Source organism: Myotis yumanensis, unplaced genomic scaffold (genome assembly GCF_028538775.1).
Source record: "Myotis yumanensis isolate MYYU_CA2020_CCGP unplaced genomic scaffold, mMyoYum1.0.hap1 SCAF_4, whole genome shotgun sequence".
NCBI classification, from domain to species: Eukaryota; Metazoa; Chordata; class Mammalia; order Chiroptera; family Vespertilionidae; genus Myotis; species Myotis yumanensis.
This window is the reverse complement of record NW_027223755.1, coordinates 91,149,375-91,293,553: the sequence shown is the minus strand read 5'-3', so window position 1 is coordinate 91,293,553 and position 144,179 is coordinate 91,149,375. Positions and strand designations below refer to the sequence as shown.

The window sequence follows — 144,179 nt, the reverse complement described above, 5'->3', positions numbered from 1 at the left end:
ACTTCCCATTTGACAGGGATTTTGTCTAATTCACTGCCATGTCCATAGCACCCAACACATTGTAGACCCTCAATACATAAGTGAGGAATAAATGAACAAATGAGTCCTAATATAGACAGAAGCAGATAAGATTGTGGGAGAAGAAAGCACGGGCACTTAGCCCATCCTAGCATTGAGATGTGGTTAAAAGGCCAGCAAATAAGGCGACACTGGTAGGGAAAGAAGGTTTTCCAGAAAGGGGGCAAACATGTGCAAAGATGGGAACCATGAGAGAAGGCAGCACAAGTAATAGGCACATAGAGAATATATGATAGATATACATACAGATCATGACTTGGGTATGGGAATAGGCATAGTAAAGATGATAAAAGACCTTGAATATCAAGCTAAGATATTTATATTTTTCTGAGGTCATTGCAAAGTTAGTGAAGACTAACTAGAACAATGGCATGACCAGAAGTGCTGGTGTCCAGCACTCATGCTGTCCTACTCCAAATTTCACATTCTGTCCCCTCTATTAAGAATAGTTCATATAAGGTTTTTAGTGTCAAGGATATTAATTTGGTGTCTGTTTCTAAAGTCAATCTTAAAAATTTCTATAACCTTTCATGAATAAGTCCCATTTCTGGAATTCCAAAATAAGGTAATTACCTAAAAATGCTAGAAGAGCTATCTATGCACAAAAATGTTTATCACTGTATTATTTACAATAGAAAAAATTAGAATAAACAAAATATTTTACAGAAACAAAATTGTTTAAAAATATATTATATCTATTCATTGTAGTGTAATAAAATTATTAAAGTAATGTATTTCTAGAAGGACATAAAAAACAATCAGTGTTTACCAAGGACTGGGGATGAAGAGAGGGGCTGATTTAAAAGGTTTATGAGGGAACTTTTTAGTGGCATTGGAGCTGTTTTATATCTTGATTAGAGTGGTTATATACATTTGCCAAAATTCAAAGGACTGTGCACTAAAATGGGTAAATATTATTGTATGTAAAATATACCTCAAACATCCTGAGGGAAATTTTGAAACTATATTTTAATGATTTTGAATGCCATTGAGAAATTATATAAGTCATATGAAATAATGTTAAGTAACATAGAAATTATGCAGAGAAAAAAATACTAGAGGAAACTGTGTCAAAATACTAACTATATATTATCTTTTTTGTGGTGGAAGAGCAAATGTTTTCTACCTTTTATTCTTCTTTTCTGTGCTTCATTCTGGCACTTTGCTTGACATCTGTGATCTACCAGAGAGGAAACAGTGGTAAGTACCTAGGACAGCTCCTCGGTTTTTGCAAGGTGGCTTTCAGAGGGATTTGGAATGGGACTCAAACAGCTGCCCCTTCCCATCACCCAAATACAATTCCTTGGATCAGGAGACATAGCTTTTCTCTCAAATGGCTCTGTGATTGAATGTTCTAAGCTAGCTAACACACACCCCAGTCCCTGACTCCCTCCCCACGATTTGTGAACAACTGCGAGACACTCAGAATAGTTACCACAAGAGAAAAATGGTGTTATTATCTAGACACCTGAAGTAGACAATCTCTTCAAAACCATTTCATAAATCATATGCTATAGCCTGTCAGAAAATATATATTGCAAACAGCAATAACAATTGTCTACTTTTCAAAATGGATTTTAAACTTCCATCTAAGTCCATCAGAAACATTCCCCTCAATGCAATGTATGTTTTTGCTTCTTTGTCTAAATGGTTATGATGGACTGAAGTGATAGTGAGGGGGAAACATCCTAATGAGGACAAACAGAGAAACCAAGAAACAAGATGGAAAAGCTATAATAAATTATAGATTTTGATAAATTACCCCACACTGTCGAGTTTTCAATTACTGAAACACAGTTTACACAAGTAATTACTGAAGAAATTACCATAGAAGCACATCCATTCATTGAATCATAAGGCATCAATTCTCTCCCCTGATTGCATCTTTAGTTCCAAGGATGTCAATCCCAGCTTCACCCAAAACTTTAATAACACAACTTTTTTATTATTATTAAAAAACACCATTGGATGTAAAATGTGTACAGGGATGATAAGAAAAGACTTATTGAGAATAAAAATGGCTTCAATGAATTAATTGCAAAACCAGAACTTTGACAGTTGGAAGTTGGCTTTCTGAGGTCCTTTGACATTATCTTGGGAGTAAGGAGAGATGGCCCATGGAGGTTAAGGTCAAGCAACCAATGTATCTTGTTGATGTTGGAGTGTCATGTAACGTTAGGGGTGGATGGACCTTTAAGGGCTTTTAGTCTAACTTTCAACCCAATGCTTATCCTTTCCTCAACTTAGTATCTAACTACACATACACAAACATACATGTCTGCACACACATTAAACCCCTAATAGAAGACGCTTTTGGTATCCTTTTATGTTCCTTCACTCTGTTTTGTTATTGTTGTTGTTATTTTAAAATAAAATTTATTGAAAATGTAACATTTTTTTAATCCTCAGCTAAGGATATTTTTCCATTGATTTTTAGAGAGAGAAACACATCAATTTGTTGCCTCTTGCACACGTCCCAACCAAGGCCCGGGCCTGGGAGGAGCCTGCAACTGAGGTACATGCCCTTGACCGGAATCGAATCCCTGGACCCTTTGGTCCACAGGTTGATGCTCTATCCACTGAGCCAAATTGGCTAGGGCTGAAGACATAATTTATATACAGTAATAATCATCCATTTAAGTGAAGTTGGATGACTTTGGATACGTGCACCGGAGTAACCATCATATTCAGCTTATGGAATATGTCCATCATCCCAGAATGTTCCTTCATTACTATTTCCAATCAATACCTCTCCCACCTAATCCCCCAAACAATTACTTTCTGTCTTCTTTCACTAGAGTTTAGCTTTGCTTTTTCTAAATTTTCATATGAATGAAATTATACAGTATGGCCTCTTTTATATCTATCTCCTTTCTCTTAGCAAAATGCTTTTGAGATTTATCCATTTGTTGCATATAACAATGGTTTTATTTTTTATTGCTGAGGAGTATTTCATTGTATGAATATATTAGTTGATGGACATTTGGGTAGTTTTCAATTTGAGTGTCGAGGGGCAGCATCTCTTTCATAAGGTTGTTAAGATCTACACCACCCTCTGATTCAACCACCATCTAATTCAACTTCCATTGATTGAAAGAAGAGACTGCTCAAGAGAGTGGGGATGATTCTTGGGAACTCATATCAACGAGTGGATCAATCACTCAGAAAAAAAATGGTCAACTCACAGAATGAAGTACAAGAGGGCATCCAACACAACTGTACAATTTTCAGATTAGGGGATATAGTGGATTGAATAACATTTCCCCAAAAATTCATGTCCACCCATAATCTCAGAATGTGGCCTTATTTGGAAATAGAGTTTCTGCAGATTAATTGAGATAAAGATTGAGATGGGATCATACTGGATTAGGATGGATCCTTATAAGAGACTTAAAAAGGACTCAGACAGACACAGAGAAAAAGATCATATGAAGGCCGAGGCAGAGATTGGAGTGATGTTGCCATAAGACACGAAATGCCTGGGTACCCCAGAACCTGGATAAGTCAAGAAAGAAATCTCCCCTAGAGACTTCAGAGGAGCCTGGACCTGCCAACACCTTTATTTCAGACTTTTGGCCTCCAGGACTGTAAGATAATAGACATCTATTGTTTTAAGTCACCAAGGTTGTGGGAATTTCTTACAGCAGCCCTAGGAAAGTATTATGGAATGATTGCCCAAGAATAGGAGATAAACTTCCACAACCATCCTGCCACTTAATAATCACAAAGTACCCACAAAGGTGGATAGCATTATCCCCATTGTACAGGTGAGGAAACTAAGTCTCAGAGCTGGTAACTAACCACTCGCAAAGTTCACAAAGTTCCTAGCTGGCAAAGCAGGATTTGGACTCAGGCAATCTTTCCCCTGCCTCTGAGGCCAACCTGAAATAAAGTATGGTTGTGGGACTCGTGAAAAATAAGTATGCCAGCACCTGCCTCACTCAGAATAATCTGTCCTTTCTGCTCTGCCCCCTTCCCCCCAAACAAGGACAGAAAATGCACAAGTGCATCAGTCCAGCCTCTTCAGGCTGCAAGTAGTCTAAGTTAACTTAAGTAAATCAAAATAAGCAACTGAACTCAAAAGGGGGACTTGTTGGCTGACATAATAAAAATTCAGGGGGTAGTCCAACTTCAGGCATGATGAGTCTGGACTCAAGTGACATCATCAGGACAGTCCCTGTCTCGTCATCCCATATGCTTCCCTGTGCTGGACCGTGTCAGGCAGCTTCCGCTCAGTGATGGCCACCATCAGCAGGGGGCTTTGCACCCAACAATTTAGCAATTCCAACAGCAATCTTAACCTAGGTCAGTCTAATTCCAAAGCCTTTCCATTTCACTGCATCATTCTGACTTCAACATTTTACCCATTCAGTTATTTCACAAATATTTATTGAGCACCTACTCTGCACCAGGTGCTTTGCACGGTGCTGGGGACACAGCAGTGAACAAGATGGGTGAGATCTCTGCCCTTAGTGAGGGCATTATTCTTAGGGGTGTGTGGGGTGATGGATTTAGATAAAAGAAAATCATTATAAACAATACATTATGATGTATTGTTCAGTGGTGATAAGTGCTAGAAAAAAAATGAAACCGCATTATGATCCTACATAATAAAAGGCTAATATGCAAATAGACCGACGGCAGAACAACCGAACAACTGGTCATTATGATATGTGCTGACCACCAGGGGGCATGCATGGAACATGGTAGGCGTGGACAGCAGGCAGCAGAGCATGGAACGTGGCAGGATGGTGGAGCAGGTGAGCAGGAGCGCCAGACCAAGCAGGGTGCTGGTCGCTGTCACTGGGAGAGCCTCTGGTGGTTACTGAAAATTCTTTGCTCCCGTGCACCGCGGTCCTGTCCGGCACTTGCACCTGTTGCTGGCGCCGGCCCCGCTTGCACCCGCTGCTGGCACCCAGCACCGGTCCTGATCGCTTGGTTTTGTCAGTGGGTGCGAACAGCAGCTGCTGGCCCCGGTTGCTCCTGAGGGCTTCTCTACCTTTCCCCGCTCCTGAGGGGCTATCGGGGGCAGCAGCTGCCGCTCGCACCCACTGTTGGCTCCGGCCCCAATTGCTCTGCGCCATCAGTGGGTGCGAGTGGGGCTGGTGCCATAAGCACTTGAGAGTGGTGGTGGCAGGAGGCTCCAGGCAGGGGTGCAGAGCATGGGCCAAGACCCGCCCCTTTGCCCACTGCAGCCTCGTGGCCCACAGTTGCTTTCAAGGTGCACAAATTCATGCACTGGGCCCCTAGTATAAACTATAACAGGAAAGAAAAGTATTTGTTTTCAAAATGGTGGATGCTTAAACAAAAGGACTGTGTTCTAGGAGTCTAATCTTCCACAAGCCAGAGCTAATGAATAGGGAAGGAAGATGAACCCATGGAGTATGAACTAAGGAACCCGTGAGGACAATCTGAGCAGCATCCAGAAGTGGTAGGACACAATCTCAAGAGTAGAAAATAATGGAACTAGAACCATGAGTCTAGGAAAGAGGAAACTGGGAAAGGGTGACAGGTTCTGGGTGAATCACTACACACCAGGGTTACTGATGATTTTCTTCATGGGACAGAGTGTGTGGGTGTCAGACTGACCCCATGTGTTTAATCAGTGACTAGCAATGAACATGACTGATGGCTTTTGGGGCCATTTCCAACCTCACAGTGCAACAGCATAATGATGGGCAGGAAGTTAGAGTAGCAATTTTGAGAAAAACATCGTTGCCGGAAATTTCAGAAAGTTAGACTTGGGTTGGTTTTAGTAATAAAGGCTGTGATTCAAGAAAGGGTAATAATTGAGAATTGGAGTGAGTGACAACACCCATAATACAGGAGCCAGCTGGGCACTGTGCCCTGTCCAGGAAGGGTCAAGATATAAAAGGAATTGGCCCTTACTTTCAAGGCTATTACATGCCCAGAAGATGAGGAATAAAGTCAGAATAACAGGGGTTGAGAATTGAAGCTTTTAGAACAGGGTTAGATATAAGGTCTCATTTTCCTCCTTTATCAGCAGGTAAAGGTTCTGCTGATATTAAATTATAGCATCTTCTAATATAAAATGGGCATTAAGAAAATCTAAAATTCATTGAGCACTTCCCTTTTTTTCTTTTTTAAAATCTTCAGTCCTTTATTGGTGAAATGTTAAAGAAGCTGGCAAACTCTAAACAATGGAAATCCTAACACAGCACAATTTCTGCCCTTTTGGGAAATGTGATCATTTTATAAATTAATATGTATAGATTTATTATTCTTTCTAAAAATGTTTTCTTGTGTTTTCAAATTGAAATTGACATAGAATGTTATATTATTTTCAGGTGTACAACTCAGTGATTAAACATCATATAACTTGTGAACTGATCACCCCAATCAATCTAATACCCCTCTGACATCTTCATTTTTACAATATTTTTCCTATGCTGTACTTTATATCCCCATGACTACTCTGTAACTACCAACTTGTACTTCTTAATCCCTTCACCTCTTTCACACATCCCCCTCAACCCCTGTCCCATCTGGCAACTGTCAAAATGTTCTCTGCATCTATGAGTCTGTTTCTGGTCTGTTTATTTATTCCAATTATTTAGATTCTAGATATAACTGAAATTTATATATTTGTCTTCCTCTGTCTGACATATTTCACTCAGCACAATACCCTATAGGTCCACCCATATTTTTGCAGATGGCAAGATTTCACTTTTTAAAAAGGCTGAGTCATATTCCATTGTAGGTATGCACCACTTCTTTATCCATTCATCTATTGATGGACACTTAGGTTGCTTCCATATCTTGTCATTGTAAATAATGCTGCAATAAACATATGGATGCATAGTTCTTTTAGATTTATTGTTTTGGTGTCTTCAGATAAATACCCAGAAGTGGAATTACTGGGTACTTGTTATACCCTTTGTTTTAAAGTCTGTTTATCTGGTATAAATATCACTGCCCCAACTTTTTTTTCCCCATGAAATGTCGTTTTCCATTTCTTCACTTTCAGTGTGTGTGTCTCTTTTAATCTGAAGTGAGTCTTTTCTAGACAGCATAGACAGCACATGTAAGGGTCTTGTTTTGTTGTCCATTCAGTCACCGTATGCTTTTGATTGGAGCATTTAATCAATTTACATTTAAAATAATTATTGATAGATATGTATTTATTGCCATTTTATTGGTCATGTTTTTTACTTTCTTCTTCTTCTTAAAGAAGACCCCTTACCATTTCTTGTAATACTGGTTTGATGGGCTTTAGCTTTTTGTGTCTAGAAAACTCTTTACCTGTCATTTGATTCTAAGTTCTATTATGGATACAGAAATTTTGGTCATAGATAGGCCCTTGCTTTTCAGTCTTTGAATAATTCATGCCAATCCTTTCTACTTTGCAAAGTTTCTGTTGAGAAATCAGCTGACAATCTTATGGGTACTCCCTGGTAGGTAGCTGACTGCTTTTCCCTTGTTACTTTTAAGATTCTCTCTTTGTCTTTAATCTTTGGCATTTTAATTATTATGTGTCTTGGTGTGGGCCTCTTTGGGTTCATCTTTTTTGGGACTCTCTGAACTTCCTAGACTTGTACGCCTATTTCCTTCATCAGGTTATGGAGGTTTTTTGTCATTAATTTTTAAAATAAGTTTTCAATCCCTTGCTCTCTCTTTTCTCCTTCTGGCACCTCATGATATGAATGTTGGTACACTTGAGAGTCTCTTTACACTATCCTCATTTTTTTTACTTATTCTCCTTCTTGTTGTTCTAATTGGGTGTTTTCTGCTTCCTTACATTCCAAATTGCTGATTTGATCCTCTGCTTCATCTACTCTACTGTTGATTCCCTATAATCCATTCCTCATTTCAGTTAATATATTCTTTATTTCTGAATGATTCTTTTTTTATGTTTTCTATCTCCATTTCATGTTTCCTATCTCTTTGTTGAGGTTCTCACTAAGGTTGTCTACTCTTTTTCTAAGTTCATTGAGCATCTTTATAACCAGTGTTTTAAACTCTGCATTTTGTAAATTTTCTCCATTAGGTTTAGTTCTTTTTCTATTATTTCATTTGGCACCTATTTCTTTGTCTCCTCATCCTCTCTTCCTCCCTGTGTTTAATTCTATGTATTAGGTGGAGCTGCTATGTCTCTCAGTCTTGGTAGAGTGGCCTTATGTTGTAGGGGTCCAATAGGGCCTAATGGCATAGCCTACTGCTGTAGGTTAGCATTGATTGCTATTGGCACATCAATAGTACACACTTACTCCATGGATGATTGACCACCATACAGGATCTGCTGTGCTGTGGCCAATCCCATGGAGCAGAACTCCCTTCACTGGGGCTCTGGTGCCTACTGAGTCTGCCCTTTGAATGTGTTGCTCATGAAGGTGGCTATAGCATGTTCTGAAGCTGTCCAACAGGTGCACTGGGTCTGAGGCCTTCTGGGAGATGCAGGACATGGTAAGTTGCCACCTGTGCCCTGCCTGGGGTCATTCTGCATAAGCTACAAAGAGATATGCAGATGGCTGCTGTTTGTGCTTGGCTTAGAGGTACCTGAGAGAGGCCACTCTGGGACCAAGGCCAGCTTCCAGAGTGCCAGGCCTTGGGCCACTTAGCAAGAGGTATGGGGCATGCCAATGCCCAATGCTGCCTGTTTGGTAGATTTTAGGAAAGTTCAAAGCATGAGCCAAGACAGGCCATTTGTATGATAAAGCCACTGGAAATGGGTTGAATGGGCCCAAAAGCTGGGGTGCAGGGGACAGTGTCTCAGGGAATCACCAGGACAGGGCTAACAGTCTGAACCAGGTTGATGGGGGCTCAGATATGGTGCCCATTGCTGGCTCTGTGGAAGGCTCAGCAAAGGAACACTGGCCTCTGCCAGCACTTCTGTCTGAGATAGAGCTCTCTATCATCCAGCCCTCTCCTGATGCCAGAAAATTCAATTCCTCCCCGGACGTGCCTGATGGGCCTTTCAAGCTGCTGCCCCAAGGCTGGAGCTCAGAGGGAGTGAGTCTGAGTATGTCCGTACATGGGCCCTTTAAAAGGAATGCCTGGGACCCCGGGAGTCTTCACTCAGCCACAATCCTCACTGGTTTTTACAGCCAGAAGTTATTGGGACTTCTCTTCCCAGCACTGTAACGCTCAGCTAAGGGGCCTGGTGTGGGTATTGGACCCCTCACTCCTCAGGGTGTTGGACCTCTGCAGCCAAGATATCCTTCCCAATTTTTAACCACCACATATGGATGTGGGACCAGACCATTCCGGGTCTCTGCCTTCCTACCAGTCTTGATCTGGCTTCTTCTTATATCCTTAGTTGTAGCACTTCTGTTCAGTTAGATTTCAGGCAATTTTCAATGATGGTTGTTCTGTAGTTTAGTTTCAATTTTGATGTGGTTATGGGAGGATCCATGTAGTATATTTACATATCTGCCATCTTGACTGAAAACTTCCATTGAGCACTTTCTTTATGCTATACCCAGCTAAACATTTCACAAAGATTAATTAATTTAATCTTCCTGACTGCCTTGTATTAAGAACTATTATTGTGTCCAGTTTATAGACATGGAAACTGAAGCTGAATAAGGTTGGGTAGGTTGCTGAAGATGACACAACTAGCAAGTGGGGAAACCGGAATTGAATGTAAGCTTAGACCCCTAGTCCTTTACCACAGCACCTCCCAATGCAGCTATACTCTCAGAGTGACCCATGTTGACCCAGCCTACAAGTCATCCCCCACTGAACTCTGGAGAAAATGGTCCCTGTGAACCACAGGCCACTCCCAGCCTCCTGGTCAAGTCCTCTCACCCTGGACATATTGTCTCATAGTTAAGATTACATACAAGGCTTGTTTAGAAATTGTTCCCAAATAGGTTTCTTTCTAAATCACTGATTTCATAGAACAATAAACCCTTCCATTTACAGGGTCTATTATGGTCTGTGAGGCACATGTATACATGTATACATGTACACACACACACACACACACACACACACACATCCTGGGGCTCCATACTAGTGTTTGTCAACATGATCAAACCAGAAGAAATATACTTAAAAGATCTTACTTGTACTTTCTTGCTTTAATAATAATAAATAAGAGTACCTATCTCCTAGGATTGTTGTGATGGTTAAATTTGTTAATAATACAGTAAAGCACATAATAAACATTTGATAATAATTGATTACTGAGTGCTTCCTACACATCAGGCACTATTTTAAGCCCTCCACATATATTAAATAATTTAGTAATAATATTTATTATCATTATACTGTATCACCACAAATTAATAGGTAATATGATCATCAGATATTAATAAAAACAGGGTGTCAACTGTGATGGGAATGTAGGAATTGAAGCATAAGACACTCCCATCAAAGTTCTATGAATCCCTTTTGAAGAAGGAAAGACTCAGAGAAAGAGTTGCCTGTCCAAGTCTACATAGGATTTGAACTTAGGTTTGTCTGAGTCTAAGTTTTGCACCTGCTTGTATGCATGTGTGCATGGTGTTGTGTGACATGCGGTAAATGCATGTGGATTTTTGTGTTGGGTGTGCATGGTGTGTGGTGTGTGTCTTCCATTTCCTCTTGAGGATGTGAGCTCACACACTCTCTCCCCAGCCTCTCGAGCTGGGAGGACAAAGTCATGGGCTGTGGTTATCTGGGTGCGTGGGGCCTGCCTCTGCTGCCCCAACATAGTCCATTCAGGGCCCCCTTTGGTCTTCCAACCTGAGGAAAACCCAAACAGCCCATTTTACAGATGGGACTGTTATAAGTTGAGGGGACTGTGGAAGACAAATAAGATAGTCGAGTTCAGATACATCTGAACAGTTGTTAGAGCTGTCTCTGGCCTATAAGAAAGGAAATGAGGTAACCAGAGAGGGGAGTTAGACATTTCCAGCTCTGTCTGGCTCTCCACTGACTTCCTCTGTGCTATGACCTTAATCCTGGACAACAGCAACAAGATTCTTGTCCTTCCAACCACCTCCATTCCATTCTCCTCAGCCTACAGTGTGATGGTTTGTAAAAACACAAATTAAGTCATAAAATTTCCTGATGCCCTGAGAATGAAGACAAATCCTTTCCCACAGCTCAAGTGCCCTACATCAGAGCTTCAAAAATGGCGGCTAGGCCAAAGTTTATTTCTGCAAAAATTGTTTTATTAGAACATAGTCACACTCATTCATATTCTTATTATCTATGGCTGCTTTCTCTGCAGAGCTGAGCGGTTGCAACAGTGAGGGTATGAACTATTTACTACATGGCCCTTTCCCAGAAATGTTTACCAACCCCTGCCCATCTGGCTCACCCTTGCTCACCACCATCCTGCTCTGCCATAGTCAAACTGGCTGCCATAATTCTCTTCCTTGCCCTGGGCAAAAGTCCCTTCTGTCTTCACACAGCTGACTCCTCCTCACAAAGCTCCTAACTCAAGTGCCTCAGAAAGACCATTATACTGGTTAATATTCCTCATAAATCTTATTATTTTAGGGAATTCTACACCTATTCCTGTACTTTAATCATTCATTCAACAAACGCCTATTGAGTGCCTACTATTGGTATATGCCAATGGACAAGACAGAAATGATTCTTGTCTTCCTATAGCTCACATTCTAGTTGGAGGGGGAAAATAAACACCTTGACACAAAAATGGTGATCTGTCAGAAAATGATTACAGAGATCAGGAGTATTTCAGATAGAGTACACTGTTAATATTGGAGCTGAGATCTAATGACAAGAAGGAGTGAACCATGTGAAGTCTAGAATATTCCAGGAAGAGGAAACAACAAGTGCAAAGTCCCTGGGGCAGGAGAGCTGGGAGGAACAAAAAGGAAGCAGTGTGGCCAGAGCAGAGTGAGCAGGGGTAAAGCACTCACCTCTCCCTTGTTAGGTTTCAAGCTCCATGGAGACCTTGACTGTCTTGCTCACTGCTGTCTCTCTAGCCCCGAGAAACCCTCCCACCCTGGGCTTCAGTGTCCTCATCCATTCACCAAGAAAGTTAAACCAGACAATGTGTCAGCACCTCTCCAGCTCAAACTTTCTATATATAATTTGAACTTCCTCAGATCATAAAGTTAAAATCCACTGGCTTCCCCTTTCAGCACCAGCAAAATGTCCTCCTCATCATTTTTAAAACCATTGAAGTGGCAACTCTTAATCACGGATCATCAAGCAAACAGCTAAGCTGGAGGTTCCTAGCACATTCTCTTGGATGTGTAGTTCATCAGAACGCAAACAAAGTGAGATTTATGGATGAGTCTGGCCCTTCCGAATCCAGGCCTTTCTGGGAATGTCAGATACACCAGGAAACTTTTTAAAAATAGCTCCTTCCCTACATTTTTAATACACTCTCATTTTTTAAAATATCAGTCAGTAGTCACTGTGAAAAAGGAAAGAGGAACTAATTGACTAATGATATTTTCCTCTGAGTTTACATGGTCTCTGTCTCTTTCCCGGGTTCGCTAAATGGGGAGAACGCAATTAGTTCAAGTAGAGATGGCAAAGATAAAAATCAGCTGAAGATCTTTCCTTCTCTCTCTCTCTCTCTCTCTCTCTCTCTCTCTCTCTCTCATACACACACAGAAACACACATGCATGTGTGTGTTCATACATACACCCCTACAAGCACACACAAATGCATCAGATGCACAGCCAATGATAGCATTCCCTAAAACACACACAAGCACAAACTCAGATTTATAGTCACAGCTTCAGAGGTTGCACAAATATTCAAAGCATGTGTGCCTACAGGTTTGTATAGTCACACACCCTCCAATACACTTCTAATAAGTCATGTAAGCACATTCATCCACTTATGTATGTACAAGCACAAACAAAACTGATGCATGCTTGCACCAGTGAGCTCATACCTGCACACACACATGTAGGTACACATATATAGACTTACCTATGAGTTCTGAGATATTCACAAATACATAAAAAGACATAGGCATATAGGGCCACACACACTGACATACATGCAACTGTGGGCACATGCATGGATGTGCACTCATGTACATAAATACTTAGAAACACTCACATGACACACATGCGATCATTCCCCCGACTCCTGGCATGCAAACACACAATTGCTATATAAAACACACTCTCAGGGCTTTATACTGTTTTCCTGAATGATCAGGTCAAAAGAAATGCAGCTGGGAAAGGATTGAGGATGCATTTTTGATGCTGCTTTGTGTTGTTTTCTGCTATGAAATGGAAAATCAATTGTAGTGAAATGAGTGAAGCAGTCAGAAAATAGGATTCGGGCTCCCAGGGAACAGGGAGGATGAGGCGGTTAGGCTCCACGGGAGCTGGGTCTGCACTGTTGAAATTCATAAAGTCCTCACCAGAGGGAGTCTCCCAGGATGTCTGTAAATTAATATTAACAGCAGTCTTACATTTCTGATTTCTTTTGACTTTGGGGGGAAATAAAAATGCTTTCATATCTGCGTTTTCCTTTTATTCTTAAGCCTCAACAGAAGAAGGGGAGTGAGGGAGGATAGGTGTCATGATGCCACGTCAGAGTTAACAACCACCAGGACACAATTGCTTTGGTACGTATTCCATGGTGCCCGGCATTGTGGTAAGTGCCTTTGCTACCCTAACTCACGGAATACCTGCCACAAGCCTAGCGGTAAGTGCTTTATTACCGTCATTTTGCAGTTGAGTAAAGTGAGGACAAGAGAGGTAATAACTTGCTTAAGGTCACAACTAATGAGGCTGGTATTTGAACCCAGGTCAGAGATAGAAAACAGGCACAGGAGGTGGTAGAGCCTGGGGTGCTTTGGAATAAGGAGATTTTTCAAAGAGCGGCAGTCACAAGAGCCACAGAAGGAGCAAAGAATGAGCACATTTAGGCTTTTGATCATAGCAGAGGTTCTCAGCCGTGGGCACTCTTGATATTTTGAGCCAAATATTCCTTTGGGATGTGGAAGGGCTGATATGTAATTTACATTAAGGTTTACAAAATCGTAATTTACATTACAATTCATAACAGTAGAAAAATCACAGTTATGAAGTAGCAACGAAAATAATTTTATGGTTAGGGGTCACCACAACATGAGAAACTGTATTAAAGGGTCGCGGCATTAGGAAGGTTGAGAACCATTGCTTAAGGTCTGTGCATTGTGGGATATTTAGCTACATCCCTGGCCTCCACACACTAGATGACAGTTGGTCCCCTCCATGTAGTGGTAATAACTGGAAATGTCTCTAGGCATTGCCAGGTGGCCCCCAGGGGACACAATCATCGCTGGTTGGGAACCACTGGACCATTTCCTTCCTGAGCACCTGCTCCATGCTAGGCACTGAATGAGGCATTTTAATTCACTTGCTCTTCCCAAGAACTCTATAAGGTAGGTACTAACAATACCCCCATTCTATAGGTGGGAAAACTGAAGCACAAAGAGGGTAGATCGTAATTGACTAAGGTTACCGCTATTCCTGCAGCGGTTCTCAACCTGTGGGTCGCAAACAATGAAAATACATCCTGCATATCAGATATTTACATTACGACTCATGACAGTAGCAAAAATACAGTTATGAAGTAGCAACGAAAATAATTTTATGGTTGGGGGTCACCACAACATGAGGAACTGTATTAAAGGGTCGCGGCATTTGAAGGTTGAGAACCACTGCTTCAGGTCTTCTGTTGCTACTTCCAATCAGCAACTCCCATTGCACATCACTCTGTGCCAGGGAGTGTGCTGTACATGATCTATTGCAAGTTCACCACAGCTCTTTGCAGTGAATACCACTAACATATCCATTTTATAGGTAAGAAAACAGAGGTCCACCTAGTAAAAGGTATAGCAGGGATTCGAACTTGCTCTACGTGACTTGCAGTATCAACACTCACCAGGTCTAGGATATGACTGCCATAGCAAAGAAAAAGATTAGATTGAAACCTTGAGACCAGAACACAGGCTTTCCTTTCAGTATTTCCTAACTTGTGAGCTGGAGTAGTGATTTTGAGTGTCTGAGCCATTAGTTAAAAAAAAAAATGTGGAAGCAAATTCTAAAGGAAATTTATTGCGGCATCATGAAGCCTTTGCCACCGTTTCCCTCTGAATCACCAAATTGTTGTACCATGGGTTAGTACCAATTAACTCCCTTACAACTGAGCATATTTCCCACTATTACAGAAGCTGTGTGGAATCTTCCATCTGGGAGGACCCAGAGATCTGAGAGTCTGACCCAAATGATGATCCTCATCTCTTTGCGACACAAAATAAATGAGTCAGGGCTGTGGAAGATGAAAGATAACATGCCATTAAAATGTTAAAATCTAACATCTTGTGAGATCTAAACTGGTGCAAGACCACACACAACTTAGAGTGTTCTAGAGAAACGCTCTTATTTTATCCAGGGAGCAAGGAAAAAGGTAACAAGCAACTGGCATCCACTCCCCTGTCCTGTTAGTAATGAAACTGGAGTTTTGGGCTGGGTGTCTATCATCCAGCTCCTATACACCAGCCCCCTCCTTACCTCCACGGATAGGCTCTGATTCGCTTAAAACAATCCACATCCTCTGGAAGCCACTCTGGCTCAGTGTAGCTGATGCATTTTGAACCAATGAAATATGCACCAGAGCAGTGGTTCTCAAACTGTGGGTCTCGACCCTTTCACAGGGGTCGCCTAAGACCATCAGAAAACACATATATAATTACATATTGTTTTTGTGATTAATCACTATGCTTTAATTATGTTCAATTTGTAACAATGAAAATACATCCTGCATATCAGATATTTACATTACGATTCATAACAGTAGCAAAATTACAGTTATGAAGCAGCAACAAAAATAATTTTATGGTTGGGGGTCACCACAACATGAGGAACTGTATTAAAGGGTCGCGGCATTAGGAAGGTTGAGAACCACTGTACATGTGTTTTCCGATGGTCTTAGGTGACCCCTGTGAAAGGGTCGTTCGACCCCCAAAGGAGTCGTGACCCACAGGTTGAGAACCGCTGCACTAGAGGAAAAGTAATCTTCCCCACCTACCTGAGATAGCTATAGGGAAAGGCATTCTTGGGTACAATTGCCTCAGGACAAGGAAGCCTAGGGGTCCTGCAAGCTCCTGGCAGCCACTTTGAATCATGAAGAAAGTCAGTCTTAGGATGAGGCAGACAAGAGGAATTCGGAGAGGAGAGATGGAAAATATTCACGTGGGCTACATCAAACCCTTCCTGAAGCCAGTCTCCTTCTGGGATGCTCATTTTACCCAGGTCAGTAAGTCCCTTTTGCCGTTCAAGGCAACTTGAGTTGGATTTTCTGTTAACTTCAAGAACAGGATTGAGCTAAGAACAGGACTTATCTTTCTGTATGGGAAGCCTACAGGAGGGACTTGGGAAGAGAATAAGATCTGACCTTGAAGGTCATGACAATGCCAGAAACTTTACATGCATTACTGTATTTATCCTCAAACAATCCTGAATGACTAAATATGTTCACTGCTGTTTTATAGATGAGGAAACTGAGACTTGGGAAAGCCAAGAGGCTTGCTTGATTAGTTGTGAAATCAGGGCTTGAACTCCAGTTCAGTCAATTCTAAAAAAGCTCATTTTCATTATACCACCTTGCCTCACCCAGATTCCACACAGACTGACACCTTCACTGATAGGGAATTGAAACAACAAAGAAATAAAGGAATTGGGATCCAAAGATTCCTTGACTTCAAAACAACATGGCCCCCTGCTTATGGAAACTGTGTTGTGGGGTCTTCTCCAGGTCACAGTACAACTATTATAAACCAACTCTTTCAATGTAATTAGCGATTTGTGAATACAGCCATTTCAGGAGCTTGTGCCCCTGAACTGATTGTGGTTCCAAATTCCAACTGCATCTTCCCCCTGACTTGCCACCTCTGAAGTACCAGCTTCTACAGACACATTACATAGTCTGGAGCATGAAGTGGCATGTACTCTCCACTTACTTATAGCACAATTAATGTCACCCCCTTCACTGCATTCCGTATCTGGGCCAGTGCATAAATGAATGGCTACATGAGTATGCAAATGATCTATAGCTCATTGGTTCCATCAAGTACCCTATTTATAACCAATCCATGAAAAAATAAATAGCAATAGAATCTCTTTGACACTGGGGCTCTCAAATGTGTTTTCTTAATGCCCAGGTTGAACCTATGAAGAGGCCTGGGAGTTATCAAGGTTAAGCTGACATCAGCAGGGAAGGAGGGTCACTGTAGGTTTCTGGATCCAAAGAATGCTCCCAAACCCAAGGTAACTGTTATCAGGATGCTTCCAAATTTCCAGTGCCAAGAAATTAGGCTTTTCATATTCAGTGTTAATTTTGATGTTCAGTGAAAGTTAATTGATTTTTTAAGCAAGTTTTAAAAGCCACTCAGGCCTGTCAAGGTGGGGGTGGGGTGGTGGGCGACAAAGGAGAAAAAGGGGGAGACATCTGTAATACTTTCAACAATAAAGATAAATGTTTAAAAATCTTACTTCAGCCCTGGCTGGTTTGGCTCAGTGCATAGAGCATCAGCCTGTGGACTGAAGGATTCTGGGTTCAATTCCGGTCAAGGGCACATGCCCGGGTTGTGGGTTCGATCCCCAGTTGGGGGCGCGCAGGAGGCAGCTAATCAATGATTCTCTCTCATCATTGATGTTTCTATCTCTCTCTTCCTCTCTGAAATCAATAAAAATATTTTTAAAAATCTTACTTCAATGTTAGTAAATAATTATTTTATCTCAGAACTTTGATGTTGCATGCACATTATGGATATGAAATTCTAAATTAATACATAATCGATAGGTTGCACTTCCCCTCCTGCCCCAAAGAGTAGATTTTAATAAAAATTTTCTATCTTGGAAAAAAAGTCACTCAGAGGCTATACCAATCATATCATCAAGTCATTTATTCATTCATGTTGCGTTTACTGAGTACTTATTATAAGCTAAGTATGCCACTAGGCACAAAGACAAACTGTTAGTCTTGTAGCCATATGGTAATTTAGAGTACACACAGGATTTTACATTACATCATTCGAACTCCCGTGAACCAGGGAGGCAAGGATTAAGAAAGTGGGTTCTGGAGTCAGATGGCATGAGTTTAAAACATGAGTCCACTACTTATTCCATGTATGAGGTAAGTGACTTGAGTTTTCTGAGTCTCGGGTTTCCACTTATGAAGCAGGGCTAATAACGATGTCATAGGGTGCTGTGAGGACTAAGGGAGCAGTCGAAGTGCAGTGTTAGCACAGTGCTTGATCATAATGAGCACTTAGTGTTAGCTGTTATTATCTCCAAAACATTCTACCTGTACCAAACTTGTAGCATGGGCCCTACACCTAGTCTGGGCTTAGAAACATTAGTCCTGCTCCCCATAGAGAGGCCTTTCTTGACTAAAGATGGTATAACCACCCAGAGAGCCCTTCTTACAAACTGCAAAGAGGAAGAAACATTCTTTCACCTAAATCCAGGAAGGTCTGGTAGCTGCTTTCAATGGAGGGAAAACAGAGGACACACATGGGCTGGATGAGAACCAACCATTTATGAATGAACAAGAAAGAAGTCAGATTGCTTTAAAAATGAGCAAGAGAGAGACTTTATGAACGTGTGCAACGGGCATCTCAGACGAACCAAGAGGTCTACAAACAAGATGGACTGCCCGGGGAGGGAGGGAGTGCCTGCCCGCCGAGAAGTCTAAGAAAGCCACTGTGGCCATTTGTAGTGACGTAGTACAAAGGGAATGTTGGCTAAGCTGAGCTCTGAAGCTGCCTATTATGCTGATATCCCATTGTTCTCTTCCTAGAGAATCTTGTCCCTGGTGTTACTTTGGTGGAGGGAAGGGATGGGATATTTTATATTTAGGGGTAAAATAACTTTCCACCTTTCAACCCCACAGTGAATTTCAGCCTGAGGAAGCAGGATTTTGGAATCAAACCTGTCTAGGCTCAATTCCTCACTCTGTCACCTAGAGCTCACTCTGCGTGCTCAGCAGCCAGTGATGCGGCTCTCAATTTTCTCATTTATGCAAGAGGAACCATGGTGGACTTATGAAGATTGCAAAGAGGTTTAGATGCACTGAACACAGTGCCTAACTAGTCAAAGCCAGTGCCCCTCTAAATTGTTCCTTCAGGACATGTGTATTTGCTTCAGTTATTAGCACTACCAACCAGACAGTTAGCAAACATATTAAACATGAACTCATTTCATTTAATGACCTGTGACCCTGGTATCTTTTTTTAATCTCCTTCCTGTTTTACAGATGATGAAACTGAGGTTCTGGGAGGTTGAGTGGCTTGTCTTCTCCAAGGTCACACCACTGGAGTTTGTGGGTGAGCAGTCTGGCTTCACAGCCCATGCTCTTAACCAGTGGACCATTCTGTTTCTCATTTAATTGATTGCTGTATATCTTGGCTCTCGGCTCTATCCTCAATACCTAGAACAATGCCCAGCACAGAGTAGGTGTTCAAAAATATTGAATGAATGAATGAATGAATGAGCAGAATACATGCTCAACAAATCTCAGTTTCCTCTTTCTTCCTTCCCCTGCGATCCCTGAAGAGTTAATGAAAATCAAATTCAAATCTTTTGCCTTCTCCTTGAATCCTAGGTTTTACACAAAATTAGTCCAAGTTACATGGAATCATGGAATAGTCATCAAGACGAATTCTAAATTAGATCAAAAATACAATCTCCATATTGCAGTGCAATGGATTTTTCTAGAAAAGGTATTTGGCTGGAAATTCAACCACAGTGCTCCTCGGAGGTCACGAAGCAGAAGCACAGGCTGGTGACTAACAGAACTGTTGAGTGCTGGGATGAAATGTTGATTAGAAGATACCCGTGGCAAAGCTGCCTCATAACAAGATTAATTTGGGGGCGCGGAGAGGGTGGTTACTAATGTGTCTGGAAGATGACTCCAGGTCCTGTTTCCCTGAAGAGAGCAGAATCTCAGGTTATTTATAGCCCCTTCTCTGGAGGAGCAAGCACAGGGCGGCCAGGGAGAGAACCAGGCCAAGGTGCGCTAATGGAACTTTGAGGATAATTTACTGCTCAAGTTCAAGGACTTTTGCAACAAGAGAGCCTCTCAAACTCCCAGCAACCTCTGCTCCGTTAGGAGGCTAATGGTGACAGTGTAGGCCTGTCATTCAAGAGTCACCTTCAGCTCTCATCCCAGTTACTGCAACAGCCTCCTAACTGGTCTCCTCCGCTCTTCCTTGTCCTGCTTCAGTCTGTTCTCAAAGATGCAGCCAGAGGGACCCGTTAAAACTAACTCAGATCATATCCCTTCTTTGCCGAAACTCTCCAGTGGTCTCCCACGTGGCTCAGAGTGAAGCAAAGTCTTGCAGTAGCTCACAAAGCCCTGCATGACGTCACCTCTGCTGCTTCCTCAGCCTCATCTCTCACTCATCTCCAGCCATACCGCCCCCCAGGCTGCAACTCCAACATGCAATCTCGGCCTGCAACACACTTTTCTGACACCCTTTGGAAATATGGACTCCCTTTCCTGCTTCCCCACTTTGCTCTTCTCCATAGCTCTTACCACAGTCCCACGTAGTATTGAGTTGTGTCTTGCTGTTTGTGTTAAATTAGGGCAAACTCCAAATTAGCAAATGTCTGAACCCCTTGCTCTTAGGGGACATACGGGATTCCGTTCCTGCAAGCCTCTGGTCACAACGTATTTGTCAACCAATCAACACATCACCTTGTTTTCTGTGTTTTAATTTAAAGGCACCTTATTTACTATACATTGATTCATTAATGTTGAACTCACGACCAACCGCACTGTAACTCATGCCTGAACAAAGCTTATCTAACACACGTGTTTTCTCTGCAAGGTACATCACAGCCTTCTTGCCCTCAGGAACACTAGCCAGCACTGCAGAACTCCACGTGGGGGCTATTTTAAACAGTGAAATCACTAACACAAAGCACAAAAAATGTGAAAAATGTGGCTCTAAATAAACTGCTAAAACATTTGCTTACAGTGTGAAAGTTGAAACAAGAGGGCAGAGCATTGCTTTGTTTGACCTCAGCTGGGAATGCGTGCACAAGGCGACTCAAATTCTCATCATTCTGGGCATGACTGAGCCAGTCTTCCAGCCAGTGGCCGAGAAAGTGCCCGGGGTATCGATTTGGGGGTTACAGATAAATTTTAGTAAGTAGGCAAATTTGCAAATATGAAATCCATGAATATTGAGGATCAACTATATATCTTCCTTAGACATTTATGATCTGCCTCCCCCACCGGAATGTCACTTCCAAGAGAGCAGCTGCTTTTGTCTGTTTTGTCCACTGATGTGTCTCCAGCACACAGTAGACCCTTCACAAACACTGGTTGGGTAAATAAGCCTGAAGCTCTGTTTATTTTGACCAGACACAATATCAAGTATATTCATTTTATTTGTATACAGCAAGTGGCATGTGACTATTGGAACAGATCTTAGAGAACTGTCAACAAATAATGCATCATCAATGAGAAACTGAGTTCCAGGGAGGGGTGGTGATCAGCTTAAGGTCACAAAGCAAATTGGATGAAAAGCAAGCATGTACATGGTGGGCAAAAGTAGGATTATAGTTGTGAGTACATAAAACACAGAGTTTGTTCTTGTATTACTATTTATTAATTAATTATTGTACTTATTATTAATCTATTTTCACCCACCACTGTTTTTTAAATATATTTTTATTGATTTCAGGGAGGAAGGGAGAGCAAGGGAGATAGAGATAGAAACATCAACGACGAGAATCATTGATCGGCTGCCTCCTGCACACCCCCCTACTGGGGATCGAGCGTGCAACCCAGGCATGTGCCCTGACCAGGAATCGAACTGTGACCTTCTGATTCATAGATGATGCTCAACCACTGAGCTACGCCGGTCAGACCACCCCTGTATTTCTTAAATCATCTTTCAACGCTCCTTCCATTTCACTATACTGCCAGCACCTTGCACATGAGATTGTTGCTATTCTGGGAATGTCACAGAGCATCGGGCCCAATGCTTAGAACAGAGCAGGTATTCAATAAGTACTGACAAGGTGGATTACAAAAAGGTGGACAGTATTCCCAGAAGATCAAAATACAGCCTGTGCCTTCAGCTGAAGTCAATCACACCAACTGGAACGACAGACTTGATTTTAGGCAGTAGCTCTCGCCAGAAAAAGTTCACGGGGAGAGAGGTTCTGAGTATCAATCAAGACTCTGTGTTGTAAGTAATGGAAAACTAAACTTAAATTGGCTTTAAAATGAGCAAGACAGAGATTGATTGGCTTGTGCATCAGAAGAGTCCAGAGTTGGCTGGCTTTCTAATGTGGGTTGCTCCAGAGACTGAACATAGCATTGGGTTTGCAGGTCTGCATCCTAGGTTCTCTGCAATTCCCTTAGCTGTTGCCTCAGAATGGATTCCTCACAGTAGCAAAATGTCTATAGGAGTTTGAGACTTAGCACCTATCCAACACAGCATCCCGAAGGAAAGCTCCTGTGTCCCGAGTTCCAACTAAAGACCTGAGATTTACTCTGATTGGATCACTTTAGGTCCATGGCCACACCTGGACAAATCACCATAGCTGGGGAATGACCAGTGCTGATTGGCTGGGCCACATGTTCTAACTATAGAGGCAAAGGTTGATGTCAGTTTTGCTAGTACCTGAAAAATATAGCAAAATTCAAGGCTGGTAGAAAGAGAAGTGTGGGGGCGGGGGGTGGAGAGGATACAAGGAAAGCAACATTTTCCACTGCACTGTGACACACATATGAGGCCAAACACCCTCAAAGTACTTCCAACAGTAAGAATGGAGATTTCAGAAATTGTTTTTTATTTTATTTATTGATCCACAAATATTATTGTTCCAGGTCCCATGCTGGGCTCTGGGAATACAAAGATGAAACACTCCCAATCTCTACCCCCAAAGAAGCTCATAGTCTAGAGATGAAACAAAGAAATACAGTGTGATAAGTTCACTGTCAGAAGTACTAGTAAATTCAGGATACTGTGGAATCAAGAAGGCAAGGTACCCCTGAAAGCTAACGTGAGATAGATCAAAGGAGAAGATAATGACTGAGCCAGATGTCTAAAGAGGGCTAGGAGTTGCCCATATGGATTTCACAGGAAGAATCAGGATAGAAAAATGATTCCAATAAAAGGAAATGGTGTATGCAAACACCCAGGGTTGAGAGAACATGCACTGTGCAAAGAATTAATGATAATTCACGACAGCTGGATCATAAGCTATATGCAATGAAGGGGAGAGGAATCTAGAGAAATGACAGGGCCATCTCAATCCCTGAACAACAAAAAAAAATGGTTTCCATGTTATTTATTTCTCTTTTTGAACAGCATATATATTCTAGGGACAGAAATTTGCAATGTGAAGTGAACCCTTTGTCAGCTATTAGTCCCAGAATATTAGAAAAGCTTGGCTCATCTGAACGAACATCTTTGAGAGACTCGGCAGCCTCCTTCCACCAGTCACTGCGTTACTTACATAACTCACACGAGCTTGAACAGGAGGATTTGGCCTCATATCCCTTTACAATATATCAGAGAGATTCCCATAACTCCACTCTCACACTGATGTCAGTCACTTGCTCCACTGTCAAGCAGTCTAAGTGAGAAAGCGAACTGTGGCCAGGAACCTCTCCGTGTTCCATTGACAGCAATCAGGAGGGAGGTTTGCAGCAAAACTGCATCTGAAGTCTGCTGATCCTTCAGGACTCTGTTCAAATCTGACTCTAGCTATCCAGCAGTGGTCAGATGTGGGAAGCTGAAGTTAGGAGGAGGGTCTCTAGAAAGTGCTGGCTCCATGAGTCTGATTGTACCACAAAGGTTAAGGCAGTGACTTAAGTAGCTCCAAATGCCAGGCATGGGCTAAGGGAACCACCTAGTATAAGCTCCGGAATATAGTAGCTGCTAAATAAATGTTATATAATATATAGGGCCTTGAGCAGAAAAGAAATGCAGGTATGCTTCTGCATTGGTTGCAATTCAATTTCTTTGCTTAAGAAAAGAAAACAAGCCCTAACCGGTTTGTCTCAGAGCTTCAGCCTGCGGACTGAAAGGTCCCAGGTTCGATTCCAGTCAAGGGCATTTACCTTGGTTGCGGGCACATCCCCAGTAGGAGGTGTGCAGGAGGCAGCTGATTGATGTTTCTCTCTCATCGATGTTTCTAATTCTCTATCTCTCTCCCTTCCTCTCTGTAAAAAAATCAATAAAATATATTTTTTTAAAAAGAAAACAAGAAAGCAAAAGATAGATGTACAATAAGTCCTCACTTAATGGCATTGACCGGTTCTGTGACTTTAAGCAAAATGATGCATAATGAAACCACTGTCACTACAAGCTAATTGATATGAGCAAGAGTTGAGTTCCTACAGCATCTCATCATCATTATAATAAAACAACACTGAATGAAAAGAAAGGACATTATTCCAGCCCTGCTGTATTGGCTTTTGTACCTGGCAAGGTGAAGATGGGACTAGTTTCAAGCCAGAGCAGATCAAGGGACATCATTGAGGCTGTAAGAGCTCTGTCTCTCTCCATCTCTTGGCGTGCTTCTCTGCAGGCAGTGGCCTCACCCTCGCCTTCCACAGACAGCCTTTCTGTATGTGGAGGGGAAGATGGCTGTCCCAGCCACTGACTACCGTTCTTCCGTCTTTGTGACGTGGAAGACAAAGTCCTTTTCCTCCAGCATCAAATCAGGAATTGCAGCGGCAGTTCTCTGACTAACCTGGATGGAGTAGGAATACCACCCTTGGAAAAGGCATTATGAACTAGAGAAAAGGAGTTCCGTGACCTTGGCGTGCACATCTCTCCTAATGCTAGGATTGATCAATTGAGCAAATCAAAATGAATGTATATGTATGAAGCAAAGAATTACTCACTGTTTACCTGAAATTCAAACTCAACGGGTGTCATATTTTACCCATCCTACAGTGGAGGCAGGATGAGGATTCTGTGACTGGAAACTCCCCGGAGTCACCTGCTGGAGAGGAGGAGGGATAAACCCGCAGACTGTGTGATGGACAAAAACAAAATTGCCTCTGCAGCTCAGTTCTCATTAACATATTCACAGAGATACACAGGACTTCAAAACTTGATAGAGAAGCCAAAGAAAAAAGACTATAAACCCATGTTTCTAACATGCTTCACAGAATACTAGTTCATTGGGATGTTAATAGTTCTTCCATATAAAAGGAGTTCTGTGGCCAAACAGTATTAAGAAAGATTAGGTAAACCCAGAAAATCTGGGTTTCTCTGCTGCAGGACTCTTGTGGTAATGTCCATTTCCAGTGTGAATTTCCTGGAGGATGTGGTTTTCCTCGGATGCAGTAGGCCCTGGACACCTTTTGGAGCACCTGGGGCATGCACTTGGTGGCAATCACAAAGTCTGGGGGGAAGGCGTTCTGCTTGTCAATGGAATGGATACCACAAGCTTCAACATCTAGATCTGAGAGAGAATCCCCACAGGACAAAATGAGAGGAAATATTGGGCCTACTTAACTATTTCCTAGGATGCAAAGGCTGCAAATGCCCCCAAATAACTGTGCCCATCCCTCCAAAGCAGGGAGACTGTGCCCTGAGCCAGCCAAGAGAAGTTCTAACACCTCTCAATTTGTCTCCTGTCAACTCTTTGCTTTATAGTATTTCTCATATAACTCACAGCATACAATGCAACAGGAAGTGTAGGGACAGGAATGCAGAGTTCTAATTTCTGCAGTGCTTAGATACCCTGTTATACCTGGTACATCTTTATGATCACAAGTTCTCAGAAACTGGGACTTAAAGAGAATTTAAAGGAGAAATAGGAGAATGGATCACATCTTGACCTTCAGGCACATGCCAGTTGCTGTGCTCATTCCTTTTTATTCATTCTCTTAGATGCTTCCTTACAACAACACTATATCTTACATATACAAGGAGTTCTGTGGCTAAATAAGTTTAGGTTTTTGCATGACCACTCAACATATGCAGAAACTGAGCTTAGGAACAATTGCTTGATTGAACTAATTTCACTCCATGGAAAGGATTTTGGAAAAAGGTTTTTATCCCCCACACTGTTGTTATTTTATACTTCTCTCAGCCACGAGTGCTCCACATCCCCAAGAAACTCTACTTCTTATGTTAATGCTTGTCAACTTCTGCTCCTCCACTAAATTTCTTCTAATGAGCAGCAACCAGGAAGTACCTATTCCCTTTGTGTGGCTACATGATCATTCGTATGATGTTTGATCTCAAAACCCATTGAAATTGGATATTAGTGGTCGCACTCCATGATAATGAACCATTCATGTCTCAATTTGAAAAGGCATTTAAGACACCTGTTTTCATTAGTAATTATAGATAATTGCATGGTAGAGGTGCCTTTTAAAAATTATTGCATAGTGAAGGTCTTTGAGAAATGGATTAATTAATTTCCCGAAACCTTACCTAGAGCAAAGTATGATGTTAGCCCTTGCTTTGGGAGGTATCTGTATGTAATTGAGATTGACTGCTTGCAAGGGGGAAAAATAAATTATATTCTAGAGTCAGCTTCCTGGCATATCCCAGCCATGAACAACTATTTATTTTATGCTTTTAATGTTTTGTTCAGAGTTGACTCATTCATTCACTTTAAGAACACTTATTGAATGACTCCTATGGGCCAGGTGTCTTGTTAAATGCTGGAGATAGAATGACTCTATTCATTCATTCACTCATTCATTCAACAATTAGATGATTACTATATGCAAAGCACTGGGTATTCAAAGGTGAATTAGGGAATGAAGCCCTAATTTGACAATGTGAATTCATTCTCCTCAAGAAATGTTCCTGCCATTGAGTCCACAATCCCATATCTAAGAAGTTTTCTTTAGAAATTATGTTTGAGTTAGGAGTAATCTAAATGTTTATCAGGAGGTGAAGAATGGTTTAATGAGTGATGATAATCCATAGTCATTAAGAAATATCCCGTAGAAGAAGATGTGATATGGGGAAGTATATATTAAAGAGGGAAATGTGGTTATGAGACAACTCCAAATTTACAAAATAAGAAAAAATAGAAGAACATAAACCCAACATTAGAACTACCATACTATTCAGCTACTGGGTATTTATCCAAACACATTGAAATCAGGATCCCTAGAAGATGGTAGCACTCCTATGTTTGTTGCAGCACTGCTCACAGCAGCCAAGACGTGGAAACAGCCTAAATGTACATTGACAGATGAATGGATAAAGAAAAGGTGGTATATATACACAATGGATTGCTATTCAGTCTTTAAAAGGAAGGAAATTCTGTAGCATGCAATAACCTGGATAAACCTTGAGGACATTGTGCTAAGTGAAATAAGCCAGTCACAGATAGACAAATACTGCATAATTTCACTTATTTGAGTTATCTGAAATAGTCAAATTCATAAAATCAAAGGTGGAATGATGGTTGCCAGGAGCTAGGGAATGTGGGGATTATCTAATCAATGGGCATAAAGTTTCAGTTGAGCAAGATGAATAAGCTTTAGAGAGCTGCTGTACAACACTGTGCCTACAGTCCACATTACTGTAGTATTGTACATTAAAAATGTGGTAAGGCAGTAGATCTCACGTTGTGTTCTTACCACAATTAAATAAATAAATAAATAAATAAATAAATAAATAAATAAATAAAAAGATAAGCCAAAGTGGAAGCAATGGTTAGAATCAGGAAGTACTATTGGAACAGTAGTTATGTTGCAGGTTATCGTTAGAGTGTATTTTACCTGGTGCACTTTTCTGTATTTCCAAATTTCCAATGATTAACATATGTTACTTTTGTAATCATGGAATTAGGAGAGAGAGGCAAGGAGTTGGAGAAGTATAGATGTGAAGGTTCTGCAGATAAGCCTTGGGAGACAGAGCTGAGTCCAGAAGTGGTGCTACATCCCTAATGACAATAATAGCAGAAGTAACGCAAATGATCTCAGAGTTGGAGAGAATCTCAGAGGTTGATTCCCTCTGTTATCTCTGATTAACAACCTTGGTCTCAAGTCATCAGTTCTGAGGCTTTTGAAACATAGGAATGCTCGGGTCCATTCCCACAATGCACACCTCTCAGGAGATTCAGTCTGGGGTAGGGCTGGGCATTAGTAGTTTTCAGACTCCTCAGATAACTATAATGTGCAGTAGGCAGGGGTGAGAACCACAGGTTCTCAAACTTGGCTGCACAAAGGAATTACCGGAGAGGCTTTACAAAAATACAGATCCCTGGTGCCAGGCTGAGATTCTGATCTAACTGGTCTGAGGTGTAGTCTGGATCCTGATTTTAAAAATCTCTCCAAGCGATTTCAATAAGCAACCAAGTTTGGGAATCATTGCTCACCCTTGTACTTAAAGAGAGGCCCGTGCGCCAGCAGCATTGGCAGCACCTGGGAGTTTGCAGAAAATGCAGAAGCTCAGTCCCCACCACAGACCTACCGAAACAGAATCTGTATGTTAACAAAATACTCAGAGGCGGCATGTGTCTTATTAAGTTTGAGAAGCACTGCCTAGGCCATCCCAGACAGGAAACACCGAGTCTCTGGCATTCTTCCAAGTCAAATTTCCACATCTATCCCACCCATTCCCATCCCTCAAAAAGGGGAGAATCTAGTTTAGGACAGTTCAGGTAAACTGAGGCTCTGTCCTTCCCATCTATATCCAGACTCTCAGCCCCACATGCACCCAGCCGGAGGTCAAGCATCTGCTCCTCCGAGCTGAAAGATCCAGAATTTTTATTATTCCAGAGGACCACACTGAGCAGAGACAGAACAACCCCTGAGAGGACATTTCACCACCAATCAGCTTCAAGAGGTCTCCCCAGAGTCCCCAAATTCCCCCTCAACAAAGTGAGCGGATTTTAATCAGCAGCTGCCATCTCATCTGCATTTGAGAGCCCATGAATATGCAAGCCGGGTACACAGGGTCTCAAGGAGCAGGAATAATTGGCCCCTTACACTTGATATTCCAGGCCAGGCCCCTATGCTCCTCCAGTGCAGTTTCCCTCTCCAGCAATCTTGTGAGGGATTTAGGTGGAGCAGGTAGCAGGAGCTTTATCCATTAGAGCAAGATAAAAGGGAAGAAGGAGGGCATATTAAAGATTCCAGTGTGCGATGCGATAACTTGATGATACTATTAAATTTCTTCTGTGTTTTGCAACCTCTCTGGAGAGGGCTTTGCAAATGTCTCATGCCTCATTAGCCTTGAGCCAAAGCAGCCCTGTGCTTGCTTGGTGGGTGGTAGGCAGCGGGTGCCTACCATTCTGTCTCCATCTCCATCTTTAGGAATGGAGGGAGGTGGGAGCTCTCTACAGGCAAGATTAGCTGGGGCTGTTTATACACCCAAATCATCCGGAGCAGGTCCCCCTTTTGTCAGCAGCATTTCTTTTCTCTTCTCCTCTAGGGAACCACTCTCTCACCAGTTTTTAATTTGCATGAATCCAAGGGGGATTGAGTAGACCAAGCATGGGTGTGTGACACAAGCCCAGCCAATCAGAGCATCTCATTCTCCCAGCCACAGGGAAATGGTCAGAAATGCACACGTGACCCAATCAGAGTCAATGGCATTTACACTGTTGCAGAAAAGGGCAGTGTTTAAGCCTGGGAGGATCTAACACCAGGCTGCCAGCAGTCATCTTACCACACACAGGGAGGCCCTGCCTGAGACTAAAACCAACCCAGAGGGAAGTGGAGCCAAAAGTAGAAAGAGACAATTCTGTGCCCCTGGGTCTGGTCATAGCTGAAGCCTTGAGCCTTATGGAAACATGAACCAATGAATTTCCTACTTTGTTTAAACCAGGGGAGCTAGGTTTCTGTCCCTTGCAAGCAAATGGGTCCTAATGGATAACGGACCGTTTTGTTCAAATGCTGCTGTGACACCACCTGAGGTTCTACTCGTCGCATCCTGAAGTGAAGACAGAACACACCATTCATTCTTTTTCATAGTATCATCATGCCAACCACTACGGGCCAACCACTGTTCTAGGGGCTCCCGACAGCTCAGCCAACTAAATGGGCTGAATTCAGGAGGCTGGGGGGCGGGGGGGTCCATTTTACAGCAGAAGAAACCAGCATGCTGAGATGTTCAACCACCTGCCCAAGGTCACCCAGGAGACGTGATAGCAGGGGAATTCCAACCCAGACCAGTTTGACTGCTGAGCCCCCTGTAAAAATCTAAGCGAGAGTCATGCCAAAAGATGTGTTTTGTTTGAACCGTGAAGATTTTTTTTAAAAATTTATAAGTGTTAGCCATCATTAAAATTCAGATTTTATAAAACATCCAGATTTCCAAGTAGTCTTGAGAAGTTGAAATTTCTGGCAGCAATATACTAGATCCTCCTACAAGGAACAATCAGCCAGGTGAGAGGAGGCTGCCCCTTGAAACACAGCTGCATCATCTGGTTTGCCCCAGTCTCCAGCTGTACCACTTCCCACTCACATTGCCTTCTTGGCCCCTGTGGGCTTGAGTTTGGAAGCCCCACTTCAAACTTCGCAAGGGGATCCTTCTATTTGCCTTTATCATTGCCATATGCCCTTTGCCTACTATCCAGCACAGAATCAACACTGGATAGCTCTTCTACCACATGGGAAGTGAGATGATGGTGCTAATGAAAGCAACCCAATCATCTTTTTAAATTAAAAATTACATGCATTTAAGGTGTAGATGATGTTTTGATAGACATATGTATAATGAAATGATTACTACAGTCAAGACAGTTAACATATGTCCTCATATAGTTACCATGTTTTGTGTGTGGTAAATCTACTCTCATAGTAATTTTCCAGTATTTAATACTGTGTTATATTATCTGTAGTCATCATGCATCATACATTAGAGCTCTAGACCCATTCACCTTGGCATTTGCATATGGTTAAACCTCATGGAAGCAGAGCAGTCAGATAGAATCAGCTTCAGGAATTATAAGCCCCACTGGTCTCTTTAATTTCTGGAGAGGAAATCTTAGCGTGCCCAAAGCTTTGCAAGTGCTATAGGCAATCCAGTGTTTAAGGTCAAAAATATAGAAGAAAGCCAATAGAGAAATAAACCTGCCTCCTACTTTCCTGATGAGGAATGCAACTGCAGATCAAAGGGGCTTGTTCTGGTGCGCTATCCCTCCTGGGAGCACACCCACGCCTCTCTTCCCTCTCAGGCTTGCATCTTCTAAATTCTGAGGATCCCCATAGGACTTGCAACCAGGGGAGCAGTGTGCAGTGGCAGCTCATCCCAGGTTTGCCCCCTGAACCTGTCTCCAAGGCCTCCTTTTCTTTTACTTTCCAGTGAGCTGACTGCAGTCTCACCTTGGCTCACCTCTTTCCTACAATGTTTCTAGGGGCCAACGCACAGCACAGCCTGGGCTCTCTCCTGTTGCTTCTTCTATCCTAAGATCTTCCTTTGTTTCACTACCCCCAGCTTTAATTTTTTTTTTAAAGAGGGCCTGATCTGTATCCATGATGGGGAGAAAGAAAAAGTTGTACGAGAACATCCAACTTACTATTGAGCATTTACTGTATGCCAGGCACTGTGCTAGGTTTTCAGGGTACAAAGGGGAGAGAGACACAGTCCCTGTCCTCAGACAGCTCACACTCTAGAGGGGGTGGAGTAAGGAGATGTGAATGCACAGGATGTTGTAAATGTACAACAGCTGTGATAGCATTTTGCATGGAATACAGTGGTCACTTTCAGGCAGTGTTAAGAGTATAAGCAAAGGGTAAGACAACAAAGCACATTTAGGGGGACATTAGGTGTGGCTGGAGCACAGGCTGTGAAAGAGTTGTGGCAATCTTATATAATAAAAGGCTAATATGCAAATTGTCCCCATGGACAGGAGTTTGACCGACCAGGACTTAGACATGTGCTAACCACCAGGGGGCAGTGTGGAACATGGCCTTCGTTGGCAATGCAGCGCTGGCAACCGGCGACAGTGGAGGTGCTGCCAGCCCTGATGGGCCTCTATGAGAGCGGGACTGTGGCAGGATGGTGGAACAGGTGAGCAGGGGGTGCCAGGCCAAGGTGGGTGAGAAGGGAGGCCCCAGCCAGCAGCCGGCAGCTGCTAGGGAGCCTACCAGTACATGAACTTCGTGCACTGGGCCTCTAGTGATTAAATAAAATCTACCTAGATGTTTGCCACAGTGCCTAGAACGGAGTACGTGTTGAATAAATGCTATTGAGAAGAGCGCCTGAAAGGTGAGGCAGGGAGTCAGAGTTCCCTGGAATGCTTAATGTGCTGCAGGGATATGAAAAAAGGGATCCTGGAGGGAATGGGATCCTCGAGCTCCCTTAGGAGACCACCTCTGCCTCTCCCGCCCCCACTGATGAGATGTGCCAGCACATGGGGAATAGATGCAGCTCTGAGAGCCCCAGACATGGAAATGAAGTTTCTGATTTACTTTTCAATTTGCACTTGTATAAATGTGTTGGGGCTGTGGGTCACCCTGAATTATTCAGGAGCTTTCTGAACAATGCCCATGATGGAATGGGTGCTTTGAAATAGTGCTTTCAAGGGTGACATCATTTGGAAATTATCAGCAACACGTCCTCAGAGATACCAGGCAAAGCGCATTGTTGAGACAAGTGCTAATAATTTAAGCTTCTTGAAAATTAAAAGCGAAAAAGTGATAAAATTAAGAAAGAAACAGTTCACATTTGCAATTTGCATTTGCAATAAGAAGTGCCTTGTGTGACATCCGCATATGCAAGAACTGAGAGTGTCGGGAGGGTGAGGAGCAGGTGGTCATTCAGGCTGGCATGGTGCCTGAAACTCCACAATAATGTCCAGTAATTAGAGGCTTGAAGACTTTATGGTCTTTTTGAATTCTTGTTTAAAATGTTAATATCCCTATAAAAAGGAAGAGACTTTCAGATAAGGAATGTTTTGTTGTTTAAGTCCAGCTATATTCCGCTTATGCCTTAAAGAAGTAATAGCAAAACTTTGTGAACAAATCAGCAGGTAAAGATACATGAGGCAAATGCAAAGCAACAACTGAAAGCATGAGTGGGTGGTAGTATCATCTAATAGAATACAATTCAAGACCTGAAGCATAAATTTGCCAAAATGACAGAGTATAAAATGATAAAAGGTATAGCCTATGAAGAAAATGGTATAGTAATAAAACTGTCTGCACCAAACAACAGAGCATATGGTAAAGAAATCAGGAGCAACTTGAATGAACATGAACAGAGAAGCAGATGAATAGATTCTGATGCACCCTTATAATGAAACTAGAGGCCCGATGCATGAAATTTGTGCACTGGGCGGGGGGAGGGGTCCCTCAGCCCAGCCTGCACCCTCTCACAGTCAGGGAGCCCTCAGGGGATGTCTGACTGATGGCTTAGGCCCACTCCCCATGTGAGCCTAAGCTGGCAGTTGGACATCCTTAGTGCCACCACCACCTCTGTGCTCGCCAGCCATTAACCCAGCTTCTGGCTGAGCAGCGCTCCCCTGTGAGAGCGCAATGACCACCATGGGGCAGCTCCTACATTGAGCATCTGCCCCTGCTGGTCAATGAGCATCATAGCAACCCGTTGTTCCACCGTTCAGTCAATTTGTATATTAGCCTTTTATTATATAGAATACATATTAGCCTTTTAGTATATAGGATGCTACATAGCTATTAAAATGGATGGGTTACATCTATATGTACTGGACTAGATCAGGGGCCATCAATCCTGACTGAACATCAGAATCATCTAGAGAGATTTTTTAAAAGACCAACGTCTAAAGCAAACATGTCAAACTTAAAGGCTAACATGGGCCAAATAAATGAGGTATGTGGCCCTCAGGCTGCGACTTTGACATGCTTGGTCTAAAGTGATTAAATGATCCCAGTCTTTGAAAGTGTTTAAAAACTCCCAAGGTGACTCTCATATGCACTTAGAGTTGAGACCCACCAGATTAGAGGAACGTCATTGATAGATTAAGTAAAAAAGTAAGGAAGCAATAAATGGAGGAAGAAAACAAGAAAGGAGAACATTTAAAAGGAAGGAAAAAATAATATAAATGTATATAATTTCACATACATCTGAGTGCTGTGAAAAATGGGAAAAAAGAGATATATAATAACAAAACTAAACACTGATGATCTAATTAAGGGGAGAGGAGTTTGGAATACAGGGAGGTTAATCATTGGAATACAAACTTTGTTTAACATTTGAAAACTGATCCCTGAAATTCCCTGAAAGAGCTGCCTACGAGAAAAGACAAAACAAAGTATGATCACTTTAATAATAGATGCAGAAGAACAAACATCCATTCATTATGAAAACTAGGATAGAATGGACCATTATCAACCTGATAAAAAACATCCATTAATAACCTACAGTGAGCGGCATGCTTAATGGTAAAAGATTCTAAGCTTAATGGTAAAAGATTCTATGCTTAATGGTAAAAGATGCTTTCCTCCTAAAATCAGGTACCTGGTAGGTATGTCTGCTCTCACTACTTCTATTCAACCTTATACCAGAGATTCTAGCAGTGCAACAAGGCAAGAGCACAAAAGTAAAAGCATCCATATTGGAAAGGAAAATGGTCACTGTCTTTATGTACAGATATGATTATTTATAGGGAAAACTTTATAGAATCTACAAAAAAACTACTAGAACTAATAGGTAAATTTAACAGGGTTTCTGGATATTAGGTCAATATATTCTTAAAATTAGTTTTGTTTCTAGGTAGTGGTAGTGAATAAGTGAAAGTTAAAATTTATAATACAATACTATTTACAACGGAACCATAAATATAATTAGGGATATATTTGACCAAAGTTGTGCAAGACATGTACATGATAAATTATAAAACGTTCCTGAGTGAAATTAAAGAGCAGCTATGTTTATGATTGAAAGACAATATTGGTAAAATGTCATTTCTCACAATGATGTATAGAGTCAACACAAACTCATTCAGCATGCCAGTCAGCTTTATTTATCTAAAATTGAATAGCCACTTCTGAATTTCATATGGAAATGCAAAGGACTAAATGGCTAAAATAACTTGGGGAAAGAAAAACAAAGTTGGAGAACTTGTACACAAGATTTCAATGCATGTTATAACCAACTGTAATCAAGAAAGTATGGTATTGGCCAAAGGATAGACACAAAAATCAATGGAATAGACTAGAGTCCATAAATAGACCCACACATACATGGTGAACTGACTTTTTCCCAGATTTACTGAAATATAATTGACATTGTGTACATTTAAGGTTTATAATGTGTTAGCTTAATATACTTATATATTGCAAAAATGATGATCTCCATAGCGTTAGTTAACACCTGCATCACATAGCATAATTGTTATTTTGTGTGTGGGTGGTGAGAAAATTTGAGATCTACTCTCTTGGCAAGTATGTAATGGAGTATTAATAATAGTAACCACTATGCAGTACATTAGATCCACAGGACTTACTCATCTTACAGCTGGAAGTTTGTACTTTTTGACCAACATCTCCACTTTTTCCCATGCTCAATGATTTTGACAAAGAAACCAAAGCAACTCAACAAAAAAATGAAAAGGAAGCCACAGACTGGCAGAAAATACTTGCAAAACATCCATACTACAAAGAACTTCTGTCAAGAATACAAAAAGAACCTCTACCACTCAATTATAACAAGGCAAACAACCCAATATAAATATTTGAACAAACAACTCACCAAAGAAGATATAGAGAAGGTAAATAAGCATATGGAAATTTCTTAATACTATTAGTTGTTGAGAAAATGTAAAATAAATCACACTGAGATACCACTACACTCATACCAGAAAGCCTGAAATTTGAAAGATAGACCATATCAAGTTTTTGTGATGATGTGGAGGAACCAGAAAAAAGTTATGGAACATAACCAGGCAGTTTCTTAATAATTGAAACATCCAACTAATGTGTGATCCAACCATCCTACTCCTAGGTATGAACCAAGGAGAAACTGAGGCATAGAAACACCTGAAAAGTCTATCATCGTGTAGATAGATAAACAAGTGAAAGATACCAGACAAAAAGAGTCTGTATTCTATGAATCCAGTTACAGAAAATTCTAGAAAATTACAAACTAATCTATAGAATCAGCAGATCCACAGTTATCTGGGGATGGGAGAAGTGGGGAGGTCTAGAGATGAGAAAGGCATCACAAAGGGGCCTGAGCAAACTATGGGGGAGGGGGATGGACATGTTCATGATCTTGATTGTGGTGATTTTTTCACAGAGGCATAATAATGTCCCAACTCATCAAATTGTATACTTTGATATGTGGTTATAGTAGGTCAACTATACTTCAATAAAGCTGTAAAAAAAAAATAATGCAACCCCCAGTGCCATGTCCACACATGCTGATTAAGTAGCAATAGGTAAAGTCCAAGAACCAGCTTTTTTAACAGGCCTCCCAGGACATGCTGATGTAGGTGGTCCCTGGATTGCACTTCGTAAATTGCGGTTGGAGAAAAATGCATCTCTTAGCTACACCAGCCCAGCCTGGGTCCCCTATGCTAGGCGGTCAGTTTGCCCCAGCCAGCCAGGCAGTCAGGACTCACATAACTGAACCCTGTACCCACAATCTTCTTTCCTCTCCTTCTCTCTACACTGGCTCCTCCACAAGTTCATTTCCCTCTCCTGTCCCATCGTCACTCCACTGGTTCTGGCTTGCCCTCTTCACAAGTCTTCCCCCTGTGTTTTTAGACTTCTCATTCCCCGAAACACCTCCCAAATTGCCAGAGCCCTCTTCACCCTTAAGCTGGAACAATCTTCCAACGAAGAGAAAAGGCATTATAAAGCTTCCAAAATAGGATGCACTTTTTGCTTAGAAAGACTAGAAATTAAGCTCAGTGTAATGGGAAGGTGCTGATGGCTCTTAAACCCCCGCCCCCCCCCCAATGTTTGTGTCTCTTTTTCTGACTGACTCTATTTTTGAGATCTTTGTGATTTGAGGCTAGTGGGAAATACAAGTGTACATTGTATTGGTAGAGAAAAAGGTTTTTGTTTTTTAAGAGTAAGAAATGGAAATAAAAATACAAGAAACTTTTCAAAAATGCCAATAGCCACCTGTAAGGTTAATGCATTTTGCCTTATCAGTGGGTATTTTTGTGCGGATTAAAAGGGTTTGTTGTTGTTCTTGTTGTTAGTGAATCACTTCTGTCCATATTTTTGAATTAATTTAAGCCAGGCAGTCATGAAACTGAGGTGGCTTTAATGCTTCAGTAGCCTCCATAAGCAAACCCCAACCTAAGGTCATTCCTCAAGGTTAAGAAATTGAAACCAATCACAGATAGCCATTAGCTTCCCCAGAGAAGGCAACTGCTTAAGCCAGAGGTCCTCAAACTTTTTAAACAGGGGGCCAATTCACTGTCCCTCAGACCGTTGGAGGGCCAGACTATAGTTTAAAAAAAAAACTATGAACAAATTCCTATGCACACTGCACATATCTTATTTTGAAGTAAAAAAAACAAAACAGGAACAAATACAATATTTGTATTTGCATGTGGCCCGCGGGCCGTAGTTTGAGGACCCCTGGCTTAAGCTATAGCCAATCAAAGAATTCCCTTATCCCCCTTCTCTGTAAAGGTCTTACCCTCTAGCTCCTGTTGGTGGAGCACTCCTAACCACTTCCAGTTTGGTGCTACCGATTCAAATAGATTTTTGCTCAAATAATCTCTTAAAACTTGTAATATGCCTCACTATCTTTTAACAAGGTAAAGACATTGCCCACTGTCGTGCCCCCTTTCTTCGTCCCCCCCCCCCCCGCCCCCCCCCCCCCCGCCTACCTGCCTTTCTTTCTGAAGTGATATTGGCGCTTCCTCTGGCTTGGTGTGGGTGGTCAGCCTGGCAATGGCCACTTTGTTTGAAGGTCACATTGCCAGCACCTGGCCCTCTGTTGTCGGGGAAGCTGGCAGGAGAATCTCTCTCAGAGGCAGGGTAGCATCAGTGCCCTCTGGGCCGCCTAATGTGCCTCTTCTCCACCTGAGACAATGAAAACCTCATTTGGAAAGGGGCCCTGGCTTTGGAAGGCTCTGCTCACTCAGGCAAAAGAGAACTTTATTTACATAACAACAATAATCCTATAAATTGACTGACTGCTTCTAATTTGCATAGTGCTTCTGGGTCCCTTACAGTGATTCTATCAGTCAGGACTCTGTTGCAGGCACCCAGAACTCCCAGCTCAGAGAGCTGAGCAAAAGAAAGGGGTGGGAAAAACACATAAAAAAGGGCTTACATAGCCTGAAAGGGCAAGCACACAGTAAATTTCCACCATATCTTGATGCAGGGATTTAATCGGCACTCCCTTATTTCTCTCCACTTGACCTCTACCGTCCACTGGTCTTTCTCCATTCTCAGACTCTACGTTTTCCTCTCTCACTCTCTCCTGCTTCCCTTACTCCATTCCAACTTGGTCCTAAGAGCATTCCCTGAACAAACCATTTGCACAAGAAATCCTATTGCAAACTCTGCTTTTAGGCAACACAACCTAAGGCAGAGGAGAATGGAAAAAGCATGCTAAGCAGCAAAAATGACAATTGACCCCAGGGATGATGAAGATGATGAACTTTGCTCTGTATGTGGATCATGATAGATATGTACTGGTCACCGTGCTCGGTATTCAACACATGCTTCGTCACAGCCGAACCACAGCTTCAGAAGGTGGTCATTAGTATCCCTGTTTTGCAGAGGAGGAAGCTGGGGTTGAGAGAGCAGAACTGAATTTCCCCAAGTTCATGCTGCTAGGAGCTAGAAGCTGTGTGCCAAAAGCCACACAGCAGGTGAGGTGGCAGAGCACAGATCTGGGCCCAAGCGTCTGACTTCGGGGCCCACACTCCTAAACTCTGCGTTCACACTCTTACTCCCGTTCTTCCAAAATGCCCTGAGAACCCGAACTCCACCTAGCTATGGGAAAACTAAAACGAAGAAGGCTTTTCTTTTCATCCCCTGAAGCCTGACTTCCCAGATATGTAAGAAAATGATAATAACTCTGAGTCATTAACCCATGACTCTTCATTTAAATCAATTCCCCAAATCGCCAGAGGTGGGTATGAAATTGTCTGTCTGCTTCATAGATTTATGACCTGGAAAAAGAAATAGGAGAATTGTGTTTAAAATTGGGATCCATTTCCTTTAGCGGCACAAAAGAGAAGCTGGCTCGTTTTGCCTTTAGTCACTGCCACAGTTTTCCCAGTTCTTTCTTTGTTGTCTGTTTCTCTCTGCAAGTATCCACAAGAGGAGCAACTGTGTCGGTCTTGTTTACCACTGTCTCCATACCTGGCACTGTCACAGGATGTAGTCGGTTTTGAAAATATGTCTTTGAATGAATTAATTTTGAAAATGAATGGAAATAGCAATCTCATCAGGCTGTGTCACTGGCAGAGAAAGTTCCCTTTGAACGGGAGAAGGAAACAATAGGTTGAAGGTCTACTAACTCTTCATGATTCTACCAGTGATTAAAAGCCTGTAGTTCCATTATTTTGTTCTGTTCTCAGGGTTTCCAGAACTTAATTCTGCCTTGTAAATTGAGGTCAGAAAGATGGGAGAGAATCAAAATCCTCTGGGCTGTTTCTCTGTTCCCGAGACTATGGTCGCCATCAGCACTGTCTTAATGAATCTCCACTCCATTAAATTGTTATTTGGTCCTGCAGCAGGTCATTCCTAGGCCCTCTTGGTAGGAATAGAAGGCAGCCTGCAGGGAAGAATGGGGAAACATAGGCGAGGCAGAAGGAGACGAAGATGTGTGTCTGGAACTGTGGGTCCTCATTTAATTAACTCTTTCAGAACAAAGAGTGCTCAGACGGCCGTCTCACACTGCCAGAGAGGTTGTAGGTGGTGGAACTCCCTGTGTGAGACTGTCCAGAGCTGAACATGGTAGGAAGCTCAGGGACTGTGTATATGTTTGGAGAACAGAATATCTTGCTGTTGGGAGCCTGGAGAATGTAAACTTCTTGAGTCGACTCAATTCAGGTGGGAACTAATTCACCTGCTTCTTTCCATCACCCAAACACTGCTAGTTTATGCTCCCATCAGTTTTCATACCTCCTCGAACCTGGTCTCTACCTCAAACCCACCTGGATTCTAAAAAGAATATTTAATGAGCTTCAACTACTAGTACATTCAGATACTCTAAGCCCATGACATGGATTAACGGGTTAGTCCTCACAACAACACCAAGGTGCTAGATAAGGTTATCATCTTCATTTTGCAGAAGAGAAAAAGGAATTTAGGGAAAGAAAATGGGGTATCCAAGGTGGAGTGAAACCCCAGCCCAGGATAGCCTGATGCCAAAGACAGTGCTGTTTGCCTGGCTTTCCTGCCTCCAGCCAATGCCCTTATGGTCTCTCTAAAGCTCAGATCTGATCTGATCTCTCGATTAGTTTTCTATGATTCTCTGCTGCCCAATTAGTGAAGTCTAGCTCCATATCCTAGCAGGTTTCCAAATTGAGCTTAGGTCCTCATTTTCCCCCTGATTTTCTGACACTGTCTCCAATGTACCCATCACCCCATTTCTTCCAAACTTCTTACTCCATTTCATACACATTACTCTCCTTCATATCTCAACACATTTGCATATGCTGTTCCTCTAGCTCAGCGGTTCTCAACCTGTGGGTCGCGACCCCCTTTGGCGGTCGAACGACCCTTTCACAGGGGCCACCTAAGACCATCCTGCATATCAGATATTTACATTACGATTCATAACAGTAGCAACATTACAGTTATGAAGTAGCAACGAAAATAATTTTATGGTTGGGTCACAACATGAGGAACTGTATTTAAAGGGCCAGAAGGTTGAGAACCACGGCTCTAGCTGGAATGTCTTTCCTTTCTTTCCCTCCTGGGGAATACTGAGGTGTTATCCAAAGCTCCAAAGGCTTATCCTCTACACGGCCTTATCTGACTATCCAAAAGGAAGTTCATCTCTCCTTCTTTGGCTCCCACAGAACTTTTGCCAAACCTTTATCGGGGCACTTAGAGGTTTGTACCATACTTGCTTACTGATGTGTCTTCTCTTATGACTTGAGCGAGGACAGAAAGGGTGGTTTATTTGTCTTGATACTCAGAGTGCCTATTCCATTGTTTTTCAACTGGCAGCCATTTTACTTCACCTCACCTCCAGGGGATATTTGGCAATTTCAGGAGATATTTTTGTCGTCACAATTGGGAGAGGGGGGATACTATTGGCATCTAATGGGTAGAGGCCAACGATGCTGCTAAATATGTGAAAATGCACACAGTCCCACACAACAGAGATGATCTAGTGCAAAAAGTTAACATTGCTGAGGGGGAGAAACTCTGGCTTGTCCCAAAGCCTGGTTACAGCAAGCAACTCGACTGGCGTGTCTATTTGAGAGAATACAGCTGGGAACCTCGGTCATGGTGAGTGCTTGTGTTAGAGATCCTCCAGGTTTACCCTTGAACCAACTGGAACATCCAAACAAAATAAAAGATCTTGAAGTCCTACGAATGTGCTGTGGAAAAAAGTCTGAGACATATGTTCTTCAGTCTTTTGCTGATCTGGGCTTTTGAAGATCAACATTGACTTGATCTAGACAGGATACCTGGGGAATGGCAGAAAATACAAAAGAGCCCCATTCAGAAGGCAGGTGGAAGCTTTTTGTTGTTGTTGTGTTGTTGTTCTTTCCAGGAATGAAGAAGGGGAGACTTATCATAGCATTCGAAGTGGCTGAGTAGTGTGATTTCGTGGCTGTATTACAGAATATATCAGAGAGTACCTTAGGTGGGACGTGTGAATCATGCACATGTCCAGAGAAACAAAGGCTGTGTTGTGTTGGGATGTTCTGAGCAGAATATTGAGAAAACCTGGGCCCAGGGAAAAGAAGATTGTGGCTAATAATGAATGATCAGGGCCAACAGTAGGGATTAAGGACTATTTCTTGAATTAAAAAATGGACTAGTGGTCATTATGCAAGAATTCTTCCTGGGTGGATATACTTTATTATCCAAACTGGGACACTCTTAAAAATAAAGGAGATATCATGCATAATTAGTTAAGCTAGTACAGTCATAGACTTTCCTAGGGAAATTGGAACTTACCGTAATCATATGTAAGTTTTCAGTTTTATTTATTCTTAGGTCACAGGTAGCACATACATGGCATGCATAGTGTTATTTCTTCTTCCTCTGCCTATAGCATACATCACAGGACTCTTCCCCTCTGAATTAGCGTGTGGTCTTAAAATCATTCTCAGCAGAGCATCCCCATCCGTCTTACAAATTGATGGGCACTGACATAAGAGAGCAGACCTGTTGTGGGCAAGCATGCCACCTTTATGCTCCCCTGGGTTCCTCCCTGTCTTTATTGTCCCACCATCTCTCTCCTCCCTGGAGTTCTTATTCTCAGGAATCTAAAATTCCACCTTTTCAGATTCCCATGAAGAGGCAAAATCCCAGACACAGTGGTCCTTAAGACATAACTTGCAGAGTTACCAGAATATCTTGTTGTGCATTTCTGTTACTGCTATATGATGTTTTACCAATTTGGTATCTAGGGTCAATTAGGCATAAATATTAATATGTTTTACATGAATGGTTGATAAAATGTAACTCTCAAATGGATTTTTGCTGGTTAAAAGTTGTAGGGCTTGATTCATGTGGCCATTTTTTTTTAGGAGAGATTCCAGTTTTTATTTTGGCAAATATATCAGAGAATTTCCACATGGTTGACTAGCAGTTACTAAACTGAGTGGGATGAACCAAGAATAATGATTGATGGGCTAAAAGCTATAAGCAAGTAAGAGACCCTTCTCCCTCTATGAATATTAATGGTTAGCCATTGAAACTATGGTGGGGCAAGTTCAGGGGGTGTGATAGGGAACTTACCAACGGTCATATACTACTTTCATCATTTCAGCCATAATGGAGATCAGTTACAAGGAACTAGAAAAAAGGCTGACTCAACGCATCTATTTTGATTGGTAAAACACAAATACAAGTTCCTAAAATTTACCTTTAATTTCATAATTTTTCCTGTAAATTGTTACCTGGGGAACCCTTTTTTAAAAATATTTTATTGATTTTCCCACAGAGAGGAGGGGAGAAGGATAGAGAGTTAGAAACATCAATGAGAGAGAAACATCGATCACCTGCCTCCTGCACACACCCCACTGGGGATGTGCCCACAACCAAGGTACATGCCTTTGACTGGAATCGAACCTGGGACCCTTCAGTCTGCAGCCCGACGCTCTATCCACTGAGCCAAACCAGTTAGGGCCTGGGGAACCCTTTTCGATGTGTGTCCACTAAAACCTAACCTCAGGCCTCAAAATTGGGCCTTAATGGATCCCTCTCAGTGTTACAGGGTTTGTACTGCTCAACAATAAACACAGTATTTGATATTACCCAAGGTTGTTTATTGTAAATTAAATATTTATTGCAAACTAAAAACCATTACAGATGTAAAACATTTAACCCTTTCTCAGATTGATAGCCTGTGAGTCGGATCTGGGCTGCAGATATATTTTAATTGGCTCCCATAATATTTTAGAAATTATGTTTTAAAGACTCCAACTTCTAAAAATCAGAAATTTTTACATTTATTAAAAACACATTTTAAAACCTTTTAATAATCCACTCTGAAAAAGTTGGCTATCTAGCAACACTGTACATCCATCCGTGTAAAGGGAGAGGTTATTTTCAGTTGTACCTAATCATCCTCATTTATGGTATTATGTTTCCTTCCTGGCCCCTGGAGGTTTTAGTTTGCAACTCCTGGTTTAGGTTAATAAGTCAATCATAAAGAAATCAACCATGAAATTGAAGAAGTAGTTACCCAAGAGTGTATTTTAATTTATTTTTAACATTAGCCAATGCTTCAGGCTCCTGAACATTATCTAACTGTTTCAACATAAATACACACAGAGCTTCAGAATGAGTTCTTTCATCAAACCAAACAAATGTTTACTGAGTACCTACTATGTACCAGGAACAATGCCTTTGGATACCAACATCAACTTGATCCTTGCTTTCAAAAAACCCGGAGATAAGCGAGACAAATACACAAACTAATTGCTCAATTGGGGAATACGTTATGGAAACTGGTGTGAAGCATGCTCTCCAGACTTTTTAAATATACCCTGTACATAGCCAGTTGAGGAGGCAGGGGTAGAATGAATACATACATCTATATATATAAAAAGCTAAGTGACCGATCACACATCTGTCAGACCATCCGGCTGGCTGGTACCTATGACACACACTGGCAATTTAAAAATAAAGGTTGACTCGTGCATGCGTGATACATATAAAGCTCTCGCTGGTGCCAATCTCACACATGTGTTTCCATCTGTCATTGTCGATTGTGAATTTGGTTGTTTTTGTTGACATTCTGAAGCTGAAAGAAAGTGGCGTCGTCGACAGAATATGTCTGAAGACCAACTATTGGCACAATGAATAGTGATATTAAAATATTTGTTCTAATTAAATTCCTTTCAATGTGCATGAATCTGTAAGTTTATAACTGCTTTGGTCTTTTAGACTTGACGGGGTCTTTAGAGATCCTGTCCAACTTATGGTAACAGAAAGTCAGAAGAAAGCTATAAGTGACTCACTCAAGGTCAATTGGTTGACATCACGGGCAGGACTAGAACTGAAGAGCTGGGCAATTTTACTTTTTTAAGGAGAGATACAGATTCCCACCCACTAGCTTGAAAAGTTGGTCACTCCGTTGCTGATAGACCTGGAAAGCATTTTCACTAAAATTTTGCTTCAGGCCACTGCTATGTAGTATTTCCTGATTTCAACTCCTCTGAGATCATTATGGTGGCAAAAAAAAATTAGAACAAAAAAAGATGAAAGATATTTCTGTCTTGTGGGTATCAGTCTAGAGTACCTGGCCTGAATAATGATTATTTGTGTGGTTTTGGGTCAACTTAGAAGTCAGTCTTTAGTGCAACGGCACAAGATCATTACATTGAAATTGATGGCTTGGAGGAGGCTTGTGTGGTCATGCTGATCCAATTTGTGTTTGACAGAATGCTGAATGGGACAGCTAATGCCCGGAATGAAAGAATCAAATTGAGAAGGATCTCACTAGACTGGAAGATTGGGTGCAAGCCAAAAGATGAGCGTTAATAGAGATAAATATTACTTTTTAAAAATCAATTGCTCAGGTAGAGAATGGAGAGCGTCAGACTTGGCTGTGGTTCCCATGAGAAAGATCTGGGATGTCTTATAGGCTCGTGCCAGCCAAGTGATGCAATGCCATAAAGAGATGCTGATGGAGAAAACTCGTTGGTTAATAAATAACAAAGCCCCAACTCAAATTGATTAAAGCAAGATGGAGAACGTATGGGATCCTATACCAAAAGTCCAGGAACGACCTTGGAATGTTAGTCATTTTTTAGTGTGTAAATGAATCATTTCCCTCTCAGTGTTTTTCAACAGTACAGGTTTAATTCTCTTCCTCATAGGTCCATGGGGCAGTTACATTGAGACTGCTGCAGGTTGGGCTTGGGTGGGCCAGAGTAGACCCAGGACTTCTGTTTGGTTTTGACTGTTCCATGGGTCAACAGTCTGGAGCCCAGCCAAAGAGCAGTGGCAACATGGACAGGATCATCTCATTGCTGATCACAGAGCTTAAAAGGGGTGAGTGGAAATACAAATGCTTTAAGGATTCTGCTTGGAACTGGCAACCACCACTTTGCTCACATTCTGTTGGCCGTAGCCAGTCATGTGTGGAGTTGGGAAGTATAAGCCACCTTGTTTTTTAGGAGGTATTGTGGTTACATGATAAAGGACATGAATGTGTAATTCTAATGTCGAGAGAGAATGATTCATTCTCCCACTTTGGCTTTAGTATGTCTGGATCCAGACATTCGAATGATGCCAACAGAAATCTTTTATTTCACATCTCTGCTTTCCACTATGTTGATTTTGAGTACTGAAACCATCTATACTCACAGATACTATCTACATTTACAAGATTTTACTACGTTGCTGTTTTCATCAACAAAATTTTACTTTTCCAGAAAACTCTTTCCCAGCGAGATAAGTGTTGCAAATAACTTTATTGTTCATTCAAGAAACATCTTGCCCTAACCGGTTTGGCTCAGTGGATAGAGCGTCAGCCTGCGGACTCAAGGGTCCCAGGTTCGGTTCTGGTCAAGGGCATGTACCTTGGTTGCGGGCACATCCCCAGTAGGGGTTGTGCAGGAGGCAGCTGATCGATGTTTCTCTCTCATCGATGTTTCTAACTCTCTATCCCTCTCCCTTCCTCTCTGTAAAAAATCAATAAAATACATTTTAAAAAAAGAAACATCTTTATAAAAGACCCTTCAATTCTTCCATAGACAGCATTAAACAAGTTTATAGTCAAGACTCTTTGCGTTCCTCATCTCAAATTTCTCATCTTGTTGTGTTTATAATCCTACACTATTATATCACAATCCTCACTAATTCTAACAAAGTCCCCACAGTAGAGACCCTCCTTAAATCAACTTCAAAACTATTAAGAAAAATTATCCAAAATTTAGAAATAAGGCAAAAAATAGCATAGCATATCCTGTAACTATCATGTCATGGCATTGTTTAAGTGTTCTGCTCACTCAAGATGTAGTGAATTCTCTTACAGAATGTATCTGTACTGGCTTTGCTCTTTATTCTTCAATGAGAGGTCAAGGATATTATGAAGTTGCATGTCATCTTATAGATTTCCATGCAGTAGAAAAGATAGCTCTATAAGCTACGGTTCCATCATCCTATGGAATATTCCTCATCTTGGTATCTCACCTAGCAACCTTATTCTAATGTCTTCTTCTCATAATGCCTATAAATACCCAGTTCTTCACAGTGTTCTTGGAACAAGTTTTACTTTTACTGAATCCTTCATTAAAGAGTGAAATAAAATTTGACATATTTAATTTATATTTGCATGAATGTCATGTTTTTAATTTCTGTAAAGATTCTTCCATAGAGCTTTCTAGACTAGTAGGAGAGAGACATTAAACCAATTATGACGAGGAAGGATATTAAGGAAAGGGAACTACCATGTGCTGAGGGGCCATGAACTGAAGGATTTACTCTAGTGGATTTAATTAAAGGATTTGGAATGGCTCCCCTGAAAATCTGACATTTCTTAAAGCACAAGTGGGAATTAGTCAAGCGAAAGAAAGAAAGAAAATGTGGGGTTGGGGTGGGCCTACTGCAATGGTCCAAGGTCATGGGTGAAAAGAGGAGGTTCGGTAGAATCATGGAGAGAAGACATAGCCAGCATATTTTTCACTGAAGGGTCTGGTACAGAGTTTCTGGCTTTCCAGGGATGCCAGAATCCCCAAAATGAGAATGGGGATTGGGCTTGCACATGGCTTTAGCTTCTGTGTGAATGGTCAAGTGACTCCCACAAAAAGAAACAGCTCAGAGGCTCAACCCTGGAACTCAGAGCTCAGCTTCAAGGGGCAACTGTGGAGCCTGGGAGGGGAGGAGAGAAGCACTTGCCATAATCCCAATGGGAAAAGAGCATTCTTGTGCTACACAGAAACCTAATTAAATCTGCACCTGGAAAGGGAACCACTGCCACGTGGGCTCACTCTGGTCCCATCTCTGCTTTGCAGATGAGGGGGTTTAGAGAGTGAGCCCAAACTGCTTCTCATTTGATTGAAATTTTCAGAAGACAGGAGGGAAATAAAATGCTACGGCTTGCTTGTGTTGCCAGGATATTAAGCCACTCGTCATAAACCAAGGGAACTAGAAGGCACTGGGAGGTGGTGACTTTTCGTGCAAGTTCGCTGAGCCCCAGCTTCTCAGGCACAGGGAGGTTTATGCCAGGCAGTTTTGACCCGGAGGGTGATGGGCAAAGGTCTGTTCAGCATGCAACTGATCCAGGCAGTGGCAGCCACAGAGAGAAGCCTCAGTTGGGACTTTTGACGCTGGTCAGACCAGTGCAGACTTCAGAGTCACACAGCCCTGGATCTATATCCTGGCTCTGTCACTTCCTAGCCCTGTGACCCGAGTAGTCTCAGCTTCTTTATCTGTACTGGGGATGAAAACAGTCCTTACCTCATGGAGTTACTCCCGGCAGGAGGCGAGTTAATGCGTGCAGAATGCTTGGTTCAGGGTCTGGCACGAAGTAAGCATTATCTATCATTATTCTACCTATCATCATAATGATGATGACCCTCATCATCAAGGTCTGCCTATCATTTCTCACTATTATAAAAATTTGATTTCAAATTCACCTGTTCTCTGTCGCAAGATTCATCTTCAACCAATTTTAAAGAGCACATCTTAGGGGAAAACGCCGTTTTGATGCCTGCCATTTAACCCCGAGGACCGGGTGGCTTTAAAGTGAAAAGCTGGCTGACCAACTCGTCTTGGTTTGCCTGGGTCCTGCCTGGTTTTAGCACAGAAAGTCCCATGTCCTGGGACACCCTGTCATCCTGGGCCAACCAGAGCCGTGGGCCACCTTGATTACAGGACCGAGTCAGGTTGGCAATGAGTCATAAGAACCAGGACGGAACCCAGGCCTCCTGTGCCCAGCCTGGAGGGGGTCCGCCCACACCATGGCCAGGCGGGGGTGGAGAGAAGCACCTGCTAAAAGAAGTTCCCAATTTACAAGCCTTAGGATCTAGCTTTGACAATGGGTACTGCAAATGAATGAGGCAGGCCAGGGGCCTCGCAGGGAACCACACGTACTTTCTGAGTGGGCCGCACCCTTTAGCAACGTGCACTTGCTGCCTGTGGGAATGTGAGCCCAGTGCTGCTAAGCACACTGATTATTCAAGGGATGGCAGATATCTGAATTTTTTAAAATGTGACGGCAGATATCTGAATTTTTAAAAATGTGACGGCAGATATCTGAATTTTTTAAAATGTGAGAGCTCCCCATTTTCAAACGTTGGCAACTAATTCCACTGAAACAAACAAAGAACCTGTAGGAGCCAAACAAAATACATTATGTGCCCAATGAGGTCTGCCAGGCTTCGGTTTACTCTCCTAACCTAGGCCAGGCTTTTCCTCACTTCCAGGCCTTTCACACGCCGGTCCCTCTGCCCCGCACTCTATTTCCCACCTTTGCCTCGGCAGACAGCGGGCTCTCACTCACCTTAGGCATCGGACACTATGGATGAATGACAGCATCACATGACTGGGTTTCTTGACACCTGTTGAGAGTCTGACTTTGGGCTTCTGTTGTCTCTCTATCTTCATTTCCTTGTTCACTCATCCTTAACCATCACCTCTAAGCTGATGATTCCCGAATGCTATTACCAGCCCAGAACTCTCTCCTGAACGTCAGGCCCACATACATATTCAACTGCCTACTCAACATGCTCTTGATGTCTGACAGGCATTTGAAATTTAACCTGTCCAAAACAGGACTTTTGATCAAATATCCAAATGTGTCCTTTTTCAATCTCAGTATATGCCCATACCATTCTCCCTCCTACCCACCACTGTGCTCCTCCCATGCACCCACACCCTACCTATGACACTCTGTATTTCCTTTTTTTTCTCCTTAGCATTTATCATCACTTAACATTTAATATATGTTACTTTTCTTGATTTCTTTGGTTATTTCATGTTTCTCACTAGCTCCTAGAATATAAAGATTTCTGATTATTTTTTCACTTCTCTAATTCCAGAACCTAAGACAATGCCTGAGACATAGTAAGTGCTCAATAAATGTGTTGAATAAACAAATCCAAGAACTAAGAGGATCAGCTGTCCTTGAAGAATGATTAAGAAAACATTTCTGCCCAGTAAACCATCAAAAGAAAAATAATAAACTGAGAGAAAAAGGCTTTTGCATCACTAATGACAGAAAAAGGACCAGGTTGTTTTTGTTGCTGTTGTTGAATAAGTGCTGTTTCAAAGAAATTAAAAATGGCCAGTATCCCATTAGAAAAATCAACAAAGGACACAAACAAGCAGCTCACAGGAGGAGGAAAAAAAATAGACTGCCTTATTAACATATGAAAAGATGCCTGACCTTTCTCATCATTAAAAAAAATGCAAATTAAGACAACAATCAGAGACTAATTTCCACCTAAGCGGTCGGAAAATACACTAGAAAGATATTTATGATACACAATGTTAGTGGGAGTTTCAGCAAATGGTGAGTGTGCTAATCAGGGCAGCCTCTGAGAAGGCAATTAGGTTACTGGTATACAAACTGCAACAAAATCCTTCAATCTAACAGGTATTTATCCTACACGGAAATTATCTTTGCAGAAACACATTCAGACACATGCACAAGGAAGTTCATAAAAGATAAAGATAAAAAAACAGCCTAAATATTCATCAGTAGTAGAGTTGATACGTTTTTGAAGCTGGTCAGGACTGTCCCATTTATCGACGACAGTATATATCTATTGGGGAGGGGGGGGGCGGAGTAAGGTAGATCTGAATTAGTTGTATGGAAATAGTAAGTGGAAAATGCAAGATGCAGAAAAATGTGCTTAGTTTTATCCCTTTTGTGTTAAAAAAAAAAAGGATATGCTTCCATATGTATGCTTGTACATGCACAGAAAATTTATAACAAATACACAAGAAGCCATTAAAATTGGTTTTCCCTGGGAAGAATAATGGGTGAGGCAGGAAGGAAACTTTGATTTCATTTATATGTTTTCAAAATATGGAAATGTTTTCTTTGTATTTTTTAAATAAAAATTTTGTTTTTAAAAAAACCATTTCCCAAAAATAAACATTGAGTCTTTAAGTTATACACACTTAGGACCAGGAGGAAAGCGGCCTGTTAGATCATGCGCTCCCCACTCTTCCACCCCAAATGGGAATGTTTGCTGCTTCTTACTATCTAATCTTTATGTATAAGTCAGAGTGGAGAGCTCCTCTTATATCATTCAACCCAGGCAATGGTGTCTTCTGACCTGTGGTTATAAATGCCTACCTGCCCATTTCTATTCAGTGTTGATTCCAATCTCTCTTCCACGGCAATACCCCATTGTGGGGGTCCCTACACCTGTCCTTATGGCCTTTCCCTCGCACCACGAGCTTCATGAGGTTGAGGACCTGCCTGTCTTGCTCCTTGCTATGATCTCCACCATCCAACACGATTCTTTTTTAAAAAACCTTCTTTTTTTTTTAAACTCACTCTCCAAGTATTCTTTTTCATGGCTTTGTTTTTCTTCAAACAACCGCACATATGGCTACTTAAGTTAAATGAAATGAAATTTAAAATTCAGTTCTTCATTTGTACTCCTCACATTTCAAGGGCTCAATAGCCATACGTGGCTAGTGGCAACTGAATTGGACAGCGTACATAGGCAATGTTTCCATCCTCACAGAAAGATCTATTGGACAAGCTGGAATAGACCCTTTCAGTACACTGTAGCTTTTCAGAGATTTGAGTCCCCATTTGAGATATTGCCAACACTGATCCAAAGATGTACTTGAATGTATCGCTTCTCCCAATGTTCAGAGTCACCCAGCAAGGTCCATTTGAACCAAAGGCGGGTATTGATGCCATCTCATGAGGACCTCCCAGTCTCATTTCCATACACATGTTGCTTTGGATAGTTATAGATGGTCATGCAGTGTAACCTCTATGCGGTTCCTGGAATCCCAAAAGCCCAGCCTCTGCCTCTACAGCCACCCTCCTCCCCATGGACCACCCCCCTCCCCCCTCCATGGGTGGGATGATGCATCCACATGTGGGTAGAGGGGCCGGGGATGGGAAGAAAGAAAAGGAGTCGTGTTCTGGTACTGTTGCCATGAAGCCTCTCAATACCCTTACTGATTCCCCACATGTAGCAGGGGCTGAGTGAGCAGTGGCTAGTGGCTTCTTAGAAGCTGGCCATCCCCATTTTAATTATTTCATCCAGTGGCGTGCAATGACTTGACTGGCTTCAATTCAGGATCTTTCTAGGCAGCCAAGACTCAATCAGAGGGTGCTAAGTGCTCCTCACTTACAAGGTAGACTGAAATTCCAATTAAACTCAAATTACATTTGGGTGGGAATCTCCAATTGTCAGGTTTGAAGATTCAAAAGCAAAGCCAAAGGGAAGCAGAAGAATTGGGAGGAAAAAATAAAAAGAGAAGAGAAATGGAGAATGCAAGAGTACCCATTTAGTCAGAAGAAATGGCTCACAAAAGTAGTCCTTGGGGTTTAAGAATAGGATGTATTGCTTCAACAAGCAGCTATTAAGAAGCAAAAGATGTTCTGTGTTAAGTGCTCTGGAGAGTTTAGAGGGAGAGCTCCTGTGTTTTGATCAGAGAGATCCGACTTAAAATCTTGGCCCTTTTGTTTTCCATGACACTGATGAAGTCATGCAGCCTCACTATGCTTCCAAGGTCAATGGTGCCTAGCTCAAAGCACCACTGTGAAGAGTCAATAGAGAAGATAATGGATGTGGAGCACTTAGCATGCGTCTTAAGATACTAGGGTCCTAATTGAATGTGCTTGGACTCGCTGGAATACACCCTTTCAGTACATTGTAGGTTTTCAGAGATTTGAGTCCCCATTTGTGACATTGGGTGGGCTTTCCCAGGAAGTGTAAAGAGAGAGAAGGGACAAGGCCCAAGGTCAATCCCTGAGAAACGCCAGCATACCTTGGAGAGGAAGGTGGGAGATGAGAAAGCAGAGGCTAGTGGAGTAGCCAGAGAGATTTCAGAAAAACAAAGCAGGAAAGAGTAGAATTCCTGAAGCCAAGGAAAGAGAATTTTTCAAGGTAGTCCCAAGATGTAATGAAAAACAAGACTGAAAAATGTCCATTTATAATCATGTGCCACCATTAAAAATGAGCTGTTGCTTAAATAGTGGATGTCATAGATGTTCGTGATATATTGTTTCAAGGGAAGAATCAGATTACAAACATTTGTGTATCTATATATATAAAAGCCTAAACGACCAAACGACTGAACAACTGAATGACCGAATGACCGGTCGACTGGTTGATATGACGTGCACTGGCCACCAGGGGGCAAACGCTCAATGCAGGAGCTGCCCTCTGGTGGTCAATGCACTCCCGCAGCCAACCTCCCACAACTGGCCAACATCCCACAGTCCCTCCCCCCGGCCGGCCTGCCCCGCCATCGGCCCTGATCACCAGCCAGACGAAGGGACCCAACTCGTGCACGAATTCATGCACCGGGCCTCTAGTTTATAGATAAAAGCTGCTGGTTGAGCTAGTATTTATTTAGCTCATTCACGCAACAAATATTCACTGGGTGCCTGCTATTGTCCAAGCACTGTTCAAAATGCTAGAGATATGAGGGTGAACGAGACAGGTACCTCATAGTGCTTATATCTCACTCTGCATGTGTGTATAAGATTATATGTATATGTAAACATATTTACATACATGCATACATATCTTTGTTTACCTTTGGTTGGAAATGAGATATATGTGATTGATAATAAAATTAGACCAAATCATATTTCTGCATATGCATATTGCTTACATGAAAATATGGCAGTCTATGTACCAAATATAACTATGATTCATTCAAGTGGTGGAACCATGTCTGAGTAGTTCAAAGTTCAAGTTTTGGGGCCATGCAACATGAGTTCAACTTATTTTTGCTACCTAGTAGCTGCCAGCAGAGCAAGCAACTTGACCCCACTCAACCTGTTTACTCTTCTCTAAAATGTAGGTAATGATAGTCCTACCTCAGAGTATTGTGGTATAATGCAAGTATATACCTAATTCAGTGCTCAATAAATCTCAGCTATGATTATTTAGCTTGCATGGATTTGTAATTTTTTCTATTTTATGGGTGTATCCCTTTGGTAATCAGAAAACATAATAGAGGTTGTTTAAAATAATAACTTAATAAAGAGCAATGAGAGGCAAGCTGCCTGGAGATTAAATGCTCAAAGAGAAGAGAAGGAATGCCAGGCAATCTGATTGTGTTGAATATCGGCACTTGCAAATTTTACTCTTTTTTAAATTGAATTTTTGGAGTGACATTGGTTAATAAAATTATATAGGTTTCAGGAATACAGTTCTATAATACATCATGTGTATATTGTGTGTTCACCACCTCAAATCAAGTCTCATTCCATCACCATTTATTCGCTCTTTTCTCCTAGCTCCCCCGGCCCCCGCCCTTATTTTGCTGGTAATCACCATACTATTGTGTGTATATGAGGGTTTTTTGTTTGTTTCTTTGTTTGGGATTTTTTTCTTAATCACTTCACTGTTTTTTCACCCAGCCCCTCTAACCCCTCCCAGAAATTTTACTCTTGAAGCAAAATCACAGAAGAATCATGTTACCAAGGAAGGGAGGTGAGATAAACCAAATAGAGCAAAAATCCCAATTAAAGTAAAAATGGTGTAGTGACAGGGGTCCATGGGAGAAATGAGCATCAGAAAACTTTGGTGACAGCCTAGAGAAGACAAGTCATTTCCCCAAAATCAAGAGTGAAGATTAGAATTCAAGCCTCTGGTTCCCACGTGCAAGCATCCTTCCTATTACACCTCACTGCTAGGGCTTTGCTACTGTCAACGATGCTCTCTGCTGGGTAGGCTCCCCATCTCTTATTCTAAAACATGTGTTTGCCCAGTTTCTGAAAGACTATGTCTTATCTTTCTATATTTAAAAGTCATTAAAAGGCAGGTTCAAGTCAATAAAAGAATCTAGTAACTGTACTTGAAACTATGTCTTTTCGGTTTTTCCAATAAATGAAACACAGTAATAACAAAACAGGTGAGTCAGGTGGCCCCAGGTGTGCTAAAAGAGGTCACTAAATTATAATTTCTTTCAGATAGCTTTTGGAGGGTGGTCATGTCAATTTCCCTCCTAATGTGGGAAACTTCTAAGACACCTCTGATTGGACAGTAAGTGAACTGCTGATTGAGCTGCTATTTATTTAGCAACTATTATTTCCAGGCACTGAGTTATATAATCTACTTCCCAGAAACATCTGGAGTGAGCTTAAAACCTGAGTCAGGTCGCGCCCTCTTGTGACGACTTCCCATCACATTTGGAACACAGTCCAAGTCTTCCTCCCTAGCAGATAAAAAGGCACCGTGATGCTTCTCTAACTGCATCTGCTTCCACTCTCCCCACATCTACTCCCCTAGCTCCCCTGACTGTCTTTTAGGCCTTCAAACATGTCCAGTCCACGTCCTCCTGAGGGCTCTATAACCTCCGCCACCTCTGCCTGAAATTCTTCTCCCCTAGATCGACGCCTGAGCATCCCTCCCTTGTTATTCAGTTTCAGCAAATGCCCTCTCCTCCAAAAGGCCTTCATTGACACTTGATCTTGATCTGCAGCAAGACCTTGTTCCCTTGTCACCCCCTGCCCCACCTCTGCCCCACCTCTCCTGTTCTGTTTCTTCATAGCTCTAATCACTGCCAGGAATTGTCTGGTGTTTCAAGTCAGGTTCCCCAGAAGCAGAGCCTGGGGATGGATTCTTGAGCAACTGACTAACTTACTAAGGGAATGTTCATGGAAGAAACTCGTAAGGGAGTGCAGAGGTAGGACAGGACATGAAAAACACTGAGCAAAGAAGGCGCTCTGGAGCATGAACTGCACCATTGAGTTTGTCCTACCTTGAGGCAAGCATGCTGGTCGTATACCCCTCATCCATCTGTCAGTGACTGGGGGCTGCCCTCAGGTGGGGGACATAAACTTTGAGACAACCTCAATTGCCCAATGGCAAACCTTTACACAAGTTACAGGTGTGCGCTGTTAGGCAGGCAACAGCTGGGGGATGGATGTCCCAATGGTGAGGCTCTGAGCAGCATGCCAACAGTATCTGCAATGTCTGGCTCATTTATTGTTTTAATTGATCCGTGTCAGTCTATCCTGCTAGACTTCAAGCTCCATGAGTTCAAGGAGATCATCTGCTTTATTCACTGTGGGTGACTCCTTAAGACATAACAGGCACTCAGGAAATATTGGCTGAATGTTCAAAGAATTAGTTAATATGTTAAGACACGTTGCTTACTTGTCTAGCTAATCACCGTGGGAGATAGGGCCTTCAAGTCTGAGTTCTTTCCAGGCTCCGATCCAAGCTTGCCCATCTGAGAGCCAATTAACCAGATAGCCTGGCTAGAAATACTAAATCATGTGGGCAAACTTCACTGTAGCCTTTGCTTTGAGCCTTACTCCCACTACTTCCTGCCATACACACATAGGCTTTCTTTGGTTTTCCCAACTATATAATCCCCAAATCCCAGACCGTGAGATTAAAGAATCAGCGTATAGTCCCTGCACTTTCTTTGATGCTTCATTTTGTTTCCAAGCATGTTAAGAGTATTTTAAAAATAAATACTACTTTTCATTAGCGTAGCTGACAAGAGCTGTATGTGCAGATGCTAACAATATGGGTTAGCATGCACCAAAGTTATACAGTGTGTTAATATGGAATACTAAAAATTAAGAATAGATCTACCATATCACCCATCACTCCCTCTTCTGGGTATCTACTTAAAACACTTGAAAATACTTATTCATAAAGACATATGCACCCCTATGTTCACTGCAGCATTACTCACAATATTCAAGACAGGAAAACAACCTAAGTGTCCTTCAGCCGATGACTAGATAAAGAAGATGCAGTGCATATATACATGGAATACTAGAGGCCCGGTGCACAAAAATTTGTGCACTCGGGGGGGGGAGGGGGGAGAAGGGGTCCCCCAGCCCGACCTGTGCCCTCTCACAGTCTGGGACCCCTCGGGAGATAACGACCTGCTGGCTTAGGCCTGCTCCCGGGTGGCAGAGGGCAGGCCCAATTCCTAAGTGCAGCCCCTGGTCAGGCTCAGAGCAGGGCCGATTGGGGAGTTGGGGCACCGCCCCGTCATGCACAGAGCAGGGCAGATTGGGAGGTTGCAATGCCACCCTCAGTCACACTCAGGGTAGACTGATTGGGGGGTTGGGGCACCACCCCCTGTCACACTCAAGGCAGGGTCGATGGGGAGGTTGCGGCGCCACCCCCTGTCACGCACAGAGCAGGGCCCATCAGGGGGTTGGGGCGCTGCCCCCTGTCACTCACAGAGCAGGGCCTATCAGGGGGTTGGGGCGCTGCCCCCTGTCACGCATAGAGCAGGGCCCATCAGGGGGGTTGAGGAGCTCCCCCCTGTCACTCACAGAGCAGGGCCAATAGGGGAGCTGGGGCACCGCCCCCTGTCACACACAGAGCAGGGCAGATCAAGGGGTTGGGGCGCTGCACCCTGTCACACTCAGGGCAGGGCCAATGGGGAGGTTATGGCTCTACCCTGTCACACACAGAGCAAGGCCCGTGGAGCGGGGTTGGGGCACCACCCTCTATCACCCACAGAGCAGGGCCGATCAGGGGGTTGGGGCACCGCCACTGTCACACTCAGGGCAGGGCCGATGGAGAGGTTATGGTTCTACCCTGTCACTCACAAAGTAGGGCCCGTGGAGGCGGGGGGTTGGGGCGCCGCACCCTGTCACACACAGAGCAGGGCCGATCGGGAGGTTGGTGCGCTGCACCCTGTCAAACACAGAACCGCAGGGCAATTGGGGGATTGGGGAGCTCCCCCCTATCAGGCACAGAGCAGGGCTGATCAGGGGGTTTGGGCGCTGCCCCCTGTCACGCTGATCCCGGTGCTGGGAGGCATATTACCCTTTTACTATATAGAATAGAGGCCTGGTGCATGGGTGGGGGCTGGCTGGTTTGCCCTGAAGGGTGTCCTGGATCAGGGTGGGGGTCCCCACTGGGGTGCCTGGCCAGGCTGGCTGAGGGGCTGAGGGCTGTTTTCCCGCTGGCAGTTGACTAAAAGCTCCCAACCGCTCCTTGTTTTCTTTTTTTTTTTTTATTCTGGGCCAGCTTTAGCTCTGAGGCCTCACTGCTGAAAACATGGGTACAATGTTGCGGTCCGGGGCTGACTGAAAGCCGGTTTTGTTTAGCTTCTTATTTGCAACATAGTAATAGTTTCTTAGAGTTGCAGCTGAGAGGCCGGCAGCGGCAGGCGGGAATGTTGGAGTCTGCAGTCCCTGGAGGAAGCAAGCCTCCCTGTTCGCTTCAGTGCATGGCTGCCGGCTGCCATCTTGGCTGACAGTTAATTTGCATAAGGATATGCTGATTAGCCAATGGGAAGGGTAGCGGTCGTACGCCCTTTACCATGTTTCTCTTTTATTAGTGTAGATTACTCAGCCACAAAAGTGATGGAATATTGCCACTTGTGACATCATGGATGGAACTTGAGAGTATCATGCTAAGTAAAATAAGCCAGATAGAAAAGGACAAGACCATAGGATTTCACTCATATGTGGGATATAAAACAGAAAGCCACAAATGAACAAACAGAACAAATAAACTCACAGACACAGAAAACAGTTTGCTGGTTAGCAGAGGGAAAGGAGGGTGGGGGGAAGGTGAAGAGAGTACAGTGGGTCAAATATAAGGTGACAGAAGGAGATTAGATTTTGGGTGGTGAGCACACAATGCCATATATAGATGATGTATTATAAAATTGAACACCTGAAACTTATATAATGTTTCCCCAATCAATTTAATTAAATAAAAAAAAAACTAAATGGAGTGAATTGTCTCACTAACAGGAATACTAGAGAAGGCTTTATCCCCTTCCATTGTTAGGGACTGTCAGGTATGTTAAGGCAGGGTCCCAGGCCTCCCCCCAGACATACTGAACGGGGATCCGCATTTTACTCAGATCCCCAGGTAATTCGCTTACACATCAAAGTTAGAGAATTATTACCTTAAGACACTGTACCCAGCCTTTCCTACTGCCCCTCCTTTGGTGAAGCTAGTTATTTTAGAACATTTCTGCTATTTTAGCCCAAGTCATGAAAGACCATAATAGGATCCTAGATCCCGCCTCCGGTCTGTAAGAGTAATATTGAAAAAGCTTAGGATCTTCAAAGTGGGTGGTTGTCTTGGATCCAGATTTTTAGAAAGGGTGAGCATGAACCATATCTGATTCTGGAAAGATGAGCATCAGTGGAAATCACAACCTCTACCTGCTCTCTGTTTTTGAGCTTCTGAGAGAGAAATCTCTCCAGAGCATGTGGATTGGTTCTGTCTTTTTCAGGTAACCCAGAGACCCTTTAGAGGTCACACGGCACAGCGTCTCTCCTCAAAAGCTTCCAGGACCCTCCCAGTTCACTCAGGCTAAATGTCTAGCCCACCAAATAGCCTACCAGGTCTTCCATGAGCTTTGCCTTCTTGCTCCTGTCCCTACCCCCTATGGCCCCTCAGACCTCCTCTACTAGTCTCACCGTTGTTCACTCTGTCACAGCCACACAGGCCCCCTCCTTGTTTCTCAGACATGCAGGGCTCCTGCCTCAGGGCTTTTGCACTCCCTCCCTCACTTGCTTCCAGTCTTTGTTCACAATTATCATTTTAGTGAGGCCTTCCCTGATCACCCTATTTTAAATTGCAGCCCATATTCCTGCTCTCCCAATCTCCCTCACTCACAACAATTCATTTTCCTACAGCACCATCTTCTAACATATCAAGTAATTTTAACCCATTCATTTTGTTTGTCTACCACCTGGCCACCAGAATGTAAGGCCAGTTGGACAAGGATTTTTGTCTCTGCTCACCACAATAATACTGCAGCCCTTAGCACTGTGCCGGGCACGGAGTAGATAATAAATATCTGTTGAATGAATGAGTGATTTCATTCCACAAACCATATGTCCTGGGCCCCCTGCTAGTCACTAACAATCCAAAAATGAATGAGACTTGTCTCTGCCCCTGGGGAAGCCCACAGCATGCTGTGGGAAAGGGACCAAGGCATAGATAAGTGAAGCCGGGAAGTGGGAGGTCAACACGGGAGAGGTGTGTGTGTGCAAGGCCACCCACATGCCGGGCCACCCGGGGGAAGAGCAGCCTCAGCCCAGGAACCTGGGAAGCGTCAGAGGGCAGCTGGCGTTGAGATGGGCTTGAGGATGATGGAAATGACAGAGGGAGGCCAGAGAGGGAGCCATGAGCCCTCCCTAGACAGAGGAATCAGCAAGTACAGAGCATATCAAATTCCAGTCGTGTTCGGGAGAACTGCTAGCAGTGGGGCAAAGAGTGGGAGGTGTGTGTGTGTGTGTGTGTGTGTGTGTGTGTGTGTGTCTGTGTGTGTGAGTAAGGCTGGAATGTAGAAACACGGACACCCTAGGGAAAAGTGGAGGACTGGGGTTAGCATTCAGCTCTGCTCTCCTCTCGTTGGCGGGGTCCCATATGCCTTGTTGATCAGCTCTGTCTTCCCCGTAGCACTATCTCACCCTCAGGCCCTTCCATATTTTGCAGAGCAATTTACCTTGGACCTATCTTCATATTGATAAACACAAAAATATCTCTGTTGAAATCACATGTCAAATGTTCTGAGACGCAGCCTCAAAGCAGCACAGAAGAACAGATAGAAGCCTTAAAATTTCAGACTCCCCTCTTCTCTCTCCACTAGTCTATCTAAATGCAAGGAATTGCTTTACCCTTCTGATGACACAGATAGCCGCCCATCTCTTATTGGCAACAGTCCATTTGGGTTCATAGGGTTTCTAATATGTTTTTTTTTAATCTTCTACACCTACTTATCTCTCTGAATCCTCATAGAACCCATGTGAGGTTGGTATTATTATCCTATTTTCAGAAGAGGAAACTGAAGCTCGGGGTCCTAGCACATAAATGACAAAGCTGGAGCGCAAGTCCGGGACTATCTGAGTTCAAGGATAAACCACTTCTTACCCTACATCCATGAGAAACAGAACAGGAAAATGTATCGCTCATAACCAAGAGATTAAAGGCTATTTTAAGGAGATGGAAGACTCAAAAATACCGCAGAGAATGGATGCTTCCCTCTCTCTTTCCACTGTGCCCGTATTAAATATTAATTCCCTTTGTCTTTGCAAACACAGAAGCTGACTAAGACGCACATCATAAAAATTGCAAGGTAAAGTTCCACTCTGTTTTGGCTTTTGTGTTGGAAACACATTCGGATGCCTTCCCTCCCTCCTTTGCCCTTGGTCAGTGTTGGCTAGACCATGGGTGTCCACCAGTAGCAAGAGATCAAGGACACATCCCCATCGGGAGCCTGACAGTCCCAGCTCCAGGCATCAACAAACACCATCCTTTTAATATTTTTAGGAGGCAAGAGGGCCTCCGAAGGAGTCCTATAGGACTAACATTTACCAAATCGTGGGAGGGGGGCAGGAGGGACAGCTGGGGCAGCAGGGGTCAAAGCACCCACCAGGCAAAGGAAGGCCATTGACTGCAAGCACCGGAGGGAACTGGCTTTTTTTCAGGCCTGATCCCCTTCATCTCCAATGGGTTTTTAAAAATAATAACTTTTTTTCCATTTTATATTCTTCTTGAAAAGATGTGTTCACGGCAGGACATTTCAAATAAGTGAGCGTGCAAAAAGAAGATAAAAATTAGCCATAATACAAGAAATGCATGAGCATAATAAACACCCAAGTGACAGTAGTGTTGGCCCCTAAGGGGCAGGGGTGGAGTGCAATGGGAAAGGAATAGACCTTCAATTGTATTGCTAAAGTTTTATTATTTCTTTGGCTAAATACTGGATACATAGATTTTGTTATACTTTTAAAAATACTTCTGTAATGTGTCTTAAATAATTCAGAATGATTTTTAAAGGCATCTGCTATACTTGTCATTGAAAATGTAGTGTCTTAGCAGAGCCTAGGAGACACCTAATAAATTTTTCTTGAATAAATGAATGAATGACTTAACTGTGTTACCTCTGAACTTCAGAGACTAGAAATTAGGGCTGGTAATATCAACCCTCAAAATTAAGATGAGATTCAAAAATGTACCTGGAATCTCACCTCCCAGAACCACCATTTTGATAAATCTACCAGAACTGTCATTTTTCCAAAACATGGATATTTTTAAACAGCACTTTAAAACATTGGATTCCCCCAATGTGTACTACCTTGTAATCAAATATAATCACAGCATCTTTTTCATCCCTTAAATTCCTTTCTTGGTTACTGTAGTGGCTGCACAGTATTCCATTGTGTGAGTGGATCTCCTTTGAGCTTTATAACAGTCAGCATCTTTAGCTATTGAGGGCTGTCTAAAGGTAGGATTGCCAGAATCTCCACCTCAGGTGAACCCAGGAGTTAGAAAGCTCGGTTCCAGCCAATAGGGGGATTAATTACATTCCTCCAAAGTAACCCCAGTTTAAACTCATTTCCTAAGAAAATGTGTTAGGGAACATTCTGAGAGGTTTGGGGACCTATCCTATTTCTAGTTTCCTAAGGAAGCATAGCCTCAGACATTCCCCTCTTGGCAGAATAAAATTCAAAATACCCTATATAATAAAAGCATAGTATGCAAATTGTCCCCTCAACTGGGAGGTCATCTGGGAGTTCGACCAGGGGGCAGGGCTGGCCAGGGGGAGGGAGGAAAGCCCTGGCCAGCAGCGCCTGTGGTGGCAGGCAGCAGGGGAAGAGAGAGAGTACCCAGCCGGCAGCCGGCAGCCACTAGGCACCCTACCAGTGCACGAATTTCATGCACTGGGCCTCTAGTATTCCATATACCCCTCACGGTCTGGTGCCCCATCACCAACCGTCCTTATCCCCTCGGCTCTCCACCATCCAGCCACATGGTGTTGCTCCAACTCCGGATCACACCAAGCCTCTTCCTGGCCCAGGCTCATCACACATACCTCCCCCCAGATGTGGAGCTGCTTTCCAGCTCCTCCTCACGCTTTATGTCAAAACTCAATGTCACAGCGCCCCACACTTTCCCTTCACAGCCTTTGCTCTGCTGCAATAATTAAATATTTATTCACACGTCTATTTGTTGAATGCTTGTCCTCCTTACTGAGAACTCTAAGCGAGCTCTACAAGCACAGGGAGGGATGCATCTGTTTTGTTCATTGTTGAATGTACAGCCTCTAGCACAGCCTCTGCTGCACACAGATGTCTAGTAAATCTTTCTTGAATGAGTGAATGAATGGATGAAAAAGTGAATGACTTCACTGTGTGTTACTTCCAGACTCACTTTAGTTTACATGCATCTAAAAAATAGGGCTGGCACTGTCTACCCTCCAAATTGCTAGGAGAGTAAATGCACTGGCTTCTGTCAAATGCCTCACTGGGTATAGTTGACAGGTGAAAAATGGTTCTCACTGCCATGATTATTTTGTTCTTCAAATATCCCTGGCCTTAGTATATAAAGAGAGGTACCCACAGCCCTACTTTACTTAAAAACTTTTTATTGCCCTAGCCAGTTTGGCTCAGTGGATAGAGCGTCAACCCATGGACGGAAGGGTCCCAGGTCCTGTTTCAGTCAAAAGCAAGTACCTTGGTTGCAGGCTTGATCCAACTGGGGTGTGTGCCGGAGGTAACCAACCAATGTGTATCTCTCACATCAATGTTTCTCTCTGTGTCTCTCCCTCCCTTCCACTCTCTCTAAAAATCAATGGAAAAATATCCCCAGGTGAGGATTAACAAAACAAACAAAAACTTTTTATTTGCCCTTTTGAAGGCAGGTACAAATGAGAACACTGGGATATTTGTTTTAATACAATCCCTTTGAATCTCAAAATGCATATGATAGAAAACAGCGTGACACATGTAATTTTATCTTTTCTCCTAGCTAACTACTATTTACAAGTGTTGATTGCTTTGGTTTAGCTCAGAAAACCTTTTCAAGGCTCAGGCAGTTAATTACAGCTGCCTCTGGGGGGTGGGACTTGAGCCACACTCTGAGATCAATAGCTTTGACTCGGAGGGAGTAAGTGTCACTCAGGAGTGGCAGGCTGAATGCTAGTAACCCCAGGAGCCAATATCTCTGCAAGTCAGTGGTCCCACCCTCACATCCCATTTGCAATAATTTATTCAAACAACAGCAAATGCAAAAGCATTCTTACTCCCAAAGAAAATCTGGCCTCCAATCTACAGTGGAGGGGATATGACATAATCCATCCATTCACTCCACAAATATTTACTGGCCACTTCCTACATGCCAAGTTATGTAGAAGCTAACAAGATAGGTAAGAGTTCTGCTCTAAAGAGCTTACATTTGGGGGGAAGTGGGGAGAAAGAGGGGTTTGAGGAGGTAACAAGACAAGAAAAAGGAGAAGGAAACAAGAAAAAGATCAGACAGTAATGAGTGCTTTTTCAGATAAATGATAATGAGTGAAGTGAAGGAGAGTGAGGCATTGAATGAAGACATTTCATCTGGGTTCTAAATGACAAGAAGAAACCAGCTACACAAAAATCAGAAAGAGCATTCCGGGAAGAGAGAGCAGCTAGTACAAAGGCCCTGGGGTGGAACTTTAGATTTTAGAAATTTAATAAGTGAAAAGAGGAGAAAATAGAAACAGGAGTGTAGAGACCAGCCTTGTAAGCCCTGATAAAGAGCTTCCATTTTATTCTAAGGGTCAGAGGAAGCCACTGGACAGTTTTAAGCAAGAGAGTAAACTGATGTGATTTGTGTGTGTTTTTAATCACTCTGGTTACTATAAGAAGAATATATTATAGGAGCAAGTGTGGAAGTAGGGAGACGATTTAGGAGGGTGTTGCAATAATCTAAATGAGAAGTAATGGCAGCTTGGACAAAGACAATACAGACAATTCCTGTCCATGGGAACCTACATTGGTTAAGGTAAACTGTTAAATGCACAGAGGAGGTACATTAATCCTACAAGATGGTTAGCAATCAAATAAAATTGTCCGGTAATTTGGACAGAGAAGTTCAAACATCCCACCTTTCTCATTGGAAAAGGTATATACATATAACCTTTCTTTTCTCCTTACTTTAGATCGTCTTGTTAAAATTCCCCTGGTTAATAACCTACCTGCAGATATTGGATTCTGGTATAGCCTTCAAAGGACAAGGTCAATGGTGGGAAAGAGGAAAGACAGGCGTTTTTCCTTGCAGGCATGTAAAATCCAAGAGGTTTGGAATGGGGATGCCAAGGCCATTGTTTATTTGCATGAATACAGCCACCAATCAAGTCTGTATCTCCTTCTACCCCACCTGAGCATGGGCAGGACCTTGTGGGACATGGAGTGGAGGCCACAAATGAAATTACCCAGAATCCCCTCATGATGTTCACTTGGGCAGTCAAGGAAATGTCTTGGGAAGAGATTTGGAATCAGGAGAGAGTTTTTGTGAAAGCCACTTACAGTCCTGCCTATAATGCTCTCTAAGATTTAGCCAAGTAATTGGTCTCTTTTTTAACTAATATTACTCCAAGACCTTGTAGCCTTAGCAACTGAGTGGGATGCAGAGAGGGGATCTTGAAAGCTTAATACTGGCTAAAGAGTCTAAGAGAGATAGAGAGATCAAAGATCAGTAACCAACATTTGGATGTGAGGAACTGAGACTCACTGCTAAAATATCAGAGAAGGAATATTAAATATATATATATATATATATATATATATATAGAGAGAGAGAGAGAGAGAGAGAGAGAGAAAGTGTGAGTGAAGTCATGCTCTAAAATGAATGCAGTGTCTCTCAATTGTCTGCATTTCAAGAGCCCTCTTAATTCTTTATCATATATCTGAATTGAGACATTGTTCTATTTGCCAATAACTAAAACAGAAAGATATGAGACATGAGAATCAGAGAGAGGGAAACAGAGAGACAGAGTCTAAACAAATGATGCTACTCTTGTATCTACTCATATGAAAAGACCATTAAAATATATCAAAAACCAGGGATCTCATGTCCCAGTTCATAGAAAGAAGCAACTCAGGAATTTGCCCCACAGGAAATTTATTATAAATCAACATTAAGCTATGACTTGGAATCAGTTAGATGTAAGCCCTTCAAACAGTCCCACTTTCTTCCCAACCTTAGAGCAAAGTTCCTGTGTGGGAGGGAGCCTAAAATGCATGTGCGCGCGCGCACACACACACACACACACACACCTGTCATCTCCAAGATAGGTACTCAGATAAGGTTCTCAAATTTAATAAAAGGTTTCAAGTTGAAGAACCTTTCATTTTAAATGCAACATCCTGACAAGAAAAGAAAACTACAGCTTGAAAGCCGGTAAACTGTGATTTCCCACCAAATGTGTGTGTGTGCCTGCGGGATCATCTATTCAAGGGGAAAAAGTCAAGCATAGCTGCCTCATCGCCCCACCTTCTCCTCTGCCACTCCTGCCTCTCTCCACATCCACCCCTATCCCCCATCCCTCACCCCACAAGGACAGGTCAAAGAGAAATTCAAGTTACTGCCCCCACCCCACCCCCCTTTGGGAATGCCTTTCTTATTTGCAAATCCACAGGGAAAAATTACTCTGTGTTTCCCTGGGACCATGGTTGGCAAACTGCAGCTCTCGAGCCACATGCGGCTCTTTGGCCCCTTGAGTGTGGCTCTTCCTAAGCCTTAGGAGTACCCTAATTAAGTTAATAACAATGTACCCACCTATATAGTTTAAGTTTAAAAAATTTGGCTCTCAAAAGAAATTTCAATCATTGTACTGTTGATATTTGGCTCTGTTGACTAGAGTTTACTGACCACTGCCCTGGGAGGATATTTTAGTTGAAAGCCTGACTTTGAGTCTCAGACATGGAAGAACAGCAAAACCACTGACCTTAGTGGGGTGACCACCTTCAATGTCATACACCTGGTTGGAGCATGTTCTGGAGGTGGAAGAGAGAGGTGGCACAGAGATGAGTCTGATGCTGATTCGAACACCAAATTCTGTACTTGATGCATTTGGACAAGGGCTGTTAATAAAGGTACATGACTTAAGACTAATTTGCAACTCACACAAACTTATAAAACTATGCATTGAGAAGTATACATGTTGTCTTTCCTGAAAGGGATTTTGTTATTAATTTATCTGTCTATTTGTTTCCCCTTCCACCCACTTAGAATGTCAACTCTAAATTTGAGAACCTTATCGGACTACCTTTTTTCTTCTCTGCTATAGCCATAGTGCCTGGCACATAGTAGGTAATTAACAAATTTTTGTTCGATAGATAAATGCAGAGAAAAAACTAGAAGAAACTAAATCAAGAATTAATAGTGATTACTCTGATAGAGACTATGGGATGGTTAGAATTTATTCTTGATACTTTCTAACTTTTCCAATTTTTCAAAAAAACACTACTTTTCTAATTAGAATAAAAGAGAATAATTATGGCTTGGGTAAAAACCAAGTTATCACCAACATTGGCATTAGTTAGGAAGCAGTGAGCAAGTTCAAACTTGTTAAAAATGCACACACTTGAACTAATGTCATATTAATAGCAATGAGGTTCTACATTCCTGTTTTTCATATAGTCATTCAACCAACCCTTATTGTGGGCCACCATGCCTCAGTCCTTGACCTAGGTAGTGGATACATTGTTAAAGAATCATTTTCAAATTTTCAGAAAAGGAAAAATCATGACTCTCATACAGATATAAAGGGAAAACGTGTTTGAGAATTTATTTAAGTCTTAAAAGAATTAATTGGTAGTTCAGAGGAGAATGAAAAGATTAGGCACACATATAGGTCATAAATATTGAAATGACTATGCAAATGAGGGCAAAACTGGCCTCTTCCAGAGTTTGGAAACCTCCACTCTACAGATCTGAACCTTGATTGTACAGAAGTTTTACATGACTACAGGCAGGAATTTTTCTGCATTGCTAGCCAAGTTACAGAGTTGCCAAAGAACTGGACAAAAATGCAACTAGCATCTGACAACCTGGAAGAATATGCTCTCCAGGTATTGGGAACCTTTTTTCTGCCAAGGGCCATTTGGATATCTATAACAATATATGCCGGCCAAAAAAATTATCAGCTTAAAAATTAGCCTGCTATCTTTGGCCAAACATTTAATTAATTCACCCCAAATGCCTTGGCAGGGCCAGACCAAATGATTTCTTAGGCCCTATAGGGCCTTCAGGCCAGACATTCCCCACCCCTGCTCTAGACAATGACTAATTTTCCATTGAAGCACGAATTTTCCTTACACTACAAAGATGATTGAGATCATCTCTAAATTCTCCAGTGGTATCTGGGAAGACTGACATAAACAAAGGGCTGGCTCTGTTCTGGGCAGGAGGAGAATATATCTTTATGTTGCTCCTCTTCCGTTTACAAGGTCTCTGTGAAAGAAACTGCTGTACACGAATTAAATATTGTCCAAAGAACTGGGAGGAAAGCTATAATTAGTTTCCAAAGTGCATTTTAAATGTTTTTTGCAATAATAATTTTATTACAACTGCACCAGAAAACCAGTACATACTCATTATAAAAATAAAATGCAGACCATAAAAAGATATGGAGCCATAGCCGGTTTGGATCAGTGAATAGAGCATAGGCCCAGGACCAAACGATCCCAGGTTTGATTCTAGTCAAGGGCATGTACTTCAGTTGCAGGGATCCCTGGCCCTGGTCAGGGCATGTGTGGGAGGCAAACAATCAATGTGTCTCTCTCAGATCTATGTTTCTCTTTGTCTCTCCCTGTCCCTTCCACTCTCTCAAAAAATCAGTGGGAAAATATCCTTGGGTGAGGATTAACAAAAGAAAGAAAGAAAGAAAGAAAGAAAGAAAGAAAGAAAGAAAGAAAGAAAGAAAGAAAGAAAGAAAGAGAGAGAGAGAGAGAGAGAGGGAGGGAGGGAGGGAGGGAGGGAGGGAGGGAGGGAGAGAGAGAGAAAGAAGAAGAAGAAGAAGAAGAAGAAGAAGAAGAAGAAGAAGAAGAAGAAGAAGAAGAAGAAGAAGAAGAAGAAGGAGAAGGAGGAAGAGGAGGAAGAGGAGGAGGAGGAGGAGGGAGGAGGAGGGGGAGGAGGAGGAGGAGGAGGAGGAGGAGGAGGAGAAGGAGGAGGAGGAGGAGGGGGAGGAGGAGGGGGAGGAGGAGGAGGGAGGAGGAGGAGGAGGAGAAGGGGGAGGAGGAGGAGAAGGGGGAGGAGGAGGAGAAGGGGGAGGAGGAGGAGAAGGGGGAGGAGGAGGAGAAGGGGGGAGGAGGAGGGGGAGAAGGAGGAGGAGGTAGAGGAAAGAAAAGAGGAGAGGAGATTTGGGAAAAAGAAAACAAGAGTCCTTGACTGCCTCCCTTCTATCAATTCTGTTTCTCATTCATTGAAATTACTAACGAATAACGTCTACAAATCCATAGATGCTTTGTGATAAAGGGAGAGACCAGGGATAGAGGGTCTTTTATTTGGTGGGGACACTTTAATGAAATTTTTAGACATGTAAAGTAGGATTTATTTGGGGTAAGGGAGGGATGGGAGCTAGAATGCTCTGCATTTCAAAGTCACAAGAATGTTAAGGGTTCAAGGCTGATAAAGACGGGGGGAGGGATATCCAGGGAGGTAGGAAGAAAGGTGTAGAAAGTGAAACCCATAGCCAGTGAGAATTATCAGGGCCAGGAAATGATGAATGCTTGGGATCATGACATCTAAAACTTCATCTCAAGCTATTGTCTATTCTGTCCCATGGTGTAACCTCCTGCTGTGAGCAAAAAATCTTCCATGAAATAAATTTCTGCTAGACAGGGAAGCCTGTGTCAGTGGTACTTTGAAGACCTTTTTTTTTTTCAGTTGAAATTTGCTTTTATTTAAAGACCCAAGGGCCAAGAAGCTCCTTTGTTACGGTACATAACCTATGGCTCTTTTAGAGTAACATGCATCAAGGAGTCCACGTTTATACCAGCATTGAACTCCTGCTGCAGCAGGTGCACAGTGAAGTGGGACTTCCTTTTCTGGCTTTCAGATTGTAATACATTTTTACATGCAGTAAGTTCTTTGGTAGACTTTATCATTCAGTGGAAGTACAGACTTTACAAAGGACAGTAGTAAAATATTTCATGTAAAATTTGAGCATAATGCTTATCATAAACAATTTATAGATTTCAGAAAAAAAATCAATCCTGGTAAACTTTAAAATATTGCCTCAAAATTTAGCAATTCTGTGCTCAGATACGCCAAAAAAAATCTAAAGTAGGGTAGATAATGAGCTTTTAAATGTTATTTCTAGTAATTGGTCAAGTGGAAACTAATCTGAAGGATGTGGAATTCTTTGAGATCCCGGACAGCTACTCAATAATGCATCTTAAATAAGTACATAAATAATGACCACAAAATTTTCAACTACACCATAATATCTTCAAGACTTTGCCTTATCATGTATGAAGAATGTTGAAGACCTTTGAGGACCGTGTCAGTATGGGTCAGATGAATAAAGAGAAGACAGCAGTTGTAGGTGAGAAGCAGGAGTTGAGCAACTCAAGAGTCGGAGACTCAGAGCAGGAGATGTTCAGGAGAAGGTAAGTTCCCCCCTCCAGGTTCTACCAAGAATCCCTGGATACAGGGCACAGATACTATATATCCTGCCTTCTCTTGGATTGAAGCTCTATAGCAGGGGTCCTCAAACTACGGCCCGCGGGCCACATGCTGCCCGCCGAAAACATTTATCCGGCCCGCCGGGTGTTTTTGCTGCCGCTGTGTGCATAGGAATTTGTTCATAGTTTTTTTTTAAACTATAGTCCGGCCCTCCAATGGTCTGAGGGACAGTGAACTGGCCCCCTGTTTAAAAAGTTTGAGGACCTCTGCTCTATAGATTTGAGATGACTATTAAAGGAAGGTATCATCTAAAGAAACTAAAGCAACCAATGAGAGCATGGAGGGCTTCTTAGAGGAAGTGACATTTGCACTGCATCTGGAAGGAAAGGGGCTAAGTAGGAAGGGAAAAAGAGAACCACATGAGTAAAAGTGAGCGGCATGAAAAGGCAACGAGTGTTTGAGGGAACCAAGAGCTGGTTGGTATGATTAGAGCTCAGCCCAAGTAGAATTGGCAGGATATGGTTTTTGAACAGTATCCAGACCTCTTGGGATAATGTTAATATTAATCTTTAAAATATATATACCCAGTACAGAGGAGAGCAATGTGGTGGAAAACTGGTGATTGAACAAGGATTTGAAGACCTGTGATCTAATATCCACTCTATCATTACCTTAAGCAATCAGTTTTCCTTCACCTGTGTAGTAGAGTGAAACCTTACTAGGCTGTGTTTATCCCCTCAGAACAGTGTAAGAATACAAAGTGTTGGAATCAGGAAGGCTTCTCCTCTGAGAAAGGAAGGGTATTTCAAGAAAACTGCTCAGAACAAGTAAATGGACTGAGTTTAACTCCAAGTGTTGGAAATAAATCAAGGCAAACAGAACAAAAGCAACTTCTAAAAACAGTGCCAATGGTATTGTCTGGAGGGTAAATAAACAAGACACAACCTATATATATTTCAGAGAGGAAGGGAGGGAGAGATAGAAACATCAATGATGAGAGAGAATCATTGGCTGCCTCCTGCATGCCCCACACTGAGGATTGAGCCTGCAACCTGAGCATGTGTCCTGACTGGAAATCCAACCGTGACCTCCTGGTTCATAGGTCAACGCTCAAACATCGAGCCACACGGGCTGGGCAAACGAGACACAATCCTAACAAATTCTGTCCAGTGGGTTTTTTTTTTACTTGTCACTTGTTGGTATAATGATACAGAACATATGATTCCAAATCTCAAGCTCACGTCTTTCCACTTCGTTAATTGTTTCAGTTATTGATATTGTTCTTTCTATCTGTTCTTCTCTAATCCTCTTCTCAATCTCTGCTATTATGTAAAAGAGAGAGAATAAATGTATAACCCTTGTATTTTTCACCTGGTATGTTGCAGGGTAGGATAATCCTCTTCTACACCAGGCATCCTAAAGATACTTCCACTAGGTCATGTGAGGGTGATAAATATTAAGTGTGGGCACTAGAGGTATGAGTCTTACAGAAGGCAAAGTGGAGAGACATATGGTCACTCTGATGAGCAGGCACTCCTTTAATCTCTCTCTCCCTAGTGTGAGATGCTCAGGGATCTACAGCCAGGATTGGCCCCACACACTTCTCTAAGTCCCCATGGTCCCTAAATCCACATCAGCTCAGCCCCAAGGTTCATTCATCTGCTTTGGAAGAACCCAAGGCTTCAGATGAGGTCCTTCAGATGATCTTTAGGTCCTGAAGTCCTACTTCCTCCGTGGGGACATCAAAGACCTCAACTAGTGGGTTTTGGCAGTGTGTCAAGTGATTCTCTGGACATAGAGGTGGGAGTTAGACTTATTAACTAACAAGTCTCTAGGTTTACCTGGCCCAGAAGAAAATACTTTTGTAGGTAAGATTTATTCTGTATGGACCAATTTCTGCATTTCTGACAGGTCCAGAACCAAAATGCATATTTCACTTATATTCAAGCATCATCATCATTAAATGCTAATTAAGTACCTAGAATGAACTACATGTAAAGAGAGATGCCCAACAGCAAAAACACAAGTGTTCTCCTAAATGAGCATGAAGAATGTGAAACACATACATAAGAAGATAAAGAGTAGTATGCATCAAGCACCTTGGAAGGCTGTGTTCATTAGTGTGACACGTTCAGGACATGGACTGCACCATTTTGTTCACCAACATATCCCCAGAAACTAGCCTAGAATGTGCACATCGTAGGGAGCTCAAAAATGTTTGTTGAAGTGGTGAACACACAATGCAATATACAGATGATGTATTACAGAACTGCACACCTGAAACCTATATAATTTTATTAACCAATGTCACCCCCAATAAATTCAATACAAAATGTTTATTGAACAGGAGAATAAATATAGAGGTCTAGAGTTATGATTAGTAAGGCTTAAAGGAGGCAGTGGCATACAGTTTGTAAAAGAATGTACAGATGAGTAATTAAAAGCTTAGATTCTGGCCATAGCCAGTTTGGCTCAGTGGATAGAGTGTCAGCCTGCGAACTGAAAGGTCCCAGGTTCGATTCTGGTCAAGGGCACATGCCTGGGATGTGGGCTCAATCCACAGTGGGGGACTTGCAGGAGGCAGCCAATCTATTATTCTCTCTCATCATGGATGTTTCTATCTCTCTCTCCCTCTTCCTTCCTCTCTGAAATCAATAAAAATATATATTTAAAAAATAAATAAATAAATAAATAAATAAATAAATAAAAATAAAAGCTTAGATTCTGGAGCCAGGATGCCTGGCTTTGAATCCTGGCCACACCACTTACAACTTACATGCCTTTGGGCAAATTATTTAACTTCACTCTATCTCAGGTTGTTTTTTCTTAATCTAAAAAATGGAATAATTAAGACACTTATATTACACAGTGGTGGAAAAGATTAGATACATGCAATGTAAATAGCAAATGACTAGAATATAACAAATATTCTTACATGGGTAAGTCGTGGTGGTGATGATGATGGTAATGATGACCATGATAAAAAGATGGAAGCTAATGCAGAATGAGTCAAAGCACAGGAGTGTTTAGGGGATGGAAACACCAGCGTGGTGGTGGGCATGTGTTAGGGGAGCAGTAAGAAGTAACAACATAAAAGAGGAGGAGGTCCAGACTAGAGATCTCCCCAAGTAGCATTTGGATGTTAAGGGTCAGGCACCTGGAAGTTTTATGAGGGAGTGCTTGTGAAGGGTTGTTTTAGAAGATGCAGAAGTAAACTGCATGGCTTTTATTCATGCAAATATGAGACTATCAACAGGAAAACGGCCTAGTAAACTTTGGTGTATTTATTCAGTGGAATACTATGCAGCAATTACAAAGAATGAAGTCAACCTACACATAAGAATTTGGAAAAATCTCCAAGTCATATTACTGAGTGAAAAAAAAGCATGTTGCTAAAAAATAATAAATTAGAACACTATTTATACACAAATACCTCTACATATTTTCTATTCTACATATTTTCTATCAATACATATGTTTACGAATACAAATAATGCTGTCTGAAAGTTCACATACCAAACTAATGCACATGAGGAATCCGGAGAGAGGAGAACAATTTGGATAAGAAAGTTGTCAAAGGGATTTCACCTGCACCCTCCTTGTTTTGATTTTTAATAAAGGAGAATGATTCAAGTATTATTTGTAAATAAAAAGTAATAACTGTTTAAAGAAATTTGTTTGTATAGAGGAGAGACTAGAAGCTGCAAGCTGAATTAGAAGGCATTGCAGTTGTCTGGGTTTGAGGCAATAGGTAGGAATAACAAGAATTATACTATATGAATCAACAGAACATAGTAGAGAGCCTGAGAGAGAGAGAGAGAGAGAGAGAGAGAGAGAGAGAGAATACTCAAGTTCAGTTTAGTGTCAGGCATAGAGACACCAAAGCTCTGAGAACAGCTATCATCTAAAAACTCTACAGCTTGAATGTGGATTGCTTTCTTTAGCATAATAATGACTGGATTCAATCAACTAATTTTGTCAATTAATTAATTAGTTGGCCCACAGCTGTTTTAACAGCTTTACAGAACAAGTGCTGCTGGGGTCCAATCCCAGCAGGTCCAGGGGTCCCCAAAGGTGTGGACGGAGTCGGCGAAGAAGGAATGACACGAAGACAGCCTTCAGTTGGTCAGCAGCCTAGTCAGGACCTATAGCCAGGATCTCCAGCCAAAGTTCTGGTCGGAGTTCTGGTCAGGAACTGATGAGGATCTGACGTTTATTGTCTTGTTACATCCGTATTTATACCAGCCGATTTTAATCCTGTCAATTTCTATTACAAGGTGTTTCTCATCTTCATTCCAGGGAGTAAAGACCATGAAGCTTAACTACCCGCCTGGCACTTAATTAAGGGGTTGTATCCCCTCCCTAACCTCAGGGAAAGATCCCCACCTGGGGAAACAACCTTTCTCGGAGAGGTGACCTTGGTTAAAACACATGGCGCTAAAGGGAGCAAACATATTAAAAACAGTATGCTACATACGCCAGGTCCACTGAAACATATGCTGTGCAGATGCCTCTTTCCTGCAGCGACTGCGTCAAGCAGCAAGGATGGACCGGCCTCCGGCAAAGTGCAAAGAAACCCCTAAACAGTTGCTTTGATATTGAGTAGCTACAGCTTTGGTCTTGTTTAATAAGAAATAGCCCATTGAGACTAGAGATTATTATCCTTTTATCAGTGCATTGAATCCGCTGCACAAACTGATTCACTATTAATCCAGGGAAGGTATTTTTATACCATAAAGAGGGGGTATTCCTAGATAACTTGGGTTTAAGCATTTCTGACTGGTTCAGATCCAAAATGCATATTTCACTTATATTCTAGCAAAATATTCAAGGCCCACATATAGTCCCTTTTCCTTCTGACAATAAATCCATTAAAACACAGTTATTGAATCAAGTCTAATATTAATCCTATTGGAAATTGCCCATTGGCAATACCAAATAAAGTTCCTTTGTGTTTCACCTAATATAAGATGCAAGACAATTAACCCACTGAAGTACAAATTCTTCATCTTGGGCAAATAAGGGTGGTAGTCCATGGATGGCCTTCAAGAGGTCTGAAAACATTCTAAAATGTTATGCAGAATTCTCTTAATTTTATCTTGTTAACCTGCTAAGGAGCAAGAGTTCATGATTTATTTATTTATTTATTTGGTTTGTAATCACTTTTTTTTTTTTTAATTTTTTTTTTTTTCGCTTAAAGTATTACAAAGGGTATTACATAAGTGTCCTTTTTCCCCCCCCCGCCCTTGACAAACCCCTACCCTCCCTTACCCCCCAGTGTCTTATGTCCATTAGTTATGCTTATATGCATGCATACAAGTCCTTCGGTTGATCTCTTACTCCCCTCCCTCCTGCCCCCCAACTCTCTCTGGCCTTCCCACTGCAGTTTGACAATCAGTTTGAGGCAGCTCTGCCTCTGTATCTATTATTGTTCAAAAGTTTGTAATGGTCTTTATTATCCATGAATGAGTGAGATCATGTGGTATTTTTCCTTCATTGACTGGCTTGTTTCACTTAGCATAATGCTCTCCAGTTCCATCCATGATGTTGCAAATGGTAGGAGTTCCTTCTTTTTAACAGCAGCATAGTATTCCATCGTGTAGATGTACCACCGTTTTCTAATCCATTCATCTACTGATGGGCACTTAGGCTGTTTCCAGATCTTAGCTATGGTGAATTGTGCTGCTATGAACATCTGGGTGCATATATCCTTTCTGATTGGTGTTTCTGGTTTCTTGGGATATATTCCTAGAAGTGGGATCACAGGGTCAAATGGGAGTTCCATTTCCAATTTTTTGAGGAACCTCCATACTGCCTTCCATAGTGGCTGCACCAGTCTGCATTCCCACCAGCAGTGCACAAGTGTTCCTTTTTCTCCACATCCTCTCCAGCACTTGTCGTTTGTTGATTTGTTGATGATGGCCATTCTGACAGGTGTGAGATGGTACCTCATTGTTGTTTTGATTTGCATCTCTCGGATGATTAGTGACTTTGAGCATGTTTTCATATGTCTCTTGGCTTTCTGAATGTCCTCTTTTGAAAGGTGTCTATTTAGATCCTTTGCCCATTTTTTGATTGGATTGTTTATCTTCTTTTTGTTAAGTTGTATGAGTTCCCTATAAATTTTGGAGATTAAGCCCTTATCAGATATGACGTTGGCAAATATGTTTTCCCACGAGGTGGGTTTTCTTGTTGTTTTGTTGATGGTTTCTTTTGCTGTGCAGAAGCTTTTTATTTTGATGTAGTCCCATTTGTTCATTTTCTCTTTAGTTTCAACTGCCCTAGGAGCTGTATCAGTGAAGAAATTGTTTTGGCATATGTCTGAGATTTTGTTGCCTTTGTATTCTTCTAGAATTTTTATGGTTTCCTGTCGTACATTTAAGTCCTTTATCCATTTTGAGTTTATTCTTGTGTATGGTGTAAGTTGGTGCTCTAGTTTCATTTTCTTGCATATGTCTGTCCAATTTTCCCAACACCATTTATTGAAGAGACTATCTTGGCTCCATTGTATGTTCATGCCTCCTTTGTCAAAAATTAATTGAGCATATTGGTTCGGGCTAATTTCTGGACTCTCTATTCTATTCCACTGATCTATATGTCTGTTCTTGTGCCAGTACCAGGCAGTTTTGAGAACAGTGGCTTTGTAATACAGCTTGATATCTGGCATTGAGATCCCACCTACTTTGTTCTTTCTCAGGATCGTTGCAGCTATTCGGGGTCTTTTTTTATTCCAGATGAATTTTTGGAGAGTTCGTTCTAGATCTTTGAAGAAGGCCATTGGTATTTTAATGGGAAGTGCGTTGAATGTATAGATTGCTTTGGGTAGTATGGACATTTTAATGATGTTGATTCTACCAATCCAAGAACATGGTATGTTCTTCCATCTGTTTATGTCTTCCTCTATCTCTTTTTTCAACGTCCTGTAGTTTTCTGAGTAGAGGTCTTTAACCTCTTTAGTTAAGTTTATTCCTAGGTATCTTAATTTTTTTGGTGCGATGGTAAATGGGATTGTTTTTCTGATCTCCCTTTCTGAAAGTTCACTATTGGTGTATAGAAATGCCTCAGATTTCTTGGGGTTAATTTTGTATCCTGCTACATTGCCAAATTCATGTATTAAGTCTAGTAGCTTTTTGATGGAGTCTCTAGGGTTTTGTATGTATAATATCATGTCATCTGCAAATAAGGACAGTTTTACTTCCTCTTTTCCAATTTGGATGCCTTTTATTTCTTCTTCTTGCCTAATTGCAATGGCTAATACTTCCAGTACTATGTTGAACAGGAGTGGTGAGAGTGGGCATCCCTGTCTTGTTCCTGTTCTTAGGGGAAATGGTGTTAGTTTTTGTCCATTGAGTATGATGTTGGCTGTGGGCCTGTCATATATGGCTTTTACTATGTTGAGGTATGATCCTTCTATTCCCACCTTTCTGAGAGTTTTTATCAAAAATGGGTGTTGGATTTTGTCGAATGCTTTTTCTGCATCAATTGATATGACCATGTGGTTTTTTTCTTTCAATTTGTTTATGTGATGTATCACATTTATTGATTTACAGATGTTGTACCATCCTTGCATCTCTGGGATAAATCCTACTTGGTCATGGTGTATGATCCTTCTGATGTACTGCTGGATCCGATTTGCTAAGATTTTGTTGAGGATTTTGGCATCTATGTTCATGAGGGATATTGGCCTGTAATTCTCTTTCATTGTGATGTCTTTACCTGGTTTTGGTATTAGGGTGATGCTGGCTTCATAGAATGAGCTTGGAAGCGTTCCTTCCTCTTGAATTTTTTGTAGTAGTCTGAGGAGGGTAGGTTTTAGTTCTTCCTTGAATGTTTGGTAGAACTCCCCTGTGAAGCCGTCTGGCCCTGGGCTTTTGTTTGCTGGAAGCTTTCTGATGACTGCTTCAATTTCTTCCATAGTTATTGGCCTATTGAGGTTTTTAGATTCTTCCTGATTGAGTTTTGGAATGTTGTATTTTTCTAGGAATTTGTCCATTTCCTCCAGGTTGTCTAGTTTGTTGGAGTAGAGTTGCCCGTAGTATTGTTTAACAATCATTTGTATTTCTGTGGGGTCTGTTGTTATTTCGCCTCTATCATTTCTGATTTGGTTTATTTGGGACCTCTCTCTTTGCTTCTTGGTGAGCCTGGCTAGGGGTTTGTCAATCTTGTTTATCCTTTCAAAGAACCAGCTCTTGGTTTCATTGATTTTCTGTATTGTTTTTTTGGTCTCTATTTCATTGATTTCTGCTCTAATCTTTATTATCTCCTTCCTTCTGCTCACTCTGGGGTTTTCTTGCTGCTCTCTTTCTAATTCTTTGAGTTGTAGAGTTAGATGATTGACTACCATTTTTTCTTGTTTTTTGAGATAGGCCTGTAGAGCTATAAACTTTCCTCTCAGGACTGCTTTCATTGTGTCCCAGAGGTTTTGGATTGTTGTGTTTTCATTGTCATTAGTGTCCAGGATGTTTTTAATTTCTTCTTTGATGTCATCGGTAACCCAATCAATATTTAATAACATGCTATTCAGCTTCCAAGTGTTTGAGTATTTTGGGTTGTTTTTATTGTAGTTTATTTCTAACATTATGCCATCGTGGTCTGCGAAGAAGCTTTTTATGATTTCAATCTTCTTGAATTTGTGGAGACTTTGCTTGTGACCCAATATGTGGTCTATTTTTGAATATGTCCCATGAGCACCTGAGAGGAATGTATATTCCGCAGCTGTGGGGTGAAGTGTTCTGAAGATGTCAATTAAGTCCATCTGATCTAGTGAGTCATTTAGGATTGCTGTTTCTTTGCTGAGTTTTTGTCTAGCGGATTTATCCAGTGATGTCAGTGGTGTATTAAAGTCCCCTACTATGATTGTATTGTTGTCGATCTCTCCCCTGATATCTTCCAGAAGTTTTCTTATGTATGTGGGTGCTCCTGCATTGGGTGCATATATGTTTACCAGGGTTATATCTTCTTGTTGTATTGATCCCTTTAGTATTATGAAGTGGCCTTCCTTATCTCTGGTTATGGCCTTCACTTTGAGATGTATTTTGTCAGATATAAGTATTGCTACCCCAGCTTTCTTTTCCTTTCCATTTGCGTGAAAGATATTTTTCCATCCCTTCACTTTCAGTCTGTGTGAGTCCCTTCTAATGAGGTGGGTCTCTTGTAGACAGCAGATGTATGGGTCATGTTTTTTTATCCATTCAGCCACTCGATGTCTTTTGGTTGGAGCATTTAGTCCATTTACATTTAAAGTTATTATTGAAAGGTACTTGTTTGTAGCCATTTCTTTTTGTGTGTGTGTGTGTGGCTGTTTTCTTTCTGAGCTTGATATGTCTTCTTTTTACACCAGTCCCTTTAGCATTTCTTGCATGGCTGGCTTGGTGGTGATAAACTCCCTTAGCCCTTTTTTGTCTGTGAAGCTTCTTATTTCCCCTTCAATTTTGAATGATAGCCTTGCTGGATAGAGTATTCTTGGATTCAGTCCTTTGCTTTGCATCACTTTGTAGATTTCCGTCCATTCTTTTCTGGCCTGATGTGTTTCTGTTGAGAAATCATTTGATAATCTAATGGGAGATCCCTTGTATGTTACTTTCCGTCTCTCTCTTGCAGCCTGTAAGATTCTCTCTTTATCCTGAACATTTGCCATGGTAATTATGATGTGTCTTGGTGTGGGTCTTTTCGGGTTCACCTTGTTTGGGACTCTCTGGGCTTGTGTGACTTTTTTCTTCCCCACCTCAGGGAAGTTTTCTGATATTATTTCTTTGAATAGGTTTTCTAATCCATGTTCATCTTTCTGTTGTTCTGGCACCCCTATTATTCGTATGTTGTTTCGTTTCATGTTGTCCCAAAGCTCCCTTAGGCTCTCCTCCTGTCTTTTAATTTTTTTCTCCATTTGCCGTACAGTTTGAGTGTGTTTTGCTTCCTTGTCTTCTAATTCACTAATTCGGTCCTCCGCTTCTCCCAGTCTACTGTTGATACTTTCAATGGAGTTTTTTATTGAAGCTATGTCACTCTTCATTTCTTCTTGGGACTTACTTAAGTTGTTGATTTTTTCATCTGTTTCTTCTAGCTTCTTGCATAAGTAGTTGAGTTTTTCATCTGTTTCTTCTTGCTTCTTGAACATCTGGTGCATGTACTCTAGGAACCTTATTCTGAATTCTTTTTCCATCATGTTGCATATCTCTGTCTCACTTAGCTGCTTTTCTGGCGAGTCCTCCTTTTCTTTCCGTTGGGGGTTTCTTTGCCTACCCATGTTTGATCTCGCTGACATATGTAGATGTTGAGATGTTCAGTGGCTGCTCCCTGGGTGGCAGGGGCTCCTTGGGTTGTGGTTGCTGCTCAGACGGTTGCGGTAGCAGCTGCTTTCCAGTTGGCAGCAGCTCCTCTTGTGGGTGTTGTTCACAGCTGTGTTGGCTCTTCTGGCTGGTGGGGGGAGGCTTCACGTACAGCTGCGGTCTGGGAAACGCTCCTCTCTTACCAGCACTGCATGGTCTGGGAAATGCTCCTCTCTTATGGGCACTGCATGGTCTGATCAGTTCCTCAGGATGCCCCCTTTAGTCTCAGTTCTCCGCAATCACAAAATCCAAATCTCAAATCTCCTGGCACCAGCAAACCCGCGGAACTCCTTACCCTGGTCAGGGTCTGTGTCTGTCCCAAGAGACGCGGCTGTCTGCCATGCGGTCTCCTTCCGACCCTCTGGGCTCAGGTCTGGCAAACTTTCCTGCCCAGATCCCTGGTTTTTAACCTTTCCAGGGGAGGTCTGCCCTTCCCGGCTGCAAACCGTCTCACCAGCTGAGTAAATTTGCCAATTCGGGGTGGGTGTTATTAGTTTCAGCTGCTTACTCCGTTTGCTCCGGGACAAGACCTGGGACGCGTCTGCCTATATCGCCGCCATCTTGCTTCTCCCCCTGTAATCACTTTTTTAAAAATTAAATCTTTATTGTTCAGATTATTACAGTTGTTCCTCTCCCCCCCCCCCCCCATTGCTCTCCTCCACCCAGTTCCCATCCCACCCTCTGCCCTTACCCCCGCCACCCACTGTACTCATCCATAGGTGTACGATTTTTGTCCAGTCTCTTCCTGCATCCCCACCCCCCCTTTCCCCGCAAGAATTGTCAGTCCACTCCCTTTCTATACCCCTGGTTCTATTATATTCACCAGTTTACTCTGTTCATCAGATTTTTTATTCACTTGGCTTTTAGATTCACTTGTTGATAGATACGTATTTGCTGTTCATAATTTTTATCTTTACCTTTTTCTTCTTCCTCTTCTTAAAGAATACTTTTCAGCATTTCATATAATACCAGTTTGGTGGTGATGAACTCCTTTAGCTTTTTCTTATCTGTGAAGCTCTTTGTCTGACCTTCAATTCTGAATGATAGCTTTGCTGGGTAAAGTAATCTTGGTTGTAGGTTCTTGGTATTCATCACTTTGAATATTTCTTGCCACTCCTTTCTGGCCTGCATAGTTTCTGTTGAGAAATCAGATGACAGTTTTATGGGTACTCCCTTATAGGTAACTGACTATTTTTCTCATGCTGCTTTTAAGATTCTCTCTTTGTCTTTTGCTCTTGGCATTTTAATTATGATGTGTCTTGGTGTGGTCCTCTTTGAATTCCTTTTGTTTGGGGTTCTCTGCACTTCCTGGACTTGTAAGTCTATTTCTTTCACCAGGTAGGGAAAGTTTTCTGTCATTATTTCTTCAAATAGGTTTTCAATATCTTGCTCTCTCTCTTCTTCTGGCACCCCTATAATTTGGATGTTGGTGCGCTTGAAGTTGTCCCAGAGGCTCCTTACACTATCTTCATATTTTTGGATTCTTTTTTCTTTTTGCTTTTCTGGTTGAGTATTTTTTGCTTCTTCGTATTTCAAATCTTTGACTTGATTCTTGCGATCCTCTTGTCTGCTGTTGGATCTCTGTATATTATTCTTTATTTCAGTCAGTGTATGCTTAATTTCTAGTTGGTCTTTTTTCATATCCTCCAGGGTCTCACTAAATTTATCGGCAGTTTCTAGAAAATTCTTGAAAAACCTTATAACCGTGGTTTTGAACTCTATATCCAGTTGTTTGCTTTCCTCCATTTCTGTCATTTGTGAACTGTTTCTTTGTCTCTGCATTTTTTATGCTTTCCTGCATTGGTAGAGTGGTTTTGTGTGCTAGGTGTCCTATAGGGCCCAGTGGCTCAGCCTCCCCAATTACCTGAGGTGGACACTCTTGGTGCACCCCTTTGTGGGCTTTGCGCACAGTCCTGTTGTAGTTAAGCCTTGATTGTTGTAAGTATCACTGGGAGGAATTAACCTCCAGGCCACTTGGCTGTGAGAATCAGCTGTGTTTACGGTGGGAGAACTTCTGTGCTTAAGACACCCTTATGGGGCAAGACTTGCTTCAGTGGGGCTTTGGTGCTCACTGAGTCTGCCCCCTGAGTGTGTCCCTTATGGATCTGAGGAGTTGTAATCTGGATGGTCCCACTCTGACCACTGGGTACACTGGCTCTTGGATCTCTAAGGAGGTGATAATTTAGCCTCTTCCTGAGGCTACCCAGCAGGAGCTACGAAGAGGTCTGCAGATTCCCCTTCCTTGTTTGGGGTTTGAAGGTGCCCAGATGAGGCCCAGCTGTGAAGCAATGCAAGCTGCTGTGAGGCCTTGGGCCTTCTCTTGGAAGTTCTGGGTCTGTCTGGCCCAGCTGCAGTTTGTTAGGTAATTTTCAGATTGCAAAGGGCCAGGGCATTCATATGCAAAAGCCTCTGCCACAGCCTGGGAGGGGCGGGGTCTCAGGGAATCAACAGGGCAGAGCAAGCAGCTATGGCTGATCCTCAGCCCTGACCTAAAGGGCCCCGTGTCTCAGTGTCCCGGTAATTGCTGCAAGCACCTCTGAGAGAAAGCCGCCCTCGAGTTCCGAGTTCTGCCCGCTGCCAGACAGTCCAGTTTCTCCCTGTATGAGTCTGGGTCCCCAGAGACTCACCCAGAACTGGAGTTCAGAGCAGTCGGGGGCTTGTGACTCCCTCCCAATTCTAAAAGACAGCCATGTCCTCAGTTGCCAGCCCTTGCCGCGTCCGCCTCCGTACCTCTGCACTTTACTTCCGCAGCTCCTCTGAGTCTCAGTGTGCTTTTCTCTTTTCTTCTAGTTGTAGAATTTCCACTCAGCCAGCCTTCCTGTAGTTCTGGATGATGTCCATTTTGTCTTTTAGTTGTATTTTTGAATTTGTTGTGCGAGGCAGCAATTTCCGGTGTTTACCTATGCCGCCATCTTGGTTTGATCAAGAGTTCATGATTTAAATGAGTTCCAAAAAAATGCTTAAAAACTGCTACAATATTTTTTTTTACACAAAATATGTCATCCTAGCTAATTGAATCATTCTAAGTGGACAAGGATTGCTGGTCCAGACCATATTAAATTGAAGTTATTCATAGTAAGTCAACCTTTTAAGGAAATTATGACATGTGAGTCTAAAACACGTTTTAAAAAATCATAGTCGGCGATGAGCCTAACATTTCCCAGAAGCAATATTTAAGAAGAAAAGCTTACAGAAACACTAAGAAGAAAAGTTTCAAGGAGTGAAAGTCTTCCTCTGGTTGAGAACATCCTGGGACACTTTTGGAAGCAGAAAGCACTTGAACTGTCCATTGTAGAATAGATAGGAATTTGTAGACAAAGGATGGGTACACAAGTTCTAAGTTAAAATAAGTGTTGACCAAAGTCATAGACGTAGGAAATAGCTGAAACTTTCAGGTAAAAAGTAAGAGAAAAGACAAGAAATGGAGCCTTGGACCTGACCAAGAAAGCTGGGCCCTGTTTAATTAATGTTTCTGATCAAGGAGATGATTTTAAAGAAAAGTAGATCTAAGTGGAGGTAAAAGAAGGATTAGCAGGTAATAGAATACCTGTAGAATAGTCTGTAGAATAGCCAGAGTGGAGAGGATTAACCACAAAGACCAGGTGGGGAAAAAATGAAAAACCACCTAGGGTTTTGAGGGAGTCTGTAGTTGCCCAGGTTAACTGCTTGGGGTAAAAATTTCTGTCTAAAATTATTGCTTTCTTCAAATGTTTAGTTGTCATGCACCTACCAAGACACAAACCCTTAGAAGCTGCTACACTAAGTCCTGGGGTAATGCATCTACAATAACCCTTCCCCTTATAAATTGGCCTTTGTAGGGGGAAAAAATAGACTGGTTCTCAGTCCATAATGATGCTGTCTCAGTAAATGCCAACGAACAGGAACGAATTACTTCCTGAACTCTCTGGTCCTCAGTTATAATCTGAATTTCCTGCCTCCCTCACCAACATGGGAAACCACACCAATAAATGTTCTCATTGGAGGTATCAATCCTGCCTTTCCTGGCTTGGAGAAGTGTGGCCCTGTCTTGGTGACACATTCCCCTCTGGCTATCAACTGAATGATTAATTCTCACGCTCAGGCTGACCAATGAATAAGTGACCAGAGGTCATTTTGAATAGAAAATGTTCACTTTCTCTAGACACCATGACACTGTAGCATTGGAAGTGACTCTAACGTCTCTACATCACACAACCAACAGAGCCAGGCTTTGGAGATCACTATCATGTTCTAGTGATCAGAATCACTAGAACAACTTCAATAGGAACGAGAAGAACCACTAGATGGGAATCTGGTAGTGAGCAGAGACTTACAAACTGCTGAGACATGTCTGATCCTCTGTTATTCCAAATGTTCTTTTGGTGGGAAATAATAAGTCCCTTCTTGTTTAAGTCACTCATGTTGGAATTGTTACTTTTTTCTTTTGGCAAACCCAAGAGGGAAATGGCTACCCACAAGGACTGGAAGAGAATGAGCCAAATATTAAGATCTCCGCCACATTGCATTAATTAACAACTGACCAGTAGTTCAGTATCTTTTAGCAGAAACCTCATTTTGAACTCAGTTTGGTGAGCAGTGATCTTGTGAAGTCCTGAGACAACCTGGAACTTCCCCATAATATTTCCTCCTGGAAAGAATGTTACTTTTGAACAAGATGCTCCAGAGTCCTGGTGTCATTTCTAAAATTATCTTGCTCCTCTGTAGAGGGGAAGAAATTTTTATTGTCTGGAAGTTCTTTGTTCAAATTTCATTTTGTTTGATAATTATGCCAGGTAAAAAAGTCCTTCATTATTTAAGAATCATGGTCAGAAAAATGAGTAGATATGTAAGTAAGTTGACAGATCAATTGTAGAATAAAGAACTTTCCACCGATGTCATAGACAAACATTGGATGGATGGATGGATGATAGATAGATAGATAGATAGATAGATAATAAAAGTTGTTCACCAATGTCACAAATAAGGTAAAAGGAAACGTGTGGTAGGTTAAACACTGCCCCCCCCCCCCACCCCCCAAGATTCCCATGCCCTCATGCCCAGAACCGGTGAATATGTTAAAGGAAGCGATTAAGGTAAAGATATTGAGATGGGGAGATCATCCTGGATTACCTGGCTGAGCCCGATGTAACCACAGTGGTCTTCATAAGGGGGATGCTGGAGGTCAGAGCCAGAGAAGGAGATGTGATGATGGAATTGGTGATTGGAGTGCTGCTCTTTGAAGATAGAGGGAAGGACCACAGTCAAGGAATGCAGGGGGTCTCAGGAAGGTGGAAAAGACAAGGAAACAATTCTCTGAAACCTCCAAAAGGAATACAGCTCTGCCAACAGCTTGATTTTAGGGCTTCTGGCCTCCGGAGCTGTAAGATAATATATTCGTGCTATTCTGAGCCATTAGTTCATGGTAATTTGTTGCAGCAGCAACAGAAAACGAATATAACACTATAATTGGAGTCACTAAGGGCTCTGAATTTCTGCCCAAAGGAAAGAATAAAGAGGTGGGAATGCCCCCCCCCCCCCACACACACACACGTTCCTGCTGCAGTCCCCCAGAGGCATCTGAAGAATCTGAGCTGCAGACGATGAAGGCACCATTCTGCTGTCCAGAGCAACCCCTGGCATTTAACAACTATGACATCAATGTCTGGTGAAATCCTTCAACTGGTTTCAGTCTCCTCATATTTCATACTTTGATTCCATTATGATCAGGAGAACAAAAACATGGCCTGGCCCAGGAGTAAGTGGCCCAATATGACAGGCCCAAGGCAAAGAGGGGGGCGACTTGCACATGATGAGTAAAGCCTAAGGTCACATGGAAGGAAGATCTGACAGAGGAAGGCACTGCAAGGGGAGTGGAATGCAGTCTTAACCTGGGTCTCCTGAGAGCACTCAGAGTGGAAAAGGCCTGTGTGCAGGTCACTTATTTGGGAATTGATTGTAAGGAGTTGGAGTGAGGGTCCAGGGAAGAGGAAGATGGAAAAGGGAAGGCATACAAAGATGCACTAGCAGGTGGCCCCCATCTGATGGAGCTTAGTACACAGAAGAAACATTGGGAAGCATTCATCTACCGAGCCCATTGTGCATGGTAGTCCCATGAGCATTACACACACACACACACACACACACACACACACACACACACACCATGCCTGAGTGCCAGTTGAATGCCAGTCAGTTCCTGTAGGCCACTCGAGTCACTACCATGGTGTCAGAGAAGCCCTGAAAGCTGGAAACCAGAGATAGGTCTTAGCCTTAAAGGGTAAGAGCTGTTCAGTTAAAGACTGTTGGCATCTGCTCTCAAGCAGTTGCCACAGCAGCATTTGCAGTAAGGGGTGGACAGGGTTTGCCTACAAGAGGGTCCATTACACTGATAAAATCCAAATGATACAATAGAAGAGAGAGTCCATTTAGAAACAACAAAAAGGACAAACCAGCCCATATTGTGTGGTCACTACCAAGTATTATCAATGGTGACCAGAGCTCCTGATCAGCAGTTTCCAATGCCTGACACAAGGCTGGAAGCCACACAGTACATCCTCAGCAAAAGTCTGTAAAATTAAATTGAACTATTTTCCAAGGGTTTTCATAATAAATTACCTCAAACTTAGTGGCTGGAAATAACAGACACTTGTTGTCTCACAGTTCTGGAGGCCAGAAGTAAGAGATCAATATCAGTGAGCCACAATGAAGGTGTTGTCAGGGCCACATGCCCTCTGGGGGCTGTAGGTGAGAGGCCTTCTTTACCTCTTCCAGCTTCTGGTGACGCCTGGCATTCCTAGGCTTGTGGCAGCATCATTCCGATCTCTGCCTCTGTCTTCATATGGCCTTCGCCCTGTGTGTCTGTGGGCCTCCTCTCTGTGCCCTCTCCTCTTCTTACAAGGACACGAGTCATTGAATTTAGGCCCATCCTGATCCTGGGATGATTCCATCTCAAGATCCTTAATCAATTGCATCCTTGAAGACCCTATTTCCAAAAGGTCACATTCTGAGGTTCCAGGTATAAGTGAATTTGGGGGAGATGATATTCAACCCACTAAATGCCCTTGATCCTTAAAGTGACAGGAACCTGGGGTCAGTTCTGGGCCTCAAAAGGACAGTTGGGATCAGGGCGACTCAAGGAATGATCTAGGAAGAGGCATCTAAACTAGGTGAGAGCCAGAAAAGGAAAAATGTGCAAGAGAAGAGCATCAAGAAGTGCTACAGAGAAGGGAAATAAAAAATGACCCTGAGCTTCCAAGCCCGAGTGAAGAAGGGAACATTTGTTCCTCAGGGGAAAACTCTGCACTGTGTAGGGTACACCTTCTAAGCTTTTAAGCTTCATAGGAGCTACTTTACAACTTTGCGAGCTGTAGATAACTGAAGGCAATGAAAATAATTCTGGTTTACATGTAAATGAACTATGTCCAGTCAAGGGACCACTCCCCAACCGCTCTCCCCTCACCCCTGTAAAAAAGCCAACGAACTGTGTATCCATTTGCCCATGCACCTCAACTTTCCTTTACTCTCTGGAAATGTGTGCTTCTTTGAACTGTTTACTTCCTGGATTCTTCATTATTGAACCAGTCAAATAAAATCCTTAACACATATATTTGACTTTACTAGGCTGCTGTAACAAATTACCACAACCTGGGTGGCATAAGATAACATAAATTTATTCTTTCACTTCTTATGGAAAGATAGGAGTCTGAAATCAAGGTGCCCCCAAGTCGTGCTCCCTCTAAAGGTTCTAGGGAAGGGTCCTTCCTGGCTTCTTACTGGTTTCTTGTGGTTGCTGGCAATCCTTGGTTAGTAGACACATCATTCTGATTCTGTGTATCTATCTCCGAATTTCCCTCCTCTAATAGGGCACCAGTCATTGCATTTGGGGGCCACCCTAATTCAGTAGGACCTCATCTTAATTTGGTTACATCTGCAAAGATCCTGTTCCAAAATAAGATCAAATTCAGAGAATCTGAGTTGATATGAATTTTGGGGGGATATTATTCAACCCAGTACACATATGTCAGTATGGGAGTCAAGATGTTACCTTTTCTGAGAAATTATCCTATAACAGGGGTGATGCCATTAAAAGTCAAGTCAGCAGAAGGTGATGGGTTGGGATGTGACAGGTCAAAGAGAAGGTGTTTGGAGTGGAATATTTTGAATTGGCCTAACTGTGGGGCTGGAGGAAGAGAAGGAAAGACCAGGTGGAGAAAAGTAGTAACTTCAATTGCAAAAGCTCTGTTCTACCGAACACGCTCATTTTACAGATGGGAACACTGAGGCCCAGAGAGGGATGACTCTCCCAAGGACACAGAGCAGTAAACTGACAGAAGCAAAATGAAACCCAGGCTTTTTGACTTGCAGACCAGATTCCACATGCTGGTGGGAAATATTTTTAACAGTTTCAGCTTTTGAATAGAGACCTTCAGACAGCTTTTCCCTGGACAGCTTTCACATATCCTATCATTAACATTCCCACATATGCACACACATTCATAAACATGCAAGAAAAAGCTCCACATAGTGGCACAAAACCTAATGTGAAATCTCTTATTAGAGAAGCTGAATCTGAATCAAAATTCAACCACAGGTAATTAGCTTGCATGCATCCCTGATTACACCATTGTGTAATCTTTTGGCCACAAGGAAATGCCTAAACCATAGACAACTCTGTAGCTATTAGTACAATGACAAAGATTATAAGACAATGATTTCAGTACCTGATAATGGCCTAGGTACAGATCTCTGAATTCTCAGATTTCACGAAAGTAGATGAAATTGTGAAAATGAAAGGCATCACAGTCTTATTTTTTTAAATTATGGCACTGACACAATGGAAATATTATCATCAAGCATCATTTTCTTGTCTAATCCTACAGTGATAATCCAGCTCCCAAAAGTTAAAATCACCAAGTCATAAAATGTAACATATTTTCTACTTTCTTTTACTTTATATCTTTGTATAAATTAGGGACATAGTGATATTTCTTTACAGCAAGAGACTTGAGAAAATGTAATCATCTGTTTCACAAACTTTCTCAAAACTTCAGTGCTTCAGACAAGTACCACTCCTACTCTGAAGGAAATTCAAATTTTACTAGGATGTTTTTGTTCAATCTTGCTATGCACTTTGGAGATGCATATTCAAATACTGTCTATGAAATGTTTTATATTTTTGTCATTTCCATGATATCATCTCATTTGAATCTTATAACCACTCACTAAGGTATTTATTATTGTCCCTATTTCAGAGACGAGGAAACAGAAGGTCAGAGCAATTTAATTGATTGGTCTAAGTGCCAGTGATTCTCAACCTTCCTAATGCCATGACCCTTTAATAGAGTTCCTCATGTCGTGGTGACCCCCAACAATAAAATTATTTTCGTTGCTATTTCATAACTGTAATTTTGCTGCTGTTATGAATCATAATGTAAATGTCTGATATGCTCTATGTGCTTCAGATGGTCGCAACCCACAGGTTGAGAACCGCTGGGTCTCTAATTAATGCCTCGCTGTGAAAATAGGTGAGCTGGACCTCAACACAAAGAAATGTTTCATTCCAATGAAATATTCCATGGAATCCTGGATGCAAACCAGATCAAAGGAATGCTTCTTTGGTTGAGGCAAGGGTGAATCCAAGGTAGTTCTCAAAGAAACTCCAGGAATAGTCAGCACAAACCTACTCAGAGCAGTTTGGAACATTCTAATCTTTTCCAAATGCCTTTTTCAGAATGAACAAGTCATCCTCTGCTCCAACTCCTACTGCTCCTAGGAGAGAGTTCTTCTCCAAGCCTATATGGCTCCATACCCTGACGGAGAAGCTCCCAGGTCTGACTATAGTGCTTACTGGCTGTGTGACTATGGACAAGTTACTTTATCTCTCTGTGCCTTAGTTTCCTCATTTATATACAAATAATTACTATCAAAACCTACCTTACACTATGGTTTTAAATGAGGTTTAAAATGAGATTTATTAAATGTAATAATAACTACATGGCCCTTGCACAATGCCTAGTGTATAATGACACTTAACCAATTAACATCAGTATTATAAGAATTTGTTATTTTTATTGGGCACTTGTATCTCTAGAAACAATCTGTAAATCAAAGCAAGCTGATGGGGATGCCAGACCTAAACTGATGAGAGGCAGTCGGTGATGAAAAGACACGGTAAGGAAGACCTTTCTCAGGTTCCTACATTGATATTTTTGTTCTTATTTTGCACAAATACCAATCGTGGGATAAGGTCAGATCAAGCTGCTTTTTTCCAAGCCTGCTGGACCCCAGGTGAGTAAGAACATTTGACAAGTTTATCAGTGTTGCTCTCTGAAATGAAAAGTGCCCTGGCCCTCGGTCCATGAGAAGCAGAGAAAGATCCAAAGAGCAGGGGTAGAAGGTCCCTCTGTGGTGTTGTATTTGCTTCTACTGGGCAGAAAAAAAAATGGTAACAGTTTGTGGTAGCCACTGTTAGCTGCTTCCCCAACAGCTAGAACTGCCCTCTTCTTTGTCCCTAACAGAAGTCTGAAGAGTCACAGGCCATGTGTTCCAGGGGAGGCTCTGCACCAGCCCAGGGCTAAAGATTTATCAGTTGAAGGCACCCATGGCAGCTCCCCTTGCCTGTGATTGACTGAGAAGTGAGCCTGTGGTGCAGCTCAGGCCAATAAGATGTAAGGACAATTGTTTCCAAGTCCATCCCGACTTCTGACATCAGCTGCACACTCAGGACCCCAAGATCACCCCCACTAGTGACACCAACTCCAAGTTTGGGGGTCTCCAAGATCACCCTCAGGTTCAATAAATCACTAGAAGGACTGACAGAACGCATCAAAGTCTTTATCTAAACTAGTGTGGTTTATTACAGCGAAAGGACACAGATTGCAATCAGCAACAGGAAGAGGTTCATAGGGCAGGTTCAAGAGATACCCAGCATGGAGCTTCCAGTAGTCCCCTCCCAGTGGAGTCATGTGAATCGTGCTTAATTCACCGAGCAAATATGTAGCATGATGATAAAAATCACAAGTGGAAGGTGGAAGAAAGGAGAGATGGGAATCCTTCAGTTCTCTTAAAAAAACTTTTTTGTATTGAATTTATTGGGGTGACATTGGTTAATAAAATTACATTAGTTTCAGGTGCACGAGTCTACAATATATCATCTGTATATTGTATTGTGTGTTCACCATCCAAAGTCAAGTCTCCTTCTCTCACCACTTGTCCCTCATTTACCCTCTTCTACCTCCCCTCTATCTCCTTTCCTTCTGGTAATCACCATGCTCTTGTCTATGTCTATGAAGGTTTTTTTTCTTCTTGCTAGGAAGCCTTTAGTTCCGTCTAATGCCTTGAGACAAGCTTTTTTTTACATGAGATGATATATCTCATAAATGCTTGAGCTATTTTAAGTTATATTTTCGTGTTACTTGAAGCTGAAAGCTTCCTAACTCATATACCTGGTCATTAGAGTATTACACGTAGTCTGCCTGAGAGCTTGTCAACAGGAAGCACACTAAGTGGGACTATCTGAGGCAATCTGTGCTAGAATAAAAAGCACAACTGAGTAACAGAAATAGAGTCACTAGCTAATATCCTGGAGTGTGTATATTTCTGCAACTTACAATACAGGTAGAGTGGGAAAGTCTCAAGGTAGGAGTCTGGAGATAAGGGTTTGAGGTTTGCATCTATCAATACTTCACTGTGTGACCTGGAGCCAGTCACTCAAGTACTCTGAGCCTCCATTTCCTCATCTGAAATAGAAATCAAATAAAAATTCATCTTAGCCCTAACTGGGATGGCTCAGTGGATAGAGTGTCGGCCTGCGGACTGAAAGGTTTGATTCTGGTCAAGGGCATGTACCTTGGTTGAGGGCACATCCCCAGTTGGGGGTGTGCAGAAGGCAGCTGATCAATGTTTCTCTCTCATCGATGTTTCTAACTCTCTATCCCTCTCCCTTCCTCTCTGTAAAAAATCAATAAAATATATTTTTTTAAAAATTCATCTTATTCACAGTGTTTTGGGGGACTCAGATGGCAAATATTGCTTGTAAGGGACAGAAACCCAATTAAAAAGGTTTGAACAAGAGAGAGAAAAAGAAGATTCATTTTGAGAGGAAGATAGTGCTACGTATTCATGTGGAAATGCTCTGCTAGGAGTTTACTTAGGCTGCTAAACTTGCACATATGAGGGGTGCTTAGCACAGACTTGGGTGGGGGGATATTTCCCAAGATGAATCTTAGAGAATGGGGATTAATCAGGTGATGAGAAGTAGGAAGAGTGTTCTGGGCTTAAGGAACAACAGAGAGGCGAGAAACTACATAAAGCAAACACATAACATTCGTGCACATGTGTGAACACATGGGTGTGTTGATGGTAGAGTGTGGGTCGCCAGATAAGCAGCTCAATATTACCAATGAGTAAAAATCAGGTGGGAGGTGAGGCTGGGCAGGTGAGCAGGGACCACCTCATGCAAGGACGTTTCCATCCAAAGCGGAGATACGTAAGTTGACTTTGTGGCTTCCCTTTACGGTGTGTAAGAAAGGAGAAAATTTCCTCCAGAAGCAGATTTTAAGCCAATCCAGCACACAAATGAACAAAAGCTGCTTTCATTCTTTTTTTTCCAATACTTGTGGCTCCCACAATTTTTCTTCACTTCCATTCAGTTTTTCTTTTATTGTGTCCCCCGTGCAGAAGGTAAGTGCCAATATACTTTATTGGATTTTCTCTTTCCAGATACAAAATGCATGCTTTGTGACAAGTCAAAAACAGGGCTTTACAAAGAAAGGGCAAGTTTCTCCCTTCTCGCTCAGTCCCTGCTACCTTCCCATCAGAGGGACAAGGCTGAGTGTGATGTGAGTTTCCACACCTGCTTCTATGTTCACACAGCCACATGTCAACATATCCAGTCACATAAATGAATTTGTTCTACTTTTAAAAAAATTGGATTATGCTATTCTCATTATAGTATAATAATTGCTCAGGTTGATATATGGATATGCAATTAATTCTTATGAAAGCTGTATAATATTTCATAGAATGAGAAAATCTGTCTGTTAATTTAACCACCTCTAGCAGTGGACAACATTGAATTTGCTTCTGCCTTTTTTAGCCATTCTCAATAATACTACAATAAACATGCTAGCACATTTATCTTTATGTCCCAGTACATTTATTTCTATAAGATGGATTCCTCAAAGTTAGATTTGTGGGAGAAGGGGTATTCATATATCTAATCTGAGCAGATACTGCCTGATTAATTTCCTAAAAGAGAGTCAACCAGAAGACACCATTTTTCATCCATCAGATTGGCCAGGGTGAGGGGAAAGGGTTAATATGTCTGAGGGTCTTGGAAGAAGGTGAACTACCTGAGTGCTGGAGCTTCCTTGGGTCTTCCCTGTGGGCTGGACACTTAAGAACTGGACTAGAGAAACTAATTTAAAGCAAGCCACCTGGCTCCTCCAGAAGGCTACTTCCTGTGAGTAAGAAATTACAGAGAAAGTGGTCTTGAAACTATATTAGCTCAAGGTCATTCCCTGCTCCCTGCCCTTCCTCCAATCCCTGAATAAGCCATAAACTCTCCCACCCTCCAGATCTTTGCTGAAGCATTCTCCTCTTTTCAAGGTTGCCATTCTTCTTCGACCCCTATGCTCCTGCCAAACCCTTACTCTGAGTTCAAAATGAAGCTGTACCTCCACTTTTTCCAAGAAGCCTCCAAATAACTCTATTGCAATTCACCTCCTCTACCATTTGCTTGAACAACAATCAACAATCAGAACAACTACTACTGTCACCAATTATAATGTGCCAGGCATCATGCTATGCACGTTATATGCATCCTCTTATTTATTCCTCAGTAATCTTATTAGGTGAGTCATATTAATATGTATACTCTGAAGGTGAGGAAACTGAGGAGCACTAGCCAAAAGACACACAGCCAGTCAGTGTTGGAGCTGTGCTTTACCCTCAGGTCTGTCTGACTCCAAAGCCCAGACTCCAGTCATCATCCAACGCCACATAATAAAAGGAGAATTTCACTGAGCGAGCTTGTACTTTAATGGCAAACTGGTTGGGTCATTGCTTTGTAAACACTGCCTGTGATAGATGAATTTGCTTTCTACATCTTCGAAGCAGTCTTATCCCCCAATGAATCTTATGAATGGAGCAAAGTTGTCAAGTCCTACAGTAAGTGGCAAGCAGTGGGATGTTACCAGAATCCAAGCTTTCTGCTGCTAATTTTTTTCACTAGGTTGCAAGCTTTAATTTAACTGTCAGACCCTGGGTCTTTTGCCAGCGCTAATGGAGGACTGTAGCGGTGATGGTAATTACTTCTAGACACCGGTACCTCCTTCATTTTCCTTCTGGTCGCAAATACTCAGCGGCTTCAAGCTAATTTCCTTTCTTATTTTCTACATTAGTTTGCAAACTCCCACTGCCAACGAAAACAACCCATCTGATAAAAACATCAACATGGAGTGTTCAAAATATGAAAACTGTCAAACAAAGGTTGTGTTTCTATAAGGCAATCTAAATGTGTCACACATGTCGAAACCACTTTCCAAAGACAGATTATATAGGTCAACATGTTACCGGGATATTTTTGTAACCCACAAAAACAGATCCCTCCATGACAGGTTCTTCTAGAATCTAGATACTATTCAGATATCCTGAAAATCAGCTTCCAATCCACTCTGAATAAACTGGATTAAAAAGCTAGCATCAAATTTCCTTGCTTCAAATGAAGACCACAGGTTTTCTGCTCACAATGAATTAGAAGATCCTAGGGTCTGGGTTTATATTTCATTCTTCCCACCAAGAAACAATGCAGACAGAAGATAGGACCTTCCAACCAACGCTTATTGTCTGGGTGCTATTCTCTTCCAATTCTCAGAGGTTGAACACCCTGAAACAAATTGCTAGGTAGCAACAAAAGCTGTGGATGGGAATAAAAGCACCAACGATGATGAAAAAGCAGAGAAGTGTGATAGAGCTTGGGTGGGGCTGAGTGGCAAAAAAAAAAAAAAAAAAAAAAAAGAAAGAAAAAGACAAAGACTGAACCACAAACGGATAATTTTAAATGGGGTATCAAGGGCGGGGGGGATCTTTCCAAATTGAACACGTTGCTAAATAAACACTGACATGTTTACCATGCCAATTTAGAGAAAAACAAGCCATGTAGAGGGACCCTCATCTTCCACTTAACCCAACTCAAAGAGCTCAGGTCAAGAGGACAATGGATGTGTGTCTAATGGAACCTCACCCCCTAGTGATAAAGGGAGAGAAGAGTTGGTATAAGATGAAAAAGTAGCAGAGTCATGTCTGGAAAACACTCATACACACACACTCACACACACGCACACACACACACACACACACCATGCCTATTATTTTGCGTGCACGACAGAGACATTGAAAAAGAGAGAGACAAAGAAATATAGAAAAGCAGACAAAGGCAGAGGGAGAGATAAAGACAAAGACAGACAGAGATATACATAAAAATAGAAACAGACACAGGCTGAGGTAGAGACAGACAACAGAGAGAAATAAAGACACAGAGGATAGACTGCCAGAGACCAGATACTAAAGCAGAGAGAGAGGGAAACTATATGTTTATGGAAGACAATTGCATATCTGCATAGCCAGGAAATCATTATTATTTTGATAATAAAATAACAAAGTTTGATTATAGGTGAGAAATAAAGAAATCAAGAGGTCATGTGAGATCATTAAGCTTTCAGAGCTTAATGAAGTGAAAACCCCTTTGCTTTTTGCAGTTTTCAGAGTGCTATAGTCTGAATTTTGTGCATCTTCCCCCTCCACACACACACCAAATTCATATGTTGAAATCCTAACCCCCAAGGCGATAGTACAGAAGGTGGGGGCTTTGGTAGGGTGATTAGGTCATGAGATTAGAGCCCTCATGAGTGGGATTAGTGCCCTTCTAAAAGAGACCCCACAGAGATCCATTCCCCTCCCACCATGTGAGGGCCAAACACAAAGATGCCATCTAAGAAGCAGGGAGAGGACCCTCACCAGAATGGGACCCATATAAAGAGTTTGAAGACCAAATTGTATTCGATCACTTAGATCTATTGAAAAATGTACATGTAGTAATAGTTAAAGCTAGTGGTGCTTATTATAAGTCAGGTATTTTTTTTTAAATCTTCCCCTAATGACATGCTGGGGGGGGGGGGAGAGAGAGAGAGAGAGAGAGAGAGAGAGAGAGAGAGAGAGAGATGTGAGAGAAACATCCACTCACTGCCTTCCATATATGCCCCAACTGGAGATGGAGCCTGCAACCCAGTTAAGTGCCCTGACCTGGAATCAAACCGGCAACCTTTTGGTGCACAGGATGATGCTCAACTAACTGAGCCACTCTGGCTAGGCATAAATCAGGCATTTCTTTAACTACTTATATGAATTAACCCACTTAATCCTCATTCCAACTTGCTGAGATTCTACTGTTTTCATCCTCACTTTGCACACGTGGAAACTGAGTCACAGAGGGATTAAATAACTTGCCCAGAATTACACAGCTGGAAGCCATCGGGCCAGAATATAACCAAAGCAGACCTGGCCTCAGAGTCTGTGCTCTTATTTACGGTAGCCCACTGATCCCCGCTATGCTGTATTGTGCTTTTATGCATTTCTATCTATTCCCCATGATAAGAGTACCATAGAAATGTCTAGAGAAATAAAATATGTCATCATCAGAAAATATCTTTTAGCAAACTGCCCAGTTGGTACTGGGTTAAACTACTTTCTTTCTGGTAAAATTTCTTGCCAGCCTATGTTAATGTACATTGTACTTCTCTAATGGCGGAATTTGCAGCACTTTCTAAACATGCTTCTGGAACTTCTTTTTCACAGATTCACCTAATAATATAGAATTGGTGGAAGATACTGACCTAGGTGCTCTTTGAGGTGTCCCCCAAATCCAGGACTCTGTGGTGCTTTACTTAGTAACTTTGAATAAAGATAAAAGATGATAAAAACATTTTAAAGTCAGAAAAAAATCAGCAATATTCTTTTATTCCATCAACAACTACTTATTGAATACCTACTTTGTACCTGGACCTTTTCACTCTAGTGACTAACACATGAAGCTCACTTTTGGGTGTGAGAAGAGCAGTAGAGAAATAGTCAATAAACAAATACCAAATAAACAATATAACCAAGGAGATATAAGTACTATGAAAAATATAAATCAGAGTAAGGGGCAGAGACAAGAGTTGCTGGGAATCTTAGGGAAGGTAACATTTGAGGGGGTGACTTTTGGGCAGAGTTACAAATGAAGTTAGGGAGTAAACCATGTAACTTATTGGGCGAAATGTCTAAGGCAGAGAGAAGAGCAGGTGCAAAGGCCCTGGAGCAGATATTTTTATATTTCAGGATCCCCAGGGAAGCCAATAGGACTGTGACAAGGGGGAAAGTAACACGAGAGGTTTGGAGAGGGGCCAGGAGCCAGGTGGTCATGTAGAGCCCTGTACAACATAGGAAGAACTTTTCTTCTTACCATATGGTCAGGTAAGGGGCATGGAAGGAAGGAAGAAAGGCCTTACTCTACTGTGCAATGAGTCTTGAGAGCAGTGTCTCCAAAGAGAACAGTAGTGTTGACCTTAAAAATGATGTCTCAGAAGGAGAGTAACAAAGGAATACATAATTACTAAAGGTACAAAAAGTTATAAAAGGATAGCATGGTGCCTGGAAAGGTGGGCAGGGTAGGGTGGGAGCAGCATTGAGAGCCTATGGATTGGACCTGCATTCATAGCCCATATCATCCATTAAATGAAATGTGAGGGGTGTGTGTGTGTGTGTGTGTGTGTGTACCCAAATAAGTTTTTTTGTGTTTATTTTTATGGGATTTTTTTGTTTTTTTAAATTAAATTTATTGGAGTGACCTTGGTTAATAAGATTACTAGCGTATAGGGTTCAAGTGTGCAATTCTAAGCTACATCATCTATATATTGCATTGTGGCACCCAAAGTCAAATCTTCTATCACCATATACTTGACCACCTTTACCTTTAACTATGCCCCACACCCTTCTAATAACTACCATACTGTTGTCTGTGACTCTGAGTTTCTGTTTGTTTGTTTTTCGTGTGTGTTCATTTGTTGCTTTCAGTTCTGACTCCAAATACAGTTTTTGATATTGGCTTTAAAAATTATTTCTTTTATTTAATTATGAAATGCCAAAAAAAAAAAAGCATGTATTTTGCCCACATCCTCACTTTCCATTCACCTCTCCACCTTAGCACCCTTCCCTTCTCCCCCCAACCCCCATGGAAATTTCTCTTGCCAATACTACCAATGACTTCCATGTTGTCAAATCAATGCCCATATTCTGATGGTTTTTATTCAGACTCTGCTTGAAGTGCTGGGCTCTGCTGGCTTCTAGAACATTGTTCTCCTCCTCTCTCCTTCATCACCATGCCTTTACACCTATTGTTGCTCTTCCTCTTCTACTTGACTCCAAAGATCGGTTTCTCAGGATTCAATTCTAGGTCCACTTCCTGTTCTTTCATTTTCACACTCAATTTCACACTCAATTCCCAGTTAATCCAAAAGATTTTAGTATTGGACTCAACCAAGCACTTGAACCATTATGTCTGCCTGTTTACGGGCTGGAATATGAGGGGAAACTGGGTCTCTGTGTCACCGGAGGGAGAAATCAGTGTGTGGTCTCAGGCAGATGCCAGTGACCAGAATAACAAAGAATATTAAACCAAAGGATATTTCTGTGGCTTATCGCAATGCAACCATGAAGTTTTGAATATTTATTGACGGACTGCTTGCAAGGATGCTGTGAGAAGGGCAACTGCATTGAAAAAACAAGAAGTATTCCTGGCTTCAGGCTTCAAAGCTTCCAGAATTATTAATGATTTCTCAGCTAGCCTCAGTGCCACTGGCAAGAAAACACCAACAATTTTTTAATTCAAAAAATTATTAATTAGGAGTAACCTTTAAGTAGAGGCAATCTCCCTGACCTTGCCTTTATTTTATATTCTAACTTCAAGGCACAGGAAATGTAATAAACCCACAGTTTCAATATAACTCAAAACCAATAATTTTCCTTTAATTATTGCAGGTTAAAGCTTCCTTCATTTATATGCATTATTTGAGAATTTTTTCTGGAATACATGAATATCAAAGAAGGCCTTTGAACTTCTTCGAAACTCATTCCTTTTTACTCTGTTAAAAACAATTACCTGTACAGGAAATTTTCCAGCACTGTTTTGTTAATCAAGTATAGAAGAATATGAACTCTATTCATTAAATGTTAAAGATAGATGGATGGATATAAGCACAGATAGATGGATGGATGGATGGATGGATGGATGGATGAATAGGTGGATGGGAGGATAGATGGATGGGTGGATGGATTGAGGACAGAGACAGGTAGACAGAAACAAACAACTGTGTTAGTCCACACACACACACACACACACACAAACCCACAATAAAAAATATAACTTCACTTAATCTCCATAGCAACTCTATACAGAATATATTGTTTTATCCCACCATTTTATGCAAGCAAACTGAAGCTGAGAGATGTTGATTAATTTGCTCCAGGTGACTCAGCTGAAAAATGGAGGTGCCATTTATGATAATCATGATGGTCATGATGATGACAACAACACAATAATAACCGTCTTTTAAAAACAAAAACAAGCTCTCCTATGTGCTAGGCACCATGCTTGGTATTTTATATGTATTATGTCATTTAGGCACCACGATAAGTCTTTTATTATCTCTACTTAAAGTAAAGAAACTGCATGCATCTGAACTCTATCAAGCCTACATCACTCAGGCACATGGGGTCACGTGTTCGGACAATAGGTTCAAGGTTACAACTACAGCTGTTGGCTATAATTGTGCTGGGAGGGCGCTGCCCTCCAAGCTGGGACTTGCACGTGGCAATGAGACCACTGTGCCCTCTCATCAGTCCACGGCTTGAACCTGTCCAAACACTGTAGCTGCTCCCCACAATAAAGTTTTAATTCTGTTTCTTTGTTACTAATGTTGTGGCCCCACCCCATAACAAAGAAACAATTTCCAGAGGATGAGGACCAGGAAGCAGGATTTTTAAAAGATTCCCAGGTGATTCTAATGTGCAGCCAAGGTTGAGAACCATTGCTATCAATAATATTAAAAATATATCTAAACATGCAATTCTTTGTCCAAAAATGAGCCTGTTCAAAAATTAAATGAAGAAAATTTGGATATACTCGATGGAGATTTTCACACATATTTGAGTGATGATTCCATTGATTCTACAGATGATGCTGAAAAGGAAAAATTTCCCATTGAATTTCTTAATAGTATTACTCCTTCGGGAATGCCCTGTCATAAATTAAAATTGAAAATGGGTGCAATCATCATGCTATTGAGAAATCTCAATAGTAAATGGGGTCTTTGTAATGGTACTAGATTTATCATCAAAAGATTACCACCTAACATTATTGAAGCTGAAGTATTAACAGGATCTACAGAGGGAGAGGCTGTTCTGATTCCAAGAATTAATTTGTCCCCATCTGACACTGGCCTCCCATTTAAATTGATTCGACGACGGTTTCCCATGATGCCAGCATTTGTGATGACTATTAATAAATCATAAGAACAAACTCTAGACAAAGTAGGCATATTCCTACCTGAACCGGTTTTTGCACATAGTCAGTTATATGTCACTTTCTCTTGAGTTTGAAGAGCATGTGAGGTTATGGTTAAAGTTCTAAGTACTTCATCACAAGGGAAATTAGTCAAGCACTCTAAAAGTGTTTTCACTCTTAATGTGGTGTACAGGGAGATATTAGAATAAGTTTAATCACTTTATCAGTCATTGTTTGCATCACTGTTGTTTTCATATCATGTTTTCGTTGTTTTTATATCATGCCTCTGTTGTTGTTATATCCTTTTGTTACTGTTTATTTATTAATAAATTTATATATGATTTTCATATACATTTTACTAATTTCCTTTCATCTCTCACACTTCTATTATAGAGAAAGGGCAAATAGCAATATTAAAATATCTCTGCTAATTAATTCCCTTTTTAAAAAAATGTATTTTATTGATTTTTACAGAGAGGAAGGGAGTGGGATAGAGAGTTAGAAACATCGATGAGAGAGAAACATTGATCAGCTGCCTCCTGCGCACTCCCCACTGGGGATGTGCCCGCAACCAAGGTACATGCACTTGACCAGAATCGAACCTGGGACCCTTGAGTCTGCAGGCCGATGCTCTATCCACTGAGTCAAACCGGTTAGGGCAATTAGTTCCCTTTTAATGTGCACGAATTTCATGCACCGGGCTGCTAGTGTAAGAATAATACAGATAGCAGCTACTAATTACTAAGCACAAATTTTATGCCCTGGATTGTTCTGAGTACTTTTCATGCATTAATTCATTTCACTCATTATATCCGTATAATTACTAGTAGGTTCTACTATTACCTTTTATGAGATTTAAAGAAGCACAGAAATTTTAAGTAACTTCCCCAAGTTCAAGTAGCTGAAATGAGTTTCATTCCTATTTCTGATCCCCCAGTCTACCAGTTCCTCTCTCCAAATCCAGCACTGCAGCCAATTTCTTTGAACTTTCTAGAAGTTTTCTATGCATATACAAGCATTATTTTTTACAAGCATTATTTTGAGTGAAAGAATTAAATATATAAAGACGAGTGGCCCAGTGCATGGATTCATGCACATTGAAAGGAAATTAATTAGAAGAAATATTTTATTATCATTATTCACCCTTTCTCTATAATAGAAGTGTCAGAGATGAAAGAAAATTAGTAAACTATACATGAAAATAATATACAAATTAATTAATAAATAAACCATAACAACATGATATAACAACAACAGAGCCTTTTAGATAGATAGATAGATAGATAGATAGAGGTCCTGGAGTGTGAGATGGCACTCGCAAAGTTGCTGTCATACAGGGTGTGGAACGCAAATGCCAGTGTGCAGTAAACCAGATTTGGGCAGACAGTGCCCCACCAGCAACATAACCCATGGCCGAAAGTGGAATTGCATGGTCCCATGAGGAATTGGGCTTCCTCCTCTCACCACAGTTTGGCAGCTCCTGCGTTGAGCGTCTGCCCCCTGGTGGTCAGTGCATGTCATATGTACTGGCCGGTCTGATGGTTGGACAGTCAGGTAGCCTTTTATATATAGACATAATAGAGGATAACATAACCAATGCCTAGGAACTCACAATTTAAAATTAACAAAAGTGAATGTTTGATTATTTTGAGTCTGATTATATTTAAATCAAAAATAATCAAAACCATTAAAATATCCCTTTTAACCCCTTCCCAATTCCATGTATTTTATCTTTCTAAGGCAGTGGTTCTCAACCTTCCTAATGCCTCAACCCTTCAACACAGTTCCTCATGTTGTGGTGACCCCCAACCATAAAATTATTTTCGTTGCTACTTCATAACTGTAATTTTGCTACTGTTATGAATCGTAATGTAAATATCTGATATGCAGGATGTATTTTCATTGTTACAAATTGAACATAATTAAAGTATAGTGATTAATCACAGAAACAATATGTAATTATATATGTGTTTTCTGATGGTCTTAGGTGACCCCTGTGAAAGGGTCGTTCGACCCCCAAAGGGGTCGCGACCCACAGGTTGAGAACCGTTGTTCTAATGCATGATTTTATTCTACCTATCACTAAAGTAATGTGTATATATCCATATATTTTGTTTTGTGTGTTTTTATCTACTTATAGTGGTATCTCTCTGCAACCTTCACCTTTTCCTTGACATTATTTTTTGAAGATCTATTCATATTTATATATCTGTCATCAATGCTATAAAGTATTCTATTGTATAAAAATCACATTTTACTTATCCATGCCCCTACTTTGATGTAACAAAGCATTTTAAACATTCCTTTGAGGTAAATTTCACATGATATAAAAATTTACAATTTAAAGTGTACCGTTTTAAAGAGGACTAATTTCAAAACAAATTGAGATCCTCTGACCTGAAATACAATGAGCATACAAGGACAGGTGGGGACACCAATGTCCCTGACTTTCCTATACTTCAAAGATATCTCTCCAACCTCCCCAGCCACCTTGAGTCATCCACTGCTTCACTAAGTATGCTTTTTAAAAAAATATATTTCTTTATTGATTTCAGAAAGGAAGGGAGAGAGAGAGACAGAAACATCAATGATGAGAGAGAACCATTGATTGGCTGCCTCCTGCACACCCCGAACTGGGGATTGAGCCCACAACCCAGGCATGTGACCTTGGCCGGAATCGAACCTGGGACATTTCAGTCCACAGGCTGATGCTCTATCCACTGAGCCAAGCCAGCTAGGGCACTTCTTATGTTTTGTTCAAGTCAATAGCTGTGTGCCTACCTGAGCAAAGTTGGAATGAATCAACACATCTGGATTGGCGTATGTAGGCAAAGATTAGCGCAGCTCTCTGTCTTAGTCGGGTCAGGCTACCATAACAAAATACATCTATTGGATGGCTTAAACAATAGAAACTTAGGTCTCACAGTTCTGGAGCCTAGAAGTCTAAGGTCAGGGTGCCAGCAAGATGGGGTTCTGGTGAAGGCCCTTCCTTTGCCTGTCTTGCAGATGACTGTCCTCTTGCTGTGTCTTCACATGTGAAAAGGGTGAGGGACTCTGGTCTCTCTTCTTTTTTAAAAAAATATATTTTATTGATTTTTTTACAGAGAGGAAGGGAGAGGGATAGAGAGTTAGAAACATCGATGAGAGAGAAACATCGATCAGCTGCCTCCTGTACACCTCCCACTGGGGATGTGCCCGCAACCAAGGTACATGCCCTTGACCAGAATTGAACCTGGAACCCTTCAGTCTGCAGGCCTACGCTCTATCCACTGAGCCAAACTGGTTAGGGCTCTTCTTCTTCTTAAAAGGATACTCCTTATAAGGGGACCAGGGCCACACTTAACCTTAATCACTTCTTTACAGGCCCCACCTGCAAATGCCATCACCTTGGGGATTAGGGCTTTACCGTAGGAATCTGGCCAGGACGCAGACATTAAGTGCTCTATAAATGTGAGTTATCACAGCTGAGCCTGGCAGGTATGGAAACCCACTGCCACCGATGTGAAATACTGGGAAGAGTGAGACAGCCACACAGTATGCAAATGCTGCACCTGGACACAGATATGAACACAGAGAAGCCAAACCACGGCCCCAGTCTCGGGCCCAGGAAGTAACTGAAACAGTTGCATCTGGGATAGAAATCTCTGCTTCTCCATGGGTTTGTGGAAACTGCCCATCATAAACAAGAGCTCAAACTAGACATGCACATCACGCCTGATGCAGCCTGAGCTGAGCCACCCAGGAAGGAATGTGATGAAATACCAGTCCTCCAAGAGAAGAGAAAGTCTGCACAACTGCCTTGAGCTAAACCATGAATGCCATCTGAGAGCCTAAAAAGGGTGCTACCCAGAGGTTATTCCACCAACAGGAAAGGATCGCCCAACAACAACCTTGACCCAATCAATTTTGGAATTGAGTCAGGACTGCCTTGCCACCCACTCAGCTACAGTAGGTGACCATATGGTATAGACAGAGAAACAGAAGCTTTAGGACCAGCATAGGCCTGGGTTCAAATCCCACTTTCATCACTTACACATTACCTGTAAAATCCATTTTGGCAATGAATTTGACCACATGAGTCTACTTTCCAGATCTGTAAGATGGAGATGATCATATATTTCTCCTAGGGCCCATTGGAAAGAATATGTGTTGAGTGCTTACTATGTGCCGGGTGCTGTGCTAAACTTCTATAACCTTCCCAACAATGAGTTGAAGTAGGTACAATTTTTACCCCATGTTACAGACAAGGAAACTGAGTCATGGAGAAGTTAAGTAGCTTGCCTGGCCAAGTTCACACAGTTAGTGAGAGGTGAACAAGATAGAGCAGTGGTTCCCAAACTTATTTGGCCTACTGCCCCCTTTCCAGAAAAAATATTACTTAGCCCCTGGAAATTAATCTTTTTTAAATTTTAATATCAGTTACTCATTGCCCCCAAATGCACCTGTGGCCATCACCGCGCCCCTGGATCGCTGCAGCGCCCACCGGGGGGCGGTAGCGCCCACTTTGGGAATCACTGAGATATAGTGTGTGACATTGAGCTGTTTCCAGGCACCAGGAGGCTTTCAATAAACGCTTCCTCCTCACCCTGCGTTATTCTCACTCGCACCAATAAACTACTCTCACTAACGCTAATAAACTTTGAGTTGGGCCATTGAGGCCCCTTTAAAATGTAAATATTTTAACTAGGACAAAGAGCACATGAAACCATATCAGGCATGAAATCCAATTAGCTTAGCATCTTGTTTTCCAAACTTCCTTGAAGACAAAAATCACTCATGACACTTGATGTTTCTCCCCACTTCCCAGGATCCTGCCCTGGAGATTCTGAAGCAGTGGATTGGGATAGGGGCTGGGAGTTTTGAATTTCAGCAACCACTTCAGATAATTCTGAAACTCAGGGAATCTAAGACACTGGCATGTTCACCAGAGCCAACAGGGAGAAGGGACCCGTGGGAAGTATATGGCCATTCAAATAGCGTCATTTCCCTGAGCAGGACACTGAGTCCTGGCACAGGGAAGGGATTCACACAGCCAAGGGGATGGCAGATTTGGAGTTTGAGTCAACATTTTTCTGATTCCCAAGGCACTTTCCTCTCTTCTAACATCTTTAGGACCAGCAAGTATTGGTTAGGGTGAGAGGCACAGAGTTAAAAGCAATTGACATATGTCTCCCTTTTCCCCAATTGACCCCACCCCCCCCAGCCATTCCCACTCCGGGCAAGCCCCCACCACCCCAATGTCTGTGTCCATTGGTTATGCTAATATGCATGCATACAAGTCCTTTGGTTGCTCTCTATCCTCACTGCCCCCTGCTATTTGTCTCTGGATCTATTCTTGTTCATCAAATTATGTTGATCATTATATCCCACATATGAGTGAGATCATGTGATATTTATCTTTCTCCAGCTGGCTTATTTCGCTTAGCATAATGCTCTCCAGTTCCATCCATGCTGTTGCAAATGGTAAAAGTGCCTTCTTTTTTATAGCAGCGTAGTAAAAGCAATTGAGAACACTAGGAGATATCTAACCAGGATAAGTTTAGATGCAACACTTGTGTCAATGGCCCTGAGCAACCCAGGAGGAAACAAGAGAGGTGGAAAAGGGAAAAATAAAAGATTGCTCCTGGCATGTTTTGTAGGACCTGGTTTTGGGTTTTTCCTTTTTATTCATATTTATAGTCTCTATCTCTTTCTCTCTCCTCCACTTTAATCTTCCAGCTTTTTCTTTCTTTCTCTTCTTTGTTCTCTCTGTTTCCTTTTTAGGTAAAATCCCAGTGTCAACCTAAATAAAGACGCAAACTGAGGCCAATTCAAAATTGTCGAAAAGATAAGTTTACTTGGGAATAGCAGAGGAACTGCAATTCTGGAAACAAAAACTGGAGCAAGCTATAGGTCAGTCCATTGAGGGTTTGGGGTGGGCTGTATTTATGGGCAGGTATGTAAAGAGGGAAGAGGTCAGTGAGGGTCAATTAAATCAAATCAAAAGCAGACCATCTTTGAAAATTCCCCAGGCAGACAAAACCAGTCCAGTCATATCCAAAAAAATGCTCAATTTAGATAATTTTTCAAGATCAACCCAAGCGGGGATATTTCTGGTTCAAGTCTCTGGAAACCATTAGCAAAATCTGAGATGAGACAACCCCTGATGAATTCCCTCTCATTTGAGAAAATTCCGATATTATCAGTTTTCTGCAAATCGGGCATTGACAGGATGTCAGTCTCTCCTTGTTCTGTTTTCCTGAGGGCACAAAACCGAGATTTTTCCATTTTCTGTCCTCTGGTTCCATTTTATATTGAAATCCTTTCACACCAGCCAACTACAAACACAGCTTTTATCTTGTCTGCAGGAAACTCAGAATTCATATTCAATTCCTGAAAAGAATCCGATTTTTCTTTCTCTCAGTGACACCTCTCCTTGTTCGGAATACAAGCTTCTCCTTTCCGGGGGGAGGGGGGACGCCCCTCATTCTTCACTTGGTCCAGATCCACTGTTGCATCTTCTGCTGAAAACATCTGAGAGCAGCCAGGCCCTGGTTGAAGCAAATCTGAGCCACTTAGCATGTATCCTGTGTGTAAAGCCTGTCAAACCTGGCTCCTGGTCTTCAAACATTCCTCCGGGGGGTTCTTTGATCTGGGGTGTATCGTGGAATCAACAAGGGAAGTATGCTGGGGAAGGCGCAAGTTAAATGGAAATGCCATAGCTTTGCTTCGACCTGTTCAGGGCATATTGGGACAGTCATTTCTAGGCTTTAAAAAGAGGAGCAGAAAAACCAATGGATTCTACCAGCTTGGGTGAGGAGCAATTAATCAGCCAGGTTCCCAGCAGGTGCATGGATAGCAGTCAGTGACACAGGGTAGAGCCAAGATGTCCTTCTCAGGAAGTCACAAGCTCTGCTGACCCTCAGGGCTAATATCTAATCAACTGACACCCTGAGAGGAACCCTCTAATAACCTGGACTGGAAGTTTCCCAAGCCGGACCAGACTGTGATCTCAATCCCCCTAGATGCTCAAATATGAGGATATAAATAATGGAACCAAACGGAAATTGATCTTTTAAAAAAAATACTCCCCAGAACAGTCTTCTACAAATATTATTTAAATCCTGATTAGCATAATAAGATAAAGGCAGAGGACTTCCCCTTTCCATTGGGAGAAGGTGGAAGACTTATACACTGAGCTCTGGTGCAAAAGATTCTTAGGTTCAAATCCTGCCTCTGTCATTTGCCAGCCGTGTGGTCTGAGTCAAATGTCTCCATCTGGAAGATGGGAATGATGCTAATAAGACCTATTTCAAAGGGATTAAATGAGGTGATCAAAGTAAAGCACTTAGAACAGTGGCTAGAACTTAAGGAGCTTTATCAGACCAGGACTCAGAAAGTTTAGGTAACTGTCCCAGATTGTTGCTAAGTAAGAAACAAACAGAGTTCTAACCTAGGTCAGTCTGACTCCATTACTTAAGTAACAACAGTAGTTTTACCTATTAGTATAGATATGTCTGATTGGATTGAATTACTAAAATCTGTCCCATTACTTTGTGATCAGGAGAACAGTCCAAAGATCTGAACCATGAACTGTGACTATAGTAAAAATTCTTAGCAGCCATTTGTCGATTCCAAAGCCCTGGCAATAAAATGAAATTACCAAGAGTATAACCCAAACATCTCTAATGTCATTACATCTGACTTTAACTTTTAAGTGTGATATTCAGCCCAGGATAGACCCTTACTTGTGATAAACCAAAAAATGACACATGACATTCATTTGACCTCAACTTACTTAAGTAATGGACTCAGACTGACCCAGGTTAGAATTCTGTTTCTGTTTCTTACTTAGCAATAATTTGGGGCGATTGCCTAAATTTTCTGAGCCCTTGTCTCCTCTACAATGAGAACAGTGATAATAATAATATCTTTCCTAGTCTGTGTAGGAATTAACTAAGAGGATTATAGGCACTCAAAAAAAAAAAAAAGTTTTTTCTTTGCCTTTTCCTGCAATCTCCCAGGTTCTCTTGCTCTTGATTATTTCACATTCTGCTGTTGGTGAGATCCATAGGGGCAGAGAACATGTCTGTTTTTTGACCATTGTATGGCACATAATAGGTATTAAATAAACCTCTATGAAATAAGTGGATAATTGGAGAAGCATCAGCTTCCTAAAGAACGTGAGGAGCCCTGCGTTTCCATCTGTCCTGTCTTCCCACCTCCTCCTGACTCCATTTCCTTCTCTTCCTGAGGTTCCAGCCATTGGAACAATATCCTGACAGTAGATATTTTTGGATGAAGATGCTGGGTATTGAGCTCTTTCTCACTCTCTCCATCTGCCTTTATCCCTGTGCTACTAAGAGCTTTGAGAATTTTTTCCCCTATAGGATGAATGACAGCTCTTGGCCAAGAACATCTTCAGACGTGACCCTGGTGGCACTAAGTTATTTTAAGCCTGTGATATCTCATCTATGTTGCAGAAAAAAGAATGAGTTCTACAGGCCCTCTTAGAACCATATAAAAGGCTGGCTATTCAAGCAGCAATGGATAATGGACCTTCTCTTCCTTCCCCAAATATGTCAGATAAGCTAAAATAGAAAAGGTGACAGTGTCCAGGTGCAATGGGGAAACTCAGTTCACACTTGGCATTGAAAGCCCATGTCATTGGCCCCAAAGACTGAGGCAAAATTAGAAAAGAAGCAATTTATCTTTCTCAACTACGCTATTCTACCTTGCTTTATAGCTCCAACCTTTATTGATTTCCCCCAAATGCCTAGGGCTCCCCAACATTGAAATCTCCTTTAGTTGCCCTTTATCTCACTCCCACAGTGCCCCAGATTTCATTCGCTAATATGATTTTTAACTCCACCTTTATATACTAGTTAATTAATAATTGACTTTAATGCCTTGAATAACAAATCGCTTTCCTTGATATTTCCCAATTGGCATTCCACTGAATTTGTGTGTATTATTCTTCATTATTCTATCTAGAATAGTACCAGGCATCCTGTAGGATCTCAACCTGTATTTATTAAGAGAAAATAGAATGTTCTGTGAAAATAGAGACTAAAATTAGTTTTGACTTAAATTAGGTTTGACTGCAACAGAAATTCAAAATATAAATGCCTGAAACTAAATCATATTTATTTATCTGTCATATAAATATCTATAGATTGGCAATTCAAGGTTGATATGGTGGTTCTGCTTTATAAGAAAACAGAGCCAAGAAACAGAGAAATTGTGGAGAGGCTAGTACTTTTATAAGTTGTAAGTGCAATATAATTACCTACTACAGTATGCAAAGCACAGGCCCTTTAGTCAGGATGAAATGTTGGCCCCCAAAATTACTATATATATGAACTTGGGCAAGTAAGCAAACTTTTCTGTGTCTATTTTCTTAGCTGTCAAGAAGAAGAAGAAGAAGAAGAAGAAGAAGAAGAAGAAGAAGAAGAAGAAGAAGAAGAAGAAGAAGAAGAAGAAGAAGAAGAAGAAGAAGAAAGAGGAGGAGGAGGAGGAGGAGAAGGAGGGGGAGAAGAAGGGGGAGAGGAAGGGGAGAAGGAGCAGCAGGAAGAGGAGGAAAAGGAGAAGGAGGAGGAGGAGAGGGAGAAAGGGAAGGAGAGAAAGGAGGAAGAGGGGAGGAAGTTGTTGGAGTAGGATTTGGAGAAGACAGAACAGGAGGGAGTGGGGGTTGGGGAAGGAGAAGAGGAAATGGAAAAAGAGAAGGAGCAGAATAACAACAGGAACTCATGGGTGAACACAGAAGCATCATGGGTGAAAGAACAGGCCCACATCGCACAACTCTCCAGGGAAAATTATAATCTCTCCAGCTGGCCAACTCTCTGACTTGTCTCTCCCATCAACCACATCCCTTCTCTCTCACCACTGCCTCTTTCCTACCATGGTTTCAGAATTCCTAAGAAGGAGGGAATCAGTATCCCTAGGGTTGGGAAAACAAAACAAATAACACAAGGATTTAGGGAGGTGTTCTAAATTTTTTTCATCACTTCTACAAAACATCCTCATACGGTTGTATAGAGTTCACATGCCAAGCACAAGACTTGGCACATAGTAGGTGACTAATATCTTTCCATTTTTGTTTCTTCCATTCCTCAATATTAGTCCTATTTGTTAGGCTTGTTTGTTTTTTTTAAATGTTAGAATTGCATCTTCATATTTAAATGCAGGATAATCCAAAATCTACTCATTTTATTCTCAACAGTATGACTTCTTAATGTTCTATAATACCTTTAAATTAATATGGGCTGTTTCCAATCCCCCATGCATTTTGCAATGAAGAGTTACTTTAATATCATGTTTTAATTGTAGATCTCAGGAGTGGGCAGTTCACCTGGAGTTCATGGACCTAGATGCCTGAAATAATAGAAACTTGTTTTTGTCTTGGGGTTTCCTAATCTATAATATGAGGGAAAATATTCAGCCAAATTCAGAATTCCTGGACTACATAAATTTAATCATCTCCGGTGGGAAAGGGGAAAGGATGGGCAAGGATGTAAATTAGAAACATTGAGAGAGATCTTTCATTTTATTATTTTTATTGAAGACAACCCTCTAGGGGTCCTTCTTTCTTCGATTATAATCTGGGGTTGTCAAGACCTGCTGCACAGGTCTTCAGCATCCTGGGACTTTCTTTTGGTGTCTGCTATATTGGAGCCTGTTTTCTGAATTCCATATTCCATATAGTTTTGAATTGAAGTACAATGCCATATAGAAAGCTACACCTATTTAATCTGTACAACCTGATGTTTTAGGGAATAGGAACACCACTGTGAAACCATTACCACCATCAAGGCCACAAACATATCTATTACTTTTCAGAGTTTCCTCTTGCGCCATTATTGTTGTTGTTGTTATTTGTGGTAAGAAGACTTAACATAAGATCTACCTTCTTAGCAAATTTTAAACATACAATACAGTACTGTTAGCTATAGGCACCATGCTGTATAGTGGATCTCCAGAACTTGTTTATTTGTATAACTGAAAAGTTTGAACCCCTTAACCTCCCCCTCTCTCTAACCCTTGGCAACCACCCTTCTGTAGAATCTATTTCTGAACGTCTGCTCTTTTAATTTCTGCACTTATTCAACTCAGACTTTTTAAATAAACCTGTGGTTCTGATGCCTTCTATACTTATTTCCCATTCCCTTTGCTTCCTCATGCTGCAGGGGGCTGGAAGGAGTTGCAAGAAGATTCAAGGAACCCTACTCCCAACTCTGCTGTTAACTAAACAACATTGGAGAGGTTTTTGGTTCTCTCTCTTCTCCTCCTTAATGGGGGTAAGGGATGAGTTAAATAACTTCTAAGGTTTCTCCCAGCACAAGTATGTGTGCTTCTACCACTTAAATAAATTAGTTGCCATTACAGTAGTAAATTAAGTATCAAATAAGTCATGCCTATCTAATTACGTGTATCATGACTCTTCGATGCTATTGAAAGTGTTCCTTCTCAAATAAGAAAAGAAATACAGAGCAGTACATACTTTTTTATTTAAGAAATATTAGAAGTCATACCCATCAAATAAATTGTGATAGCTCAAAATGCCCAAGGAAAAAAGATAAACCCCTTTATCTCTATTATTGTAGCACCCCATAAGTTATGTTGTAAGACTTACTGAGTTTTGTCTTAAGCACTAACTATACACCAGTCTGCCTATCAGACTTCCTGGCATATAGTTACAGCTAAATTAATGTAATAACTCTTTGATGAATTCTAATAATATTTATCCCACTGTGTTGTAATTGTTTTCTAGGTCTATCACTTAATTAGCTGAGAGAGAGAGAGAAAGAGAGAGAGAGAGAGAGAGAGACTAGATATGAGAAACATTGATGAAATGCCTTCTGCACGCTCCCTAGTGGGGAACAAACTCACAACCCCCAGCATGTGCCCTGACCGGAAATTGAACTGATGACCTTTAGGTGCATGGGAGGACACTCAACCAACTGAGACACACTGGCCAGGGCATCAAGGTGGCTTTTTGATTACTTATCCTAGAATCCGTGTTTTCATCAGAGATCTGAGAAAGATATGAAAAATGTATTTTGTGTTTGGTTGACACTGGTGTTGATGCCAAAATTTTCTTTTAACTTTACCAAAATGTGTTTTCTCCCTCTCACTTATAAAAATAGGATGCACCATCCAAAAAGGAAAAATAAAAAATTTCCTAAAGGAGAGTCTGGTTTCTCCATTTTATAAATTGATTCCATAAAAAAATCAGTATGTTCTCCTTGTAAAAAGAAAGTCAGCCATTACAAATGTCATGAAAGTCTTTATTTCACCTTCCTTTTTTGACAGATATTTTCACTAGGGATAACATTCAAGGTTGACAGGTTTTTTGTTTTGAAGTTATTCCACCGTCTTCTTGTATTGTGTCTAAGATATCAGCTGTCATTCTTAACATTGCTCCTCTGAACATGATGGTGTTTTTTCCTCTGGCTGTTTTAAGATTTTCTTTTCGTCATTGATTTTAGGCAATTTGATATAATATGTCTTGAATAAACTTTCTTCATCTTTCTTGTGTCTGCAGTTTGCTGAGCTTCTTACATCTTTCAGTTTATACTTTCCATCAATTTAAACTCTTTCAGCCATTATTTCCTCAAAATGTTTTTCTCTGCCCACCCATTTTTTAAATGGCAATTACAAATATATTGAGCCCCTTACAGTTTTCCTATAACTCACTCGTGCTATTTTTTCCAGTGTTTTTCCTATGTGCTTTTCATTTAAGGTAGTTTCTATTACTATACCTTCAAGTTCACTAATATTTTCTTTTGCAATATCTAATCTGCTATAACACTATTTGAGTGTATTTTTTAAAAAAATCTGACATTATAGTATTCATTTCTACAAATTCAATTTGTGTGGGGTTTTTTTTAATATGTCTTCCAAAGCTCTGGCTGGTAGTTCCGTTGGTTAGAGCATCATTCTGATACATCAAGATTTTGGGTTTGCTCCCCAGTCAGAGAACATACAAAAATCAACCAATGAATGCATAAATAAGTGGAAAAACAAGTCAATGTTTCTTTCTATCTTTCTATCTATCTATCTATCTATCTATCTATCTATCTATCTATCTATTATCTTTCTCTTTCTCTCCCTCCCTAGGAAAAATATCAATAAATAAAATTTAAAAAATATATCTTCCAATATCTCTAATAAATAAGAGGGAGGATGATGGTACTGTGTTACCTACAACAGGGGTAAACCAATAGCCATCTTCAAATTGCCCAATGAGGAAGAAGGACACACAGCACCTTCAAAGAGGAAGTTGCTTAAATATCTTTCAGACTTCTGCTAGGACCTCCTGTTGAAACCATCACACCTTGGGCAAAGAGCAGTGGGTCCTCTCATGTCATTGCATTTCTCAAACTTCTTCAATGATAAGAATAGCATTTGCTAAAAACACAAATTCCTATGCTCCATCTAGTCCTGCTGAATCTAAATTTCTGGGGTGTGTGTTGGGGGGGCGAGGAGGGGGAGGGGAATTGGACAATCTCTATTCTTAATAAGTATCCCATTCTCATGAAAGTTTGAGAAACTATATGGATTTACAAGGCCATACATCTCTAAAACTATTTCTTTCATAAAACTAGGTCTGCAACTAAGATTTTCTAACAAAAAAAGAGGGATAAATACTAGGCTATAACTACATATTCTAGAATATAGGCTTCCCGTGTTTATGTAAGCTAAAAAGAATATTTCTCTTCTCAACAATGGTTTTAATATTAAAATCTGTGTAATTAAAGAACAAATGTCAATTACTTTTGCTGATACAGCAGACCACTAACATTTATCTTTTTTGATTCTAACAATTTATGGATGGTCCCAAACTTCTCTGATTTGAACATGATCCAAAGATGCAAGAATTCCTGTGAATTGTGAAAAAAACGTTACTTTGGGGAGACATGCCTTTTCCCAAGATATCCAGCTCCTGGTCTAGAAGTAAACGATGTGAAGAAGACTTAGGAAATATAATGTCTAGTCAGAACTTAGAAGTTTTATGGGGTAAAACTTGACATGGTATAATTTGCAAATCTGGTTCGTTTATAAATTAGTATCTTAGATAATATTTCCTGGAATAAAACAACATGGCTCTATTGTAATTATATTTTAAATTTTATGGAATGAGGAACTCCTAGATATAAGTAACTAAGCAATTTTTTAACATATCATTTCCTATTGATTTTAAATAACTGCTTCATTTAATCCTATTTTTCTCAGATTTCAATAGGACATTTTCTCCAACCAAGCCAGAGTCTCTGCACATCGAGACTAAAATCACCTCACAAATATAGTTACTCTCTTTCTACATCTTTTTCAGGCATCTCAAAACTCTTTCTTCTGCCATGGGCTTTGACTTTCTTATCAAGAACACCTATAGAATGCCAGAGAAGTTTGGAATTCTTTCTAACCAACTAAATCTCTCCCGGCCTTTTGGCTCATTAAACATTTACACAAAGCAATCTACCTGTCTGAGATACAGTTTCTTCATCCATAAAAGGGGGGAAAGGAAGAGAAGAGAGGAACTGGAAAAATGACAGTTTCTAAGGTCCAGCATCTAAGGCACTTATTTTATATTTAAATTTACAAGCAGAATGAGATACATTTGGATTCAAATACTAGCTCGGCCATTCACTATCACTGAATCCTTAGAAAACTTTCTTAATCTCTCAAAGCCTCTATTTCCTTTAAATGAAATAATACTATTGTCTGTAAGATGAGATTCTTATAAGTATTAAATGAGATAATTCATGAAAAACAATTAACATAATGCCTAGCTCACTAGCCTTCAATAATTGTTAGCTCTTATATACTGCATGATGATGATGATGATGATGAATTGTAAAAGTAATAAAGGTAGTAATGAGTTGTTGAGAGTTTAGCTAAGTTACTCTATAGTATTGCTGCCTTGACATCCATTTTGTTTGTCCACAAAGTCTGAAGGGATCTTAAACTGACATTAGCCACCTCATGCAAGCACATGCCCTAGATAACAAGCTGCAGAGTCACAAGCAAATGTAAGTCCTGATGAGACTTGCCAACAGTCCTTATGATCAACAGCATCCCCTGTAGATCAGACCCCCATGAAGCTTTCCCAGTCCCTGTTCTTTTGGTTTGACTTGACCATCAGCCTTAGCTCAAGAAGCCCAAAGCACTCCACCCATGGACCCTAATAAAGGCATGTGCCCCAGGTTCTCGTTCTCTCTCTCTCTCTCTCTCTCTCTCTCTCTACTTTCCACTCCCCTCTTTTCTTCTATCTCTCTCTCTCTTTCTTTCTCCTCCTCCTCCTCCTCCTCCTCCTCCTCCTCCTTCTCCTCTTCCTCCTCCTCCTCCTTTTTCTTCTTCTTCTTCTTCTTCTTCTTCTTCTTCTTCTTCTTCTTCTTCTTCTTCTTCTTCTTCTTCTTCTTCTTCTCCTTCTTCTTCTTTCTCTCTCTCTCTCTCTCTCTTTCTCTCTCTCTCTCTTCTGCCCATGTGGCCCCCAGAGATGTGCTAGGTATAGTTCTCTATATTGATTTTTCTGTGGTCTGTTGCTGAACTGCAGCTCACCATAGGCACCCTGTGCTCCCCTTAACAAGTGTTAACTTGACAGATTCGTAACATAAGCTCTAAAACATTATTGCTACAGTCTAGCTGTAGGCCCCTCTAGGAAGCTGGAGGACTTCAAAATGCATTCTCAGTGACACTCATACTGCATGGCCTTTTCCCAATTATCGCTCAGGAAAGAGCCGTACTTCTCCCAATGCACCTCATCTTTAGACATCTTTCCATTGGAAATCAAGAGGCTTTAAGGAGATCCTGAGATGAAAACTGTGGTCCAAGCAGTCTTTTAAATTTGTTGATTTAGCTCCAGCATTTTAAGACCCTTAATTTCTCACCAGCCCTGTCTGTGTTAATACAATTTATGGCCATTTTAAAGACAAAACTATTATCTCCAGCATAGAGATTAATAGGCACCCAATCATTTAGTCTGGCGCTTATGCAAATAATTGTGTCTTCCTCTGGACAGGGTGGTCAGGAGGGCGGCAGTGAGTGAGCATTTGCTTTCATGATAATTCAAGTGACTCCATAGGTCATCTTAGCCCTCCAACCTGATTTACAAATTAAAAAATCAAAATCATAAATCTCCTCAAATCTGGTGTACTCATTCCTCTTTACAGTCTTCCCTGGCTCATGATACAAAGGTGTGTTTACAACATGATGATGAACAATCAGGATCGAGAACCCAGGACGGTTCCTTGGGAAAACTTCCAGGAAAAGTTGGTCTCCATTGCAGCCTTGTCACCAGCCGACAAGTCCACTCTGGCAGACACTGGCTTCCAGCAGCGTCCTACTGTAGTTTGCAATAAAGAGATGAACATGCCGACTTTACTGAGCAACACCCCCACCCCATTATCTCCACCTGCATTTTTTAAGAGAAAAAAAAATGTGGATTTGCAGCAATTTTCAGCAATCTCAATTAATGATATCTACTGCCTGGTTCACATTGTTATTTCACTAAAAAATTAGAGGCATGGAGAGAGAACAGATTTGGAGCTAGACTACTGCTTACACAAACTTCCAGGAGATGGGTAAACAAACTTTGGTGACCTTCGCAAAGTGATTAACCTTTTAAAATTAAAATGCCCCTTCTAGGTGCACATTCCATCCTCAGCAACTACTGTCCTTTCTATCTCCACAATATGTCTCAACTCCATCTCCTACTTTCCATCTCCACGGCACCACACTAGCCACCATCTCCTCACTGGACTGTCTTAGTGTCCAATCTGGTCTCCCTACTTCCTCTCTTGATCCAATTTCCACACAGAGTTGATCTTATAATTCCATATCCAATTCCAACATGTGAGGGTGTTCCCCACACCAACAAGCGATTCTCTGATACTAGCTGAGTATCCGACGTTTTAACTCAATTCTGGCACTATCTACCGGAAAATAGCATCAGATTCCACAGGCTAAGAGTTCAGTTCTACAAGATGGCCCCCCTCCTCTGATGCCAAAAGCAAGTCCAGGTTGTTACCTGGGCTTGTAACCTATTAGCAATAGACTGGAGATGCCCATAACCACCCCCTCTCTCCCCCTCCCCCCACCGCCACTTGGATTTAATTTGCTAGAGGAACTCACAGAACTCAGAAAAACATGTCACTTACTAGATCAGTTTATTATAAGAGATAGAACTCAGGAACAGCCAGATGCAAGGGCAACTTAAGTGGGAATGAGCATGGGCTCCCATGCCCTTTCCAGGTACACTACTCTCCCCACATCTCCACATGTTCATCAACCTGGAACCTCTCCAAATCGTGTCCTATTGGGTTTTTTATGGAGGCTTGTTCCATAGGCATGATTTATGAAATCTTTGGCCATTGGTGATTAAACTCAATCTTCAAAACCCTCATCTGTCCCCACAGGTCTGTGTGTGTCTGTGTGTGGGGTTGGGGAGCCGGAGGTAGAGGTGGGGGAGGGGGGGAAAGGTGTGACTGAAAGTTCCCACCCTTTAATCACATGGCTTGTTGTCCTGGCAACCAGCCCGCATCCTTAGGTGCTTTCCAAAGGCCACCTCAGGAACATAACAAAAGACACTATCTCTCCCAGCACTTAAGAAATTCCAAGGGCTTTAGGAGCTCTGCGCCAAAAACGGGATAAAGACCAAATACATATTTCTTATTATAAATCATAATATCACAAATATTAATACAAATCAGACATGTTTTTTCCCTGATTAAAATTACTCTTTAGCTTCCCATCCCCAAAACTTCTTCCCATGACTCCTGAGTCCCTGCTTCATCTAGCCCCTCCCTACCTTGCAGACTCACTTCCTCCTTCTTCTGCTCCCACCACACCAGACTCCTTCCTGTTCTACAAAAACAGAACAGGTCTTTCTGACCTCCATGCTTTTGAACTTGGTCAGTCTGCACGGAGTGCTCTCCCTCCAGATCTCTATGTAACTACCCCTTTCCATCCTTCATATTGCTCTGTGTAAATGTGATCCTATCCAAATGTCACTCAGGCATAGTATTTTTCATATGTTTATTTCTTTCATTAAACTTACCACAAGTTAAAAATATCTACTTATTATTTTCTGGCTCTCCCACTAAAATGTAAGGGTTATCAAGGCAGGGATCAGGCATGTTTTACTCAGTTAAATTTCCCTTACATAACTTCAGCAGGCAGAATTCTAAGATAGCCCTTAGATCAGTAGTTCTCAACCTTCCTAATGCCACAACCCTTTAATACAGTTCCTCATGTTGTGGTGACCCCCAACCATAAAATTATTTTCATTGCTACTTCATAACTGTAATTTTGCTACTGTTATGACTCATAATGTAAATATCTGATATGCAGGATGTATTCTCATTGTCACAAATTGAACATAATTAAAGCATAGTGATTAATCACAAAAACAATATGTGATTGTATACGTGTTTTCCGATGGTCTTAGGCGACCCACAGGTTGAGAACCGCTGCCCTAGATGCTTGCCTCTGGGATGTTTCATCTCTACCCTTTGAGTGTAAACAGGACTTATATTACAGGACATCACTCCCAGGATAAAGTTACATTGTATGGGAAAGATGGAAACATTTTGCTGATGTAATTAAGGTCCTTAATCAGTAGACTTTGAGTTGATCAAAAAGGGCAATGGGCCAAGTCTGGGGTCAGCTTCAAAGGTCTGGCTCAGACTGAAGGGGCCAGGCTCCTAGGGTTCTCTGTGGGTATCTCTGGGCCTCTGTTTCCCCAAGTTAGAATGAAATGAGATGATGGTACAGAATGCCCAGCACAGAAGACACTCAGTAAATCGACACCCTGGGTGGACTGACCTCGTCAGATGCATTCTCAATGAAGTCTGGGAGATAAGCAGCAACAGCAGATGCTTACGCATTGTCTTAAAGAAGTTAGCTCCCACGACCTGAGGGGCAGAGGCCACATGTCAAGCACGTGGCCCCTGGGAGCTGAGCCTGATTCCTAGCTAACAGCCAGCAAACAAAGGGGACCTCAGTCATACAACCACAACAGAATGAATTCTGCCACCAACCAGGGAGCTTGGAAGAGCAAACCCAGCATCAGATGAGATTGTAGCCGCCTCTGACACCTAGATTTCAGCCTACTGAGACCTTGAGCAGAGGGCACAGCTAAGCCCTGCCTGGATCCCTGACCCACAGAAAGTGTGAAATAACAAGTGTGGTTGCTTAAGCCACTAAGTTTGTGATCATTTGTTACACAGCAATACAAAGCTGATACAAATAGCCAAGTACCTGGCTCATAACACGCCTGCGGTAAATACTGTTGAATGAATGAATATCTAATTTTGTTTTTAAGTGCATTCCTGGAGTTAGAGGATATATTTAGGTATGAAAAAGGAAAAAAGAAAAAAAAACATGAAGAAAGTGAGCATTTAATGGGAGGGATGAAAAAGGAAAGGAAGAAACCAAATATAGACAAACCAGAGGACTGGTGCATGAAATTCGTATGTTGGCCTGCGCCCTCAGCCTGGCCTGTGCCCTCTCACAGTCTGGGAGCCCTCGAGGGGATGTCCAGGCCTAAGCCTGCCTTAGCGCTGCTGAGAAGGTGGGAGAGGCTCCTGCCACTGCCACTGCGCTCACCAGCTGTGAGCCTGGCTTCTGGCTGAGCGGCACTCCCCCTGTGGGAGCGCACTGACCACCAGGGGGCAGCTCCTTTGTTGAGAGTCTGCCCCCTGGTGGTCAGTGCGCATCATAGAGACCAGTCGTTCCTCAGTTCAATTTGCATATTAGCCTTTTATTATATAGGACTAGAGGCCCAGTGCACAAAAATTTATGCACTCAGGGATAAGGGGTCCCTCAGCCCGGCCTGTGCCCTCTCACAGTCTGGGACCCCTCGGGGGTGACCACTTGCTGGCTCAGGCCTGCTCCCTGGGGGATTGGGCCTAAGATGGCAATCAGCCATCCCTCTGGCAGCCCGGCAGCCCTCGGGGGATGTCCATTTACCAGCAGGGAGCAGACCTAAGCTGCAGTCAGACATCCTTAGCACTGCTGAGGAGGCAGGAGAGGCTCCCACCACCACCGCTGTACTGGCAGCCATCAGCCTGGCTTGTGGCTGAGCAGAGCTCCCCCCTGTGAGAGCACACTGACCACCAGAGGGCAGCTCCTACATTGAGCATCTGCCCCCTGGTGGTCAGTGTGTGTCATAGTGACCAGTCATTCCCAGTCTTTCTGCTGTTAGGGTCAGTTTGCATATTACCCTTTTACTATATAGGATAGAGGCCTGGTGCACGGGTGGGGGCCGGCTGGTTTGCCCTGAAGGGTGATCCGGATAAGGGTGGGGGTCCTGCTTGGGTGCCTGGCCAGCCTGGATGAGGGGCTGATGGCTGTTTGCAGCTGGTCACACCCCTTTCAGGGTGGGGGCCCCCACTGGGGTGCCTGGCCAGTCTGGGTGAGGGGCTGAGGGTTGTTTTCAGGCTGGCGGGCGACTGAAGCTCCCAGCCTCTTTTTTTTTTATTCTGAGATTTATTTACCTTCTATAGCTGTCACTGGAGCTGAGAGCAGCTCCAGCTCTGAGGCCCGGCTCCAGCTCTGAGGCCGTGGCTGGCTGAAAGCAGGTATCTGGGTTTGTTTACCTTCTATAATTGAAACTCTGTTGCCATCACTGGTGCTCTAAGCTCTGAGGCCCCGGCTGGCTGAAAGCAGGTATCTGGGGTTTGTTTAGCTTCTATAATTGAAACATTGTTGCTTCCAGAGCTCAGAGCTAGGCTGCAGCAGGCGGGGAACCTTGGCTTCCTCCATCACTGGAGCAAGCAAGCCCCCTGCTCGCTTCAGCTGCGTGGCTGCCGGCTGACATCTTTATTGGCAGTTAATTTGCATATCCTGCTGATTAGCCAATGGGAAGCGTAGCGGAGGTATGATCAATTACCATGTCTGTCTATTATTAGATAGGATACTTCATGATTATTCCAAGGGTGAGCCCTGCCCTTATATCTCAGCATATAGAATCCATGACTTAATTGCCCAAAAGGCTGGGTTTGTATGGAGAAGGAAATATTGGGGATGTAAACATGGAAAAATGATTTTTACTCATGGTAAATTTAAAAGTGTTGTATTTAGAAGATCTAGACAGATCAAATTCAACAAGAATTCCAATCAAGGATGGAAAAAAAAGCAAATTGCATTCCTGGTATTTCCAGGAACTCAGACAAAGCAGAGACCTTAACTCCTGCAAGCCTTAGCACTCTCATCGATGCACAATGCAGAAGAGCCTCAGAGATTTTTTTTTTGTTAGTTTGCTTTCTTTTCTTTTGTTTTTTCCTCTTTCCTAGAAGAGTGGAAACCTATTATCCACAACTTAGTTACGGCAGCGAGCAGTGTCTCCTAAGACTTACGAAGCTGCTCATGGAGTTCTCATAGGGTGATTTTCTCTCTGGCGCTCCATCTCCTGGGCTGGAAGACCAGGGACAAGTCCCTTCACTTCTAGATCCCAGCAGTTGCAAAAGGGGAATAATAATTCAAGCTATCATCATCACTCGGGAATTAGGGTGAGGCTCACATAAATGCAGAGATTAGTTACAAATGTGCAACCTATTAAAAGCTGGTCTCACAGAGGAGTCCTGTAAGCTGTTTACTGGCAGAGATCTTATCTTCCTTCTTTGTCTTCTGCTCAGCAATCAGCAAAGGGCTCCGGACCCAAGACATAATCTTCCAAGGCTATCGTTGAAGGACTTACACTGTCAGCCCTCCTGGGACCTAGCACACCAGGAAAACGCACAACAGCTATGGTTTTCCCAACAGGGCTCTGGGATCTAGAGGCTGTTTTCCAGATCTGGATTAATGTATATCGCTGCTTCCAACTTTGACTTATTTGCACAATGAATATCATTCAACACCTTCTATGACAGGCTGTAGACATTAGGTACAGGGCGGCAAACGACACAACCCCTCATCTTCATGGAAGTCACAGTGTCCTCTAAAGACAAACCTTGCCTACCATACCCCTCCCCAACTTCAACCCGCCTCCACATTCCTCCGAATCTTTTCATCATACCACTTCGCTGAGACACCTTCTTCAAAAAGAATTCCCTCAGTCCTCCAGCTGAAAGCTGACCTTAGAATATCTCGGCACTCACCCTGGCCAGTGGTTGCTAAGTGGTTAGAGTGTCGGCCCGCACACTCAAGGGTAGCAGGTTCTATTCCCAGTCAAGGGCACGTAACTGGGTTGCAGGTTAGATCGATGGCCCCGATCGGGTGCATGCAGTAGGCAATCAATTGATGTGTCTCTCTTACATTGATGTTTCTCTCTCTCTCTCTCTCTCTCTCTCTCTCTCTCTCTCTCTCTCTCTCTCCTTCTCCCTCACTCCTTTACACTCTCTCTGATAATCAATGGGAAAAATGTCCTGGGATGAGGATTAACAACAACAAAAGAGAATATCTAAGCACTTAACTTGAGTCAGGAACTCATTGTGAGCTGCTCTGTGGTATATATACTTCCCTTCTCTATTTCAAGCACCTCTAACGTGAAGATGGCATGTTGATCTTGGTGTTACACACAACAGTTTGCATGACATCTCACCCAAACACAATGATTTCCCATCATGATGAGTGGTTCTCAACCTCAGTGCTTCACACATATGCAGTTTATGGATACCTTTACTTTTAAAAGTAAGTTAAAGCATATTTAAGGTTACCCCTATAATCATAGTTCCCTGACTCAAGTCACTGCAAGTGCTTTCTTGAATGGGAGAAGAAGAAATGGAGCTCCCACTTGGAAACTAGTAACTATTTGTGACCTGAGAATATCCGTGAGAGTTTTCCATAGCCATCATCCTTACCTATGATTGGGAGAGAGAGAGAAAAAGAGAGAGACAGAGTAAAAATCTCCTCCCTCTGAACCAGCGGTTCTCAACCTGTGGGTCGTGACCCCTGAAAATACATCGTGCGTATCAGATATTTACATTACAATTCATAACAGTAGCCAAATTACAGTTATGAAGTAGCAACGAAAATAATTTTATGGTTGGGGGTCATCACAACATGAGGAACTGTATTAAAGGGTCGCGGCATTAGGAAGGTTGAGAACCACTGCGAGTCTAAACTGACTGTCCATAACTAACCATTGTTAACAGGTTTGTTCATGGGCGTCCAGATTTTTTCTATGCCCATATGTTCATTGTTGTATTCCAACAGGGAGTCACACTTTAAAGCTCTACCCTAGTCTATATAAGGAAGATAGTATTCCACTGCATGGATGCACTGTCATTTATTTAGCCAACCCCTTTTGCTGGACACTCAGGTTGTTTCCATTTTTTATTAATAAAAACAATGCTGCAATGAACTTCCTTATGCACAAAGGTTTGTGCACTACTTTCACTGTTTTGGGAGCACAAGTTCCTTAAAATGTTTTTTGACAATATCAACATTTGAAATGTACCTCCCTTTGGAACCTGTAATGTGACTTTTCAGTTACTCTTTAACAAATTGTCATCTCCTCAGTACTGTGCAGTGCTCTCTCCTTACCATCCCTTCTGCAATACCTTTAGGTACAGAGCTTTGGAGACAAAGAAGGAAAAACAAAGTTTAGGTGATACTATTAAGAGGCATGGTTGCCTGGCTGGTGTCGCTCAGCAGTTGGCCAGCAACCCACGAACCAGGAAGTCACAGTTCAATTCCCAGTCAGGACACATGCCCAGATTGTGGGCTCGATCCCTAGTAGGGGGCATGCAGGAGGTAGCCGATCGATTCTCTCTCATCATTGATATTTCTATCTATCTCTCCCTCTTCTTTCCTCTCTCTGAAATCAATAAAAATATACTTAAAAAAAAAAAGAGGCATGGTGACTTATATTGTGTCATAACCAAGGATTCTGATTTAGGGAACCTGCTTGCATGAGAGTCAGAAATTGACCTCTAAAGGTATAAGACTGGGCAATTTCTCATTGCCCCTCCTCCACTATCCATCATCTTTATCCAAAGTGATACTTTGGAACCTGTTCAATGGTATTCTTCAAGCCTTTTCTATTATATTCTCCTTATAGACAATCAGTGAGAAGTAAGAATGCCCTTTCATTTCCTTTCATACATAGGCCTCCAAGTTAGGCAATGTGCTCAAAGAACTTTCCCAATTTCTCCAACCTGCTGCAAATGCAGAAACTTAGCACATCAAAACAGATCTGTGCTTATTAAACTGCATACTCTCTAAAAGTGAACCTATACAATGGAGGTCTTCTGTGAAGCTGGGATGTTCTTGGGACACCACCTGGTTGAGCCTATGAGAAGGAATAATAAACCACAAAAAATGTGACCAGCTTTCAGCATGAAATAGCAGATAGAGCAGGCTTCTACAGCATCCGAGGCTGCTGACCTACAGATGGAATCAAGACAAAGATTTGCACAGTTGAAATCCTGCTGCAGTGTAAATCCACCACTTGGGTGAAGCTCAGTGGGACTGAATGCTTTCAAATCTGCCCACATGATGCTGAATCAGTTCAAGGAAGACTCTTTAGTTCAGGCTTGAATGACCCCAATCAAGATAGAGGGGTAGCCCTCACTGGTTTGGCTCAGTGGTTAGAGCATAAGCCTGCAGACTGAAGGGTCACAGGTTCAATTCCAGTCAAGGGCATGTATGTTGGTTGCGGGCTCAATCCCCGTTCCGGTCAGGAATGTGCAGGAGGCAACCAATTGATATGTCTCTCAGAGTCACATTGATGTTTCTCTCTGTGTGTTTCTCCCTCTCCCTTCCACTCTCTCTGAAATTCAACTGGAAAAATATCTTCAGGTGAGGATTAACAAAACAAAAGAAAAAAACAGAGATAGACAAATCCCATCCTCAGCACCTAACTGTTCATTGGAGTGATACTGGGTGGCAACTCATACGGGAAAATAATATAACTCATCCAACTACTGGGAGGGAAAAACTCTGAGAGTCTATAACATAAAATTGAGCCATAATCACCTTTCCCACCACCCCCACCAAGATGGTAGTCTATTCTATTGTGATATGAAATGGATAAAAAAATTAACCTTTATTCACTGCAGCTAAGGGAGGATGTTTAACAGTGTTACACAGGAAGTGACACAGTGGGGGATCCTGTTCAGCTTGGACACATTGCAAATTACCTTTCCTGCCTGCAAGAAATAGAAATGAAAAGCCCTCCTCCTTCCACCAAAGCTCAAACAGAATACAGAAGCATCAGTAGGTGATACACAGACGATTCCATAGAAATAGAGGAGTTATTTCTGGATAATTGGCAGCAGACATGTTGCAGAGCACATGGGAGGAAGGATCTCCATAGCAACACAGTTGATGATAGCTTCATATTTAAACTAAATGTTGAGCCCTTACACTTTCAGGGACTGAGGATTGCCTGTAATTCCTTGGTAATAAGTCCTCTCATTCAGGGAAGCAAACATTCCAGCAGAGGTCCACATAAGGCAAGAAGAACATAGATATGCAGGAAATAATTCACAGATCTTAGAGGTTTTATAGAAGAAAGAAAAAACCCAATAAAATGAGAACAGAGTCACTGACTAAAGCTTTCAGCAATTCCTAGTGAGGATCAATTGGATATTAACTACAAGTCCTATTGTTCATCATTTTTAATTTGCTAGATATAATTATACTGTGTCTAGCGTATGATAAAATGGTCTGTAATATTCCATAAGATCATTTACTTATTCTCAAGAAATACTGTTTTGCCTTTTTAGAGTCTTGTGTTACAGATGGATAAAATCCTGTCTCATTTAAGATTCTGGCATCTAAGATAGGCTCAGGTTCATGGCATCCTTTGCAGAGTTTGTAGCGGAACAAAGCTTAGTCCATCTGTGAGAGTGGACAACACTCTCTTTCCTCCACAAAAGCACATCAGGGATAGATTTTTTTTCTTGGCGTGTATTTTGATTTGCTATTTTTTATTTGAAAATGCTATAACAAAATTGGGGCATAATAGTGATTTTTATGGCCCAAGCAGTCCACTTTGCTATTTATTTCCCTTTAAAGACTGGGAAGATTGTAGGTTGGCTATTGGTACCTCTAGGAACCCATCTCTCTGCCACATGAGCCATCCAGTGGCACTGACTCCCTCCTTGTCCCACTGGCAATGCAACTTTCACTAATCAATTCTTGGTTAAGGATCCAGTAAAACAAAGTCTACCTTTAAGTGCATAGTTTTAAATGTTTATTATTCCCAAAGATACTAATAGTTTAACAGGAGAACAAAGCCATTAGCTAAAGCAATGCAGACATAAGTAAGCTAAGGATCTTTTTAGTCAACATAAATGGATAAATAGATGTGCAGGCATCTGGAAAGTTAAATGACAATATTTTAAAAAATCTGGCCCTGTTTTTATGCTTAATTTTCTACCACCTGATAAAGCAATGCAATCTATCCCTAACACAAAAAAGAAAACTCTTAAAGCACTTATTATTTTTTTTGTATTATTGGACCCATAATTTCCTCTTCTGGTAATTCATCCTAAGTCATCCAAAATATGAAAGAGTTTTTAGTAATGTTAATCACAGTGTCATTTTAATAGCTAAAAAGTAAAAATAATCTAAATGTACAGCAATAAGTGAGTGATTAAGTAAATTATGATACATTCATTTATGATGAGATAATATCTTAAAATATTAATCTTTGTGATTTTCTTTTCTGTTCTCCATTATACATGACCCTTCTCCTAGTTAATCAGAGGCATTCATAGGAAACTGGGATTGTTCTAGTAAGAATGGAAAGAAATAGTCCATGTCGAGTCTTTTTGTCTTCCAAAATAAGCCTTGATAATCACAAGGAATGGCCTTTGGAGAAAGCTGGTTGATGAAGTTTATGCAATGATAACTGGATGGGAGGGGAATAAATGGTTGGCAGTAATAACTCCCATCTCTGTTCATGGTTGGTAGAAAAGATAGTGCATGATTTTGGAGGGCAGATGTTGCCTAAGACTGAGGGGAGGGGAATGGACCTCAGGGGACCACATGAAGGGAAGTCAGCATCAGGAGACAAATATCCCCATTAGAGGAAGCTCATCTTGGGGTAGATGTTGAGAACCCCGGTAAGCAGTCTTCACTGCTGTCCATGAGGGTCTCCAGCAATGGCTACCTGCAGGTCTCCACTTGTGGTCTAGCCAAAGGATAACCACCTATGCCCTGCGCCTTTGAACACCTCCAAACCACCCCCATGTGAGCTGGTGCTTTGTAGGACTCTCATGAGCCCCTCAACTCTAGGGTCCTCTATGCACAGAGAACAATGAGATGATACCAGGGAAAGCTTTAGCACCTATACTGGAGAGGGCCTGGAGGGTGGTAAAACATACCAATCCCTTTACACATGTGATAATAATATCATTTACTACCTGCCTAGCACAACTTGGAAATATCAAATTCTACCTTCAAAACAGCTTTTTCTATGAGCAGATACTTTGATTAGCCCATTTTAAAGATAGGAAAACTGAGGCAAGAGATGTTCAGTAGCTTGCCCAGGACCACAGTACTAATAAATGGTGAATTCAGGATTCAAACCTAGGCAGTATGGCCCTGGGCCTGCAATCCAAATTCCATGTTTGTCCCATGGGCTGCCATTGAAAATAATGTTTCTACCAAGATTCTAACAACACAGAGGAAGCGTATGTTATTACCTTAAGTGAACTGTTCAGAATTCAACACTATACCTACAATGCAATGCACATAGATAAAAACAAAAATCAAAGTATTAAAAATAGTTTACTATGGATGGTAGGAGGATTATGAATGAGTTTTCTTTTTCTTTTTCTATACTGCAAATTTTTTCTATAAAGACCATCTATTAAAAAAAAAAAAGACCGCCTATTACATTTCAGTTCTAGGGGAGAAACTCACATTTAGTGCTTCTTGAGCTTCCCAAACATGCGTGCACAGGTACACACACACATGCACATGTTTTTGAGTTATAAACTCCAGGTTTTTAAAGAAATTATATATTGCCCGGTCGGCATGACTCAGTGGTTGAGCGTCGACTTAGAAACCAGGAGGTCATGTTCGATTCCCTGTCAGGGCACATGCCCGGGTTGCAGGCTCGATCCCCAATGTGGGGCATGCAAGAGGCAGCTGATCAATGATTCTCTCTCGTCACTGATGTTTCTATATATCTCTCTCTCTCTCCTGGCCTCTCTGAAATCAATAAAAAAAAAGTATTTTTTAAAGAAATTGCATAGTTTGACAAGTGAGAAGAGCCACAGAATATATTTCTAACTAGAGTAGTTCAAAAGTACTTTAACACCCTACAGAACAAACAGAGAATAGCAATTATGCTAAATGTATTCTCTCCATTACTTTGATAGGAAGGACAAGGTCAGGATAACAGAGATGAGGTCAGCATAAGTTGTCACATCTGAGCATCTCTGACATCTTTCTCATTGTTACAGCTTGGAATGGTCTTGATATACCAACATTCCCACATAGCACCAATGAAAGTCAGCACCAGATTTTTCATTTTCATTCTTTATATGTCTTTTGATAAATGCATGTGCTCAGTTTTCACATAGTTCAATTTATCAACCATGTTCTTCATGGATTGTGCTCGTTTCTTGTTTAAAAAAATCCTTCCATATCTTAAGTTCATGAAAACATCCTATATTCTCTTCTAAAAAGCTATATCCTCTTCTAAAAAGCTTTATACTTTTCCCTTGTACATTTAGGTATTTAATACATTTAGAATTTATTTTTGCATATAGTGTGAGGTAGGGGTCTAATGCCATGTTTTTTTCCAAATAGATAACAAATGTTTCAGCACCACTAATGGAAATATCCACCTTTTCTCCACTGATATGCAATATCACCTCTATCATAACAATCTGTTCGTGCTGTTCCACTCATCTTTAGCCATGCCAATACCACGCCGATTCAATTACTGTAGATTTATAACAAGTCTTGATATATGATAGCAGCACTTAAAACTTGAAAAGAAGTGCTATCTTGAGAACTTGCTAGAGGATTCACTTTGTAACTTCCAGTGCCCCAAAAATAAACCCAAACACTAAACTGGTGGATTTTTGTTCCCCATAGTTAGATTTGGTTTCCACTGTATTTTTTCTGTATCTTTATCACCATCATATCCCCTGCTGCATGAAATGGGCAACTATTATGGATTCATGGAGTAATCATGTACCAGGTACACTAGGTAAAAATAGGAGAGAAAATAGAAGAGCAGAAGATAAACAGCATTTGTGGGTGGAATAACAGAATTAATTTACTATTAGGGCTTCAATCTGACACTGTCCAAGGCAAGAGGGAATTCCTGACAGCATTAACATCTCAATGTTCAGAATTTGGGTAGGTTTGAATAGCCTAATTTAGGTATGTGGAAAAATTAATTTATCCCCAATAATTATAGAGTCTGCCAACCCTCTCTCAAGGCTGGCATGCTATGAATTTGGCACTGGAGAAGATAAAACACCACCTTGGATAATCTTCTTGTTGTTATCCACCAGCAAGAGTATGTGATCTTCTCCTAATAAACTGAGCCAAGGATGGTCTATTAGTTTAAGAAATGAACAACAAAAGAAGTTACATTTTTAAACATGCACACTCACTTCTAAGTTGCATTAAAATAAGGCTTGCAGGAAGAGTAAAAAAAAAAACAACATCTTGTAGACTCTGCTCTTGGTGTTATTCTTGGGTATATTTGACTTCCATATGGTAACACCAAGGTCATTCCTAATTCTATCTTCTACGAATATTCAAAACATTTTCTTTTATCAGAGCTTGCTCAGACATGCCTAAGAGGCACTGCATAACAATAGCAGCAGATAAGTTCATGGATTCTCGGGGCAGTGACCTCAGAATAAGGAGGTCATACAGGAGCTCACTGTGCATTGCTTAACGCTTGCTTTGAAGTAAATGAGCATTTCTTTAGGGTTGTTCTGGAAAATTTTATGGAAAGCTAGTTTGATCTTTAAAACAATTATTTCAATTTTCTTTTTTAAAAACCAAATAGGCTAAGTAAGTCTTTACACACCCAAATGTAGTTATCAGAACTTGTTTTATTCTTGATGAAACGTTCACATATGAGGGAATTTGTTATGGATGATTCAATCATTCATACCAAATATGACTATGAAGCAGATTTATTCACTGCTTTATAATGAACTGGCCTGGGCCTCTCTCCAGCAAACTTGCACATGGAGGGAATGTCACAGCCCAGATCATCCATCACACTTACTTCTTAACCAGCTGGCCATCTGGTCTATAGAAAAAAAGGATATGAAGGTTCAAGAAAACATCTAGGCAAAGTAATCATTTGGCTGCTCATTTCTACCACTCCCTTCTACCAACTTAGCAAGTCTCATGCTTTGGTCAAAGTTTGAATTTTGAGAAAATATGAAACCTTGTTATAAAATAAAAATACTATAGTGCCTGGTTAGTGTGGCTCAGTGGGTGAGCATCAACCTATGAACCAGGAGGTCAAACGCTTAGATTCTGGATCAGAGCATATACCGAGGTTGCAGGCTCAATCCCCAGTGTGGGGTGTGTAGGAGGCAGCTGATCAATGATTCTCTCTCATCATTGATATTTCTATCTCTCTCTCCCTCGCCTTTCCTCTCAGAAATCAATAAAAATATTAAGATAAAAACAGTAATAATAATAATAATAATAATAATAATAACGGTTGCTATATATCTATATTCTTTCCTTTGGTTATTTATCCATTCTCATGGATTTGTGATGTTGACTTCCATATCTATACTTGTAACCATGACTTCTCCCTTGAGCTCCAGACATGACCTATAGTTCCCTATATTACTCTATTTAGATGTCAAACAAGCATCTCTACTTTAACATAGTCCAAATCAAATATTTTTCCCCTGAAAAATGTGTGGCTCCCTTAGTATTCTTCATCTTGGCAAATTACCCATCAACAAAATCTTCAAAATAAAGTCTAGGAGTCACTCTCAACTTCTCTTTTTCCTCATTCTCCTCATCAATAAGCTATGTGGTCTCTTCCTCCAAAATATATTGGGAATCTTCCCATTTCTCTTCATTTGCTTTGCTTCTGCCCAAGCCCAAGCTGACATCATTTTTTGCTTGGATCATTAGCAATAAGCACTTAACTTGCCTTTGTCCTACTCTTATGACTCTATAATATTATTTACAGAGAAGCCAGAAAAATCTATTTCAAACATAAGTCATATTACTTACATATTCTTCCTCTCACCTTAAAACATTCCAATGGTTTTCAATCATCCTATATAATAAAAGGCTAATATGCAAATTGTCCCCTCGGGAGTTCAACCGGGAGACCAGGAGTTTGATTGCTCACTATGACATGTGCTGACCACCAGGGGGTGGCGCAGAATGAAGGAAGGCCACGGCCGGCAGCCAGAAGGAAGGCCCCGGCCAGGCCTTGGGACCCTACCCATGCACGAATTTCATGCACCAGGCCTCTAGTAATTAGAATAAAATCCAAAACCAGATTTTGGCCTACAAGATCTTCCATCAAGTAGCCTCAACCTTCCTCTCTATACTTATACCTGTCCTGCCCATTCAATATGCTCCAACCACAATTGCTTTCTTTATGTTTCTCAGATATTCTAAGCTCACCCCCATCACAATGCTTTTGGCCTTGCTGTTCTCTCTGCCTGGAATGCTTTTCCTCCAGATTACTCAATTTACTTCCTGTCTTTCAGGTTTCATCTCAAATGGTATCTCCTGAGAAAGCCTTTCTCTAACTTCTTGTGCTTGTCAATATCCAACCAGGAAAAGCAGAAACCTTTCTAAGCATATAAAACAGAGTAGATTTAATACAGATGATTAGTTATACATGTGACGGATAAGTTTTGAAGCCAACCAAAAACATTTTGAAGCAAACCAAAATTTTGCAACAGCAGGATAATTAAGTCCACCCAAGCCTGGAAAGCCAAAGGATGAAAGTGGTATTACTGGATCCCATGAGCCTGAGTCACCAAATAGAAGCTGAAAGAAGCTTTAGAGTTGCCCAGCAGAAGTTAGAGCCACAGAAGAAGCACTTCTAGGGACCAGGTCAGCAAAAAAGAGAAGCGACCTGGCTTCTTCTCCCTTCCTCCACTGACTGAAGTCACCTGGAAGTTAGCTGACTCAGGAGTTTCACAAATACATCCTACAGTTCCCAGAACACAACAGGGGGAATGAAAAAGATGACCTGAGGGCAAGCCCAAGACCAGTGAACCACCCCATTTCACTCACCATCTCTCCTTTCCCACTCAATTTTGATCTTCTTATCTTGTTTCTCAATTTTCATAGCACTCATTACTATCTAAACTTATCTTGATTATTTGTTTATTCATCTTCCCAAATTAGAATGTAAGCATCATAGTCCTTGTCTGTGCATACGTCTTCGATGCTCCAAACAATGTCACATGACTCATGCAGGACACTGATGCAATATTTATTGAAAATATACTGAATAAGAGATTACTATGCCCCATGCATTGTTCTAAGAGCTTTACGTGAACTGTCTCACCAAATCCTTACAACAATTGTTTTATATCTGAGGAATCTGGGGCTGAGTGGAGTATTGTGAAGCATTATTTCGTAGATGGATTCCAGCACCCAGCAGGTTGTCAATAATATACTGCAAAGAAGAAATGACCATCTACATAGATTATCTATCAATGTGACATTGTGCCAACTTAAAAATTCAGTTTTGTTAGTAATGAGTATCTAATTGAACACCTTCCCTGGGAAGTGTTGGATAAGTAGTGGGCATTTGCTCATTATTTCTGTCTCTTCCAAAGAGAGAGTGAAAGGCACCAAACCTGACAAACCATTGTCAATAAGGATCCAAACACCTGAACTCAATCTATTGATCCTCAAACAACAAAAAGCTTATTTCAAGAATTACAATAGTACCTTTATTTTAGGTTGGACAATAGACATAAAATATTATGTCTGATTGTTGCCCTTTACATGTAAATGTAGGTGTTAACTGACTCCGGATGAAATACACTTATCTGAGGGAAAAAGCAGACATCCAAGCCCTACCCATATAATTTTATAAAGAATCAAACAGGAATAACAGCTCTGCATTAAATTAAGGGCCAAGTGTTTTACACATGCCATCTGGCCATGGAGCATCTGTCCTTTGGAAAGGCTGAAAAAAGGATCCTAGGGAGGCTCCACGTGGGAACACACCAGCACTCCTAGCCCAACCCAGCTCCACACTGGTGCTTGCAGGCTGTGAATCATGGCTACCCAGTCTGTCTCCGGGGAGAAGCCAAGGTTCTGTCTTTAGCTTTTGAAGCAACTCTTCATCTTACAAGAATGTCAGCTGTTCACTTTGCAACACAACCAGGCAGGAACAGTTTCAGACCTTCAGCTCCATTACACTATGACTTGGATAATTAAATCTCCAAACACAAGGATATAGAAAAAGGCACCATCACCGTTGCCTTTGAGCCCAAATCTAGATCAGGCTAGTTTATTTTAAAGCCACAGAATTGTATTAGGCTTTACATTAAATAAATATAAAAAGTCTGGACCCAAGTTTGGAGAACTTTGCATGTAGTCATAACGGATTCCTTGGAAACCTATGAAATAGGCCCTGAAATGGGCTTGGGACTTCTGCCGCGTTTAGATGAAATGACAAGAGTGTCAGCCAAGGGCCTCCAGCCATAATGAATTGATTGAATATCCATCATTGATTAGACCTCACAAGGTCATACAGGGGGGAAAATGGTTCCCTCTCTATCTATGATCTTTCCAGGTCCTATGATTGGTCTTCTCATAGGACATAAGATCCCATATGTTCGTTTTATTCATTTACCTTCTACTTCATTCCAATATTTCAGGTGGCTTGTAGACATAGGCACAGTTCAGCCATATAGGTAATATGAAGTGAAAAAAATCAAGGTGACTACCCTATGTTCCATAAGAGTAATACTTTACCGCCATTAAAAATGACGGCGCACTCTGTGTTTTGACACAGAATGCTCTGTAAGTTTCATTGTTAAGGGAACAAGGTGCAGAACAACAGGAGTACTATGATAACTTGGCTTACAAAAAGAGAGGTAAGTACATATACACTATTTTTTGAAAGGATATACAATAAATTCTTAACAGTGGTTGCCTCTGAGAAAGAAAACTGGAGACATTTTATACATCTTTTTAGTGTTTTTTTATTGTACCTATTTATTAGTAATGGAGTAAATAAATATTTTAAAATTAAATCTCTTCCAAATCAAGACAAAGTATATAAAGCACTGGTAGTAGACACTTGTGTGCCCCACTCGAATCTCCTTTCACAGGCCAGTGTACCCATAGCTGCTTAGGAGGGCTGGCTAATGGCTCACAGTGGACCCCTATTGGTTACCTTGTTTCAAGGTGGGATGACTCACGTAGGGCATGCTCCCCAGCTTCCCTTGGGGTCATGCTGAAGTTAGTCTCTACCACCCTTGATGTGCTCTTTACCCTACACTTTCACTACCTGAGAGCACTCTTACAATATATCACATGCACAAGATCCCTGACTTAGGCTCTATTTCTAGAGATTCTGGCCAAAGATAGTATTATAGAAATAAAAGCTGGGTTGTACAAAACATTAAGACTAAAATCATAAAAGTATGTACTGTCTTCGCATGATAGACAACAATGATTTTTTTTTCTTTGAAAGTGAAAATGCTCTCAACCTTAAAAACTTTTCATGATTTTCCATTGTTCTCCATATCAAGACAGATTCTTTAACAAGTTTGACACTGCACAGTCTGGCTTCTGCATACTCCTCCAACCTCTTCTTCCACACATTCCTCCTTACTCTTTCCACTCCATCCACATTGGCCTAATTTTGATCTCTCCTACTCACCATGCTGTCTTCTGGTAGAGGACATTTGTTCATGCTTTTTTCTGGAATACTCTTCCCTCCGTTCTCGGCCTGATTAACTTCTATTCCTTTTTCAGATATCCCCGCAAACATTACTTTGACCAGAACAAATCCTCCTACTCTGAGTTCTCATAGCCCCACAGATTTGCTCTCGATAACATGTCTCAAAACTGTAATTGAAAGACTTACCTGTATAATTCTTTCATTAACATCTACCTGAATATTATAAGCCCCTTTAAGAATAGATCTTATCGGGTTTTGCTTGCTCCTGTATTTCTAGTGCCTGGGACAGAGTTTTCCACACGGCAAGTGCTCAATAAATGTTTGCTGAATAAATAGATCTTGACTAATGAGCATAGCCAGCTGGAATTCAATGCTACATTTCACTGTGGCCTGCCTAAAAGCCAAAAGGGAAAAACAACCAGTTACTTAATTCTCAGTATCTATAGACAAAATAAAACAAATCAATTATTCATGAGACAGCTCATCTCTGATGCTAAAAACAGATAATGTTGTACATATGTTCTCACTGAAAGATTTTAATGGAAACATCTTCAAAACCATCCCCACAGTAAATGAAGAGGGGACTTTAAGCTAGTTGTCTCCTTCATTTATTCAGAACACATTTATCAAGCACCTACTATGTTCTAGGCATTGTACTATATTCTCTGGAACAAAACCAATGGTAAATAGAAAAACATAAAACTCTTGCTCTCATGGAGCTCAGTTTCTAAAGAGAGATTTTGACAAAAGTCAACAAAGCATAGGAATAAATGCAAATGCATGGAGCCATGGAAGACTGTGGTAGATTATTTACTAGTAACCTAGACTGAGGATTGATTGACTTGAGATCTGAAGCTTGAGTAGGCTTCCCCTGAGGCAAGCAGAGGACGGAAGGATGTCCCAAGAAGAAGGTACAACATATGAAACTTCCCTGTGCGAGAGGAAGGGAAGGAGTCCAGTGAAGAAGCGGAAGATGTAGACAAGGGTCAAATAACAAAACACTATGTCTTAAGACCAAAGGGAAGTTGCTGAAGGGTTTTAGCAAGTGAATGACATAATTAGACTTCCATTTTTAAAAGATCACTTGTTATCTAGGGGAGAACAGATTAAATGGACCCACAGAGAATAAAAGAGGACTAATGGGGGGAGAGGGGGATGCTGAGGTAAGGTGTTGTAATAATCCAGAGAATAAATAGTGGCATTCTGGCCTATGGTGGTGATAGGAACATGGAAAGAAGGAAGCATATTTGATATAGTTGGGTATCATAGGGGTAAAGCAAGTCTGTATATATTGCATATATTTATATATTCATAGAAGCATATGCCTCCACTAACCATAAGAAACTATATCTTGTTATTCTAAAAATTTGAGGATAGACCTCCCCAATTAATTTGTGTTACCTTTGGAAAGTGCTCAAGTTAAAAGTATATCCTGAGGTATTGTTACAGAGAGACATCTAAGTCAGGTAGAAACGCTGGTATTCACCATGAAAGTGGCCTTTACAACGAAGTCTAACTCTTTCACAATATTATCCAAACCAGGTTTATTCCTGATCAGTGCACCTTACTTTACATGGGCAAGAAGTTTTATGTGTGTCTGACGTGCCCTTGAATGGGCTCCAACCCCTGGCAACTCTGTGAATGAGTGATGTCCGGGGTGTTTTGTCCTCAGCAGCCCTGCATGAGTCTACAGCTCCATATTGAACCCATCTCACATCTGGTCTTCCTCCTCCTGCTACCTTCTATTTTTCCCAGCATTTCCCTGCCCTCTCGAGATGTTCCTGCAGTAGGACAGCTTCAGTTTCATCATATTTACCTCCAGCAACGATTCAGGCTTAATTTGCTCTAAGACCCACTTGTTCATCTTTCTGGTGGTCCAGGGTATCTGTAGAGCTCTCCTCCAACACCATATTTCAAATGAATCATTTTTCCTATCAGTCTTCTTCACTGTCCAGCTTTCATATCTATACATAGTAACTGGGAATACCAGGATGTGAATGGTCTTAGCCTTGGTCTCTATTGAAGCATTTTTTAACTTGATGATCTTTCTTAATTCTTCCATAGCTGCACTTCTGGGTCTCAGCCTTTACTTGATTTCTTGGCTGCAGTCTCCATTTGAATTGTTGACTGCACCAAGGTCAGCAAAATCTTTAATACATTCAATGTTTTCATTATCTATGTTAAAATTGTGTATTTCTTCTGTGGTCATGATTTATATCTTCTTGATCTTCAAAGGGAAGTCATATAGGTAACTTTTTCTTTTAACAAGAAACATTATATGTACAATATTAGCCTGATCCATTGGTAATATCAAGGGTTTAAAAGGGCGAATTTGTGGATTCAATTCCTGTGTGGGCCAATTAGCTCTAAATCAGAATGATAGAATTTTCAGCTTGAAAGAATTTTAGTAATTTTGTATAATCAGAAAATTTTACAGATGAGAAAACTGAGACCCAAGGGATGAATTCTTCAAGGTCACCAAGTAGCCCAGTGATGAAGTTGTTTTTAAAACCAGGCTACCATATTCTTCCCAAAATACATTATACAACTATGCTCTCATGAATACAAATTGGTCCTCTTATTCTGAGTAGCTAGCAAACAGATGTGTTTTATGTTTATGGTTTATTTGAAATTGCAGAAACTCAGACTAGATTAAGAAAAAGAGGGTTTTACTTGGTGGGTAATATAGTTAAAGGAAGGGAGGAGAAATCAATTTCAGGGAAATTCCATAATTAAGATAACATAGCGATTTCTCATCAGTCGAGGTCACATAATTGATTCCCTAGAAATTACCACTGGCCTTTCCATGTCTGCATATCAGACAAAAATTAAAACTTCCAGGAGAGGTGCTGCTTCCAGCTATAATGGTTTATATCCATACCAATAGTTGTAACAATAACTAAAATAGCTGGAATTTTTTAAAAAATATGTTTGAAGTAATTTAAGGTGACCAGGTGGCCAGGTTGTGATGAAAGCCCAATATACTGTGCCAAGGCAGAATGTGGTGACTAAAAGGTTAAAAGATGGCCCGGCCAGCATGGCTTAGTGGTTGAACATTGACCCATGAACCAGGAGGTCACTGTTCAATTCCCAGTCAGGGCACATGCCTGGGTTGTGGGCTCAATCCCTAGTATAGAACATGAAGCAGGGAGCCAATCAATGATTCTTTCTCATCATTTATGTTTCTATCTCTCTCTTCCTCTCCTTCCTCTCTGAAACTAAATATATATATAATAAAAGTGAAATATGCTAACTAAACAGCCAAATGACCTTCCGGACAACCTTCCTGACAAAGCCGTGGCATTGGGAGCCAAGGCAGAGGTGGTTAGGGACGATCCGTCAGGCAAGCAATTAGGGACAATCAGGCAGGCAGGCAGAGTGGCTAGGGGCAATCAGGCAGGCAGGTGAGTGGTTAAGGGCAATCAGGCGGGCAGGCAAAAGCGGTTCAGGGTGATCAGGCAGGCAGGAAGAGTGGTTAGGGGCAATCAGGCAGGCAGGCAGGAGAGTGGTTAGGAGCCAGCAGTCCTGGATTGTGAGAAGGATGTCTGACTGCCAGTTTATGCCCGATCCCATAGGGATCCCTGTGGGATCGGGCCTAAACCATCAGTCAGACATCCCTCAAGGGGTCCCGGATTGAGAGAGGGTGTAGGCCAGGCTGAGGAACCTGCCCCCCCATGCACGAATTTTGTGCACTGGGCCTCTAGTAATATATATATATATATATATATATATATATATATATATTTAGGCAAAAGTAAAATTCATGGCTACTAAAGAAGCCATAACTTGAGGAACCAAAGTCATAGAGAAAAATGGAAATAAGCTTTACATTTGGCTTCAGCATTTCCTCTCAAGGCTTTGTAAATTTGTAACCAGGGGCTAAGAAGCTTATCATTAGATTATTCCAAGTAGAAAGCCAAGTAGAAAGCATAAACTAAACTCTGGGAGAGCTAAGCCATTTATAGTTGTCTCTGAATGGTGGGGAGATGAAAATTAGAGTTCAAGATTAGCCAAAAATAAGAGGCTCTGGCAAACATCCCAAGGTTTTGATTGGGGGCAAACTGAATATAAACCATCCCTTACAAAGGCAGACCCAGCTTCCTATTAGATCAATCTCATACTAGATAAAGGTAATCTGCCTCTACTTTAACTGCTTTCCAAAATCAAAAGGATGCCCTTTGTAGAGAATCATCCAGAGTTTCTGCAATGTTTCATACATTTATTTGACATTAATAAAATTTTACTGGGTACATCAAGAGGGAAAACATGGGATCTTAGGTATTTATTGGATATTGGATTTTAAAACAACTTTAATACATTCAAGAAAATAGATGTTAAGATGGAGAATTTAATCAGCAATCTATACTCAGAGAATCAATGGAAGTTCTAAAATGGAAAAGCTAAAATATACAAAAATTAAAATTCAATAGATAGTTTCTCATTAGATTAGACACAAAATAACAGAAAATTACTCTATCTGGAGATATATAAGCATAACATATTAAGAATCAAAGAGATCTGTAAAATGATGGAAAGTACATAACAAAGCATAAGGATATATGAGACTTCTTCCAAAGCTCTAACATTCATAGATGCCCAATAGGGAAGGAGAAAAAGACTAGTGGGACATAGGAGAAGCATTTTTGAAAAGAATTTTCCAAAAATGACTTGAACTCCAAATATAGATAATAATTATATATATATATTTAAAAACCTAGGCACATCATCTTAAACTTCTAAAATCCAATGGCAATGAGAACATTTTAAAAGCAGCCAGAGAAAAAATAAATATTACCTTTCAAAAGAGCAATAATAAGAATTATGGATAACTTCTCAGCAGTAATAATGGAAGCCAGAAAACACTGGAATTATGTTTTTACATTGTTAAAAATAAATTTCCAGTTCTCCTTGACCCACCAGACACACATGTACCCTTGGAGACCAAAACCCCATCAATACAGGATCCTAAAAGAAGAGTCTTTACACCCATTACCCGGTTATATACCAATAATAATATAGGGCTATTCTTCAAAGGAGGGATTGGGAAATTTTAGTGTTTAAATGATCGAAGTCAGTGTCTGTGGCAGATGGAATTTACACCCCTCTATCAAATAAACCACCCTAAATGTCTATTCCTGACAAAAGGCAAATCAAATTCCTCCCAGGGCACTAAGAGAACCCTCCAAAGGTGAGAGTGTTTCTCTGGTAGGAATCCAGAAAAGTGGAGAGAAGGGATCTAGCTGCTCTCAACATGAGAATGGAAGCCTGTCCGAATGGGCAGGGCCAGTCTCAGCCCATAGGAAAATTATGTTCATAGTGGGCAGATCCTGTGAACTTTATTTTTTTGGAGGGCATCCATTCACCCAAGGAACTGGCAAGGTTCGTCACTTGAAAGTGAAGAACTGAGGTCAACTGAAAGTGAAGAACTCGAGTCCATCCTTGCTCACATGTAGGAGCCCATTCCTACCAGGGGCCTGAGAGATTTGGCAGAGGCTGGGTGCAGGCTGAGCATAGAAGAGATTTCCCTTCTGGAGTTCAAGGTCAAGTCAACCTACAGTCAATAACTCTGCTCTAAACTATAATAAAATACCGCTCAACACTCCATAGGATGGCTATAATATATTTTTTTAAAAAGCATTCATGAGAATGTTTAAAAATTGGATCCCTCGTGCAGTGCTGGTGGGAATGTAAAATAGGGAGGCCACGTTGGAAAACGTTTTTGGCAGTTCCTCAACATGCTAAGCATAGAGTTACCAGATGACCCAGAAGTTCCACTTCTAGGTCACACAAAAAACTTGTACACAAGGTTCACAGCGGCGTTATTCAAAAGAGCCTCAAACTGCAAACAACCCAAATATTCATCAGCTGATGAATGGGTAAACAAAATGTGGTATACCCATATACTAGAATATATGTTTAGTTTTATATACATAAAACTTTTAAATGTTATGCTAAGTGAAAGAAGCCAGTCACAAAAGACCAGATATTATGACTGCATTTATGTGAAATGTCCCCCGCCCCTCCCCATAGGCATATCCCTGGAGGCATATCCATACGGAATGCAGATTAGTGACTGCCTGGGGCTAGGGCGGGAGGACAGGGAGGGGGCACTGGGAAAGGGAGGCCACTGTTACTGGGTATGGGTTTCTTTTCGAAGTGTTGCTAAGGTCCTACAATTGGCTCCTCTGAGGGGGCGTGGCTAGGCCCTGGGGGGTGTGACTCTCGGGGCGGAAGAACCAGCTTAAAGCCAGGCTGAGGCACAGCAGCCCACACTGTGGTGGCTGTTACTCCTGGAGGCATGGAGGAGTGCGCTTGCCTCTGCATCCTGGGCTCTTCACAGGGATGTCGGTGTCGTCAGAAGCGCCAGCGGCCAGCTGAGACGGCAGTGGCTGAAGGCAAGCGGTGTCGTCAGGAGTGCCAGGGCCCAACTGAGAGGGCAGCTGCTCAAGGCAAGCCGGCCCCGGCCCCCGCAGAAAAGCACATCGAGGCTGACAAGGCAGCGGGGTGCTGTGCGGGGAATGGAGGAATGGCGAGTCCCATGCCACCCCCGCACTGCTCACTGCAGGACCTGCCGGTGGAGATACTGGTGGAGATCTTCGCCTCGCTCCCCGGCACCGATCTGCCCAGCCTGGCCCAGGCCTGCACCAAATTCCGCCACATCCTGCACACCGACAGCATCTGGAGACGGCGCTGCCGCGAGGAGTTTGGCCTTTGTGAAAACTTGCAGAACCTGGAGACGATAGGTATGTCTTATCAAGAAGTCTATGCGAAGCTGCTCCACCCATACAGACACATTTTGGGATTGTGGCAGCTAGATACTGAGGGCTATAGAACACTGTTGAATGTCGTGGTGGACGGCTTATGCATTACTGGTTGGACGTTCGGGCCTTGCCTTAACACCCATGTGGATGGCCCAATGCAATTCAAGCCCGCGTTCAGAATTCGCCTGACGGAGAGGAAATCAGCCACGGTGGAGTGCATGGAAGGCCGCCACAGCAGGCCCCACAACCGCCACATGCAGATTCAGAAGGACAGGCTCACCCTCCAGTGCAACAAGGCAGACCACCAAATGGATATACCAGCGCGGCTTAGGGACGAATGGGGGCGGGTGCTGGTGCAGGAGGTCAGACAGCGGTATGACTGCCTGACCTACCGCCGCCTTTACCTCCCGCCGAGCCACCCGGATGACCTCATCAGGCCAGGCCTCTTCCAATGCAACTGCAATGTCTACGGCCTATCGATTGCCATGCTCAGCTTTCATTGCAAGTATGCCAGGGTCACAAAGATCACGGGAGACTCCAACCCGAGGTTAGAGATCCACCTCAGGCGCCGCATCCAGCTGCCAGATGGCGAGATCTTCCCCAACTTCAACGAGCTCTCCCGCGTGGTCCAGGAGATTGATGAGCAGGTGATCCGGGAGCAGCAGCAGCAGCAGCAAGAAGACGGGACTGAGGAAAGCCAGGGCCATGGCTGGCAGAGCCCTGCCCAGCCCAGCGTCAGAGAGTCCGGGGCTGCAGCTTCAGAGGAGCAGCCTGTTCCCTTTGTTCTGCCTGTGGGCGTGCTCTCAAGAGACCAGAACTACCCCCGAACCTGCAGGATGTGTTTCTATGGCGTGGACACACTTACTTTTACTGTTGCCTTAAATGGCTTCGCCTACACCAGTCGCATCCCTGGAGTCTTCATTCTTTTCGATGAGAACCACTTCGGGTTCCTCTGGCTGGAGCCAAAATACTTCATCCTGTTCAGCAGAGTCCAGAACACCTTCCAGAATGTGGAGGCACCATCCCCGCAGGCCTTCCTGGAGATGCTCAAGAACATTCAGCCCGAACCTCCTGGGAGGAACAGCTTGCACTTTGAAGATTTGACATTCTGACCAGGTTACCCACCTTTATTTGTTTTTTTAATCCTCACCCGAGGATATTTTCCCATTAATGTTTAGAGAGAGTGGGGGAAAGAGGGAAAGACAGAAATATCGATGGGAGAGAAACACATCAGTTGGTTGCCTCCTGCCCAAGCCAGGACCAGGGCCAGGCTGGATAGGAGCCAGCAACTGAGGTAGAAATAAACCTTAGACCAGTGGTCTCAACCTTCCTAATGCTGGGACCCTTCCTAATACAGTTCCTCATGTTGTGGTGACCCCCAATTTCATTGTTACAAATTGAACATAATTAAAGCATAGTGATTAATCACAAAAAAATAAAATAAATAAATAAATAAATTTCCATTGATAAAATTCTGTTTGGACTTTCTTTGACCAAATGCCCAGCCCTGAGGAGGATTGGGTAATAGGAAATAAAAGTTCCTCAAAGGAAACAAGGGCTGTCGCCTGTAGGTGGCATTGAGGAGAAATGAGCAAGACAAACAGACACAAGAATTATCTCTGCATTAATTTCATTGTCCTGACAACTTTCTGTGGAAGAAAGAGAAATAGTTTGCC

The 144,179-nt window shown here is 41.7% G+C and overlaps 1 pseudogene; it reads left to right on the top strand.

Moving 5' to 3' along the window:
• Window positions 1-69,918: 69,918 nt before the first annotated feature.
• LOC139009471 (F-box only protein 31 pseudogene) lies at window positions 69,919-143,615 on the top strand (annotated as a pseudogene).
• The last annotated feature ends 564 nt before the right edge of the window (window positions 143,616-144,179 follow it).